Source organism: Scomber japonicus, chromosome 9 (assembly GCF_027409825.1).
Source record: "Scomber japonicus isolate fScoJap1 chromosome 9, fScoJap1.pri, whole genome shotgun sequence".
Classification (NCBI taxonomy): Eukaryota; Metazoa; Chordata; class Actinopteri; order Scombriformes; family Scombridae; genus Scomber; species Scomber japonicus.
The window spans coordinates 19797462-19935838 of NC_070586.1; the positions used below are offsets into that span (position 1 = coordinate 19797462).

The window sequence follows — 138377 nt, forward strand, 5'->3', positions numbered from 1 at the left end:
AACCCATACATCTTCAGTATCAGGCTAACCAATAAACAAATAAATTAATACATAAGCGGACATGATATTGTTGATATGATATACATGATATGTTTTTTTATTTGTGTGGGTTTTATCTGGTTGCTCAAGTTTCCTTCCACCACCTGGAACATGCAGGTAATATAGAAACTCTAAATTACTTGAAGGTGTAAAGTGAGAGTGTGAATGTGTCTGGCAGTCTGTACTAGTGCCCCCTGCTTCTCATCCAAGGTGTGTGGCAGGAATAGGTAGCTGTTTTTGTTTAGTTTTTTGTTGTTGTTTTTTGGGGGGTTATTGTCATCAAATCTCACATACAGAGCCAAGCAGACAATGGACTGATATTTACATCCAGTAGGCAAAGCATTGTATGCCTCTGTGCTGTAGACCTTTGTTGTCCAAAACCTATTAAAAAACAATGAGTTAAATCACTCCATTGAATGAGTGATATCCCCACGAAGATTACGGTTAAGATAGTTTGTTTAGAAATGTCTCCAAAAACTGATAGCAGTTATATTATTTTCACTCTCAGGAGAGTAGTTCTGTGTAAGACAGACTGCACTGTGCATGTGTGGGAACGTGGCTACAGAGCTTCACTAGCTTGTTGTGCTACATATCACAACCTATTACTACCTGCTACATAGCACAAAGAGGTTCTGATATGTAGCATAACAAGCTAACAAAGCACCACGTTCCTGCACATGCACAGTGTTGCCTGCTGTAAACAGAACTACTATGTAGTTGGTCTATGTCACAGAGCAATACGATAAATCAGATTTGGGATACACACATGCCACTTGTAAGTAGGATGAGTTTATTGTTGGTTTGCCTCTGTACATGGGAGTTGTTGACAATAAGAAAAATATAGAAAATCGGCTCCCAAATCCTGTAACAGGAGATGAGGAAACTCTTTTTTTGATGAATTTGAACAAGTCTTAAGCCTAAACCACCACAGTGCTTAGATTTTTTCTTCTTAAAATGTAATTATGTTTGGAATTTAAGCTGCTCCCTACCAACAGAATAATGACAAAGAGCTCCATGAAGATACAGCAAAAAGGACATAACAATCCTCATATAATATTTCTGACAGCTCTGTGTTTCTGTATAAATTATGTTGATTTGGCTGACATGATCACTACTTTTATGGCTAATTTTCTGATGAGAAACATGCCTGTTCACTATTCACTACAATTAATGTACCAGGGCATCTATTCGTCCACACACATTTGTCAGGGATTCTCCTGTTTAATTTCTCACTCTGCACGAAGACACGTCCATGTAATTATGTGTCAACGAGCAATTAAAGCACCAATTAAGGTTTGTTAAGCAGAGAGCATATCATGGAGAACAGTGATTAGGCACAATAGTCACATGATTGTTTGTGTAGCTTGATAAGGTTGTCAATAAGCTGATCTATCTATCTATCTATCTATCTATCTATCTATCTATCTATCTATCTATCTATCTATCTATCTATCTATCTATCTATCTATCTATCTGTTGTTTCTCCGAATGGTCTATTTGTAACTATATTTTCTTACTCATGCCTCTCTATAATCATCACCTCCACTGATTGTCACTCCCTCTCTCCATCTTCAGTCCTTTGCTGGCCAGACCTCCCCCCCCCCCCCCATTTCTGATCCTTTTTTCCATGCTCTTACCATCTCTGTCTTTTCTAATCATCCCTTTAAGTGCCTCTGTGAATCCTTCCAAACTCCAGTTTCAATCAATCTGTTTTCCATCTTTCCCCATATCCACCTCCATATGCTTCCTTCATCCCAGTGGCCTCCCTCCCACCGTTCCTCTTCCTTTGTGTGGTCTTTGGAGTGCCAGTGGATGACAACTTCATCTCCATCCTTCAGCTTCTCTTTCCTCCTCTTCATCCCCCTCTTCTTATATTGAAGTGGTGCTACATGACAATCCAATATCCACCAGTCTCAGTATCCCAATACACAACTACTTTTTTCTATTTTAGACTATCTCTGTCTGTTTTATTTTTCTTCCACCCACCTTCTTCTTTCATTTCATCCTATTGTTTCTCTTCTGTGCTGCTGCAGTAAAAGTTAAATTAAAATGTAAGATTTTGATTTGTTATTTTTAATTTTGTGGGAAACAAGAGAGAGAAAGTGGTAAGACATGCTAAAAATTGCAAAGTACACAAAATAATATATGAAAGATAAAAGTCACATTTACACACACACACACACACGCACACACACACACACACACACACACACACACACACATGATTGTGTAATGTGATTTCTGTAGAGTTAATTTACTTTACACTTTCAGATAATTATTCCAACATTTGATGATTGATGATTCATGCTTGAGACATTTTTCCTGAACTCCCAGAAACTTAATTAAACTCCTCTGTAAGTTTTCCTTTTGGCTGCTGTTATTGCTTAGCCAAAGATAATTTTAACATTTTGAATCAGACCTCACGTGTTTTTGTTGGTCAATCAGCTGATTTTCATCTTTACACTACTAAAAACTGAACATTTTGTCAACAGTGTATCTCTGAAGTCAGTCCAGCTTCATTTAGCAATTTGCATAATTGAACCTGCAGTCCCACACTAATGATTTTGCTCTCATTTAGTTGTTGTTTTGTCATGATATTATATTTGTCATTATATTATTTCCATACTTTAGCCAATGAAGACATTAAGAATTCAAAAGGTCACTTGCAGCAAAATCACAGTTTATGACCTTATAAAAAATGTACTTTGCCTCATTCCAAAGGCTTTGTTCTTGTCCTTTCACACAGAGAGTTTCTCAAATAATTCCTGACTTCTTAAAACTCCCAGAGTAATGATGTTTGCTTTCCCCTTCTGATCTAACCATTTCAGGCTTTAAGAACATTGTTTTTCATGACATTGCTGACAAACATGAAAATGAACTCACTGTGTTTTTCTTAGGCAAGGCAGTTTTATTTATTTAGCACATTTCATACACAATGGCAGCTCATTGTGCTTTACATAAAACAAACATTTAATAGTAATAATTGGAAACAAGAAACATGAAAACATGCAATTTGAGAAATAAAAATAAAACCAAATGATAGTAAAAACATGGAAACATTAAAACATACAATTAATAATAAAACACAAATAATGATAAAATAAAAACAAAGTACAGAAACATAGAAAGAGAGAGAAATAAAATACCACAATAGAGCATTGGCTATAAGATTGCAGCATAAAATAATGATTTGCTTTAAAATCATTAAGGACATAGAGTGCAAATGAAAGATTAAAATGTAAAGTGCTTTAAAAGAACTCAATCATAAGCACAGGAGAAGAGAAGTGTTTTTAACCTGGATTTAAAAGTGATTTCAGTTCTGCTGGTAGTTTGTTCCAGTTGTGTGCAGCATAACAGCTAAAAGCTGCTTCACCATGTTTAGTTTGAAATCTGGGCTCAACTATCTGACCTGAGTCAGTAGATGTAAGAGCTCTACTGGGTTTATATTCTACTAACATGTCATTCGTGTATTCTGGACCTAAACCATTCAGTGATTTGTAGACCAGTAGCAGAACTTTAAAATCTATTCTATAGCTGACTGGGAGCCAGTGTAAAGACTTTAGAAATGGAGTAATGTGCTCTGATCTCTTTGTTCTGGTTAAAACTGGAGCTGCAGCGTTCTGAATGAGCTGCAGCTGTTTAATGCTTTTTTGTGAGAGTCCAGTCAGAAGACTGTTACAGTAGCTGAATCTACTGGAGATGAAAGCATGAATCAACTTCTCCTGGTCTGTTTGAGACTTAAAACCCTTCACTCTGGATATGTTCTTAAGCTGATAGAAGGCTGTTTTGGTGATTGATTTGATATGACTGCTGAAGGTCAAATCTGAATCTTAATGGGGGACATGGTAACATAGCCTAAAAATGCCCTATGTGTCAGTGTCTGAACGCTGAGTCTAATGTTCCCTCTCTGTGAATGTGTGAAATTCACACATGTGAACACACCTCCTGCCCGCCGAGAAGGGAGCCATCTGACCTTTTGCTTGTGGTGGATTTAATGAAGAGACTGTCATTTTCTGTCTCTGTGACATCATGCACAGCTCACACATGCAGATGTTGGAAGTGCATAGCAGTGTCACCTTCCTCTTTGTTTAGTGGGTGGTAGGAGTCATGTCATTTCAGTTGGTACTAATGAGCCAATTGGACTGCCAGTTAAACCAGTACTGACTGGTCCATAGCGACTGCTGAGTCTGTCCCTCACTTCAGTACACTTTTCTGACTGAGATCCAGAAGACAACAGTGACATCCAGTGGCCATGTAATATACAGAGCCTCTTTAAATCACACTATATCAACTCAGGCAAGGCAGATATTTTAGAAATTAAAAAAAAAAAAAAGTTTCTTTTGGTAAGTTTTCTCTTTCTTTTTTGTCTTATATGGATGATTGGATGGTACTCTGCTTTTGTACCATGTGATGCTAAAACTGAGTAAATCCATTGGGAAGGCAGATTGGAAACAAAACCTAATCTAAAAAATGTGAAATATACTTACAAAAGACAAACTAAACAGTACAAATTAACAGTTTAAAAAAAGCATTTATCATAATTTGTACATCCTCTGGAAAAAACAAAACAAAACAGTATACAGTTTATACCGGCCTACATATCAAAATGATCCCGCCTCTCACTTACTAATACTTGAATTGACTGAAACATCACAAACATAATACATCTCTTGGAAAAACCTGTAATGAACTCAAATGGTGTTGAATTTATGTTTGATTGTTTGTGCATTTTTGCATATAATACATATTAAAATATGTTAAACCTTGATATCCATGCAGACAAATAATGCTGCAGTCAAACATTTAGAAAGTGTTGCTCCATCTCACATATTTGTAATATTAATTTATTACTCTAATCATTCGTACAAATATTGTATGATAATTGTCACACATTTTTATGTTAAATTCATCAAGCTTATTTTTAATGTAAATGTAAACATGATATTACTGATATTATTTGTACAAAATCAATGAAAGACAACTTGATTGAAAATGATTAACACTAGTTAATTTACAGTATACAATATGACTAAAAAACCACACACATGACTACCACAGAGCTGTGTGTGTGTGTGTGTGTGCGTGTGTGTGTGTATTCAGTGATTCAAAGCACCGAGCTACAGTTGAAGTTTGTAGCGGGTGTAACAGTGCAGCAGCCCTGCACACTGCTCTGACTGAATCCTTCACTCATCGTCACGTTCCATGGCTCATTCACCATCACACTGCAAATAAAATACACACACGCACACACACACACACACGCACACGCACGCACACACACACACACACACACACACACACACGTTATGACTCACACCATTCCAAAAAGTTTTATGTATTTATGTATTTATATCTGCATCAACATAGCTGAGTGAATGAGGCTGAGACACACACACACACACACACACACACACACACGCACACACACACGCACACACACACGCACACACACACGCACACACACACACACACACACACACACACACACACACACACACACACACACACACAAACACACACAAACACACCTGTTGTACAGTTGTGAGCAGCAGGTGACTAGATGTGTGGTGATGGTCACATTGGTCTTGTTGAACTCTGTGCTCAGGAATTGCGGGCAATGAAGATTGGGGATGTACAACACACCTAGAAACAGGGTATTTATGATGTAGACTGAATACAAAGACATCAATGTATGCATATTACTCACTATATTACTCAATAGTGAGTAATATGCAGGAAAAAACCTTATATTGTGTTAAATATATCCTGTGATAAGATTGCAGGCAAATAACTATAGTAGCACATTATACAAAAAATAATGTGAACTGGCAACAATGTCCATGTGATTTTGTTTCTATTATCAGGATGAGAGAACTGCTGTTTGAATGAGGCATTACAGTATACTCTACAAAATAAATAAAATGTCAGATAGAGACAAAGGAGAGTGAACAGTCACCTGCAATACAAGCGGTCATGAAACAGGAGACACTTCCTGCAATCAGAGCTCTGAAGCCACAACTGGAGAAGTCAGACCGTCGTTCCGGAGCCATCGAAGCTGGTGGAGGTATAGTTATATGTTATAATGTTATAATAATTGTACCAAGGAATGGAAACAAACCTTCAACAGCAACAGGTATGTAACAAGTGTAACTAGAATTTGATGGTAAAATGATAAAAGGTAGCAACAGGCGACTTATTGTTTTCTCTTTCCATTTGAAAATACTTGAGGTATTTTTGACTGCATCTTTTGCTAGATCTTATTTCAAAGTACATTCATCAAGAGCATTGTTCAGCTTGTAAAGTTTATCATCTTTTTTTTCTATTTGATACTGCTTTTCTTTTTTAAAATTATATTAGTTATTTTGCACCTTTGCCTCTCACCTGCAAATCTTAACCCAGCTCCATTTTATATTTTGTTAGTTTTAGGGTATCTTTACATGTTTAATTATTCAAGGGAGACTTTTGTTGTGCACATACAGTAGTTTTTGTCAGCGTGACCCTGCATTTGACATTTACACAGTTACACACCTTCACACTTGGCATCAGACATCAGTGTTGACCGTTGAAGAATGTATGCATATATGTTTACGACAGTTTTGGAAAGTTGCTGATGGTACACTATGTGTGTTTGAGAATGAGTAGGGGAATATCTAAGTTTCTCTTTTGGTTTTTCCACAGGCTAAATGAAACAGACTTAACTTCTCATTCAGCCCACACACTGTAACTTGCTTAAATGTAACAGATGGATTCTTCAACACTTACTCCCACTCATGCCAGCTGAAAAAAATCCAATATTTTTTTTCACCCTCTGCATTTCTGTGTGAGTGTGAGAGATTGCATTGCTTTGTTTTATTTCATTACATTTATGTTGAAGTGCTACATTTTAATGATGACATATTAACTCAATTAGAGATAGGTATTTGTGAAACACATGGAATCAACTATGTAGCTGTATGAGAATATTAATTTTCCTGTGTGGTTGACTTTGCTGCTCAGACTGGCTAACAGATTATAAAGTGGCACTCACACAGGGCTCCAACTGACATCCCCAGGGAAGCAAAGTTGGAAAATCCACACAGAGCGTAGGTTGCAATAGTTTCAGAGTGAACCTAGATGAGGAAACAGATTTCATCTAACATGAATTACATGAGAAAAACATCGAATTAGACTTGATTGCCTTTAAGAAATTACTCTCTGCACATGTTTCCTAGGTCATATGTAATTTGTATTTGTAATATTTTTCATTCAGTGATATACATTTACCTAATGTCAGGTCGATATTTTAGGCCTAAAAAGGTAATAATTTCAAATTTTAAACAATTATCAATCTGTATCATACCAGGGGATATATAATAGTATAAGTATTTATATGAAAGAGGGTTGCAAGAGATTAAATCTTCTGTTATGGTGCAGCATAGTCTTATCAACAAAGCGTGTTCTGTTTGCATGCAGTTTTATAAAATATTTTATTGGGTTGGTTTGGCCACCTCACAACAAAACATATTCTCTCATTTTCCCTGGTGGTATCTAGCCATGGAGATAGTTTCAGTTTTATCTGCTTCAGGTTTTAGAGTCTTTCTGATTGCTAATTTTCATTTCATTTTTCACCAATGTGAACATTACCAATCAAATTTAATTACCCCAATTTTACGGGGGTGGCAGATATTAAAAAACATCTCAAAGTAAATCCTAAAAATAACATCATGGATATATATACTTAGTGAGTGAGTTATATAATTGAAAAAAAAAAAACATGGCTAAAGTCATGTCACTAAAATGGCAGTTAGATGTAAATATTTAATGCTGCTCTCACAAGTCCTTAGCCTGACCTTAAATATATTACAACCATAACCTGTTGAGTTTTCTTGTAAACAAAAATGTTTCATAAGGCATTGCATTTATCCTTGAGGTCTAACAAATGTAAATAGACAAACTGAGAATGAGAAGCTGAAAAAAAACGTGTGAATATGAGTGACGACTTACAGACATATACTGCTTTACGTTGTTCACATACTCTGGCCCACCTGCATGCCGCCTCTTGATGAATTCTGACAATTTTTGATAGGCTACAAACTCATTGAGAAATGTCTTTGTTCCAATCAGCTCAGCAACAAGGAAGCTGTCCTCCCAGGAAACACCCATCATGAATGAGAGTGGCATGAACACGTAGGAGCAGATTAGCTGAAGGAGAGGAAAAGAGAAGCGAAGGGAGTGTGAGTGCATATATACGTGGGTCTATGCTTGAATGTATTTATGGCAAGTGTGTGTCAGAGAGCGTATGTGCATGTGTGTCTGGTCAGGGCCTTAACTGAGAAGCTGAGCTGTGGACAGTCCAACATCCCACCCAGCCATGAGAGGACACCATCGAAAAAAGCCAACAATGCCAGGAAGGCAATCAGGTTGACAACAATGTTGGCCACTAGAGCCACAGCGTTGGATGCACCTTGGGATGCCGCCTCCAACATGTTTGTACTCTCTCTGAGAAGACACAGTCCACACATATTACACAGTATCCTCTGAGCAGTATTTAACCAAAATGAAAGACATTTCTTAAGTTTACAGCATAAAACACATTCATTGTAATTGGGGTCATTTTTGAACCCACTCATGGAAGAGTGTAGGTATGGGTAGGTCATGTATCTAAGGGTTAACACTGTGTTTTTTTGCTGCTTTATTGCCATTGTTGTTGTACTGTTTTTTCCTCTATTTTTTTTACCTTTTAAAATCTCTGTATAAAAAAATTAAAATTCTGTCCTTGAAAAAAGTACACCTGCACACTGACTCCACATTATTATTTTAAACAGCTTGTTTTGACAAAGATCTGACTAGAATCGAAACATTGTCTATTATGTAGAATATGTTTTTGGCTGGGTGTCAGTGTGAAGCTACACGTTTTTTCATTGATGTTCAAATAGCCTACCCTTAAATTCTGTCCCCAAGTGCTTTTTGCATTGAATGGAAAATATAATATCTACAAACAGTCCTCTCTGCTAGTGACAATATGAATTTTAAAACCACAAGCTACTCAAAGACACTTTCACATAACTGAGTATGTGCACAAACACATATGATTCGGAACATACCTGTCTTCAGTTCTTTGTGTCTAAAGCCATAATCTATGATGTAACATTTTTTATTAAGGACAGGAATGTTAAAAAACTTTCATTAAATCTAAGCTAGAGTAGCAATCATCCAAAAGCATGGGTTGAATACATACAAGGTTTCAGATATAACAAAAATAATGGGAAAATGATGAGAGATGCTTGGATAAAAATTAGTATTTTGTGCACTGTATGTGTTGTGTTGGTTTATTCTGTCCTCTTGTATACCCTTTGTCCATTTTTAGGTCATGATTATCTGTTGTACTGGGGATCTCAGTCTCAGGCCAGAACGTCTTAGCAATTGCCAGGGAGGCTGGAGCTGACATGACTGATGCTGTCAACAGATGTGTTGCATTAACCTCAAGAGAGAAGCACAAAGATGGAAACATGAATTCAGCAATCATTCACTTCCTTATCAGTGCAATTAATGTCCTGTGTACACACTTTGGAAAGTGTCAAGGTCAGTGAAGTTGGTAATTTTTGGATTTTACACTAAATAACCCTTAACCTCTTATATCATCCTAATTCTCATGACTTTTCGCTATTAAAATGTGTTTTTTGTTATAAGGATCAATCACTTGCCAGCACAGCACTAAATCGTTAATAATACTGACTGTTGAGCCATCAGAGACAATGATTTGCGCACAACCTTATTTTCCTAATGTTAAACAACTGTGACATTAAGCCAAAAATATCCTTTCAACTGGGATAGGGAATTTGCTTAACATTCATTCTTTTAAAAATAGATACAGAGTATCTCTTCATATTCATTCCCTCCCCCCACACATCTTTTTCCTCACCCCAAAGGAGATAAAAGCTCCCAAAATGCTACCAGAGATGCTGGCAAAACCTCCTGTCATCACAGCGTGGATCTCAGAGCGAGTTAGCCTGCTGATGTATGGACGAATCAGAAGAGGTGACTCTGTCTGAAAAAAGAGAGATGAGGTTGCTGTTCAAATTAGTAGATTGATGAATTCACATTATTACATCAGTAATTTGCTTTTTGTTGCTTATTTATTGTTATTGTTGAAATGGTTGTGCACCTGCCCCAAGAATATATTTCCAGCTGCAGCCATTGACTCTGTTGGAGACGTTCCCATGGTAACCTGCATTATGAATCCAATCTGGGAATAAAACAGAAGAAATTCAAAGGAGGCTGAACGGTAGAAAACTATCAAATAAAATGAACAGATTAAAAACTAAAGATGATAGTGCTCAATGTGTTGTTATGCTCATTTCTAGTTCAGTATGTACCATGTAACCTCTCTTTCTTTCATGAACCCAGTACAATAAATGGTGTGAATTAAATGTATTTTACTTCCCCCATGCACTCTATCCTTCCACTTCCTCACCTTGCAAATCAGCCATTGCATGAAGCCAATGTAGTAGAGGATGGAGATGACGGAGCTTAGAAAAACCAATATAGGCATCACCTGGAGAGAGTCCACAGTCATTATTATTACTATTTTTATTGTTATTATTATTATTATTATTATTATTATTGCCACCGTTCATCATTCATGTGTGTGCCTGTGTGGATATTTGTAAAATGTGTCATACCTTGAAGACGAAGAAGTGGTCTGTGTATGTTTCGCCAAACACAAATTTAGACCCAACATCTGCGTATGACATAAAACTCTGTATAGAGGAGGAGATACAGATAATTTAAAAATAAGTTATTGTATATTTTTCATGCTTCATATTCTTAAAATCTTCAATTAGAAATCAGTTTCAGAGATGTCTTTAATACAGTTTAAAGTGTTACATAGGTTACACTTCTCAAAAGCTAAATTAGCAAGAATATATCCGAACGTAGATCCATTATGCGACAGATGTAAACAGACCTCAGCTACCTCCTATATGTTCTGGTCTTGTCCGACACTTGTTCCTTTCTGGTCATCCTTTTTTGAAGTAATCTCTAATGCTTATGCTTATAACATCTCACCTTCCCCCTTGGTTGCAGTTTTTGGTGGTTTTTCAGATCCAACGGGATCTGTTCCCCCTGTTCATTTAAAGAAGGTCATTGCCTTTTCCTCCTTATTAGCTAGAATCTTGATTTTATTTAAATGGAAGGCTGTTATTCCTTCATCACACCACCACTGGATTAGGGACGTTATGCAGAACGTTAAGCTGGAAAAGATCAGATGTACCCTCAACGGTTCCATCAACAAATTCTACAAAACCTGGGACCCTCTAATAACTTATGTGAACAATTTACCTGGTCTGGAACTGGAACTCTGAACGCTTACACCTGCCCTTGGACAGTCCTGTGATAAGAAACGTTAGGTGCACTTTGGGTTTTGGTCTGTCTTTGTTTTGTTTTTGTTTTTTGTTGGGATTGTTTTTTCTATGGTTATTTGTAAAACAGGAAATATGATTGTTTTATATGATAATTGGAAGATTACAAATAAAGTGTTAAAAAAAGAAAGAAATCTGTTTCAATTATAAGTCCCAAAATTGACCAGAAACAATGTATGTGTGTGTGTGTGTGTGTGTGTGTGTGTGTGTGTGTGTGTGTGTGTGTGTGTGTGTGTGAGAGAGAGAGAGAGAGAGTGTACCTCTGCTTGTTTTCCAAGCCATTCCAGTGCACCTAAACCAACTGTGGTCCTGAGGATCAGCAGACCAAAGACGAACTGTAGCCCGATGCCAGATAACAATGTTTGCCAACACCACTACAACACACACACATGTACAATGTGTAGGCACATGATCACAAATTAGTTTGCGGTGTGTATGTGTGTGTGTGCAAGTAGAAGCTTGCATGTGTATCCCATACCCTGAATGGATGCTTGGAGAAGAGCAGCATTAAGAAGATCAAGAGAAGTAAACCAGAGAAAGACACAAGCTGTCTGGTTCCCTGCTTGGCTGTGTCCAGTGCAAGCCAGCAAACCACGGCCACCATCAGTAACACATAGATGATCCTGGAGAGGGAGGGAGGGAGGGGAGGATGACAGACAAGGCAGAGACAGACTCAGACAGCCTGTACATCTGTAATATGTGTAATTATAATGCCAAGAGGACAGCAAATGTGTTGTAAAGGATGACATCCTCTCCAAAAGTAAACGTTGACACCTTTTATGTCATATTCTTACCTAACCCTGCATTAGCTTATTTTTTGGCCCCTTGGAGGCAGCAGATACCAGCTGTAAACTTAACAGTGACGTATCATCACCTTCCTATGGTGACCTTATTAGCAAGGGGTTGCATGTTTACACATCTGAAAGTCAAATATTTATCTAATCCTGATGAATATATCTGACTGTTAGCTAAATGCTCTGCTACCAGTTAGTTGCTAAGCTTAGTCCTGGGCAGTTTACATACAGTATACTACGGTGGCCGAGATCCGCCATAGCTGCAAATAAAAGTAACGCTGCAAACAAAAAGAAACGCTGCTGCAAATAAAAAGAAACGCTGCTGCATATAAAAGAAACGCTGCAAATAAAAAGACACGCAGCAAACAAAAAAACGCTGCAAATAAAAACAAACGCCGCTGCAAATAAAAGAAACACCGCAGCAAACAAAAAAAAACAAAAAACACCGCAGCAAAAAAAAAAACAACCTAAAAACGATGCAAATAAAAAAAGCCACAACGGAAGTGGATTACCGGGGACTGTTTTTGCCGAAACAACAACAACAGGACTACGAATTGGAAAACGAACTAGAACGTATGTGAAAATGGTAGTGTTTAATGTCGCTACCTGTACTTTTTTGTGTTATTTGGTCAGGCGATGTAGCCCCAGGTTTGAAGTTGAACTGGAGAATGCCGGTGTATTGTTAGCTTCGGCTAACACGGGGAGACCACTAACGAGAGTGGAAACAACTGACGGCTACATAGTTCCGGCAGCTTATTACTGTCGTTGTTGTTGTTGTTGCTTGTACGTGTAGGTCAGGAAAAGACGTAAAAGGGACCGTATATGGTTTGTTATTTGTGTTATTACGTTACGTGTTGGACTAAATACATGGACATATTGAGGAAAGTATTTCGATGTTATGGAAACGGATTTCATATTTCACAAGAATGGATACTTGGCGAGCTGTACAGAAAGTCCTGAGTCATAAGATGATCGTTGTGGATAAAGGGAAGACTTTGAAGGTATGTAGAGATTATAGCTGTTTTTACTTTAGCTGAGTGGCTAGCCGAGCCAATCGCTAATACTATTACGGCTGTGAGCAACCAATATAATTCGTGAGTGGTCTTGAATGAATCAGGTCAATCTAAGCTTTCTAACAATGTACGGCACGAATATATATGTTTAAGGGTTGGTGTTTAAAACATTCAGAAGGACTTGTGGCTAGCTCCCAACCTCCGACCCGTCCCGTAGGCGGAACAGCGTGTTTTAAGTGTCTGCAGTTCCGATGTCGCTACCTACATGTAGCGACATTAAACACTACCATTTTCACTTACTTTCTAGTTCGTTTTCCAATTCGTAGTCCTGTTGTTATTGTTTCTTCTTCGGTGTTTCGGCAAAAACAGTCCCCGGTAATCCACACTCTTTTTTTATTTGCATCGTTTTTTCTATTATATGCTGCGGTGTTTTTTTTTTGTTTGCTGCGGTGTTTCTTTTATTTGCAGCGTTTTTTTTGTTTGCTGCGGTGTGTCTTTTTATTTGCAGCGTTTCTTTTATATGCAGAAGCGTTTCTTTTTATTTGCAGCAGCGTTTGTTTTTGTTTGCAGTTACTTTTATTTGCAGCTATGGCGGGTCTCGGCCACCGTAGGTATACTCTTAGACTGGCAAAAGTGAACCAAAACAGTAAAGTTCCAGGCGGTAAAGACCTCTTCACAAAGCACCATAGAGTCAAGTGCTAACTCTCTGCAGCCTTATTACTACAACTGACACATGTCATAAAATAAAATTACTGATTAGTGTAAAGCTGTTATAAAGGGGACATAATATGCACATTTCCAAGTCTATATTTTTAATCTGGGTCTGTAGTGGAATACTTCATGATTTAGGGTTCAAAAACTCTTTATTCAGACCTTCAGTTCAGCCTCTGAAACAAGCTACTAGTATGTTTTCATCAGTGTAAAATCCCATTTAAATAAGAATTATTGTGTTTTCATTACCTTGTAATGAGTCCTCTTCCATGGAGCCATATTGCATCGCCATGTTTCTACAGTAACTTAATATGGAAAAATCAAGTACTGGCTCTAGAGAGGGCTTTTCAACTGTAAGTTCTCCTACATAGGCTATTTGGAAGAAAAGTTTGATGGGGTTGCAATCTGCAACCTCACCACGAGCTTCCACTAAATCCTACACACTGGTCCTTTAAATACCCACACCAGATAAAAAAATGAATGCTGGCAGTATTGCAACCTAAATCCCCCTCTTGCCCAAAAAAGCATTTTCCCCATAGACTACCACTTCAAGAGAGACGTTTGTAAAACTGTCGACAGGAAACATCAAACTCCAAACGAGGTTAATCATCACTCTTCCTAAATTAATATACTCTACTCTTTAATCATTTGCTCTATTCTTTTTGTATTGTTATGACATTTCTTATACACGTTTTTGTGTCTCTGCTTCACCTTTCCACTGAGGTAGCTGCCACCAAAGTGCCCTTGAGCAGTGTAATTACCTTACTTTATGTGCACTCTAGCACACTGCAGTTCATCTAACACATTGCCATCAACTGCTCTTATTTCCTTTTTTCTACCCTGTTTGAAATCAGTGCTCATGCTGACTTCACCAACAATGAATTTCCTCAGTCTGAGGAGATTGTCGTTGCCAGGAGACAGAGAGACACACAGCATGTCTGAACTGTCTTGCACATTATATAGATTAGTGCAACCTAGTAAGAGAGAGTTTTAGTATAATGACTTTTCAGTGTGTTGTTGGGTCATTTTTTGTTTGTTTTAATGTTTGATTAGGAAGCAAAATACAAGACAGAAAACAACAAAGTGAGAAAAATGAAACAAGAAAAGGCAGCTTTATGTTTTCACATGTGTGCTGTGGTTTTGAGAGTCCATGTGTCTCATTTCTCACCATCTGATCCAAAACCAGTTTCTGCTGAAAAGGTCCCTGATAGGATATAGCTCCTCCCACACCCGGTCGCCATAGCGCTTCATCATCCAATCCCAGACCAGGAAGAATACGGTTACCAAGGCGATGACCAGCAGCCCAACAGCCCGGTGGAAGTTCAAAACACATGCCGCAATCACTATGGCAACGAAGCCTGAAACAAATTTAGAATTAATGTGAGTTATACCCACATACTGTGGTTATACCCCACAGCGCAAACAACATTTTACATATATTTTATTAAAACTACACTAATCTTATTATTCATGTGATGCTCTTAGATAAAAGACATTCAAGTGTAGTTAAATAGCTAGTTTTACATGATGTTAATGTAATGTTAAACAAATGCAACAAAGATTATTTTTCAGTCCTGTGAACAGTAAAAATAGTCATTACATATTTCAAATTCCTTCACTTTACTCTCTTTTTGTAATTTGCATTTTTTCATTTCTGGGATTAATTAGTCGACATATTAACTATTGATATGAGGGTTAAAAGTGCTGGGTTAGTCATTAATTTGAAAAAAGTATGTTTCAAATTGTAAATTAACTATTGCAACGGTTACTTCTTTAACCAGACTGCTGGTTTGCACAATCAGCCCTGGTCATCATTCATGCTGAAAATGAAGAATTGTTTTGAATTTTCAGGTTCACAGGGGAAAATTGGGGCTTTGAACTTTACATAAAGGGTTAGGGTTAGGATTGAACAATCTTTCTCTACAATATTTATAAAAAGTACAATAAGTTCATTATGAAACAGACTGGAGAGAAACACAATGAGTTGTATTAGTCATAGCTTGTAATATCATCTGTTATTATCTTTGGGTCAATAAAATATCAACAACTTGCTATTCTGTTAAAACTCCTGCACCACAGGAGCTAGCTAAATGAACTGACGAGCAATTGCATGTACTTATGTCTGCATAGTCTGGACTACAACCACACACATGCACACATGCACACATGACACGTGTTCTGAGAAACCATGGCTCAATTTTTCTATTATGTGTCAAATTGTCCTAAAAAGAAAAGTAATATTCTTTCTTCATTGTTGTCTCTGTTCTACATGCAAAGACACACACATGCCATTGTCACTAAGCTCCAAGGCACATAGCATGTAGGTGCACTATAACCTGCATTACTAGTTAGCAAAGATAAATCAAACAGCTTTTTGCAAGCCTTTATGCAGACTGAAAGTCCTCAAGCAAAACTAGAAATTGATTTTTTGTTATCCTTGGATTTGGTCATTTAATCCTATGCAGCTGTAAAATCAAAAGTACCAAACAAAGACAATCAATTGTACAGAACAGTGGACACAGACCTGTCTCACATCATTAAAATGTGTCATTTTAGTGGAACAAGGAGACTCTTTCATCCTGCAAATTTAAGGAGGAACTTCACCCTCATACTCAGTCTTGTGTACAGACACCACCTTAGCATGTGGGAGCCACCAGACAGACAACTGCAACCCATTTATTGTCCTGAGTTACAGATTTACTTGCATCTATCTGAAGGCTAACAAAGATAATTTACCTGCTGTTAAAACCAGGTATATGATCAGCCGGATTGTGTCACTGTGCTCTGCCAAATGGCCTTGGAATGCCTCCATTTTCTTTTCCAGCAGACTAAAAGATAATGGGAGTAGATAAGGAGAAAAATGTTACATCAAAGGGACAGGAGAAGGTTTGAGGATTTAAAAAACACAGTTAATCTGACATGAGGAGGTATTTGGCAAAAAAATGCAGAAAAAAAACAACCTTTTGTTCCTTTCTTCTCCCTTTTGCACATCACCTGCAGCATCGGATGGACTGTCCAAATCAATGTATACCTGTTCCTGCTCCTGTCAGTCAAGCAGTCAAGCACACACACACACACACACACACACACACACACACACACACACACACACACACACACACACACACACACACACACACACACACACAGAGCACTGTATTTTAGGAATACTATGTTTACACAAGCAACCTTGTGTAAACATAGTACACAAACAGTAACCTCTGCTTGTGTAGACACATACTTAGCTAGAAACTAAATGCAAACAGGTAACTAGAAGTAGAGTTTCTTTTCTTGTGCACAATGTGCCTTTACCATTGCAGGTGTTTCCACATGAAAGGCCGGAAACAGTCTACCATATCTTACACACCATAGAGTAGAACTTCTTATATTGAACTTTACCATACTTATTTAGCAAAACCTCAGTTATAGCTTTTTTTTTTTTGCTTCATTTTGTAACGTGAAGCCCACGACTAAAATCTCTGTAGTCTGAAATATTCCTGATTAGCCAATTATGATTCTTGTGAGATATTGTTTCAACAAATAAGTACATGACACTCTTTTCATAAAATGTAGTATTACTGCTGACAACAGAAGTTGTCAAAAGTTTCCAGGGTTTTAAACAATGTTATTCAAGTCTAGTCAACACTCACATATTTAACCTACCTCTGACTCAAAGGCCTTGTTATCCTTTCCTCTTTTTTGATGCATCTTCTCTTTTTCACACAGCTCCATTGTTTTTGCTGTTCAAATACATTCAAGTCAGTCACTTGCTGGTAGACCTTTTAAAGCACACCTGTGCTTTTCCCCTCCCATCCTCCCTCCCTCTGTGACTATCTCTGCCTCCCCATGTATCTCCTATCCTCCCTTCTCCCTTCATAACTTTGAAAGAACAGTCTGTACATGTACAGTGACTCAGTGTTTGTAATAATACATCTAGCATTAGTCAGTAGAACACACCCTGTCTCCTTACTAAGTTATTTTCAAAGCTCCTCAGTTGGATGTACAGTAGTTTGTGCCAGTGACAGCGTAGTCTTAGGTCCCTGTAACAGCCACTAGAGAGCACCAGTGTATCATTTCTCAGAGCCATAATACACATGGCCAGTATGTCGAGGTTAGAACAGGTTCATCTGAGTCCACATGACAATATTTACTGTATAGTGAATGATACACTGGGAGCTCTCATTCAAAACCATGCTATGCTTTATATCCAAATAAATAGTAAATACTGAATTATCAAAACAACACAGTTACATATAGGAAAATGACTAACAATTATAATTAACATCTGTAATGAGAGGCCTGAATTAATTAGAGTTGTTTGCCTATAAAAGCTTAAAATCCTATGAGAGGAAGCAACCATTTGAAAGATTACCCCATTTCAAATGGAAAAAGGCCCCTAATCTGTCCTGCATTTGTTCTGCAGGATTTCAAAACTCCTTTCCTCTAGGGAGAGTGGGAAGAGTTCTGTTTGGTTCAAAAAGCTGTGTCATTTCAAAAAAGAAAATCCAACATTTCATCCTTTTATGAAGGACTCACGGAGCCCCCTTAAGACTGCTATCTACTACTATCACTTTCATGTGGTAAATCCACATGTTAAAACCATTAATCAAGCTGAAGCCAAGAAGTTCAAGGAAGGTTTGTTTTTCTATTGATCATGTGCCAGAAACCCCTTGCCATTAGTAAAGAAAGAAAAACACTAAACACTGAATGAATTGGTGTGATATAGTCTGAGCATATGGGCACCTACTTGTGTCTATGGTGTCCCAATAAAAATGCAAAATGTCTGAGCTTTTTCTTTGTTTATTATACTCTGTTGACACCAAACCTGGAGAGCAGTTACATGGGTCAAGTATTGCCAAGTCTTCAGTCATATCACAGGCAAATGTGAAAAACAGGTGTTAAATATAATAAATAATTGTGACAACAACAACAACAGATTGTGATGCTAAATACTGATTGTGCAAAAACAGGTAATTGTGATGCTACAGCAGGTGATTGTAATGCATAAGTAGGTAATTATGATGCAACAACAGCTGATTGTGATGCAACAGCATGTGATTGTGATACAAAAACAGGTGATTGTGATGCAAAAGAAGGTGATTGTGAGGCACAACAGGTTATTGTGGTGCAATAACTGTCAATTGTGATGCAAAACAGGTTGCTGTGATGCTAAAACAGGTAATTATGATGCAACAACAACAGCTGATTGTGATGTGAAAACAGCTGATAGTGGCAAAAACATGTAATTGTTGCAACAGCCAGTGGTTGTCATGCAAAAAGTGCAGTTGTGAAGTAATAACAGGTTATCTTGATGCAAAATCTGGTAATTGTGATGTAAAAACAGCTGGTTGTGATGCTAAAACAGGTAATTGTGATGCTAAAACAGGCCATTGTGATGCTAAAACAGGCCATTGTGATGCACAAATGGCTGATTGTGATGCAAAAACTGGCAATTGTGATGTAATAACAGGTTATCATTATGCAAAATCCAGTAATTGTGATGTAAAAACAGCTGGTTGTGATGCAAAAATTGGCTATTGTGATGCAAAAACAGGTTATTGTGATGCATAAATAATAAGTAATTGAGATAAATGTAATTTAAGTAATACAAAGAAAGAAAGAATGCTTTCATATCATTGCAGATTCTATATCTTTGGGCTGTCAAATATCCCCTTAGGAACTGTAAACTTCAGATAGGCATTTTACAAAAATCATAATCAGCAAAGTTATACCATTAATTAATTAATTTAAGATCAAATATCTGTAAAGTAAGGTCACATTGCTTGGGGAGCTGAGTGACGTCATGAGAACAAATACACGTAAGCCATCAGAGCAATGAAAGCAATCTATTCTTTAAAATAAAGAGGAAAATCCACCTGTAGTTAGACTATTGTATACCTCAGACTTTGTGCATCATCTAGGAAAAGAAAGCTGTTCCAGGTGCTATAGACAAGTGAGTCTTATAGTACATACAACAGTACATTTTCTGTGAGCCATAGCTCATTCAAATATACACATTTTAAATGTAGGCTAATATCCGAAATGAACCAAAATTCAGTGGAACAACTCCAGAAGAATGCCTAATGCTGTTTGTTTGCAGATGCCGACTTTGCAGTACAAACTTGTAAGGTTTCCATGGCAAGTGACACTCATTAAAACCTGGTCTGACACAAAATGTACATGGAAATGAAGAAGGGACTTTGGTTGCTGAGTCAGTTTAAAAAAACAAACAACAAACAACATTGTTCATTATGTCAGTAGGAACTCATAATATAGCTATATGCATGCACGGAACACTGTAAAGTAGTGATAGTGATGCAGCTGACATTAAAAATGCTGTATTATTGGTTCAAGAAGCTAATGAGTGCAATGTATGTTTGCAGTGTTGGATAAAACACATCCTGAGTAATGCTTTGTTTGTGGTTTGACAGGCAGTAAAAGGTGGTGATTACATCTTTAGAATGTGACCGACCTTTAACACTAGCCACAACCTCTGTCCAATTTCAAAGGGAACATAGATTAATTGGAATATTCTGTTTTTGAGACAATGTTTTAATTAGTACGCCCACACTGTTCTGTGCAGAATGCGTACCGGTTTTCTAAAGGCAGGCATCCGCCAGATTTGTTCAGACACAGACAGGGCTCCATAATTACACTCCTCTATTCAGCAGCACTGCCTGTGCGTCAGCACAAACGTCATATTAGAGCCGCACATGGGGACAGGGCATTGGAGAGAGAGAGAGGAGAGGAGAGGAGAGGACTCCTCCTCACAGCTTGGGCTGTACTGTAGCTACTCAGGCAGATGTGCTGTTGTTCTCTGTCTCTCATTTACAAGGTGAAAGATTGAGGGTAAATAGCTTGGTTCTGTTCAGGTCCACATTTTGTGAGAAATGCATCCAGCAGTAGAAGATCTATAGCAGCAGAGTGACAGGCATGCCGCCATGTAGCCTCCACTATAAGATGACAGCTTATTGATTCAGGTCTGGTTTGGCTAGGAGCCCCATATGATTGTGAAATATGGCCTAATGATTTAACAAGGTGACGTTTAGTCTAGTATACACCAGCTAAAGAGTTGATGATTGGTGGTTGCCTGATAAAAAGACCTATAGGATAGTTTGGTGTTGTTTAATGGCAGATTTTCCGCACTTGCATTATTTCCATCTATATTTTCTATTCTATTTCCAAGTATCTGTCTGGAGCCTGGCACTTGAGTGACTACCTAAAATCCAAATTAGGCCTCCATCAGACAGCTTTGTTTTTCATTGATCAACTGTATACAGGTCTGCTTATGAAACGCCCAGCATAATAACCAGATGATAATGATGATTATAATGGCGACAGCGGTGGTGATGGGAATGATTATGACAATTAGTCTGCAAATTGATAGCCCCTTATAACTCATTTATGCACACAATCTGACGCCAACAACCAAACAGATTAATGAATTAACCTCACAGGAGTCTCTCTCTCTCTCTCTCTCTCTCTCTCTCTCTCTCTCTCTCTCTCTCTCTTTCCGACAAGGACGCCCACACCTCTTTCTTAACTCAAGGCAGGTCCGGTAAAACCTGCCACAGATTGAGTGTGCCCTCAGAAAAGAGTTAACCCTTGACGGCCCAAAAAATAACCAGATGGGCGTTAATTAATGATATTCTGGGTTGATGTGCCCCTGAGCAAGAAATCCCTTCTGCTCTACACCTGACCCTTCCCCCAGACCCTCCTGCAAACAGAGCAAGGAGCATTTCCCTTAGGGGGATCAGTGAGGTGTCACGTTCTACATGATCTGCTTTGATGCTATGGTGCCCATGCTCCTCTCTCACGTCGCAGCCTTCACCCATCCGTTATCAGCGAGGCGCGTGGAAACAGAGGTGCTCCCGTCCTGACAGTCATTTATTCTGTATCCACCCACCCGTCCAACCAGCGGTATTTCTGGTGAGAATCATCCACACACTGAATATATTGTGTGTCAGGGAGAGAGAGAGGGAGAGAGAGAGAGAGAGAGAGAGAGAGAGAGAGAGAGATCCTCCTTGGCACACACCAGTCAGTGTGGCAGTGTGATTTTGACTGACTGGCTGACTGACTGACGGGGGATTTTGGAAGAAACAAGCAGTAAAGGGACGACACACTCTGCTGTTTTTCTTTTTTTCATACACATTGTCGCTCTCTTGGCTGTCAACGTTGACACAGCCGATGGTTTTCTAGACTCGCCGCCTGTATCCACCTCAGCATCGCTTGATTGGCTGAACCGGGGCTGATCCCAGCCAACCTGGGCCGGGCCGTGGGGCTTTTCAGCGAGCCCTAGCTGAAGTTGGCACCCGAGATGAGCGTCTTAAGACCCGGGAGCGGGGCTCTGTCTTCGTCGGGGAGAACGTCTTGGTCGTGGCGGTGCTGTTGGTGGTGGTGGGTTCTGGTAATCGGGATGGCAGTAGGCTCGGGGGACCCGTGGTTGTCCGCTGAGGCATGCCCCTCTACTTGTTCTTGTAGCAGTACCAGGATCTCCTGTGTGGACCCGGAGGGGGAAATCAATGCTTTCCCCGTCCTGAGCGAGGCGGAGATGGAGAACATCACCGACATGTGAGTGTCTCTCATCAGCATCAGATTTACTACAGACGAGGATGTCGGGTTCAGAAGTGCGCCTTAAATCTTCATATTTAGCATGCCTTATTTCCCAACTTCTCCGAAATAGCGGAATGTCATCTTTTACCCCTCCTCTGCCATTATGTCTGGAGCTGACAGTCTGTCATTTTTATAATCTATGTTAAAAAATTAAAAATACATTTAACATTTCAATTAGTGATTTAAGTCCTAATTATTTATTGGGCTTGAGTTCCACATCATATGTAACCTATTGCATAACAGACTCATTGCTATTATGTGACAAATATTTCCGCAACAGCACCTTTAAAATGAACGGCTGATCGACTTTATTCTGACAAATAGACAAAGCCCAGTCTGTGTGCAGGAGAGTGCGTGCGTGCGTGTGCTTGTGTCTATATACGTGCATGTGTACGTGGACACAGACTGCACTGTCCAAATATTAGCACAGACACTTCCCGAGATGGCTTATATGAGTGTATTTAAATGAACCACAGAAGCGGAGATAAATCAATTTTCAGCGTAAAAAAAGCGAGATTTTTCCAGTTAGTCAACATTTTGCATTAGAAGACAGGACCTTCCTTTTGGGAGGCTGCTGGATCATAGGCTGGCAAAAGATGACAAAATGTGTCTGTCATGGTGCACATATGAAATGTGTCATTTCATAAACCGTCATTTGGCTTAGAAATTGGCTAAATTGAGACATGTCTAAGCGTTTCTGTCTGCGAGCAATTAAACAGGAGATTGAAATATTTAATTGCTGCAATATCTTTCTTGGCAAGAAAAACGGCCTTGTTGATAATCACTTTTGTCAGAGATAAACAATCTTTATCGGCGGCCTTGGAGAATCCTTGGAAGCTGTTTGAATGAGCAAGCAATCGGGTGAAAAGCAGTCACGGAGTGCTTGGCTAATGTAAACAGACAAATTACTGATGACCATAAGACGTCTAATTCCAAACGACCTTGCCAAAAAAGCAGGGAGATGGGTTATCATGTCCCCAGTCTATGTTAATTGGTATACTGTTTCTATGGTATCTGCTCAGATACACTAAAACAGCACAAACTGGCAGAATATTTAGAGCCTCACCCTCAGTGTGGATTCCTAAAAGGGTTTAAAAGTCTTTCTGACCTATACCATGTGCCATTTCCTGCCTGTTTAGTATAAAAGATTAGTAAAACACATCATATTTAGCTCAGATCTGCTAGGAGAACTGATGTATTTGGGCAATGTTGACAAAATCAAATATATTTGGACCAATAACCTTGATAATGTTGAATGTTATTAAAGATGTGCAGTAATACCAGCTTTTATATAAGGACAAAATACATTTAACCTATAGTATAGCAATGTAGATTATTACCAACAAAAATCTACTTTTATATCACAGTATTAGTATGTTTTGCTCAGCTGTACTTCCACCCTTCCCTGTACACACACACACACACACACACACACACACACACACACACACACACACACACACACACACACACAGTAGTAAAAGGCTAATCAAACCTGATGGAAAACCAAAGATGGCTCCATGGTCTCAGTATTTGGCAATGGCATTATTGTACAGCAATTACTTTAACTGCAACATAGTAACAGACGTTTAAGCTGCTTTGTTTGTCTGCTGTGAAGATGCACAGTAATTGGTGATTTATTGTAGATCACAGAGAAGATTGTTAACCTAAAAAAAAATTAGTCAGAATTGACTTTTATGGTTCTGTGGTTATTATATTCCAGCATTTTCACAATCTAATTAAAGTTGTTTTATGGAATTACGTGTTGAAAATCGTGCTTCTCAAAGGAAGGGTTTCATTTTTTCTATGTCGCTGCAAGATACTGACATACTGTGTCAGTTTCTTTATTGAAAGACACACCGCATATGATATTTCTATGTGAAGTATTTTTGCCTTTGATAGTGACAGTGGAGAGCTGAAAGGAAATGAGGGGAGAAAGTAGATGTTCCTGCCGAGCTCGCACAGGAGATGTTGTGATTACACGGTCAGGATCTTAGACCACCACTATAAAATATTTTCTATTGGTTAGGTGTCTTCAGTATGAATGTAGAAAGTAGAAAATATTTGGGAGAGCCAGAGTACAACTGTTACATCTTATTTGAAATAATTAACAAAGCAGAGATCAAAGCATCGACCGTAGCAGTCACGTAATGATGTCAAAAATCAATGAATGTAATTAGAATCGTTTTTGTTTCAGTTTCTCAGTTGGACGCTGTATGTCTACCACATGAAAAAAATATTTAATGACCTTGTGCAACATCAAGACTCAGGGTTTCTGCAGGACAGTGATTATTACACCTTGTTCTCTCTATTGAAGACATTACTCTGAGTTCAGAGGTTTAATGTACTCAGATATCTAATCTTAGTGTGGTGAAATTTCTGAAGTACACAGGGCACTTGTTCACACAGTTATACTCATCCACAAAAGGGAGTTGCCCACTGTAACCACAATCATCTCCTGTTGGCTCTTAGACACCAGCGGGTCAAGTGCCTCATTGAGAGAAAGAGGGACAAGCTGTTCCTGTATCTTTACATTTTAAAAACTATGCTAGTGTGCCATATATCAGTGATGGTCCTTCAAGGGGTTCATTTTTTAAATTTTGGAGTGGTAATTATATGGGCTTATTATGTTGATTTATCTTGTTGAAATGTTTCTGTTTATGTGTCCCTCAGTTAACAAATGAGCCATCTAACACGCCACTTGTTTCTCCTGACAGTTACATCGCCAACCAGAGCAGCTTCTCCTCCATCAACGACAAAGACCTGCAATACTACAAGAATCTCAGGAACCTGTGAGTCTTTTATAGCTCATTTAACAGAGACAAACACTTCAGTTCAGGGCACACATAATGAATTATCAGACAATTTGCTAAAAAGAGATTACAAACACATTTTTTTCTATCAATTCTATATTTTGTGGCCATTCTGTCACTCATCTCTATTTATCTTGTTTAAAAATGTTCCTTTGCCATATATAATAGTACATTGTATAGGGTCACAATAAATAAGTAGCTTTTAAGATCAATCTCAGCACATTTTCATGATCAGCAATACTTATTTTCCATATTATAGTCCACTATATGAAACATATTGATTTACTTGGCTTTATCTAGTAATTCTCCTTCTTTGCTTAAGGCAATGTGTTGCCCAGGTCTGTTCATTTAAATTCCTGCTGTGTTTATCGCTGTATCTCTGGATGTTAGCAGTGATGGTGTTTTTACTGTGCATCTGTGTCTCATTTTATTTCTTAATCTAAAAAGAATTTTCTACCAAGCAGCAGTTTCTTGCAATGTAATAATCTGTTAAGTAGACACTACCTAATGTCCCAGCCAATAACCCATTTGGTAGACAGATTAGCACAAAGCTTTTACGCACAGCAAGTGTGTATGCTTTTAATTGTGGTCGGACCCAGTGGGAACAAAAGTCTTAACGCTGGCAGGATGAGTGTTGTGTTTGAGCCACTGTCAAGGACAACTGACCCGGGTGTCTGAGATATTCTTTACACACAATTACACCCTCTGAAGGTCTTCATATATAATATAAAGTTATATTTTTACAGTAATACCAATATATTTTAATTGGTTGATATCTCATTCTTTGCTCAGTCATCACATCATGTCAGACAAGATCAATCAGTCAGAGAAACACTAAACCAACTTCATATTACACACAAATATTGTCTTACATCCTCACCTCAGCTAATGAAACGTATGACAACGTTGTATGTTAAACAGAAATGATAAAGACTTGTAAATGACTTCTGGATTTTTGTACATAAAGATGCTTTCTATTAAAACATGTTGTATTTGTATTTAGTTTCAGATAAACTGACAATTGTTTTGCACATGAACAACATATCAGTTTACACATCATAGACTTGCACATGACATAGCACTGTGAATGTTTGCTGATGCTGGCATTCAAATATTACATTTACAGAAGATAAATAATATCTGTAGCATACCATATGCTTCCTAAATGCACAGTGTACATGTGTGTAGTGCCACATTTAGGTATTCTTTGTTATAAGGATTTCATAATTTTAATATTAATTTATTAATGTTTTACAAATCAGCACTAAGGCACAAATACGAGCAACATTTGGGTTGCCAGGTTATGGAAACCCCCCTTTTGTGTGAATATCCTCTTAATCAAATGTGTTTTATCAGCCTTCATTGACTGGTCAGTAACTTGCAGTCACGTAGTTGACAAAGTTGATGTTGCAATTGTTGTCCATAATTGTATTTTTAATAACGATGTTGATGATAATATTGAATTTGTTTTGTGTCAGAACGGTGACCAACAGTAGACTGATGTATGTATCAAAGCTGGCCTTTGAAAACAACATCAAATTACAGTACCTGTAAGTATAAACAACTCTCATCTTATTATCAAATGTACTCCCTGTTTTCTGTATTTAAATATTATGACTGATATTTGAAAATGAAATAATTTTTTGGGGTTATTTGTTTTAATCAGTTAGAGTTAATATATATGTTGCTGTATGTTAACTTAATTGATCTATTGCATTAGATATGACTTAAATTGATGGACACAGAATGTTTTTTAATACTTAAAGATTAATATAGTGTGTAATACTGTAACACTATATCTATGTGACACTATAGAGAGTAACCAGAAAGAACACCAGTCATGGCTCAGAAATGGGATGAATATGAAGTCCAGTTCAAGTTCAGACTAAACAGTATTTATAATGGATGGTCAAAACTTGGGACCTTGTCAATATAATTAAAATGTTATACTTATTATACTGATTAAATGCTACATGTAAAGGTTAACTGCCACAATTATTAGAGGGCAAAACTTTTAATGAGAATAATAATGTAGGCTTGTCGGTGCACATGGTAACCGACATGCTGTTGGTTTGCGGAAACATCAACATCAATATTTTGTGATGCAATTTCATACACTGATGTTCGATTTAATTTCCAGGAATCTGAAAGATAACAACCTGTCATCGCTGTCCTGGAGGATATTCAGACACCTCAACATCTCTCTGTGAGTTCAGTGCAGTTTTCCTTATCAGTCTGTCCATCTTTATCTGTCTGTCTGTCTATTTGTTCCTAACCTCCCAGGTAGTATCATAGATTTAGTAATCATATTATGGATGAACATAAGCCTATAGCATCTGTGATGTCACTATAGATTTCTGAAGGGCTGTTTTGAAGCTTGGAAATAGGTTTAATTGCTTTCTGACATCTTTGGATTTCCTGGAACCAGAAAAATATTTTGAATTTAGATAACAGTGTGGAGACTGAAGTCTCAAATGATGATTAAATGAAGTGAGTTGGACAAGGTGCAATAACCACCACATCTTAATATAATAGGCTGTGTTTCTCATTAATGTAATGAAGCAGGTTTTACAAGAGATAGAGACATGAGATATATTGAGAAACTAACTTTACATGGAAAAAAAATATGCTCATTCTGTATTTTTGTTGTGAGAATTTGGACATTTTGTCCAGCGGTTCAATACAGGATTCCTGTCATGTCAAGTGGACACTGAAAAAAACTGCATCTTAAAGGGATAGTTTGACATCTGACTTATTCGCTTTCTTGCTGACAGTTAGCTGAGAAAGTCAATACCACTCTCTTATCTGTCTGATGAATATGAAGCTCGAGCCAGCAGCTGGCTAGCTTAGTTTAGCACAAAGACTGAAAACAGGGGGAAATGCTTCCTCATTCTGAAGCTTAAAAAATACATGTACCAGAAGTAGCTTGTTAAATCTGAATAAAAATGGAAGCAACTGGAAACAAATTACTGTTTTACAATGGGTTTTTTAGCAACTCCCTGAAGTGTCCGTTGGTTGACCTAACAGTGATGCCATGACTGCAGGAAGCCACCCTGTAAAGCAGCAATTTGTTAGTTTTACATGGATTACACAAATTAGATTGTTAATGCAGTGAGATGTAAAGGTGCTGGTTGGATTTTTTTCAACATTTGGGAAGAGCCAGGCTAGCAGTTCCAGCAAAGTATTTCCTAAAATGGTGAACTATTTCTTTAAGGTACTTTTGCACTGTTTTCCAGAACAGTTACAATTACATTTTCAATTGCTCTACTCTACTACTTACCGTTCTTGACTTTGTGTGTGCATGTATGTGTGTGCGTGTGTGTGTGTGTGTGTGTGTGTGTGTGTGTATATGTGTGTGTGTCTAGGATCCTGACTGGGAACCCTCTGCACTGTTCCTGTGAAAACATGTGGATCAAGCTTTGGTTAGGAGAGGAAGCTGACAATCAGGAACTGCGCTGTATCGAGGATGGAGGAACACGCAAGTTTCTGTCCAGACTGATACTACCTAACTGTGGTGAGGAAACACACACACACACACACACACACACACACACACACACACACACACACACACACACACACACACACACACACACACACACACACACACACATAGACACACAGTAAGGAGCTGGAAAAGACATTCATATACTGTAACAGAAGTGTTGAAGCACCTGGAGGAAAACTGAAAACCTAATCTTTGTTTTGATTGTGTGTGTGTGTGTGTGTGTGTGTGTGTGTGTGTGTGTGTGTGTGTGTGTGTGTGTGTGTGTGTGTGTGTGTGTGTGTGTGTGTGTGTGTGTGTGTCCCTGTGAGATGTGTGTGTGTCTGACACATCTGTTTTCATATAAGTACACGTTGGTGTGTGTGTGTGTGTGTGTGTGTGTGTATGTATGTATGTGTTTAAGTGCAGGATTAAATGTATGCATTGCTTGCAGCTGCTGCTATTAAAATATGTGATATACCTGCTAGTATGTGAATTTCCACAGACTGTGGCAAGGATGTTGCACATAATTTATTTCCCTTGCACAGGGCTCTGCTTAGCCTGTATATTGTAATCTCCTCAGACACTGCACAGTGAAAAGAGCTACACATGAACAAGCAAACAAATGGCCAAGTGAATACATGCCTACACACTCTGAGCCCTGCTTTTATAGAGGGCTTAAAATATGGTTGGGTTTCTGATGAGTGTCACTAAAATGCCACAGAGGCTAAATAGCCTGACTTTATTGCTGTTCTGTCGGGATTTTTCTCATGTGATGCATGTGATGATGAGGTGCTAGACGGATGAAAGCGAAATGTGTGACAGAGAGAAAGGTGTGTGTGTGTGTGTGTGTGTGTGTATATGTGTGTGTGTGTTTGATTGAGAGGTTATGTCATCACATAGACTGGTAACAGTCATGGGAGATATCTGCTTGAAGGTATAGAAAGGTCACTGTATAGGACATTATAGAAGCAGAAAGATACTGAGTTGAACGTTTGTGTGATTCAACACACAGATGACATCAGTGCCTCAAATATGCTGAGTGTAGAAAATTCACAGCATGTATTGCATTAAAATGAAGTGTAATAAAGACCATCTGCATCATGTCCTATACCACCAGTGACCTGCTGTCACGCAGCAGATTTAACTTCCCTTTTTCTCTGAATCACCATTTATTGGATAGATAGCCTTTAGATAGCCTTTACCTTTATTGTCCCAAAGGGAAATTTGTATCCACATGACTAAGAATGATTCCTGAATTTATGGAAGGCTTATCTAAAATACTCAACTGCAACAGCAAAAATCACATTTTAGTTTGCAATGGACAACTTATTATTAATACATTTAATTAACATAAAATAATTAGAAAATGCAATGTTTTGGAAGAAATGTTTTATCTACACATCAGGACACGTGAATCAAAAATTTTGATAAGCACTGATGGAGAAACTACATGCTTGCAGGGCATGCAATTATGTAAAACACAAGTCAGTGTAATAACAAGCTTTCAGACTTACACAGACCACAATCTTTTTATGTATACTGCTTATGGACGTGTTTATCAAGCTTGAATTTATAAATGTCAGCAGTTAACTGATGCTTTATTTTTCCCTTCTTTATCTATCACATGAATTTTTTATGAATCTATTTTGGACTCTCTTCTATTCATAAACAGGGTCACATTACACCCTGACCTGTCTCTGAAAGTCTCAGCCTGACCTGGTCTGATTCTCAGAGGCAAAATCTGTTCACAGTCAGCTGGAATTCGCAGGGTTATACAAATGCAAATATGACTAAAAATGTCATTCAGTAATAATTTGTAACTGGAGCTTGACCCAAGTAAACAAACGAAACTTATATTGTTCCAGCCTTTTGGGGAATCAGTCCTGTCAGACACAGTTTGTTATTCTAAGTGAGAACATAAAGGAAACTTGAAGTCTAATTTAAAAAAAGAAATACCCCAAACACAATGTTAATCAGAAAAATTGCAGTACTTTAACAGAAGCTTTCCTAACCTCAGATTTTATTGTAATCCCGCTCTTGCTCTAATAAACCAGAACCAAAATCTGAAAATAGTGTTTTGCCTTCTCTGTTTGTGACAGAGCAAGTGATGTGGTCAAAAATAGCTCTGGGCAGTCGGGACGCACAGGACACAAACAATAAGTTAGCTTGCAGGAAGCTAACAATGTCATTGATAACTCCTATTGATCCGTCCCCTCTGCCTCCCGTCCATTAGCAGAGGTTATTTTTGGCATTAGCACAGTTACAGTAGGGCCCCTGGAGGGGTGGGCAGGGGACCCCCTGGCAGAGTGACATATGAGGAGGCGGACATGGTGAGGCAGGGGTGCCAAATAATGCCCCAGGGTAAACAGAGATACACTAAAAGAACTTGCAGTCTGGCCAAACTGTTGGCCTTTTGCTCTCTCTGTCGTTTTCTCTCTCGTCTCTCCCTTTTTTCCCTTTATTGCTCATTTTCCATCTGTCTGTCTGCTTGCATGTACAACTGTCTGTCCCTCTGTCTGTCTGCCCATTTCCGAGGGACACATGAGGAGGGCACAAAGCAGAGGAAGTGCCCAATGATGCCCTCGGGCTGACACTGATCTCTTAGGCCACCCGCATGTCTCTCTCTCTCTGTTTCTCTCTATGGACTGTTTACTGGATGAGCTCCACTCAAAAATACAGACTGTTCCTACTGCTGACCCACACAAAGCTTTACTAAAAAGTGCTGGTCTCGTTTTACTGCAGTCTCATGCCTGTGCAATATGAAAATAAGTGAACTATGGGAGTTCAAACAGCTGCAGGTGTATGAGCATTCCCACTCGGTTGTTTGATTTTAAAGCCTATAAACTCTCTACTCTTGTTTAATTCCCTTTTCAACTCTTCTTCAAGTTGTAAGATTACTCTAAGGTGGTGTTTGTTAGCGAGGCAATCAAGAAATGTGTGCTTCCTCTACAGTCTCACTCATTATACCTTAAGTGTCTGCAACTAAAAGTATCTGCTGAATTCTCAAAATGCATAAATGTTGATAATTGAAAGCAGCTGTCCGGAGCAAAGGTGCTTTTTTCCCCATGTGCTGTGGGAAATGACAGCAGATGGATTACCAGACCTCTGCTGGTCACATCACAGCACTGGTGAACTCTCTCTCCATTTGTCTGTCTGTCTGTGTCTCTGTCTGTCTGTCTGTCTGGCTGGATGGCTGGATGGCTGGATGTCTGTTTATCAGGTTTGGTTGTCCTATTTTTTTCACTCTATTTTGATTATTGTTCAATTAAACTTCTTCTTGGCTTTATGTAGGAGTTTACTGTATAGTGTATTTATATATTTGTTTGTGTGCCAATCATTCTGCATCTCTCTCTCTGTCTCTCTCTCTCTCTCTCTCTCTCTCTCTCTCTCTCTCCTTCGTCCTTTGTGTTCTTAACAGTGATATATATGTGAAACACAGATAAGGCACGTAGGCATAGACACAAGCATTAAATGGCAGCACAGACCAAACCAAAGAAGGCCAGATGGCTCCTGTGTCTGTGGGCTGGAGATGCTATTCATATGTGTGAATTTCCTGTAATCAGACAGCAAACTGCAAAACCAAATTTTATATGACAAAAGAAAGTCATAAAATAGTCATCACGATGTTGAGTGAAAGAAATAGATTAGTATGGTATTCAAGTCTTGGAAACCTGATGTTTTATGAGGTTAAGTCTTGGATGTAATGGATGTAATGCTTAGTGCTATCCCATCTACTTTGGTTCTTTTGAATTCCTTTTTAGGCCATGGTGCTGTCATTTGCTAAAAGAAGGATTCAAGCTGGTTTAAAATAGACAACCACTCGCCTTTAAAGAGAAAGAGGAAAAAGCAGTAGGCATTTTAAATGATGAAGAAAATTTGTGTAAAGATACCAAACAACCTGTATAGTTTCTCTTTTGACATTTGTTGCTCGTCCAGCATGTGATAAGAACAATACAAAACTCAATCAGCCCAGTATCACTTAGAATAATTAGTATTAGCATCTATTTCCTAGTTCATGTAGGATTTACTGTACGTCCAATGACAACATCCAGCGCTAATGCAAGAAGTAGTGTGTCCAAAGTTTACGTCACAGACCTGCAAGTTTCAAGTTTCACCTTTTTATTAACAGCAATGTTTCCATAACTGTAACCAAGGTTTTTTAAATGTATTTATCTAATCTTAACAACAGCTTAATTCATTTGCCACAATCACAATATATCCATTAACTTCAGCGTACTGCAGTTATCATGCCTCATATTGTAGACACATTGAATTTTAGAAACGTAGCAAAAACAAGGAACATTAGTGTACATAATCTGGGTTTTTGCAAAATCATCAACTTTCGACATCCTTTTTAAAGAAATATTTAGTTTTGGGCTTCTCAATCTTTATTTGACTGGGTAGCATAGAGGCCAACAGGAAATGGAGAGAGAGAGAGAGAGAGAGAGAGAGAGAGAGAGAGAGAGAGAGAGAGAGAGAGAGAGAGAGAGAAGAGAGAGAGAGAGAGAGAGAGAGAGAGAGAGAGAGAGAGAGAGAGAGAGAGAGAGAGAGAGAGAGAGAGAGAGAGAGAGAGAGAGAGAGAGAGAGAGAGAGAGAGAGAGAGAGAGAGAGCTGCAGCAAAGGTCCCTTGCCGGAATCAAACCAGGGATGCTGCTTACCAAGGCACTCCACTTTTGACATTCTTATCTGGTGATATGATTCAGCTGATCGGACATATATAAAAATATGACAGGCAGTATGCTAAAGTGCTAGGTTAGGTTTTTATGAATACTGAACACAATAAAGGAAAAGTAGCACTCTTTCTTAGATTGAAAAAAAGCGACATACAAGGCAGGTACTGTGAGATTTAAAGAAAATCACAGATACGTACCAGTGATCTGATGTCAGAGTTAGAGCAGGCCAGCTCCCAACCTGACTGACTGTAATTTTAGCAGGAAATCAATAATCTATAACCAACTCTATATACTTCTCTCTGTTTCACTGCTGAATAAGTTTGTGAATGCCTTTTTTTGAATGCATTTTCACTGTGCTTGAACATAAGAACAATGTGGAGGAGTCTGCATGACTCTCCAACACATTTCCGTCTCTCCTGGTTGTGTATTTTGTCAAAGAATCTCCTCTCTCTCTCTCTCTCTCTCTCTCTCTCTCTCTCTCGCTCTCGCTGTCGCTCTCTCTCTCTCTCTCTGCTTCTGCCCCACGTCAGAAATCATCACAGCTCTGTGGCTGGGGTGTTACATAACAAATTTGAGCGCCTCTCTAAACACCGATATGGAGGTGCCTATTGTGGCCTATAACAAGGGCTGACATCACTGACACCTGCAGCATTGATGCTGAAGTATGCTGTAGCGTACAGTATTGTGCCGAGGTTTCAATGCGTAGCTCAGCGGATGATTTCTTTTTAAATATGAGCTGTGAGCAGCTATTCAGCACCATATCACTGGGGCGCCAAGCAGCTCAAAAAAAGGCCTCTAGTAAAGCAAGAGAGAGAGTAATAGAGAAAAAGTATTCCCTCAAGGTGGTAAAAACAGTAAAGTTTTACTTTTATTAATTCTTCATGAATTCTTCATCAAGTCTAAAGTTTTGAACGAAATGACCAAAAACTGTATCAAAATAAAATAGAATACTACATTGATATGGTGCATTATATCCAGTTCTTACCTCTTACACGTAAAGCCAAATCAGATTGTTTTGTTAGTGTACAAACAGGTGATAAATTAAAAACTTAAAATGATGATTAACAAAACAAATGCTTCTAAACAGGCCATGAGGGATCTGAAAAGTCTTTGAACAGTTTGATGAAAATGATGAACAGCCTTCACTGTCATCAGATCGCAACCTACCTGAATTCCTTTGGGAGATTTTGGACTGACATGTTAGACACAATTTTTTGATGCCATTATTGAAACACCAAATGAGTGGTGTTCATCCCCACAGTAAAGTTATAGACTTTCTATGTCAGAGAGAATTCATAACATGAAGCATTGATGCTCTTTTGGAGGCTTTTGGTGGCTCAATGATATTTTCTTTTCTTTCATTTGTCATTAATTTGTATCTCTCCTGGTAATTGTTACAAAAACTGAGCAATTATAGAAAAAAGCAAACAGGAATAAACTTGACCTTGGAAATAGTAGTTTGAATGAATGATCTCAAGTCAATGTCCACTTATTGTGATTTTCTGGAGCTTTCAACTGCATCACACGATCATTGATACATGGGTGTGTTGATATGTAAGCTATTATGTCCTCCACAGCACTTTTAGGACTCCTCCGTGTTGGTTCAATTTTATACAACTGATTTCTGTAATCAAACAGAGAAATATATGATGTGTTTGTAGCAATGATCATTTGCTCGATTAATTAGAGCAACATACTGAATGAGATAGTGTTATTAAAAAGTAGCAATAAAAGGAAACATTTTTAAATGAATATGGAATAAATTTATGTTGAAGTTTAATTTAATTAATCAGTGGAGGTAATTGAATTATGTTTGTGTTGGCCTTCAGATTGAATGTATTACATAATAGGTTATTTGGGTTAATTAATTGTTGTTTGTATTATTGGTTTGTTTGTCTAACTTCATAAGTGTAAATGTGTGTAATTGTAATTTGTCATCTTGGTGAAAAGAAAAAGACAACAACATAAATTACTGTCTTAAAAAACTTAAAATTATATGTTACTCCTCCCTGACTGAAAAATTCTGTATAAATGATATTTTATATTAGTAATATTTTTAATTTCAAAAGGTTAAGTACTGGATACAAGGCCTCTCCTACTTCACTGAAAAGTTCAGTTGCCAGTGTTTGTGCACTGAAGGCTTCAAGTTTCCACACCACACTTGTGTAACTTGAATACTGGACCACGATTGCCTCCAAACTAGTTGTGATGTCATAATCTCTTTACTTGCATACAAGCTTTAAACTGATTTGCAGTGAGCACAGAAAAACTTTCCTCTTTCAGCAGATGAATATGAAAACAGTCTTTTAGTGTTAAACTCTTCACATACATCATTCAGCACAGTGAGGCTCAAACATTCAAGTGAAGGAACAAAAACAAAGACACATTTTTGACTGAAGGGGGACTTTAATGAAAACATACTCTACAAAACAAGATTTTTTTTAAACAGTGCCTGGCTTTCTCATATTGATAGTGAATGTTATGCACCAGGACACCACTGTGTTGTTGGCTCACCCTCTGCAGACACTTGACTGCCAGTATTTTCCATATGTTTACAGCTGGCTGCAGGTGGGCTGTAACTCAGCCAAATGCTGAAGCACATAATAGTGAAATCTTTCCACGTAATGACTCAAGTGTTGTCACAGACACAGGCCGGTCTGCCATGTTAATTATGGCATATTCCTTTTCGGTCGTACTTGTTGATTCTGAACACATCGGCAAGAAGCGAAAGGGTTACATAGAGTATCACGCATGGTTTGACGACCAACGCTGCACTCGTAAATAATTGAACATGAATATAATTTTCTACATACTGATTCATGTTTAGGAGCAGGTCATGACAACTGCACTCACATCAAAACAACATAGGCTCCCATTAGTTATATTCTGATTCCTTTACGTCTTTGAGTGTAGCTGTGTGTGTTTGTTTGTGTGTGTGTGTGTGTGTGTGTGTGTGTGTGTGCGCATGTTTGTGTGCATGTGTGTGTAGATGGTTGTAGTGGCGGCACAAAGCTGATTTACTGAGAGCCTGTTAAGATATGTGGTTGTGATATGGCAGCTGGCCTGCCACCACTGAAATGACTGTTTTTTAGTGCATCTCATGGTGATTGAATGGGTTACCGTAGTGATAAGTGGGTTGCCCTGGTGATAAGCATTCTGCCAACGGACAGAAGAGGTGGAAGAGGGGGAGATGGGGAGAGGAGAGGGTTTGATAAGAAATCTGTCCAGTTTTATCTGTTATAGCTGTCGACACCCATTTCTTCTCCTCTCTTCTCATCTTTCCCTTTCTCGTCCTCTCTCCTCTTCGTTTCTCTGTTTCTTATCTTCTTTCTCTATTCATCTCTTCTCCTCTTTTTCCTTTCTTCACCAAGGATGTTATTGGATAGGGGACAAGGGTGGCAAGACTCTGATTGAGTCTGATTGGTCATGCTCAGGTCACCTCCTGGTCAGCACTGTACACACACACACACACAGACACACACACACACACACACACACACACACACACACACACACACACTTGCGACACACACACAGTCACCAGTGTCTTTGCTTTGACAGAGCCTTCAGACTGTGTCCAATCAATTTAGTACTTGGGCTGCTGAAGACATGCACTAGTAATCAGTGTAACCATTACTGTGTTTGAACTCTGTCTCTTTGTCTGACTGTTTGATTGGAGAGAGTGTGCTTAAATGAAAGTGAGAGAGGGAGATAGAGAAAGGGAAGAGGGGGAGGATGGATTGAATTCAAGCTTTGTGTGTCTTTCTTTTACTCTGTGGTAGTGGGTATGTTTGCCTGATTTCCAGCTATTATTGTGGTGGTTGGTACGTGCCTTGTGTTTCAACTGAAAATACAAGAGTCAGCCATGAATCCTAAGTCCCCCCCCCCCTCTCCTTTCTCCATCTCTACACCTTCCTCTTCCTCCTCCATTTCTCCTCCTTTACACTCCCTGGTTGTATGTAGGGGTTCCCAACGCAACATTGAGCCCATCCAAAGAGAACTTAATGGAGGGGGAAAACATGAAGCTGTCTTGTACGACCTCTGGAGTGCCCTCACCTGAACTGATCTGGAACATGGCGTTGGCCACCAGCTATGAGGTCAGGTTACACACACACCTCACACAGACACACACACACACACACACACACACACACACACACACACACACACACACACAGTGACTGAAAAACAAACTCAAATATGTTAGGATTATGGGTAACAAAGTGCTCAAACATTCAGCTTTCATGCTAGAGCTGAAACAAATTAGTCAATTAGTTGACAGCTGATTTGTTGTTTCTGTCATTTCAAGAAAAAATATCAAATATTTATATCTTATTTTATTCTTTCTTTATTTTTAGAAAATGATAATAGTGTTTATGGCAAAAATTGTAGAACATAATCTGCAAAATATGGTAATGAAAATATACATTGGTCGCAGGTTTAAATTCTTTAATTCATGAATTACTCTCAAAATTCTACCAAAACTCAATGATCCACGTGAAGTGTTTACTAAATCTTGAAGTATGCTCATATTTGTCATTGTAGTTGTAAAATAAGCACCGGAAGCTCGAATCTGATAGGATAAACAATAACATTCACCGAATTGTACCTTTATATTGATATGTGGATCTGTTCACTCTTTCAGATCGCGACATCAGGTCAGATTTCGGTGTTGCGTTTGTCCAACCTGTCGTCACAGGACCACAACAGCAAGATCAGCTGCACAGCTGAGAATGTTGTAGGAGAAACGGAATCTTCACTGCTGCTGAATATACTTTGTATGTTTACCCTCTGGCAAACATCTCTAATTCAATGTAGATTAAAGTGTGTGTCAGTGTGGTGTAGTCTTTAAAACAGAGATGGAGAAGACAACCATGTTTTTAGGCTTCAATAGTCTGGGTTCTGGTTTGCTCATTGGCTTTTTCTTGTTTTCTCTCTGTTCTCTTTGTTCATTGACCACCTCTATTCTCTCTACTAAACTCAGTTCCCCCCAAAATCACTAAGCTGAGTGATGCAATACCAGACCACCACTGGTGCATCCCCTTCAGTATGGCAGGTAAGAGTGAACCAAATCTGCTACAAAGAGTTACATCCTTTTGTTTGTCAGTCATGTGCCTTGCATCCACATACTGTCCATTAGTGGCACTTTGCTGTGCATGTCACAGGATGTCTTAACTACAGTAATAGCTACATAAACAAAGAATAGTTACTGAAAACTGTGATCCAATGCAAAACAATCTTTTCTTCATAACCTTTTCAGGAAACCCTAAGCCAGACCTGAAATGGTTACAGAATGGTGAGGTAGTGACTGAGGGGGAGTACATCATGACTATGATCCATGATGTCACAGAGAGAGAATACCACGGTTGCCTGCAGCTGGACAGCCCCACACACCTCAACAATGGGCTGTATACGCTGGTAGCTACAAACATTTTTGGGTCAGATCGAAAGAGCGTGGAAGCCCACTTCATGCACAAACCCTGGGATGGTGAGGAGTGAAACTTTACTATCTATCTATCGATCTATCGATCTATCTATCTATCGATCTATCTATCTATCGATCTATCTATCTATCTATCTATCTATCTATCGATCTATCGATCTATCGATCTATCGATCTATCTATCTATCTATCGATCTAACATGAAGTACATGATGGGTAGAACAGTTTCTCCAGGTATGAAATGATGTAGGTGTGGTATGAATGAGTTACAAGCTCTTACAATTAACAAAGATATAATCACTTTTACATTGTGTTGAGACTTCCATGCTGTTCTCTAGAAAGAAACTGTTGCCTCTCTTTGTTTATGCATGGTCGTGACAGGGTGTCTGCCACACATTTCTGCTCTGTAAATGTGGTATATACTTATGACTATTGTCTAAAAAAAGTGTCCTTTTTTAATCTTTTAAGCCAGATCCTCTCATTGATGTTGTCCCATAGCCCTAATTATAAACACAGGCTGTTTATGTATCTTTTTTAGTCTGGGTAATGTTGCAGCTGTTGCCGTTATTGTTGACAGTAATTATTGGTAGTCACTCACCGCATTTGATGGAGGAGCTGGTGTCATTATTTTTAATTTAACTGAACGCATAGTCTTGCAGATTTGTGGATGTTAAATAATGTTTAAGTGTGGCTATGTGTTTTGTGTAAATAATCTGAGAAAGGAGAGAGTTTACAAATGTGAGATATAAATGTGCATGACATATTTTATGAGTATGCCGAAAGATGGTTGTGTGCAGGATACTGTAAGTGCATCAAAATTGAAAGTATTGTCCCACTGGATTAAAGCCCCTGCAGCTCTATTGGTATTCATTCCAGGATAACATGTCAAATATGTATGTGTGATCCCCTACAATTAGAGAGAAATAAGAGAAAAAGAGGGATTTCTAATATTTAAGAAAATGTTTTGGGCATTTTTCAGACGAGTAAAGTTTTGGGGGCCATAATCCTTTGTGTGTATGCTGTCTATGAAATGTTCTGTTAAAGTGAACATTTGATCAAATGTAATCTTTTGTTGTCCTGATGTGCAGGAAATGAGAGAGAGCCTTACTACTATGGTAAGTGAAATAGATATTTATACCTACATGTCTTTAAAAAAAAAAATAGAAGTGCTTTGTTAAATCTAACACACCAGATTTAAAGTCATATGAGTGTTTTTAGATAAATGTTTTTTCTGTTGAACATTTCATCATTTTTTGTCTCCATCAAATAGCACAAATTACATTTTAGAAATGTTTCTCTTTCTCTTTTGTCTTCACAAGTTGCTGAGGGTGCGTCACACACCTACAGCTACACCTTGATACACTTACACCAGCTAGGGATTAGAGTTGATGTTCATTTTTCTTTTTTCACACTGTGGCCCTGATGTTGTTTTTATAATTTTTTTTAGTTGATATATATATATTTGGATATTTTGCATGTTAAATATACATTATGTTGTCTGTTGTTTTGTGTTTGTGTATTGAATATCATTTTTGAAACAAGCTCAGAGAACAGGCATGATTGACAACATTATTTTCAAAGTGCATGTCAAAAGAATTGCAATTGAAACATGTTTATTATATATAATCTAATTTGCCTCTTTTGTTTCTTACTCCATCATTCCCTCTCTCCTACAGAGCTAACCACAGGTACCGTCATGCCTTTTTATTCTTTATTCTTTTATTCTTTTCATTCTCGTCACAGAACAAAAGACATATTAAACCGACAAAGCCAATAGCCATTAAATCACATATTATGCTTTTTAAAATGTATATTATTATTAGGATTGCATGTAATTCAGCTTTCTCTATTACTCACTCCACTCATAAAATTGTTCTTGAATGTGAATCTTTTTTCATTCCTCCTTCTCTCTCTTGTATCAACAGAAGGCCCCCCTGTAGACCCACCTGAGGACAGAGTCGCTGTAAGTCATGTCTCACCGTTTATCTCTGTCTCTAATGTTTTACTGATGGCCTGTCAGTTGTTGCCTGCTTTTTTCAGTTGGTTGTGTTACTTCTCAAGAAAAACCATAGCTGAATCTAATATTTTAATGTTAAAAGGAATTGAAGGAGCCTAACACAATAAACCTCTGAGATACAGTGCAGAGGTACTTTGGAGAATCTCCCTTTCTTGGACAGTGATATGAACACAGCCTGTGATGTTTGGCTTTGTGTAGCTGTCTGTGTGTGTTTGCCTGGACGTGTCTTTTCAGTGTAGGTGGTTTGTAACGCTGCATTCTGGTTGCGCAGGTGTACGTGGTGGTGGGCATCGCCGCTGTAGCATTCACTGGTTTCCTCCTGATGTTGGTTATTCTCAAGTTCGGAGGAAATTCCAAGTTTGGCATCAAAGGTAAGACTCCTTATCATGATCTGCATTGGTGGCCTCCATCCTGTGAGGGAAGAGGAATGTAAAGGTGCTATGGTAATTTGCTGTTTGTGGATGTTTACATAAAGGATTTGGGAGGTTAAAGTGCAACATGGATGGGTTCATGGATACATTAACAAAAGAGTTGCCACAAAAGACTAAAAATAATAGGAGTAAGAATGTAAACTTCTGTGAATACCAAATTAGCATGATCAAAATAGCAATTTAGTCATCAATTTTTACCTATTGAATAGTAGCCTAATCGTTGATGGGCCTACCATATAAATATAATGTCCTTTTTTTCCCAATGGGAAGTTTTTGCTCCTCCCTCCAAAAATAAATCTTGTTTTTATTACCTTTTGAGCAACACATCATAATTATTTTCAGTCTATAAGTCTAACCTTTTAAGGATACCTATGATAAATGGAATAAAAACTGCAGAGTGGACCTTTAAGTAAGTTAGCAATACATTACAGCTTACTTGGATTTAAAATGTTAAAAATGATTGTCAGTCACCTTCTTAGTCAAACTTGGTCAAACTTAAAATGGAGGAAAACACATACACACACACACACAATTCTGGCTTGCAGACAGACATAAAAAGATATTTCTAAAGAAAGCAGAATGTAGGGATACATTTTTTCTTGCTGTGGTTATTTCAGCTTATAAGGAAAAAGGAAAGTAGTACAGGACAGCTTAGCTGTTACGGTCGAGTTATGATAAGACAAACAGTTCAGTCAAGTAAAGGGGGCAGAGCTCTGAAATTCTCATGTTTGGCATGGTATCACTGGTCTCATGCTTGTACGTGATCAACAAACAAAACCATCATGTATCCATAAATCCATCCTGTTCAGGTGGAAACAGCTGCTGTTTGATGAAGGTTCACTGGGTCTTGGTGCTGCTGGTGAATAACATGCATGTTGACTAAACTGTAGTCTTTGTCATGTTGATGTAAAATTATGGTGGTAGCCATTGTCGAAGCCTAAGCTTACACACACACACACACACACACACACACACACACACACTGACTGACTGAGAAATGGTGAACATTCATCATTTTTTTTTTTTTTTTTGTTCGTTTTGGTTTTGGGGTTTTTGCCAGTTTTTCAAGCAGTTTTTAACAGTGTCTGACTTCTGCAATGGCTACAAGTGTAACTAATCTATTGTAGAATTATACTGACTTACAAGAACTGATTTGTCTCTGTTTTGCTTGTTTTGATGTATGGCTAATATTTTCTCATTCTTTGTGAACTAACAATAACCACTGAATGACATTTGCATCAGTCCTTTTTCTTATACACACCATAATGGTGGTTAAAATATGGATATATTCAGTGCTGCGTGTGCACTTTTTTTTTGCTGTAATATGGATTCAGGTTGAATTGATTTAGCTGAGTGAAATCCCCAAAATACAACACATAATCTGGGTGTTGGACCACTTTTCTGTGCTTCCTGTTCAGTTTACTTACATTTGGTTTGGTTGAACGAGAAGCATAATGCATTCATGATAAGCAACCCCAGAATTCAATGTTTTGAGAAAGTAATTTTGTCCTGTTTGTATATATAGAGTTGTTTCAGGAAATAACCATTTTCATTTGTTGCAGTGAAGGTCCACCTTTGACATGTAAATCACCAAACTACACCAAATAAAAATGCAAATGTAGAAACAGAACCGTGTGTGTGTGTGTGTGTGTGTGTGTGTGTGTGTGTGTGTGTGTGCTTTTATGTGTGTGTGTGTGCTTTTATGTGTGTGAGATCCTCAGTTGGGCAGTTGAAGTGCAGTATTTTGGCAGTGATTGATTTATGGCCCCCCAGAGAGAGGGGATGCAAGACAGATGGGGCAGCTAGTATATACATTGTGTGCGTGTGTGTGTGTGTGTGTGTGTGTGTGTGTGTGTGTGTGTGTTTATGGTCTTCTGTGTGGTTTCTTCTTTCTCCAGGAGAGGTGAATGAGGTTGCTGTAAATGAAATGATCTCTCTAATGCCTCTTTGCATGCCCTATATATCTGTATTTGTGTGTGTGTGTGTGTGTGTGTGTGTGTGTGTTTGTTTTCTTGTACGTCTAAGCATTTTTCCGTGTGTAGGATGTTAGGTCATGTTACGGTTTTGCCCTTCTGATTGTTCCCCTTGAGTCTTTATCCTTCTCTCGTTCCACTGTCTACTTCCTCTCCCCATGCGGTCCCCTCCTTGTGCTCCAGATACATCCAGATGTATGTGCCCTGTAGCATGTTGACATTGGAGTGAGTGTGTGTGTCTGTCAGAAAAAGAGAGTGATAGTTGTGTTAAGCATATACAGCAGAGTCAGACAGAGAGTGAGTAATCCACAGTAACAGGTGTTCCCACATAATCACTGTTTGTTTGAAACCTGCATATTTCCTATACTGGACAAATGACCAGAGTTAATTTCAACAAGAGAAACCTAACAGGCCATGGCAGCACACTACCAGCGCTAATTTAAAATAAACAGCACTACGCCATGGTTCCCTAAATCATAATCACATGCTCACAGACTCACACGCAGTCAGTCAGTGCTGACAATGATGAACTTGTGACAGGAATGTGTGAAGAGAGCGAGTCATGCTTTGCACTGTATTGAACAGGTGTGCATCAGAAAGTGCCACCTGCCTCACTGACTTTTGGTGAATTGCTCTCTATCTCTTTCCTGATAGCGGAGTGAAAAAGCAGTAGCTGGTCTCGAAGTTACATTATTTATAGTGGCTGGATATAGTCTGCCTCTCTCTCATCAATAACACATGCACAACATTTGATTCCCTTTCACAATCTCCTTGTTTGTTCTTTACACACATGGCTATTTTATACACTGTACGTATATACAGTGCTGCTTGAAAGTTTGCGAACCCTTTAGAATTTGCTCTATTTCTGCATAAAAATGGCCTAAAATGTGATCAGATTTCTTATCCAAGTCCTAAAACTAGATAAAGACACATCAGTCAAACAAATGAGTCCAAAATCTTACACCTGTTTATTTATTGAGGAAATCATCCAATGTTACATATTTGTGTGAGGGAAAAGAATGTGAACCTCTAGGATTATCAATTCATTTGAAGGAGAAATTAGAGTCAGGTGTTTCGATCAATGGGATGACAATCAAGTGTGAGTCTGGGAGGCCCTAATTTATTTAAAGAAGAAAAATCTGGGTCTTTACTGTGAAAGTCTGAGCTTCACAACACACGTTGGTTGGAGTGTGTCATGGCTCCAACAAAGGAGATTTCTGACAACCTTAGAAGAAGGGTTGCTGAAGGTTGGAGGTCAGAAAGGTTGAAAAGGGTTACAAAACCATTTCAAAAGAATTTGGACTCCATCAGTTGATTGTCAGGCAGATTGTGTAGAAATGGAAGACATCCAACAGAAGTGTTACCCTCTCCAGGTGTTGTTGGACAGCAGGCATCCAGGAGACTAAAGACCTTTATTGCAGTAGCTATAATGTTCATGAGTCCACCATCAGGACAACATTGAACATCTATAGTTTACTGTAAATTAACTGTTAATTTTCACTACTGAAAAACAGACCTAAAACCATGACAATGAAATGTACTTACTGTAGAGACTGAACATTCAAGTCCTTAAAGGGTCTTTTTGTCCAACCAAACACTGTACAAGATTTTTAGGTGACTAAAATGTTACAATTAACTTTGATGAACTGAAAACATACAATAAAATAGGGGCAACTATGCTGTTCAGCTATAACGCTTTGAATCTTGGGTTATGCCATGCTTGCATTACCTGTAACTAACGTTGTTGCCGTGAGAGTGATTTGTCAATCACAAGGTAACCACACCCTAAAGCATACTATGCTTTAGCTTCCATTTTACTCTAAATGGGACCATAATTTACAAAGTGAACTGGGGCGATTTTAGACTCTTTTTAGGGGGGCTCTAGTCTGGGTATACCCATTCTCTCATTCCAGCGACATTCTACTTCTCTCAGAAAGTTAGCATGGCCACCAAGACAACATTTTCGCCTGAGATAGGGAACCAATCACAGAACGGGGAGGCGGGCTCAAGGCGATGACGACCATAGAGCAACTCTGTTTACATCCAGCATGGAGGCCACGGAGGTGCAGCAACCGTTCGAAGCAGCAGTAGATTGTGTGCTAAATAAATTGGAAGGCAAGTTCACTTTGAAAATAGAACAAAAACTTGTGCAACATGATTTTTCCTTCATAAAAAGGATGTGTTCGCTGCTCCCTACAGGCTCTGGATATGTCATCGTCTATCGTTGATATGATTGGCTGTAAGTTTGTCCAGTAGCGTACAGAAGCATTTGATCAACATTCATTGATCCCGCCTCAAATACGAGGAAATGAACGGGTCCTTGCCCGACCCTACCTCAATCTCACATGAGATTGAGACGCAGTCTGGCTCTGCATTGGCTTCACTTTTTAGGCTGGGAGCTACTCACTTGTAAGAGACTGAATGTAGATTTAGCATGTCCGTCTTTCTACTGGTTTGTTGTTATTAGAACTGACAAAGTTGATATGGGAAACATGTAAAGTCAGAGCAACATTAGCATAATTTGTTTTTATCCACCTGCTGAATGCTCGTTCAATATTCACCTCTTCTTTTAGCTCTGTGTTTAGTCTCCACCAACTCCTGAGAAAAATATGAGGCTCTTTAGCTGCTAAATGTTTCAAATTGTAATCACTAACTGTGTGCCTGCCATTTGGTACAGAGCAGGTACCAAATTCGATACTGAGCGACCCCTCTCACATCACTCACATTTTATTCACATTTAATATAAGGTCAATTTCACCAAAGAATATTTTATATTATTTTTTGAGGTTAGTTAAGATCAGCAGTCATGATAATAGTTAAGCTTTACTTATTGATTCAGGAAGTCTGATTGAAATCAACATTTCTTTTGCTAGAAGATAAAAGTACAAATGGCAAATGCCCAGCAGTCCACTGAGAAAATAAAAACCCAGAAAAGTGGACCCAAAGAGATGGAGATTTTAAAAACAAACAAACAAACAAACAAAAACAAAAAAAAAACAGGATGCTGGCCTCAATAGGCCTGTTGAAAGAGGTGTAAACAATTTGCACATAACAACCCTCCCAAATTGACTGCAGACTGCTGAAAGAGAAAATACATCAGACAGCACAGGTAGAGAAGGAAGGGCATAAGCAGCATCTGTATGCGTTTATGCCCCCGAAGCACCTGTAGGGAGGGAAGCATCAACATAAACCTGAGTTCTGATGCAGACCGAAATGTCAAGACAGAGACAAAAAAAGACGTGATTGAAAGTGAAATGGTAAATGTGAAGTGGAGGAAGTGGGAAACAGGTGGAGAGGAAGAGAGAGCGGATGCTAAAATTGACATTTGACACGAAGTGAGAGGGAAAAAAGCAGGGAGAAGGAGAAAGCCAACAAGAAAGTGGCAGATTGAAAGAAAGCAAAGATGAGAAGAAACAGAGAAAAAAGGTAGAGAAAACAGATGTTAAAAAACAGAGTTTGAGCAAGTATAGGAGGAAAAGAAAAGCTAAGAAAAAGAGAGTGATGGAAGGAGAAAGTCCTTCCTTGTCCACTTATCAATGATTCATCATTAGTGCAGGTTTCAGTTTTCTCCTTGTTTGGTGAAGTTGAACGCCTCCTCTCCCTCTCGTTCTCGCTCTCTTTCTCTCCCTCTCTCATTCTCATGCACACACAGCTCCTCTGTACTAATCGATCGATATGATACCCTCAAGGTCAGCAGATCTCCATTGTAGGCCTGTGGCACTACTGAGCATGCTCAGTGTACCCATCACCTCCTCCTCCTCCTTCTTCTTCCTCCCCTGCAGAAAAGCAGATTTTGCCTCTAGCTCTTTACGTTTTTGACAAACAGTGCTCACCCACAAAACTTCTGGAAAGGAAGCAAAAACTGAATCAGTCATAAAGCCATAAAGTGAAGAGGTTACAAATATGGTCTCTTATTTAGTTTAGGGGTGGGTTAACCCTAACCCTAACCCTAACCCGTACGTAGCACATACAGTACGTCTAAAACTCACAAAAATATTTAAAGTTATCATTGAATGTGGAGAGAAGTTTAGTCTTGCTGGTCTTTTTTAATTAGATGCTTCTTCATTTCTTCATTTTAGAGAGCAGCCATCTTCAAATGGATTCCTTGTATTGAAACAAAATCCCTAAAACATTTAACCAGTAGTTAGTATAATTTTGTCATTGGCACCGGCATTTGACTATCGAATTGGCAACGGTGTAGAACATTTTTTATACTATCACAATAAACCTTTAATAATTAATAATAAATAATAATAAGATACATCATCAAGCTTATTCCACTTAGTTGGTGTGTGTCTGTGTGTGTGTGTCTGTGTGGAAGACAACATAAGACCTTGTGTCTTTTCAGCCAACCATAAATGAGAAAGACATATTTTAAGGTCATTTGGTGAAGAAGTCTGAGTGATGGCTGCCAGGGTAAACCTGTCTATTGTCTATCGTGTATGTTTCCATAGCAACTGTAACAAATTTTATGTAGGTCAGAAGTTTATTTGAGGTAAACAGTTTCAAGCTCTGAGTAGTAATTATTATGCATATGATGTGAGGTATGTGCAAAATATGAATCCAAATATGTGTAGATTGAACAAAAGAAAACACTACCATATTATATTTGTAGTATTAATGTTTTGTAACTTCTTATGAACGTAATGAACAACAAAGGCACACAATGATAATAACTTTAGCTTGTTTGTCAAAAAACCTTTCTGTTAAATATAACATTAGTTGACCATTCATTTCTCAGTATAAATGTATGCGCTTAAAGTGAAATGGCTAAGGCAGCATGAGGTAGAGCGGGTCGTTCACTACTCAGATGGTCAGTGGTTTGATTCCCAAGCAAGATACTGAACTTCAAACTACTCCTGAGTATGTGTGGGTGAGTGAGCATTGCAAACTCCTGGTGAGTACAGTGTTATCACAACTGATAGAACTGGTGGCTGTGATTACAAAAATAAAGCCCAAATTAAAGTCACCATACTTCATTCTTTATTTTAGATTTTAGACTTTTTATTTTTTAATTGACAAATTTATTGACAAAGTAGACCTTTTGAACTCCTGTGTATGCCTCTTCCTGTACATGCTACAATGGGCTCCAGACCCATGTGACCTAGGCTATAGAATATAAATGAATGGACGGATAGAAAAGAGTGAATTTTATTATTTGACTTTGTGCCTTGGATCATGTTTTTCAAGGTGAATTTTTTGTGTGTGCAGATTTCAGTTTTGAGAGGTGGGGGAAGAAAAGACTTAATGCCTGTGGCAGATCCTGAGGGCAGTTATTGTTTATTATTTTGAAAATGCAAACTGTTCTTTTCCAAAGTGAAATGTTGCCTGAAGACTGAAGTCTGTGTGCTTGCCTGACTGCAGCTTTACTTTGGGCACAAATGGCCATTTATAAGTGATTGTTTTTACTGCTTTTCCTCATTGAAAATAGTTTTTAGGGCCCATTTACAAATGCGATGCCTGCTCAAAATGTTTGGCTTCCAGGCTCATAGCAAAATTTATACAATTGATGTGAGGTATGAATGATAATATACACCAACAACATGAGAGAATGAACGATCATATTGGGCTCTTAGATTGTTCCTATTTCCTGTGACTTCAGTTCAGATTTGAGTAGATGAATTTGCTTTAAAGAATTGTGCTTTGTCTGTAGTGGTGCTTCACAATCGCCATGATCTTGGACAAGCCAGTCTCACACCAAAACATAGTACGGCTACGTTGGTCCACAGTGCAAAACGTAGCCATCTCACAATTTGGGCTCATAAATTGTGAGATGGCTACGTTTTTTCTGCTCTATTCTTTTCTATAGGACTGCGTTCAGGTCATGTGACATTCAAGTTTTTTCTGTGAAAACAAATAAAATGGCACGCACTGTAATATTAATTCAACAACCTTCTTGTCTTTATTATTTTTCTGTGAATATTCTGAGATGAGAAGAGATTTAGAAGAGCAGTAATATTGGTGACAGTCCGATGAGGTTACATTTAACAAGTGATTTGAGATCGTTAACAACAAATGATCTGTGTGTTTTTCCACTGGACGTGCTCATTTTAATGAATAGATTCATTTATAATCTTATAACTTCACTGATGAAAGTATGACTGAATGAATAGTTGCATTTATTTATTATTAGTTATTCTTATTTTATTTTTGTTTTGAGTGCACCTTCATTCCGTTGTATGTTTTGTACATTGACAATAAAGAATCTAAATCTAAATGCAGGTGACCTAAAAGCTCTGTTTTTGATGTCTACTTTTCTCTCTTTAGAGCACTTTTCTCTGATTCATGTCATGCCTCGTTCGCGGTCTCTCCCTGAAATGCAGAAGTCAGTTGACAGAGCCCTGAAGCTCCACCTTGACCCTGCACAGTATTCAAAGTTTATTAATATTAAACGTAGTCGACACTGCACTCTCTTTGGTTCCGCAGCCATGCATGTGTCAAGTGTGGAGTCGAACAGATGAATGTCTCTTGACATACGTAAAGGACATACATATAGACAGAGATTCCTTCCTTTACTGTGGAAATGTAAAATTTGAACTTTTTGTGTAGCTTTGAAATGTCAAGTCTCTGCTTATGTTTAAGACTGAATAGGAATTTGCTAGAAGCAGGCATCATTGTTAATATTCTGTACAATAAATTAGACAAACACACCACTTTGTGTGCTTTCACCACTGCTTCTGAATAAATTAATTACAGTAAACAGACCTTAATTATCATCTAAACTGCTTCTGGTGATTTCTTTTTCTTTCATTCTTTAAACGTTTTTGAGGATGTGAAGGCACAAACGAAATCAGACAGAGACAGCAATCAAAAGTCTTAACACTCTTAAAAAAGGGGAAGTGTTGGTGGTCAGAGTCAAAGAACTTAAAGATAGTCGTCAGCAATTGGTATCTTTCTCCCTTTCCTTCCACTTCACATTTGTCAGGAGGCCCATTGTGCAGCTGTACATCATTTCCTGTCTTACATTGGTCATCCTGACCTTTTCGAGCAATCAGAGCAGTGAAATATTAGACCTGGGAGTGCAGTGTGGGAACAGTACAAACAATGTATACACAAATTAAATTTATTATAGGCCATCTAAACATTTAGATTTTCTCAATTGTTTTCCATTTTTACAAACAGGAGCTCTTTAAAGTCAAGTATAGTCCACTTCATGAAGAAGCACTTTAAAAATGTCACATATGACGTCATTTGTTTTTCAGAGAATATAAATGGGATTTAAATGGTCATACAAGGAAGAAACAGCCGTGATGCTTACTCAGCGCAATCTGCATAATTGTACATAAAACGTGCCATATGTCTGGGATGTGAGGTTTTAAGGAGAATAATTTCTGTTGTAATTTTATTTTCAGACTGCTGTTGCCCCTGAGTATAGATCAAACAAGAAATAATGGTTTTGGTGGAATGATTTTCACAAAACTCAGCAATCCACCATAGCATGGAAAATGATTTCATCTGTGAGGATAGAAAAATAAAACATGAAAAGACCAACATAAAAGACCCCAAAGACTCATGTTCTCTTTATACATCCATGGTTTATAAGTTTTATTCCAGCAGAGCTTTGTGGCAACTTGTTGTGAAGAAACAAAACTTTTACAGAAAATCCCTTTACATGGTGAAACGTACAGTGTATGGCAATCTTTGTTAGAAGTGAGACTAAATAATGAATTTGCAAGTCACAAGTAAGCAGTGATGGGAATAACAGCGTTATAAATAAACAGTGTTACTAACCGCGTTACTTTTTTCAGTAACGAGTAATCAAATTATTTCGTTACAACGGCGTTATCATTAGTGTCTTCAGACCTCACTGAAGCGGTTTTCGCCCGAACAGGTGCTTCTCCCTCTCTCTCTCGTCTCCCTGCTAAAGACTTAGGGGCATAACCTAAGACAGAGTAGGGCGCAAGTGAGACACAGTCTCCCGGAATCTGGATCAAGCAAGCAAGACTGCGCTGTAGTGAGTGACTGCACGCGTGTGTGTTTATGTGACTATCAATGCAGCATTTCACATATAAACTCTATAAAAATGCCCCTTACACTAATTCTATCTGCCCCACTGCTGGATTTTGTTGCACTTGGCAGTGAGCAGCTATGGCCAACTATATGAACTTTATACTAGGGCACTGGCAGGGTAAAGTCCGTTTAATGTCCGACTGATTCGGACATTTCCATTCCTGCTCCTCTTGGTAATGTCTGGGAAATTTCAGGATAGCAGTGTACGAGTGAAAGGGGCTCAAGTCTTAAACTTTGTTTCATGCCCCTAATGTCATTGTGGGAATTACATTTATTTATTTTAAATGTTTAAAGTAACACTTGGTATAGAAAACGAACTAAAATAGTAGGTGCTTTTATAAATGTATCTTTACTTACCATATTTTTAATGATACTTGATCTAAATACTGGAGGTCCAGAATTCTTCAGAACTCTTAATCATATGGTGTGAGGGTTCCGACAACTAAGAATGGTGTGAAGTATCTGGATCATTTCACTAGAGAAGACTTGATGCTCTGTTGGCTTTGTTGAACTTCAAAATCACACTGTCCACAAATTAGAGGGATGGTCCAGACAAATCCGGCAGCTGATTAATGTGTTACTATTGTGGGACTGAACAAATTTACACTGACAGTGAAAGACAGAAGTTTGTATTATCACACTAGAGAGTTGCCCCTCAGATAGATGATAGCAGTTTGTGTGAGTGAAGACATTTTCACTATCAAAAGAGTCATCTGAAAGCAGTTACAACACCACATTTGGAAAAACACAACACCGATGTACTAATTCTGTCTGACCTCCACAGTCATGTGAGAGTGCGGTAGAGTAATTAAACTAATCATCACAAAACCATCAAACCTGGAGTCAATCATTTCTTGCATTGAAATAAGAGGAATCCTTGATAAAATGTCATTGAATGTTAATTAAATGTATGATACTGTATAAGTTAAAGGCCAACCTAGCAAGAGATCAGTAAAGTGGCAGCTCACACTGTACGCAGACCACTTGATTTTCTCTAGTTTTGTATGTTTGTTTTAAGCTTTTCCAAATATAACCTTTATTTAAATGGCATTTGCAGCTGGAGGTATATGATTTTAAGCTGGTAAAGATCAAGTGTAGTGTGCTTACTGAAGCTGAATATTTCAAAGTGATGTGCTAGCGTGCACAGTAAAACATAACTTTTTGTCTTGTTTGTGCAATGTGATTGGCTCCTGTCAGATAGATTGCTGGTAAATCTGTTGATTCGCTGCACACCTCTTTAAAACACAATTTTATGTCTTTGGCCTTGGGGAGGATACCAAATTATTTAAATTCAAGAGGCTGAAGTCCAAGTGAAGTCACAAGTCTAGTGTTACAGTGAAAGTCATGTTGTCCTTTTTAATTTTGTCAAGTTGAGTTTAAGGTTATTAGATTCATAAGCCTTACTCAAGTGAAGTCACAAGTGCAACCCCCAGGTCTTCTTGTGTGTACACATTTATTCTGTTTATACACGCACATTATGTCAATGTGACTTTTTCCTCAGACAGTACAGCGGTGTGTTGTTGTTCAAGGTCCTCCTGGTCGCTCACTAAATGTCACTGCTGCCAGACAGTGTGTACATGTTGCATCAATGTGGCTTTTTCTTGGCAGTACAGTGAATGTCTGTATGATAAAGGTCTACGTTAATGAGGCTTTAACAATCGATCAACACCTAGACCTGCTGTACTCAGGCAGATACTCAAGCGGCCAAGACACACACACACACACACACACACACACACACACACATACAAACAAAAGTCCCCATGCAGTTTTCCTGAATATGTATGAGAGTTGGCAAAGACATATGCCAATATCATTTACTGTGTCTGGGTGCTTTTGTGTTGTGTATTTGTGTGTCTGTGCAGCATTTTCTGCACAGCAAGGAAGGGTGAAAAAGAGAAGAGGGGAGACAGAGAGAGAGAGAGAGAGAGAGGGCAGCAGTACTGAGCGATTGGGAAAAGCACTATAACAGATAGAGGTTTATTGACAGATCAATTGATCGTTTGCCCATCCAGACTGAGCCAGGATGCCTCTGTCTTCTCGGCCCTGCCTTCCCATCACTGCCTAATGCTAAGGTCAGCAGCTCTGTTCTGCAGCGTGTGTGTGTGTGTGTGTGTGTGTGTGTGTGTGTGTGTGTGTGTGTGTGTGTGTGTGTGTGTGCGTGTGTGTGGACAGGAGGTGGGGGATAGTGGGCACATGTGTGATTGACAGGGCAAAGTAGGTGTGTGAAAGAAGATAGGGAGAGAGTAAGAAAAAATTAACAAGGATGAAGGATGGAGAGAAAGGTGGAAATAAAAGGAAGTATATATGAGTCATTTTTGGGTTTTTCCTCATATATAACGTGTTCATATCTGTGTGATTTCTTAGACTCACCCATATTCTCACATCTTTTCTTGTACTACAGTTCAGTTCAAGGCTTAAGAGACCCTTCAGGCTATTTGGATTTACTACTGTCTTTCTTAAAGTCCAGTTTATGGTCTAGTGTTAAGCTACAATTTTGCTGAGGAGTCCATTCTTGTTTTTTTGTTTTTTTATTGACATAATACAACCAAGCAAGAAGCAGTACAGACCTGACAATCATAGAAAAACAAACCTATTTCCTGAGAACATGCTGTTTAAAGAGATGAGGACAAATGTGTGTTACGTTTCTGTTTTTGTGCACAAATTGATTGCTTGGCTACAAATATGCCAAATTCAGTTAAAGGTTGAATATGTAGAATATTTATTAAAAGCTATATTTTTTAAAAAATAATACAGCCACGGGGCGTTTTGAGGGGTACAGAATGAAAGTATTGCTTTTCCATAAAAAAATTTTTTTTGTCTGAATTAATATTTTTAAAATTTTTTGACGGTTCGACAATGACGTTCTGACACGTTCTGTGTACATTGTACCAGCCAATTAGCGGCCGGAATTGCGGGTTGCCAGGGTTGTCTGTTGTTCCGGTGCAGCTACTGTAGGCTGGCACTGGGTGAAATGGAGTTGTAAACAAGCAGAGCCGTGTTGGACTCACTAAAACCAGCGTTTTTTGCTCTCAAGTACAACTTTTCATCACAAAACTTCGAAGGTAAGACAGAATATCTGTTAGTCACTGTAAATAAGTGGTTGTTTACCTTTGTATGCTGCTGGTTCACTGAGTTTTTAGCGCAATAATAGTGGTACTGTTGAACTCGCCAGGGTCTTAGCTTTCATATGAGATGCTATTTGTTTGTGTACCATGAAGTATCAAAACGGTAGCAATGGAAATGTGGAGAGTGGGTTGACTTTCTGACGCTATTCGGATTTTGATATTTGATCATTAACCTCTTAACGCACGCTGTTCCGTTCACGGGACGGGACGGATGTTAGGAGGTAGCCACACGTTCTTCTGAATGTTTTAAACACCAACCCTTAAACATATATACTCATGCCGTACATTGTTGGAAAGCTTAGATTGTTCTGATTCATTCAAGACCACTCACGACTTATATGGTTGCTCACAGCTGTAATAGTATTAGCGATTAACTCGGCTAGCCACTCAGCTAAGTGAGAAAAGCTATAATGCCTACATACCTTCAAAGTCTTCCCTTTATCCACAACGATCATCTTATGACACAGGACTTTCTGTACAGCTCGCCAAGTATCCATTCTTGTGAAATATGAAATCCGTTTTCATAAAACCGGAATACTTTCCTCAATATGGCCATGTATTTAGTCCAACACTTAATGTAATAACACAAATAACAAACCATATACGGTCCGTTTACGTCATTTCCTGACCTGCACGTCCATCTCAGAGTACACGTGACTAGATGTTTACGACCGTGAGCCTCTCCTGCTTCTGACGACACCACACACAAGCCAATCGGTGTTTAGGATTAGGCAGTACATGCAGAGACATTGCTGCTACTCCCACTGGCGTTACAATGTAATGTACCTCGGTGGTTTCAAGTCAGTTACAGCGAGGGTATGTTCGCTTCCTGTTTTCAAAATAAAAGCACCAACTCTATCGTTATGGTTTTCTTAATAATAAAAGGCAACGGGTGTTTTATTTTGTGAAAATGACCGGAAGTGCGTTATTCGCTACGGCTAACTTGAGTGGCTCCGAATTCGCAGGAACAAAACTTTAAGCAGATGTTATTTGGACAAATTAGCGTCACATTGTGGATCTAAAGGGCTACTTTCTCACCTAAAAAAGTTAGACATGTGGATAAAGTGGTATATTTACAGAGTTAGAGCTAAAATAAAACTGCTGACCTGCAGTTCTGCTGTACTGTCTATGGCTGTTTAGCTGACATAAGACAATTGACAAAAAACACTCACAACCAAGCGAGATGTAGTATGAAGCTGACATGCTGAAACACAAACGGATTTCCAGAGAAAAATTTGTAGGTTCAGCATGTGTGAGCTTGAAAAAGTGATATAGGACATTTCAGTAGGTTTTTTTTATAGCACATATGGATTTTATAGAGTCAACACTGAAATAAATATTTAAAAAAACATAAATTTTTTAATAAAGAAATTAGTCACACTATGAAAAGAAACTACTGTCAAATCTACAGTGTCTCCCTGAGCCAGTGAGTTATTTTTAATAAGCAGAGCTACATTGGTGAGATGCATCTTTTTTTTCTAACGTCGAAATCTGTCATACATGTGTGATGGTTGGATGAACAAATAAGTGGAGGCTGATTCTTCAACGATGTGTTACATGGCTGTCTGTGTGATGTGCTGAGTAGATTTTTGTTTTTTGTGAAGTGAGTATGGTTGAAATGGGAATGTTGCCCGGTGTTGTTGACACGAGCTTTAAACATAGTAGTATGTTGTTGCTTGAGGCACTTGGAGAGTATTGGTAATAAAACTGTGTGTATGAGAGAAAGCGAGAGACAAAAAAAGTCTGTGTGATAGCTGTAGACAGAAAATGTGTGTGTGTGTGTGTGCCTATATGTGTAGTTATCAGAAGGTCTGCAGCGTGACATGGTCGACTTCCGTTGCTCGTTGCACGTTGTTGCCATGGCAACCTACGTCATTGCCAACCTGCGCTGCTACAAAACTAAATCATTATCACTAGTGAGTCTAGGAGAGGAGTGAATCACTACATTCAGAAACACACACACACACACACACACACACACACACACAAACATGGAGACATGAAGCGACACCTGGGACAGACTTAACTCAGCAGTCGAGGAGGATATGGGAGCAGACAAAAGACGTCAAATCGTAAAGCCCGAGTTCATTAACTGCAGCATTGTGCCTCCAGATTTTTTGCCCCATTTGCTGGCTTTGTTTATGATGTGAGTCATAGGAAGAAAAGCATGTCTCACTCGTCTACAGGGACTCAATGATTGGCAGCCAAACGTGACATTGATATGTTTTTCTTTTTTTTACCTTTTAAACCTTTTTTGAACTTGAAAGAGTAACTTGTGTGTGCTGCTTTGAGATACTGAGCATCAAAAACCCAACTCATCAAATGCCAAAAATGCAATGTGTTTTGAAATATTGAACACAGAGTCAAACAACAGGTGGCTGCTCACCTGTTATAAACCTTTTAACAGGTGCCGGTCCAGGAAAAACATGTCTGCACACTGTGCCCCAAGCTACTGTATGTTTCATTAGATGTATATATCACTTAAGAAAACATACATTTGAACTGGAATACTTACTGCCTTACTGTAAAGTTACAAGGCAGTAAGTATTCCAGTGGGATAGTGACAGTTTGTGTGTTGGTTTTGTACCTCTGATTTCAAGGAAACGTGGCTTTGTCTGTTTTAATGTTTGGGTTTTATTTTTATTTCTCAAATTGCATGTTTTTATGTTTTTTGTTTCCAATTCTTACTGTTAAATGTTTGTTTTATATAAAGCATATTGAGTTGCCATTGTGTATGAAATGCGCTTTCTAAATAAAGCTGCCTTGCCTTGCCTTGCCTATGTGCTTTCAACAGCAGCACAGAGCCACTGCTTAATGATGAACTGCTGCTGATATTTTACATTGTACATAATCATCATGACAAGAACTCTGCTTCAAGCAGCTGACTAGAGCTAGTGTTGAGCAGTGTTGGGGATCACCACCCCTTCCACACACACAGCACATAGCTACAGAGAGTGTCATGTAACCACATTTTTCCTATGATGACAACAGAATGACCTGCCCTACCCTGCCTCTCACTGGGTAGTACTCATAGCCTTCATGATGGTTAGGCCTAGAGTAAGAATATCAGGGTCAGAGCCAATCAGAGGCAGTGTAGGGGCACGTCTTTGCAGAAAATTCATCTAATGCTGCTAGAAAGAGCAAACGTAGTGCTAATGGTTTCAGACTCCAGAGAAGTAGTATAGGGTGAAAAGGTAGTCATGCTACTAATTATGGCAAGCTTTTTATTTAGCACATTTTCTTAAGACACTAGAATTATGACATAAGAACCAGAAATTAGATCATCAAACTAGAAAAAAAAGAAAGAATTTGTTCAAACTGTGCACACAACATCACCCCTGCTGAAAAAGACACTGTTGTTAAGTCCTTGCTTGTTTTGGGGGGCTCCAGTCTAATCTTCAGCAAGTTAAACAGCTGCTCAGCTTGTTTGACTTCAGGTCATTGACTCATTGTTACTTTGTGGCACCTACAATAAATTTGAACATTTACATCATGTTCTAGTATAAAGCTGTAACTTCTCTGGACTGATAAAGGGCTTTTTATACAGTAGTTGAATAGTGGGACCTTGACCTACTTCTGGCTTTGCTAAATGTAAAAAACATCATATGGAAACCTTCTGCTATACCAATAAACCCCTCCCTCCGATGTTACATTCCACTGCTGTTTCCTGGGATTGTTAATCCACTAGGCTTCCATTGCACACCTACACAAGTATTCAGCTATATTGTAACATAAAGCAAAGGTACAAATAAGAGCATCACATGTAATCATCATCATCATCTAATGAACTGTAGGTCATGATGTGACAGGGAAGTATCATGAGAATCTTTACGCGAGAGGAAAATATTGGGGTGGGGTTACTGTCTTTGTGGACCCTGTAGTTGTAGCTAAGTAAATGTTAGTGATGAGTTTTTTTGTTTTTGTCTTTCTTTTCCAAACCTCTGGATTTCTCTCTCAATTTTCACAAAAGAGAAATGACAAACCCAGCTTGAGGGGGAAAGCAGGTTGTTGTTTTTGGCTTGCCGCACCCTGTCCTTTATCATAAAGTGTCAGCTGTCTGGAATGGTTTTCTCCTTTACATTCCCATCCTGACAGACGTCTCAGCCATTACTTGCCTGGCCTGACTTAATTTCCACAGCACAAGCTCCCTAATTACACACCCCTCTTACTCCATCCTGCAGCCAGAGTGGTGAAATTGTTGTAGGATGAGAAATAACGAGCATGTTTGCAGATTCATGCAAACAGAGATGCTAAAAGAGTGTGAGGATAAGTCTTCTAACCTCTGGCCTAATTGGTTTTTGGCCACTTGGACACAAATAAGTTGTTGCCATATCAGAGTTGTGTTGAGTTGCTGCAGATGCAAACCCAACATTTCCAGTGGTACTGCTTCAAATGAAAGGAAAGTAAATAATCACATTCTATTGGGAAGAATATACAGGACATTTAAACATTCTCCTCACAAAATTTGTGGAGCTTCAATAGCAGCCATAAATAATGGTCAAAACAACACATTTTGGATATTTGAGGCTATGTTTTCAGTGGATAAGTAAAACATTATGCAGGGAGGAATAGTACAAGCAGAAACAGGCACAGTGATGATGATGTTTGATGAGCTGCAGATGACCAGCATACCTGGACAAAATTAATTCCCTTAAAAGCCTAATATTCCTCAGAATTGTGGACAAATCAGTGCTTCACAATTTACTAGCAGTGCCAGTGCAGGGAGTACTGCACATTAACCATACTGTTGTTCACATATGCAGATATTGTAAAAACAAGAATTTTGAAAAACATTGTCATGACCATAATCCAAGGTTTACAGACTTATCCAATATTGACATTATTGTCTGATGATTGTGTTTTTAACACATATTTATAATGTTCTATATGCTGTATTTTTGTCACAATTTATCTTTTATGCCATACTCCTACAATTCATTTTCCAAAAGAGGTACAAAACAGAGGTAGTATTACCAGATTTTAGAAGAAAAATAACAAATTTGAAAAAAAGAAGATGAATAGAAAATCCGGCCAAGCAGCACACGTTTCAGTCATCCCTGAAGTATACCTTGAGGAACACATCTCTATTTTAACAGGCACTTACTGCTGCAGGATTTTTAAACAATTACAGAAAATGTAGTGCAGCTTTGGACTTCCTAAATTCTTTCTTGCTTGACAAAAGTGTCTCCTTCCTGTGGAAGGGGGGGGTCGCATCACCAACATAAGAAAATTGCTAACACTGTTAAACAAGACCTTAAATTCCAGTGCCCTCGTGAGTTTGCATAAATTTACTTTTAAACACTGTGGGGGATACAAGGCCAAACAATAAGAGTAGCCCAAATGATTCAAAGCATCGTGTTTATTGTGTGAGACATTTGTGGCGCTACAGCAGGAAATCACTACAAATGTAACCGAGGCCCTAAGGAAATAAGGTTTGCTACATGAAATTAAATTGAAACTACTGCTGGGACACACCTGGAATCTGACATCTCCATCTCTCTCCCGTCATCTGTTTGATGTTTTGCGAGGCGTGACTCTCTTCTCTCTCCAGCAGTTTTTCCACACACAAACAATGTCCATGGATATTGTGGGGACATTTCTCATTTTCGCTCAGATATTTGGAATTTATTTGAACCTTAATGCCACATCCAGCAGAGGTTTTTATTTCTTTTGGCTGGTTCTGTATCTGTCTTAAACTAGCAGCTTGGTAAGATACACATAACCCTCCAACACAGATAAGGCTGTTATGTTTGGCTGGCACAGACTCCACCAGTGACATGCCAGGTGTTGCTGTCAGCCTGTAATTTCACAAAGAATGTAACAAAGAATGAACCAGCAGCGGATTGTTTTTGTTTTTTATAAAAGTTGAAGAAACAGTTGGAAATGGGCCACTGTGCTATGTGGTATCAGATTGCCATACAAGCAGGCAGTGTTTTGAAATGTAAAAGGGCATCTGTTACTCGTTACCCTGTTAAAATGTAACAAGTAATATGTTTTAAACTGGACAATGAAGCTTAAAAGTCCTAAAAACATTCATTTAAACCAGGCAGTGTAAAACCTCACAACAACAAACCTCAACAGTGATTACTTTCAAACTCTCTCTTCACTATTACTGTATTTAAGATTGTAATTTCTTTATTTCTAAAGCACAGCCACCAACACACTGAAAGCACTAAAAGGTATCCATGTTCAGTGATATGTCAACCTGCCTTGATGTGGTCAGCTGTTTGCAGGTGTAGCAGAGTCAGATTGCTTGAAATGTGCTTTGATTTGATTGGCATATAAAAATATACAAGATAACCAATAAAAAACAATGTTTCAAATTTTGAGCACATGAATGGAGCCTGTCTAGATGTAGACTGCTTCCTTGTAAGCAATCCTACCCTTGATGGTCTTGCACTTAATTTTATCCTTTTGTCTTTGCTGATCTGTTTTGTCTGTAAACAAAAGAATGTATTAATGTTGTAACATACATGTACGATTTTTACCAAAAAGACTATATTGGGATCTAGATTCACAGGTCAGCCTCTAAACACTTCACTCATAGATGCTAAGGGCAGGTTTTTTTAAACTGGATGGAAACAATTAGAGAGTTTAGAGAGTCCCTGCATTACAGAACCAATCCAAAATCTTTAGAGTGGCTTTTCATATTGGGGTGGTGACATGCAGTTCACTATAGAGGAGAATGGGGGGAGAGCATAATTTCTGGTAAGGAGTTTCTTTGACAGAATGCAAGGGATGTAGGTTTGTTAGTGACTGTTCACACTGCCATTCAGTCAACTACTATGCATTTAGAAATCCCCAGGCTTCAGTGGGTGGACATCTCCAATTGTCTGGTATCATGAGATTAATTTGGATGTAACCACTTTGTATTCACCAACAACTGATTAGTAACTGTAATTTAATTAGGATTTACAACAAATTACAATTACATTTATCATGTAATTCACTTACAAAACACCGTTACATATAACTTCTTACTTCCCAACACTGTAAGCAGGTATGAATGTTTCAATTGATTGTGGTACGGCATGAAGGTTGAGAAGTGTAAAGTCAAGTTCAGTTGTGTGTTGGGTCAATAGATTTATTGTGCATGTTGTGGTAGAAGGTCACATTAAACAAATAAACACTTGACTGGAATGTTGCTATGCTGAGAGTTTGTATAAATTGTCAGATTGATTGTGACCTTTACTGCAAGACTGATAAATAAATACACTTCACATTATGATACACATGGGTGTTGTGGGTGTGTACCTTTATTCAAGGTGAACGATGGGACTTCATCTACACTCTGATCTCTGGAGAGGAGATCATCTATGATACTATCAGACGTTTGGTTTCTATTTCTCTCATTTGAATTTGAGTTTAAGTTTCGATTTCTCATATTTCTATCTCTCTTAACATGTCCATCCATCAATAAGGGGTAGTACAGGTTTGGGCTGTTGTTGAGAGCCTGTTTGTTCACTATCTTGTCCATCTGTCGGATGCCTAAATGTAGTTTTATGCATTTAGTATTTGATGTTATGTACCCTCTTGATGCAATGGTGGCTCCATCATGCCCAAATTACCAACAACACAGCCTTTAACACAGTTTTGTGTGTGAAAAAAAACTGCATCACTGATAGTGGTGCTTTGACAAAAAATGTACCCCATGGGCAGATGAAGCTAGGACTCCCAAGCCTTTATTTCATGACAATATGAGTATACTGTTGAACTGGGAAACAAGAACAAAAAACTATCTGGTGCTGCTCTGTTGTGAATAACACATGGCTAATTTACTAAACCTGTCTGTTCTAACACCACAGTAGGTTTTTAAAAATCCATAACTCACTGTACAGATGGAAGAACAATACAAGGTTATTTACATCAAGTTCCATTGGAAATACTGACATAAAACTCCCTAACCCTTTGTTCAGCATTCAGTTATTACTATTAATTTTTAAAATTAATTAAAAAAAGGAAATTTAAAGTCTTAGAAAATTTGTATTACTAGTAATTTCAAGCAACATTTTAAAGCAAAAGCAGAAAAAGCTCTATTAAAAGCCTTGTGTTCTTTCTCCATCCTACAGTACAACATTACAAAAAACAATTTACATAACAAATACTAAGTGACAATATTCTCTGTGGCACTGACACTACCAGCGACTGAGACCTCTTTATTATTTTTATTATTATTATTATTATTATTGTTTTCTTTCTCTTACAGTTGTTTTGTTTTTGTTGATGTTGTTTGTGTTTCCCTTCAGGCTGTGTGTTGTTTCAGAACATCCCAGTGGAGGTGGTCTCAAGCTAATGGATACGGACACACAAGAGACTAAAAGACAGAGAGAAAGATTGCTTGTTTGTTTGTTTGTTTGTGTGTGTGTGTGTGTGTGTGTGTGTGTGTGTGTGTGTGTGTGTGTGTGTGTGTGTGTGTGTGTCTGTGTCTGTGTGTGTCTGTGTGTGTGTGTCTGTGTGAGTTTGTGAGAAGGAGAATGAGTGGGAGAGAGTGATATAGAGAAAATTGAAAATGGGGGAAGATAAAGGAGAGGAGCATCCACATGTCCACCCAACAAAACAAAAACACAACAAACAAAACATTTGATGAGAAATGAAGACACACACACACACACACACACACACACACACACACACACACACACAGACCGTCGTTAGGTGGATGCTGTCCATTATAAGCCTCTAAAGGCAGAAGAACCAAGTGGAGCTCTAGGATGCAGCAGCCTGATCAACCAATCAGAGGAAGCCTTCAGAGACACATAAAAGCCTCCCATTGGATGAATAATTCATATCAGAGGGACAGAGACATCCATTAACCTACATCTTCCCTCAAAACACACACACCTCCCACAGACCCACCCACCCACTCACAAACATACACACACAGGTTTCTGCAGATTAAGGCACCTTGGCTTCTGATTTTGTATGCCACCACTCAACCTCCTAGTGCAATATTTCTTCACAACACAAACCCTTTAGAGACACAAACACACAAAATGAGCATTGGTTTGTAAACAATGCTGTGTTCATGGTCCTGTTTAAATCCAAACCATCTTCCCTGTTTAGACTTTGTACTACCCCTTATAAACATCAAATCCAAACATCCAGACGTTCAACCACTGCAGCGACTCTCGATGATCCTAATGAACTGAAAGAACAGAAGACAACAGCTTAAAGAAGTTTTGAGGCTCATTAAATCGAGTAACCAACACTACTTTGTGGGCTGCAGAAAAAAAAGTGATTTTGTTTGAATTTGGCAGCAGCTTCTTGTTAGTGCAGCCTGCACTGCAGCAAGTCACATTCATAACCAGCAATAAAACTGATGCGGGAATGCATTTGAGAGAAAATGGCTTCACTTCCAATTGACTCGCTCTTGTGAGCAACAAATCCTTAAAAAAAGGTTAACTAAGCGATGAGCTGAGCAGGTTTTCTGAAAGTCATTATTAGGGACTGTTAACACCAGGGGTGGCAGAGTATAGTACCTGACTGTTTGGGAGGCACCCTGCTCTCAAACTGCAGAGTAACCGTCAAATTAGTTTTGCAGGTATTTACCACACCTGTCAAAACATCCAGTACATCCGTTACAAAACAGATTTTTTTTCCCCCCTCTCCTTCCCTTGCCTATTGCTACCTTATAGTGAACATTTGCAACTCTATGAATCTAAGGAAGATTTTTGGGAAAACAATTTTACAGTGCAAGATGTTTAAGATGTTACACATACTTGTCTGTATTTCATTAGGGAGCACACACCTTGTCAGTATCCCATTCAGACACACAGTGACACGCACTAGATCATAAATAGAAATCTCTGTTAAATTAATCATCAGTTGGCTTCCACTCATGGCCTCTCTGAAAGATCGATGTAGTCATGCATGCACATTCGTCTATAACAGTACATGTGCAAAAACATTCATACTGTGCATAGAAAACGTGTATTGGACATTTATAAATATACACATATGAAGGACTTTTCTATGTCCACATTTCCTTACACAATGACATCTCCATTTATAGAAATAGATATAACGCTGTACAGCTCACTTACATCATAGAGACAGATATATGCTTATACTCACAAATGCACACATACATTAATTATTGGATGCACATGTGTGTGCACCTCATATGCATGACATATCCATATATACAGTAGGTAGCATTTAACTGCATGTGGTCCACCATATGTGCACATGTCAAGTCAGTATGTGGGATGACTCTCCTGCTGTTTCTGTCTGTCTGTCTGTCTGTCTGTCTGTCTGTCTGTCTCTCTCTCTCTCTCTCTCTCTCTCTCTCTCTCTCTCTCTCTCTCTCTCTCTCTCTCTCTCTCTTGCTCTCTCTCTCTCACACACACACACACACACACACACACACACACACACACGGCTGAGATTGAGGTCAGGGCAGATGTACAGGGAATATTTGATTAAGAGGGTTACGGGGGTTAAAATACAGACACTTGTGCCGGTGTAGGAGATTTTCTTGAAGTGAATTCCTGTTTAATAGAACACAACCTTGTTTATCCAAAACCCCAGACAGTCAAACCAGGCAACAAAATTAATCTGGAACCTTGAAAAACAAAATGAAATAAAAAAACCATCATGTTTGCAGATTGCTGATGTTTTCAAATCATATTATTTTAAGGGTGCACATTTAAGTAACTGCTGCATGCATAAATAAGAAAATACTGGCTGTGCACTTTCACTGATGTATGAAAATTCACATTTCAAGTGCTGGTCATTGACTTTCATTGACGTTCAAACTGCATTAAGTGTCAACCTCAGCTTAAGGGTTCATTACTTTGTATTGCATTGATTTGTAGATTTTGAACTACTTCAGAAATATATGGTTTGTTAAAATCTTAGGGAAACTCGAGTATAAACGTTCTGAAGCTTTTGCAGTGTGAAATTGATTGAAATCTGAAAATCTAAATGGGAATTAGACAGCATCCAGAAAAGGGGAAATATTTATTGGTTGGTCATTTGCAGTCAGTTTAGTTTGCAAGCTGAGTTCAATTTGAATTAATACAAAAGATTAAAATTCTCAAAATTACACAAAAACATCCCATTACTCTCTTTGGGGGCTTGGGGGAAAAAAAATCAGTCTGCCAAAGTGCTAATTAGGCATCAGAAACCAAATAACCATTAAAAAGCAAAAAGGTGAATAAAATCAATTAAAATAGCCCCCAAGCAATTCCTGATAAAAAGTGAAAGTGAAGAGCAATTGGGATATGTTGGTGTCTCAATTTTATGTATGTGCATGCATCAGCATGTATATAAGACATATAGAGAGAGAAAGTGTGTGTGTGTGTGTGTGTGTGTGTGTGTGTGTTGTATTACTGATGGGAAATTGATCAGTGATTGTGTCTGAAACTGTCAGAAACGTGTAGCTTCATCAGCAACTTGAATGTATTATTTCTCAAGATACAGTTTGTGTCTCTCACCACAAGTGCTTACAGTTCAACAGAAGCTATGTTTTTTTCATATAAGTACAATGCATGTATTAGAGCCTGCAATCTTATTGTTAGGGCTGTATTCATCACTGTTTAGTGCAAGTTTCTTGGATAAAAGCAGCTACCAAATGGGACATGACCAATGCCTTTTTCTCGACATAATGATTTGAGTGGTCAGATGTATGAAACACCAGGCCCAGACACACGGAAAGACAGACATGAATAAAAAAATCCATAATTTAAAAGAAAGAACAAAATCATTGTAAGGCTGTTTTATATTCATGGGTTATAGTCAGGTTTTTGCTCCACTGTGAGCTGCATGAAAATTATTTGGTATTTGGTTAGCTACCTTTGGACCACTTTTATTTTTAGGGTTTGGACAACCAACATTCCTCCATACAATTAAACAAAACACAATACAGTGCAGTTCAGAAGTTATGATTAAATGTCCTATACACTCTCAATTCCTACTATTGCCAGATTCATTTTAGGGTTAAATTGCTTTGACTTTTTTGCACATAATTGTACATACTTTGTGTTTGACCATTGTACTTTAAGTTGTGTACTCTGAGAGTTTTTGGGAAATTTTTGAAGATGTTTGAGCTAGAAGATAATGCTAACACTGGGAAATATGATAGTACAATATAATGGGGTTTAAAACTGAAAGTTTTATGTTTTATCTTTATTTGTCTTTTTTTTTTACATTCTTATACACATTATTGTTGTTTTGTGAACTGTTACCAAGTGCCCAATTTACCCAGCTGTGGCTGTGACAAACATACATTACCATACCTCATTTTATATGTCTCCATCAGTCCCTAAAGTCTCATCTTGTAATTCTAAAACTTTTTTTTTTACCTTCATACCTCTGTGCTGCCAAAATAGTTATGAGTCATGTAAAAACAAAGACAATATTTCATGGCCAAGCTGCACAGAAAACACTATATTTGGAGTGACTAGGACTTTTTGGCCATGAAGCTCTTCCGTAAACTGTGTATTGTGGCATTAAAGCTGCGTTCAAGAAGTTGTTCTGTATTATTGCTCAAAAGGTTCATTTGAAAAAGATATTTGACTCTTCAGAAGAAAGGTTTTTCTTTTCAATAAAGTAAATCATTTATTGGTGTTCTTCATGTGTAAATGTGTCTTTTTCATCTGAAAGTGCACAAGCTTTTAGGTGTGCAACTGTGTGTCACTCCATATTTTGCACGGAGTGTTCCTTTCTTTATCTGAACAAAAGGCTCAGTCAGACACAATAAATGAAACCAAATATTTCTGTGGCCGTCCTGCCTTTGAAATCAATGCCGCATCCAAATCCTCTTGTACTGTACTTCCTATTTTCTCTAATCATCTTTTCCAGCTTATGTCTCTTTGACTCTGTCTGTCTAAATGTACAGACAGCAATAATGTTTCAAGTCATCAAGTTATCATTCCCTTTTTTTTTAACTGCGCAACTGTAAGGATTTTCAATACTTTAAGAGTGTTGTTGTCAGTGATGAGCTCTCACTGTCACTCTTTGTAAAGGCCAGACTACTATAGACCTTTTTTCTTTGATACTCATTGGATTAATGAGTTTTAATATACAATAGTAGGATGAGTTAGGCTGAAAACTAAGCACTGATGGGTTTAGTGGTAAGACATGCTCAGATCCTTCAATTAAGTAAAAGTAACAATACCGCACTGTAAAAATACTCTTGTTTTCTTCAAAATTGGTATCCTCCGATGGCTACCAATAATTGAAAAGTCTGTCTATTTTTTCTTTAAATACTTGCTTTCCTTTTCTACAGACCTTTTTAAAACTCAATTTGTAAGAGCATATTGAGGCAGTAATCCTTGCTTTTAAGACAAACTTGACTCACACTGTTAATGAAGGAGATGTTACTCATCTTGCGTTCAGACCCCAGAGATATTTAACTCAATTTTAGACCTCTTATGAACAAACTGCTTTCACAGACATCCAAATAGACCACTTTGAGATTTTGGACAGGGTGAGTGAGAAGCATACTGTCAACACATCACAGATAGAGAAAATGACAACCCAATTTATTTTTTAACTGCATTGGGTTTTACAGCTGACACAATTATCTGTGGCTGACTTTTGATACTTGTCATTGATTCAAATCAATTCTCATAAAATTATGAAAAGTTAAAGTATGTTTGAGCTGTTCAAAGGGTGCAGTGTGTCCAGGCTCCCATGAGGGGCCATAAGGGTTAAATATCATATTACTGATTTTTTTATTACTGACGCATGAGAAGCATTTGCTACTGTTACTGAGTCATTTAAATTCATGTATACTGTTGGGTTGTTTAATCTATAAAAATAAATACTATTCATAAAATCTTAAGTTTGAAAAACATAAATCGGCAGAAATACTGAAGTAGCCGACTTCAAATTTGTACAGTACTTAGTATTTGAGAAAATGTACTTCATACGAATCCACACTGGTTAAGAAGTACAGTCTGTGTAAGGTAAAAAGATATTCAGATTTGAGATTTTGAGAGTGAATAATTATTCATGTTATTGCCTGATATCACAACATTTGAAACACAATAACACAATCTTTCTGTTGCTCACTTCTTCTTTTTCACATCTCTGACCATCTCTGAGGAATTGGTCTTCCAGTATGTCATTGGAGAAGGTGAATGTGGGTTGATTATTAAAAATAGAAGAGATCAAACTGAGGGGGCAACCTGGAAGAAAGACAGAGACAGAGGAGGATGTGGGAAAGAAAACAAGAGGATGATGAAAGAAAGCGGGGTGGTAGACACGTGTATGGTGATGAGAAAGGAGATATTAAAGTGAGACAGATGCAGAGAGAGAAATGTCTATTTTTACCAGTGAGGGTGTTAGTATAGAGAAAAGGCGAATGTGGTAGGCCTCTGCATTAGGCCAAAGAGCAGGAGGATTTGGCTTGTACTTGCATATTCATGTGAACATTTACCTAACTGCAGTGTAGAGGAAATTCTACCTATCGATGATATCCCCTGTCCTTTATTCTTCATTATCCTCTATTCATGCCTTGACCCATCTAGTCTTTATACTCCTTGTTTGCTTCTTTATCTACAACCTTTTCTCTTTCCTTCTTTCTTTCTGTCTCATGGTATGGATCCATTATGAACAGCCATTTATTTAAATTCTATTCATCGTTTGAAGCCATTTGTCCCTGAAATGAAGCAAAGACAGTCTATATAGTGATAGGTAAAACTTCTTGCAAATAGGTTATATAATGAAATGTGCTGCATGCTGTCCTCTTAATTCAATTCAGTTGTCCAAATTGTATAATGTTTGAATCCTATGGGAAAAAACATTCAAAGCTTACGTTACAAACATTTGAAGCCCCTGCAAACCTGCAATCTTTTATATTTTTCTATAACATTACAGTTAGGTATTCATGATTGAATAAGAGACAATCAAGTAAAGGTTTGGAAAAATACATCCTCAGTTTTTAGACTTTAACACAAAAAAATAGAGCTAATCTGCTCCATCAGGACTTGGTTAGCACCAAGCTACTATTAACTGATATTTGAATCCAAATGTTGCTTAATCCTGATTAGTGTATGGGAAATATGACATCATCTTTTTCCAGTTGAGACACGCCTCACATTAAACCAGAGAGAAAAACTCATAATGCAGAAATCAGTTGTTTGAAATAACCAAAATGTGTCTAATTTTCTCGGAAATTTGTGTGCAAGTGTAGGCTCCATGGCTTATTAAAATTTTTGAGTACTGATTTCTGGTACAACTTCACTTGCTTCCTGTGCACCTTTCATGAGGGTCAGTGATGAACCTGCTGAAGGTCACAAGCTATAACATTTTGGTCTCATAGTAAATTAGTTCTTTAAACTATGAGTATTGCTGGAGTCTTGACCCCTTCAGACTTCAAAAAACTAAAATTTAATTTGCATCTATTACTTTTCCCTCCACAATATTTCTCTCTGTTTATTCTTCCGTCCATCGGCCAGCTATGCAGTAAATCTGCCACTCTTCTATCCTCTCAGTTTAAACTTCCTTTCCTTTTTGCTGTCTCTCCTCTGTCTGTCTCTCTCCCGCTTCCTTTGGATCGATAGATTACTTCCTGTGTTCAGCAGGGTGACAGCACAGTTTAGAGACCGCAGGGTTCATGTTACCAGTCATCTGTTTTTGTGTGTGTGTCTGTGTGTGTCTGTGTGTGTCTGTGTGTGTGTCTGTGTGCATATTGTGAAGGGCTTAAGGGGTCACAGAGGCTTTTTGGGGTCAACAGTGGCAGCAATCTCCTCTCTGCCCTGAAGCCTGACTGACTGCTCCTCTGACTGCTCGCTGCTTTGATAAAACATCCAAAGAAGCCAGAATTAGAGGAGAGGGTCGAAATGAGGCAATTTCTTGCCTTTTTGAATTTACTAATCTTGGTTTGTCATCATCATGCAAATTATGTTATTAAAGCCAACATTTCTGTCTTTGTCCCCATAAAATTATCAAAAAATGTGCAAAAAAAATAATATTCTGAGCTAGTGCCAAGATGGTTGCAGTACAAAGACCAAACAGGAGCTTGCCTGTTCAATCTGATCTTTTTCTGATATTTTAACCATATTAAAGCTAGTATGACACCGTATCTAGGAGGTCCATCATCACTGTATCTGAACCCCATATTTCAGGCAATCTGGCATTCTGATCTCATTAACACCATCAAGACATCTTGAATTGTGAAATCCATCTGAGCGAGAACAACTGGTGTTGCTATTCCTCCTTCGGCAAAATTCCTGGGTTTAAATAGGATATTAAATGTGGCATTAGAAACAGTAAAATTCTTGACAAATGCTATGGAAATAGTGCTGGAGTGCTGTTCATTTCTGATCAAAACACTCAAGAGGAGCAAACTTCCTCGTACAACTCTTAAAGTCTGGTCCACTGAGAGCATTGAAACTATGACTGGTTGGACCGCAATTGATGGTTGTGTTAGGGTTAGGGTTAGGATAGACATTTTTAACAGAGGAGTCACAAAACTTTTTAAAAGAGAAACACCAATAAAGCAACAGGCCTTAATTGTGTCTCAGTGTTTTTTTGAAGACATGTACAGAGGAACTTACACCAGCCTGGTTCTCTGTCTTTCAAAGGTCTGCTGAATCAAATGTTGTTCCATCTCTCTGGAAAACAGCGATTTTTCATTAGTCCTCTTCCCCAGGAAAATAATGACTATAGACCAGAAGCCCTGACCTCTATTGTAATGAAGTGTCTGGAAAAGATAATGGTGGGGAAGCTGAAGTCAAACATACATGGACAGCTAGATTATCAGTTTGCCTATAATAAGGACAACTGGGGCACTGATGATGCAATCCTAACCATAATACACTTCATTTTGCAACACTTTGAAAACCCCAAGGCCTACACCAGCCACACATCCTTCTCAGTAAGCTCAGACAGATTTCATATATCGTCAGGTGGTATCGCTCATTTATTACCAACAGGACCCAGCAGGTCTGAGTAATACAAACATTATCTGATCTGAAATTATGGATGCAGACCCTGACATCACTGGCTTTAAGTTTGTAAAATGGTATGATGACCATCATCACATTGTACTGTAAACAATAAGAAAACAGAAGAAATTAAAGCTGCAAGCAGCAGTGATCGGGCAGACGTGTGTGTCACGTTTCGTGACCGTGGAGGCATACCTTGCCCCTGAAAACTGTAATCGTATTGCATGGCGTTGAACGTGTTGTCATGGCATCAGTATTTGATGATGGTCTTATGTCTTCACTGAGTCAATTTCAGGTGTAAATACTGAAGATTCTGGGAGTAATTAGTGAAAGAATGAAGTTACTTCCTGTCGCCAGTAGGTGGCGCTATTATTGACAGTAAAGATAAGACTATGCATGTGTTCAGACCAGGACGCTGAACAAGCATATGAAATTTGGCAAAGCTCAGACCATGTGGAGTCAAGTTATGAGGGTTTGAAATTTCATGGTGAGACATCGCTGCGTCGTCACGGCAACCAGGAATAACGGAGGAAAAAGCTTTTGATAACTTTTCATCCACAATGTCTCAAGATGTTTCAGAGCTTGAAGTTTAAGTTTTGTAATAAAATCCCTGGGACTAGTTCATTCAAATACGATGTGTGAAAAATGTAGAAAATCGCCAATTTCAATTCAAAATGGCCGATTTCCTGTTGGGTCCTTGAGACTTTTGTGGGTCTTGACATGATACATATGTGTACCTAATTTTGTGTTTTTCCTTAAATAAAGGGTGAGGGGCCCGATTTTTTTAAATTTTGGAGGGGGTGTATTGAGCCATTTTGCAACACTATGAAATATCAAATTTTTCACCAGGCCTGGCTTGTGTGCAAAATTTGGTGACTTTTCAGGCCCTAATTAGCTTTGATCCAGGATATCTGGAGGATTATCTTCAGCTACCGGTCCATAATGTTTGTGTTACCCAGATTTATTTTTAAAATATTTGCATGCAAATGTTGATCGTTATCTGAATGTCTGCATGAATTCTGTCTGCACTAAGCTCCAACATTAACTTTACTTTTTGCACAGACTAAGGGTGTTTGGATTTTGGCAGAGGGTAATGAAGTTATTTTATCATGCTGTGACAGAAAGTATATTACATTACAGAATCTCAGCTTGGTTTGATAACATATCAGTTAAGTTAAAATCACAAATAAACAGACTGGTCCTTTTAACAATGAAAGTGATGTGTGTGAGGAATTATCCCTCCCTCCATATGCTCTTTGAGGACACTTATTATTATCTCTGACCTCTCCCAGAGATAGGTGATACAGGGTTCCAATTAAATACAAGAAAAGTTGCCTGAATCTTCTAAGCTCAGGACATAAGCAGGCAACGTGGCAACCTTTATGTCCAAAATAAATTTCCCTAGGGGCAAATAAAGCAATCTTGAATCTTGAAGACAACTTAGGCATTTTAACAGACTGACTGACAGGCCCTGATGTTCTTAAATCCCATAATAGTCTCTCTACATCCATCGCCCTGGGCAACATGCGGCAGTAAATGGCTTCAGTTTGTCTGAGGTGTACCCAGAGAGCCTAAGACAGATCAATACAGTCACTCAAAGTCATCGTTTTAACTCAGTTCCAGTGTAGGCCCCTGCCATAAAACTCCTGCTCCACTCCAGATCTAAAGCCCTCAGGCTCCCACAACAACACTGGTGTCACCGCACCGACTTAACAGGCCTAAAGAATGAACTGTCCACACAGACATATTCATCGCTACAAAACATTGTGAACATTGTGTCTGACTCACAGTTATTGTTGTGTGGCATCTGCTGTTTTCCTTGCAATAGCTATCACATCAACAAATGTTTGCAGGAAACTTTGTTGCATTTTGAGTGAATTACAGTTAATTCCCAGCTTCCAAATTCTGTTACAGCTGCAGCTTCTCCTGTACAAGTTAGAAAAACTGTAACAACAGAGTGGGTGTCCCGAAATGTCAGCACCTGTTTTTCACAATACAACACTTATGTTTCTATTATCCCCTTGACATTCAAAGGGGAGGGTTTTTTTCCTACTTTCTTGACAAGGTTGTATAACTACTGTACATCGACAAAACACATCTGTGTCTAATTCCTAGCACTCAACATAAAGCCCTAATAAAGCAGGCTGTGTGGACTGAGGAGATAAATTTAATAATGTCATTATTCATGAGCTGTACTGTGATTGGATGGCAGTATTGTCCAACCTCCCTTGACAGAAACAGCTGTCCTGACAGATGGACACAAGGCCATTTGTTGCAGTACACAAACTTTATTCAGAGGTAGATTGGCGACATCACACTCAGAGGCAGTCCAGAACAGCTCATAAAATATTGCTGTTTCTTCACTTGAGGAAACTGGTGACCATTACTTTTATGCTCTCATGCTACTAAAAATGCTACTTAAAGGGAATTCCTGTCCCATAAAACATGGGTCTTATTTTTGGTCATCATTCCAATTTGTACCAAGTGGCAACTACCACAGCTTAGGGCTGAAGCCAAAGACGAAGTACCTTACAGTTCAATTCAAATGACAGCTGCTAGATGCTGGCTCCAATTGGCTCCTATTCAAAAAGCTAAATTCAGGCTTGTAATAAGTGCACTCGTTGAAATTATTTCTCTGTTAATATGTTTTGTGGACTTACGATACCTGATGGCGTTGATTGACAGTTTTCTCACCTGCTGCTCTCCCTGACTCGCACATAGTGTTACAATATTGTGGTAAGTTTAACATTTCTTGATTATGATACCTGCCCAGTTAGGATAATTTAGCTAAAGTAGCTAATGTTAGCCCATATTAGCACCGCTCAGTGATTCAGTTCAGGGTGACATGCAGCATAGGAGCTCCGATTGGGATTTGAACTGGGGTTGGCTGCATATATGGCATACGCTCTAGCCACTCAACCACCTGCCAAATTTTTTTTAACATTAATTAATTTGACACCATTGTCTGATGTGATGAAAAAGCCACAATCCAAGTCACCTTATTAACTGTGACAGGATAAGGCGAAGCATTTGAGAGCAAGTACCTAAACAATTATTTCCATGTTCTTCAAGTGCTGCATGGTTTTCAACTGGATAATGTGCAATATAAGAGTTAGAAGAGGACCTGGGGACATAGAGAAAGAGACACAGTCATAAGATGTTCATACAAGTTTTACCCAAACTTAAATCTATTTATATGAGAAAACAATGACTGATGTCAGACTGATGTCCTCATTCAAATTTAGTGTGCCATACTTGCCAGTTTTACCTCAAATTAAAATAATTTACACAATCTGAATAAAATGTGTGACCATGTGTTGCCCAATCGGACTCAATCATGGTAATCTTGTTGTGATTCCTGGATTGCAGCAATTATTGTGATGAGTTTAGTGTTTCACAACCAATAGAAATAATAGCCAAACCAAACCTATTCAAATAAGAGCCAAATTGAATTGGGTTTTATTTTAACATAAAACTGGAATTGTCCTTAAAATAACGTATTTAACAGCTTAATCCCATCCTTTGTGTTCACCGCTTTAATTTCACAGAAAACAAAACAATCACAGCTCAGTGAGTGTGGGAGGAAGTAAAAGGATAAATTAGTCTGAAAACAATGACATAATTGACAGTTTTAGGGCTTATCTTCCTGCCACCCACCTTTCAGTCATGACCTGAACTTTGGAAGCAAGGCAATGTATTTTTCGCAGCAGACGGCGAGGAGCTCCAGTCTGCACCAGTTTAAACATCGGTTTCATGTCTATTAACAGTGTTGGGTCGTGACCTGACCCCACTTATACCTTCACCTCTCCTGTCCATCTCTCTCTCTCTCCCTCCCTCTGCCTACAATCCCTACACTTCCATCCTCATTTCACCAAGTCACTCCCAGTGGACCCACCGATACGCCACCTTTCTCTGTCTCCGTCTCTCTCCCTCTCTCTCTCTCTCTCTCTCTCTCTCACACACACACACACACACACACACACACGCACAGCCTCCTATTGCCCCTCAGCTTAACAGTATTTATAACGATCTGACCCTGAGGCCTCTGTGTGTTAATGATCTTCAGCCCCTCCCAACACAAACACACACACATGTTGACAGACAATAACCTGTGCTCTGGTGTGCACTGTGTATTTATCCTTCCTTTGTTACAGCTAAACTCAGTGAGGTAAACATTGAATGAAGAATAATTTGGAAATCATGTCATCTTTGTCAGCTGTGACAATGTAAAATGGCTGCTTCCCATTTAATAATAACATTGGTACAGTTGAGATCTGAATTGAAGTAGTAATTGAATTATATAAGAGGATAAATAGAATGTACCCCTCTTATTTAGTATTAGAAGAACCTGTCTACTATTGGTCATGGGATGAAAATCAAATATTTCAACAACCTGCAGTGTCCTTGAATGTTGTAAGATGTATTTGCGCTAGTCCTTTGATCCTGAATATTTCAGTCAAGGCTTTTTGACAAATACAACCGATGGTTACAAAAACAGGAATGATACGAATCCTGTTCAAAGCTTTTTGGGTGGCTAAATTGAACAGATATGGTTGATTTCCGTATGATTGTATAATTTGTATCATTAAATGTGGCATTTTTGCTTGCATTTCTTACATTTTGGCACTGGCTGGTGGAAACATTTACCTGAAATGGTGATTTTTATGTTTTCAGACTAACTAAAGGATTCAATTTATGGGTTGACAATAATTCGTAATCCCATACTTAAATGAGCAACTGGATGATCTATAAAATATGTTGTCACAAAGCTTAACATTAATCATTCAAAGATTAAAGAATGAATCATTACAGGTTGACATTTTAGAGGTGGTTGTGCCAGTGTTTTTATGGGTTTTCATCAAAAGAAGGCACACTTGCTGTATATCAGATCCAAAGGAAGCAGTTCAAGAGTATAATTTCTTACTTACATCCCAAACTGGTATGTAGGGGTTGTACATTTTTTTAGCATACATTAGCATAATATTGTGGTGCTGAACACAGGACAAGGCTGCCAGAAGACATACACACATTTACTTCACACATAAGTTTGCACAGCTCCACACACACAAAACAAACTATTGTTCTCTCGCTCTCATTCTTTTTCTCTCTCAAGGCCTTTTCTATACTTACATGAGTCACCTACACACACATATACCAACTGATTTAGACTCCCCTCTCTCTCTCTCTCTCTCTCTCTCTCTCGCTCTCTCTCTCTCCCTCTCAATCAAGTCCTGTCAGCAGCACTGGAGTCTGATATGAGGCCAGGGATAGAGGAAATGAACGATGTCAACCAGTGTTATAATTCAGCCAAGCCGACCACATGAGAGGGTATACATCTACTGTATTTTGTGCTCATGGGAAATCAATCTCAAGACATAATACAATGTTTGCAGGCCTATGCTCGTGTCTTGAAAAGGTCTAGAGAAAGACTGGGTTTCAGGTACACTCAGGTGTGTGTGTGTGTGTGTGTGTTAGTGTGTGTGTGTGTATGGGTGTGTGTGTGTTTGTGTGTTTGTGTCAATGTCATTCTGAATAATACTTCGATGTTCATGAGGACACCCATGCCCTAACATGTTTTTGTGGTGTTATTTTTTCTGCAACTGACATACAGTGAAGAGCTGATGAGAGACTAGATGGAAGCATCTAATTATGCTCTTTAAGAGAGCCTAATACACACAAACACATACATGCAAACACACGTTTTCTTGTTCACACCCCTAAAACACAGGGGAATGCATAAATACAATGATATAAATGAGTTAGAAGCATGAAATCAACAATCACTCATCAGCTTTTATTACAGTACTTGTAGAGTACAATCCACAGACATGCTGTAATTTGTTACACCCTCCATGTACCCAGGTAATTAAAATCACTTACAGACATTGCATGTCATCATTAAGTTATTTTGTGTGTTTGCTTCAAAAGCCTTTCTTTAATTTAATCATTTACTGAGTGGACACAGTATAATATATATTGAAAACATCATAGCAGACAAAAAACAAAAACAAAAACCTGGCCTGTATGTGATGAATAATAGAGAAAAAGAAATAAATAATAAGAATAAAAGAGTGGTCGGAGCCATAACCTTACACCTATTTTCGTCTATTGAGACTATAATGATGTCATCACCTTGGCAAACTTTTCTAATTTCTGTAAACTTGTGAGCTTTATCAAGTTTTATTGTGAGTTTCAGTTCATTGTTTAGCTGTCTGACGCACAACTTCATTGTTTTGGTTCATTCTCAGTGCTCTTGTGTCATTTTCAATCGCAGTAGGCAGCTTTTTCCAGAGAAAAAACTTTAAAAACCAACTCACTGCCCAGCATCAAAAACAGCAGACAGACATAGTGACTACATGTTGAATGCGGTGGCACATTTAGCAGCTAAAGATCCAGATATTTCACTCAGGAGTTGATAGAGAGCAAAAACAGAGCTAGAGGAGAGTGAATATTGGACTTAAATTCATTAGGTGGCAAAAAAGACGACTCCAAACAAATGATAATTGCTCTGTTACAGTTAAACAACATGTCAGCTTAGTTGATGATGTTATGTCAGTGTTGTGCTTTAATTGCCCCTAAGTAGCCAATAAATCAGCTAATGCAAGTTTAAATAATAATATTTTTTAGTACAGAAACTAGACAACCACAGAAGAAACTAATGATGATTTTGGTTAACATAGTGGAAGAGAAATGGCTAATATTAGAAAGAGACCTTTTACATTGGACCTGTTGATTTTAAATCCAATATCTACCCACCTTTTAGCCTATAGTTATTCCACCACTCTGGGTGGCTCACTTCTTTTATGTATGATGGATCAGAGAGAGCTACCCAGATAGATCAACTACCCAAAATAATGAGCAGAAGGTGATTGAAAGCTGCAGTGATCCACAGTTTGAAGTGTTGATTTTAAGTGGGATTGGTGGAACCCGCAAGTCTTTAGATTTAATATTACACTACAATCAAGATACAGAGCTGTAAAATTATGCACAGTGAGAGTGAGAGTGAGAGTTAAGGTTGTAGGGTTGCAGTTAGGGGTTAAAGGTGACAAAAACACACAGTGTTTCAAAATGTCCGATAGCATGATTTCATTTCTGTGTTTGTTTGTGTGTGTGTGTGTGTGTGTGTGTGTGTGTGTGTGTGTGTGTGTGTGTGTGTGTGTGTGTGTGTGAGATAGAGAGAGGGTTAGAGAGAGAGAGAGAGAGCGAGAGAGAGAGAGAGAGTGTGTGCCTGCCTGCACTTGTAAATTTAGCTGCAAGTGTTAGTTAGTGTTACAGTCTGTAAGGAATACGCTGATATTGTTTGCATTGGCACTAAACCTAAAGACAGAAATTAGCACCAAGTAAAAGAAACAACAACAAACAAACTTGTGAATATGGAATAAGCTTCATGGACTGTTTTCACTGTCTTAATTAGAAACTAATGAAACACCTCCAATGTGTTGCCAAAAAAAAAGTTTTTCTGAAAAAGGGTTTGGCTCAGTGTGTGACTCACGCCAGCCCACCTCTCTGTTGTTTTCAGTTTCTTGCTTTATGTTGTTATCTCATTTTTGCTTTCAAAAATGTCTGTGTGTGTGACACATGAATTTTAATATCCTATCTTGGTTAGAATATGTTGACAGAATTCTCTGGTAGAGAGGAATATTCTGTATCGACATTTTTCACCAGATAACAGCAATGTAAAAAGGAGCACTGAATCTGGATTTCCTACTTTTTGGTTTTTACTCCACCAGGTTCCTAGATTACTGGAATTTGTCTTTTTTGAAGGCATGCATTAATTCTCTCAGTTACCCTCTAGCTTTGTAGAAATATACTTTCTTTTCTCTTTTCTCTTTTCCTTCACTTCTTCATTAAATGCTGCAGAGTCTGACCTAAAAAAATAACCCAGCAGTCAAACATGAAAACAACCACTGGTGACAAAGAACCTTGTGCTATTCTACAGGTTTGGCCCTCTAATTGGACTCTAGGCTTAGCTTGTTTCTACTTTTCCACATGTTGAAATGTGCACATTTGTTTTCATCCAATCACAATGATTCTTGTCAGCTCTTTGGAAGTTGTTTCCGACATCTTCATCAACATTACTACTGTTGGTTCTCATCTGTCTTCATGCTGTGCTGTTGCACATTAAGACCGGTTTGTGTTAGTCATTGTAATGGGGCTCCTGCTGTCATCACATTAATCTACCTCCTGCTTTACAAGAAGGATAGGTGAAGTAAGGCAGGTCAGTCCTGCGTCATAAGACGCCTTTAGATGTGCAGCAACAAATGATCGTATACATTCACTGAATGTCACATTGTGTGAGACTACAATGTCAATTTGAGGCATGTCAAATTGTGTGCTTGAATGTATGGTGTATCATGGTGCTATCATTGAATATAAAACATGTTTATGAAAGCATCACTGTGTGTCTTTAATCTGCACAGCTCTGGTGTTTTGAAAATGCAGCAAGGTTGCATAAATCTCTTCTTCGTTTCACTTCCATCATTTTGTTTTATATTAGTCATGGACATATTAAAGAGAACAAGTGTCTTTTCCCCCCTAAACGTCATTCATGAAATGCTGGCCAGTGAATTTGTTGTCATTTAATTTCATATTCTGACTAGTTCTTTTGTAGATATGGGTCAACTTTCGTCTTAAACAACCCACAGTTGCACAGTGTAATAGGGCTAGAGACAGTTGAGATAACAGTACTCAAGCTTAGTGTTTTCTCAAAGGCATTCATATTGTTGCAGTCATTTGTGCATACAAAAATTGACGGAGGTAGAAAGAATTTGAAAGACAGCTTGAAACCAATCCTGCTTTCTTAGCCCTACACACCTGAGCAGATGCTGCAAGAAGCAGGTGTTGACAGTTTTGGAAAGTTACAAATAGTCAGACACAGCTTTTTCCTTCCTGATGATAAAAAGGTTTCATATGAAGGAATTTTAATAGCAAACAACACGCTCTTCTCTAACCCATTTGAAGCCTTTTTTAAGCTCTAACAATACAATGATATTAACAAACTGTAACTGTACAGTAGTTCATATATGGAGCCTCATAATAAGTATCTTTGCTGTCTCACAAGTCACAAAATCTTAGAGGATGAGAAGTGGTGTGAAAAACACATGCATACACATCTGGCTGTGTTGAGATTTCTAATTAGTTAATCTGTGAAAGGGCTCTGACAGTGATCAAACAACTAACATGATGAGTAACATCTTTCTCTCCTTCTCATACAGTAGATGTCTTGTGATCAATAACAACTCTCTTGTCCTTATACTATTAACAAGGCCGTCATGTAATGCTTCTATTTTTCTGTCTCACGTGGAAGCCCTTTCTCGATTATTGCAAAGATAAGATCAACAAACCAAACTGAGCAATGCTTCTCCCCCTCCCTCTCTGTTCTCTTAGGACCATCCTCAGTGATCAGTAATGATGATGACTCGGCTTCTCCTCTTCACCACGTCTCCAATGGTAGCAACACCCCTTCCTCCTCTGAGATGGGACCCGATGCAGTCATTATCGGCATGACCAAGATCCCAGTGATAGAGAACCCTCAGTACTTCAGGAGCACAAACAGTCTACTCAAAACGGACACATGTGAGTAATAGCCTCAGTTATCTTTAATTCAAAGGAAGATTTTATAATGAGTTCTACTCCCAAATATTCAAATTTCCTGTATGTGCATGACATGGAGATTACCACGGCAACGTATCTCCTGCTGTGTGGCCTTGGAGCTGCTGCTGATGGTAAATTGTCAATTCTGAGGGAGAGGTGGGAAATAGAAAGTCCATATACACGCAAATGTGTTTCTGTGTGTGTATGATCCAACATATGTTAGACACAAATCCATTCATAAATTCGAGACTTCCATGCATGACTCATACACATACATTACCAGAGCCACTGAGAGAAAAACACACAGTACATGAGCCATTTCAGTAAGAGTTTGTTTGTTTTTTTTCCTATGGATGACCAGCCCCAATTTATCTAACCTCACAACATGTACACACCAGAAATTCAACAGCGCAAACGAAAGGAGGGCAACAAGAGGTCAAAGAAAGAAAGAAAAACAAAGATTAACATGAGGAAAACAGAAACAGACACTCACACACAAAGAACAACAGTAATAGGCAGCCGCAGAGCACACATCAACGTGACATTATGATTATTGACAAGTAATAAAAGCTTCTCCAGGCTATGGCCTTGTGTTGCAGTAAATTATGTGTGTGTGTGTGTGTGTGTGTGCGTGCGTGTTCTTAATATATTACAGCCATTACAACTATTACTCTGTGTGCGTCTTTGACTCACAGAGAGGAAGCATAAATACTGAAAGTCTGACTGATTATTTGGCACTCTGCCTTTTCGGACCCGCACAATAGCCTTTGATGGAGACAGTTTGGCAAAGTGCTGTTAGGTTGCGTGCCAGGAACTTTTTAAACATCAGCCTTAACCAGCTTACTGCCTGTAATACTGAATACAGGAATACACTTTTCTACTTTAAAGATGAGCAACAATTATTCTGCAGAGATGATGGATCCGCTTGTAATTACTGTTACTGAGAACTGTTAGCTGTGTTACAAAGCATTAGATGTGCAGCTTACCTCGGAAGTGAACACCTCATTAACAATAATAACATCATAGAGGTTTACATTGTTGTAAAGTGTGTCACATGCAGTATTAAAGAGCTACAGTAAGGCACATGCAGATTTGGATAGCTGGTAACATCACATATACATACACAAATTAGGCAAATAGAAATACTGAGGTTATTGAGTCCACGTCCCCAACAACCTCCCAAAAAAAAACCCTCTGCAATTTGATAATTTGGGTTAACTGTCCTGTTTTATTTCCTGTAAATTTAATTTAAATGGAGCTGTTATTTCAAGGAAAATATACTGAAATCAGCAAAAGATTATAAAGGCAACACAATGAAATTTAAAGTGTTATTTCCTCTGTACCATGGGCAATTTTAGACCCTTTTTAGAGGTGCTCAAGCACCCCTAAATTTGATCTCAGCACCCCTAACAGTAAAATAAATTATTATTGTTATTATTTTTTCTGTCATTAATATTGTGTTTCCCTCAGTGATCATTAACTATCTGAGTGTCCTCTAGAAATATGTGATTGTTTATTCCGAACAATTATTATTATACACTATAAATCGCTATGTATTAATATTTCTTGTTGTAATTTATGTTATCCATTGAAATGAGACATTTAGTAGGGGGTTTGAACACTTGCATGGCATTGTATGTTAACATCTCACTCGGTGCTGAGCCCCCCTAAAGGTCTGATCCTAGAATCGCCCCTGCTCTGTACTTACAACAAGATTACATAATTCTGTCAAGGAAACTTTCTGTAAATATTTTAGGAAGTTATGGATCCATAAAATAAAACATTTAATTTCACAACATAAAAGTCGAAAACCCTCTCCACCCTGCAAGAAATACAATTCTGATGGCAAAATATTTAATCCTTCAATATTTTGTTGGCCTAAATTTAGTCAAATAATAAAAAATACTGAAATAAGCTCAGAAAATATGTTTAAATGTGTCTTTAATTGTCTCCTCTCAAGTACTAAAAGTGCTAAAATTCCAAAATACCCTGACAAATAATTAAGGACACGACCCAAGACTCTTCAGTGCAGGAGAGACTCTTTTTCTGCCTTCATAGTTGTTACATATTGCTTTATGTATTTATTTTTCCAACATTTCCATCTCAACAGATCTTTTGAGGTATATTGTTGCATTGAGGTAGAGAGGATTAACATTGCTCTGGAAAATCTGATTCATACAGTAAGAGAACACATGCATACACAGACGCATAAGACACAGTAAGCTTATGAAAATATAGGTCACAATTAGCTACACCTTGTGATAGGAGGGCAGACAGCTGGGAGTGACTGAGAGGGGGTGTGGTGGAAAAGAAAGTCATGACATTAACTGGGCGAGGAATTTGATGGACAGCAGAGTTGAAGTCTCTGGTCGCTCTATTTTCAAAGCATCTGTCAAACACTATTGTCTCTTTGTCTTGTCGTACTACTTAATTTCCACATAATTTCCAAGGTGGTGGAGCTGTTTTATTTCAGAATCCAGGGTCATAGAAAGATTTTGGCCAGATGAGAGAAGGAGAATCGGAAGAAGAGGCAGATGGCAAACAGGGAATAATTATGTACTGAGACATTAATTTCTTTGGTTTTAAGATGCTGATTAAAGAGGATTGGTGTGAAGGGTGGCTCTTCAGGGAGATGTGGATAGATCGCAGAAGAGATAGAAAAGACAGATGGAAAAAGATTGAAATATTATTCCTCTTGATGGTAATCATAATAAACAAATGATCGAAAAAGACTGATAGAGTAGCAGAATGGGAGAAGAACATGTGTCTAGATGTTAATGTTTAGAGGATATTGATTAAAAATTGAGGGGAATGGCAATAAGGAGAAATAAATGATGGAGCAGAATGATGCTAAATAGGGAAACAGAGAAAGATAATGAGACTGAATAGGGGAATGCTAAACAGGGGAAAATGAGTGAGGATGGTGATCATGGAAAATGGGTACTATTAAAGAAAAACATTGGAGAATAACAGTGTAAAGTTTGGTAAATGGGGGAGTAATATTTTTGTCGAGGAGAACAGGGCTGATGCACAGCATTGCACGTAGATAAAGTTAATAATGATAAATGATAAAGTGGCAAACAGCTGGAAAGAAGAATTTAAAAGTGATATGAAGCAAGCAAAATGAAATAACTTACTTTTGGTAAGTTCTTGATTGCTATGTAGAGAAATTAGGAAGGGTCCTTGAATGCAATATTATTTGCAAAGACATGTTATAAATCTAAGCACAAGGACAAATTTCCCATCATGCAAAAAAAAGCAATGGTGTAAATATGGTCAGCACATCAATTCATTTGCTTTTTGAGGGTGTTAATTAAGGAGGAGTGGTGCGAGGCGTGGGTGAACACGTATTACACAGTAACCACAGTAGCAACTGGTGCGGTGAAGTAATTAGCTGGTTAAATGGTGGACAGTTGGCTTGTGGGGATGTGGGTTCATACTGTAGTATGCTGCTGTACAGGGAATTGTGAAGATGTGTGACCTGGTATTGTACCTACTGTTGTTTTTGTTGTTGGACAATAAATGTAAACATAGACTTTAAACCACACTGAGGATACGTCTAAATTTGCAGCTGTTTCAGAGACTGACTAAGCAGAACATACAGGCCACAACTCATCTTTACTTTACATTTTATACATAATTTATGAAAATAGTATGAGTGTGAAAGTATTCATTTAAAAACAGGACTGTGAAGCATGTCAATTTAAAAAAAAACATTAAATCTATTTTTCTGTTCTTAAAAAATCATCACAGAAGCCATATTACAATGCAACAAAAATGTAGAATATTCTTACAAAATAATTACAAAAGGAAGGCTCAACATGGATTTATTATAGTAATATCAGTTTATTGTTAGTAAAGTATTATAATATAGAAACCATAATTGATCAACTTAGTCTTCTATATTATATTATGTGAACCCAAACCTCTTATAAATCAACAATTATGTGATTTATGATAGCTGTAAAATGAATAGACCGCTTTCCACAATATACTTGTATCCATACTATGGAGGTGTGGCTGGCCTGTTACAATATGGCAGCTGCATTGACACATTAATATGAACATGATTAGCAGCACCTAATGCAGACCTGTGTACAATAGCGAAATGTGACAAAAATGTGATTATCTGATTATCAGTATACCAAAACTGTGATCTTTCCCTGACCTTAACCAAAGTGCTTAGTTAGTCAAAAAAAAAAGTTATGCCCTCTCACAATAACACAAAACAAATTAGTAATATTTCAAACATATTTTTAGGAGGCAGGTTTTTTATGTTGTGCACTGTACATGTGCAAAGCCTGCAGATAAACTCATACACACATGCAGAAACACCCACTGAATAGTGTGGGCATGTTGTCTTCCACCACAATCTTACACTAAGAAATAGATGCTCTTGAGTATCTGATTCAGACAAGTGGTGTCTCTTATCTCTCCCTCTTTCTTCACCTTTCTCTCTCTTACTCTGTGTGTCTCCTTCCCTTTCTCTCTCCCTCTCTCAGTGAGATATTGGGTTATGGTGGATCTCAGTATCTTACAGTGTAGATCGATGCAGCTTCTGAGAGTCTAGCTCGGCTTTAATGCAATATTCTGAGTGGACAGCTTTTCTTCAAATGCACCTCTTAATCACATCACAGATAAATCTCAGTCTGTGTGTGTGTGTGTGTGTGTGTGTGTGTGTGTGTGTGTGTGTGTGTGTATGTGTGTGTGTGTGTGTTCAAGGATCCAAGTGCATGGGTTATAGGATCATATGTGTTTCTTTGCATGCAGACAGTTGCACATCTGGCCCAGAGTCAAGAAGACGGGGCTTAGCTAAGTTATAGTAAGGACACCACACTGTTAATCATTTTGTACAATAAAAAAAATCATCACCGTGGTGAGATGCCAAATTTTCTAAAAAGTCAGCTGGCATGGAGTCAGAAGTTACTTAGCAACAGAGAACAGGTTTGTCGACTCTGATCCAAATGTAAGTGAGCAGAAGGTAGCAAGAGATTACGTACTGTAGGTGAAACAGACTTTATTTACAGATACATACAGTTTACACTGTAGTCAGACCTAAAGCAAATCAGTGTACAGTATACAGTGAGTTTGTTTATTTTCTACAGCATCCATATGATGTGTAGACAATTAGACATGGTATGCAACAGAAAACATCATAAATTAAATTGTGCACAATTTACTAATATTTCCATCTCTGTTAATTGTGTTTATCTTAACTTGTAATGTGTTAATATGGTCCCTATAAGAGGGCTGTATGGTCACTATCTCCAGTGCAGTCAGGGTGTTTTTCATGGGGTGGGAGTCATTGTTGGCATCCCAGGACATAAATGGGAGTATATTATGAGAGTGAATGTAAAACAACTTCTTCTTGTTATGTTTTTCGTGATTTTCTGTTATTGATATACTTTTATGATGTCAGATATCTATGTTAAACATGGTCAAAGTTCCCCTGAAGGGCTTCAGCCTATTCTCAGCGCTGTTTTTCTACTTTGTACATGCCCATAAACAGTCTTGGTTGCCAAGGTTGGTATTAAGGTTTTCCATGTGTTGTTTGCATTGTCCATTCTGACAATCTCATATTGCAGATCAGATTCCAGCTTAAACATGCACAAACATATTTGAGAAGTTGACATTTCATGTAAAGAATGAGAAAAAGAAGTGGAAAAAAGTAGCCTCCAGGGTCGGCTGTGACGGAAGTTAACCAAGCAGAACAGACTCATCGGAAAGGGGGTCTTAAAGAGACGGGGACTAAAACAGCCCACTTCAGATAGAGGCTGAACTGAAGGGCTGCAAGGGCTGCTATAAGATAAACAAGGAGTTTTTTAATTGTAAGCAAAGATATTCCTGTAGAGCCAAATATGATATGTACTCTTTAAATTGAATCATGCACTGATCATGTGTGAGGTATGCTGCAGTCATGAGATGATGCAATCTACTGTGCCACACACATCAAACCTCACTCAGTTAAATGCCTCGGGCAGTAGTTTCGAGGAGTAAAATGTTTGCTACACTACTTTAAAATATATTGAAATTCCTGACTGAACTTGGAGATAAATCTAAAAACCTGCGTGACTGTGCATCCATTTGAAATACATTATGTCCCAGAACAGAATAGAGTAGAATAGTGCTCTCTGTTGTACATGGTTACCTGACTATACTGGTTACTGACTTTATTCTCCTTCTCTCCTCGTGTGTGTGTGTGTGTGTGTGTGTGTGTGTGTGTGTGTGTGTGTGTGTGTGTGTGTGTGTTTTCTCTCTCTCTCTGTGTTCAACAGTCGTCCAACATATTAAGAGACATAACATCGTGCTGAAGAGAGAGTTGGGAGAGGGGGCGTTTGGGAAAGTCTTCCTGGCTGAATGTTACAACCTCTCACCTGACCAGGAGAAGATACTAGTGGCTGTCAAGGTAATTTCAAAAGCCCAATTGTCTTATTTTTACTTACTTAAGTGCAATAACACATTCCAAATGTAAGTAAAAGGGGGGTTTGTGTCACTTTATAGTGTTCAAATATCAAAGTGTTAGTAATAATGTACAATCATAGAAAGGTTTGTATTATATACAATTTTCAACAGTATAACAAGAGCAGCCCTAACCTCAACAATTTGCTTTTACAATTGATTTTTTTTTTTTTTTTTTAATTTAAATGTGAGCTTACAGAGCAAGTGACTTTGGGAATTGAAGGGAAAAATCTGTGACCTCTCATTATAATCACATTATTGAAAAAATAAAACTTTGCTTTTTGTAGCTATTATCAACCAAAGAACAGAAGGGCACTTTGTCTGTGAAATAAAATGCCACCCAGTCTGTATATGAGGAGTCTAGTTTCAAAATAAGATATCATCCATTTTTAAATCCCTGCCCCTGCAGAATGATTGGCTGGCACCAAAATAAACCCCATAATGTTATTACTGAATGAGAAGTTATTGCCTTCTCTACTATATTTTGCAATGATATCTGATAATTTGAAATATTGAACAGTTTACAGCAGATAATCTTATGTTCCTGAAATGGATACATGGCACTTTGAAATGAAATCCTTCACAAGGCATCTGTACAGTATTTAGACTCCTCCTCACCTCCATTTCTTCTGCTATTGTTAGCTGCTTGTTCCTTTCAAGAATTTCTCTGTAAGCAAAAGGTGGAATTACACTCAAACCACTGACTTCCGGGGGTCAAATTGAATGGTTTCCCAGACAGCGTCCCCCCAATCCCATCTCTCCATCCATCCATTTCTCCATCAAAGATGCTTTCTCTGCTAGTCTGTGGTGAAACAGGATCTGATTGGTGAAGAACTTCTCATTAACAATACATGACCTGTAAGAGACCCCCCTTCCTTCTCTGTCGCTCCTCTGTCCTCCCATAGCCCCCTACTTCCTCTCCCTTTCTCATCTGCAATACTTTTTCGCTCTCCTCTGCAGCTCTCATCTCTATCTTGACGTTTTCCTCAAATCTCAAATCTTTTATCTTCCTACACTTCCTGTTTCCCTCTAGCTCAGCTTTAAACCGCTTGCTGGCCCACTGATGTTTGCTGCCGGCTTAGCTTCAGCTCTTTCTGAGCAATCTGTAAAATATGCACCTGAAAATCCTGGGAAGCAGAATTCTTGGATGTAAAACACGGTGCAGCATTTTGCTGACCACATTTTAATATGTAATCTTCTCTCAATTTACATTAAACATAAATTGTATTTTAAACTGCTAAATGTGTGGTTGCCTATAGACGTAATGTAAATAAATCATTTAATCATTAGAGTCAGTTGATTGATTAAATTCTCCTAATTCATCAGATTTTTTTCAATTAGCTAATGTACCATCTGCTCTTTTCTTCTCCCTCTTGTGGTCAACTGCTGTGACTCACCATTTCTCTCGAGTAGTCTTTCTCTTCTCCTTGCTGCTGTAACAACAAAGAGAAAATGCTGATTGAAACAGACTTTTCAGACAAATAGATGATGGCCCTACCTTCACTTCCTCCTTAAAGTGTTGGTTCATCCAAATTACAAAACAAACTATAATAACTATTTCTTTGGTAGAAAGCAATTCAAATGAAACCAGATTCTGTAACTAACGCAATTTCTTGTGGAGTATTTATAATATAAAGTGTTCCTGCGTTTACCATCCAAAACTAGAACTGACTACATACTAAGAGATCTACATAACAAGACATGTTTATTAGTGGGACCAACCATGAACCAGCCCTTTAACCCTGAATGTGTCACTGACTGACTGAGTGACTGACTCAATGAGTGATGAAGTTACATCACTGGTCAATTGGCCCAGTGTTGGAGTTGCCCCATTGGCTGTAGCTCTTTCAAAATGAATGAGTCTTTGGGGGGTGTTTACAGATCATTTTGAAAAACACGCATACTGACTGATGAACGGAGACCCTGTCACTGACAACATACAAAGAGATGTGACAGATTCCATTTTACCAGCCTTCAGGTCAGTCAGCAGCTAGTTAGCTTGGCTGTGCTGTTCTGGGGCCAATAGACTGTACAAAAATAAGGTGTAGCCGCAGTGTGTCATTTTTAAAAACCCCAGGTGTGTGCTGTAAAAGACATCACAGCGTGGATATAAAGTCACACAGCTGTTATACTGTTAGCATAGCATGCTAATGCTACATAAACATATGGAGGAGACCACATGTTTACAGACATCTGCACATAGAAACAGATGACAGAGCAAGGGGAGTTAACAGATAATTAGAATAGTTATAATTAGAATTAAAATAAGCCCTCTTTCAAATAAAAAATCCCAAGATATAAGTGGAAAGTGTTGCTTCTGTGACTGCATTTAAACCCTTATTTTTGACTGAAACGTAGCTTAACCATGCCTTGAGATATGCTACGCCAATACACAACAATAAATATTACAGGGACAGAAATGAAAGAATTCACATTACAGACACCACCACCTACTATCCCTGTAACAAACTAACCACAGTTACGCACATTGACCATACATGGTCCAGTCGTATACTAGGTTTTGACTTAGTCTCGGTGTGCCGACCCTTCAACATTTGGCAGTGTGTAGATTTGTGTGTTCAAGGAGGGCACAAATTAATTAACAAATGTATTCTAAATGCATTCTATTATTCTATTTGATATGTAATCGTGTTACACACTGATTCGCATTTTCTTTTGCTCACTTCCTGGATGTTCACTTAAAATTTGTACATTTGCTTTAATTGCTTCAAGATTTGTCAGTGGATTATTTCAGCATTACAGTCTGTCACTTTTGTTCAGCATAAAGAGACATGTAGATCCAACTTCAAAGAAAGAACATGCACTGGAGTGCAGACCTCCCCTCATCAGTGCACACTTACAGAGTTCCTTATGCACAGCACATACTTCCGTTGCACTATGTCATGCACGCTACATTACAGATACATGCTCTCCCCTGTACACCACATTACAATAACCTACACATACTAATAGGGCTTAATGGTTCTGGTTTAAGAGTCAGCTATCAATCAGCCAGTCAGCCCTATTACAGAATAAGTTTTACAGATGCTGTATATTATACACTGAGGTGCCATTGATCACAGGCACACTTTAACACGTCCGGATACACATAGAAATATGCATACACAAACACCTATACACACACACTTACATTGCTGCATGTCATCAATCACAAACACCTAGCATTTTCAATAACGCTGCCTTCACACATGTAAATGTGAGTCACTACATTCCCGAGCTAGAGGATGTTGATTGCTTTTTATTTGTCCAGGGACCTGAGCGTGCGCAGACTGGATGACTAACAGTGTAATATTATGGCTTTTAGCCTGGGAATTAATGCAACATTGCATTCAAATACTCAGAGCGTGATAGTTCATGCATAGATGCTTGGCTCACAGGGAAGTCTCTGTTGTTGGTTTCCTGAGTTCAACATTGATATTGTTTGCTCAGTACTGTAATGAATATTTATTACAGTCTACATTTGATATATTGAGCAATTCAGTGATTGACCCCAGTGGAGCAATGCCTTTGCCAAAAAAAATATATATTGTTATTATCCAATTTTGTGTCCCAGATTTCCTTGCTGCATGGGCTTATCATGCATGAAAAATTAGTTTATGGCCTCAGTAGACCACTGTATGCAGATAAACCAACAAATATGGTCATAAAAAAAGTATGTAGCAGCCCAGAACCATTTTGGTTTCACGCCCTAATAAGAGGCCTTTTATTAAGAGTTACATGTTATAACTATTAACTTTTTTTACTAATCAAGTTTAGTTAATTTAAAAAATAATACAAATAAAACATGACACAAAAACATAATTAGTTGGATTAGTTTTAAGCTATTATAAGAACATATTTTGGGTTTAGGTTCTTTCTGGTGTTATCCATCAAGAAACTTGCTGTGTCTATCAGCTAGCTTATTATCTACTTCATCTATTAACATTCATAACTGCAGATGTGATGGCTTTTTATAAATTGAGAAACCCATTGATATTTATGAATGTATTACCAACAACCCAAAAGTTGGTTGATCATCCTATTGGCTATAAATCATTAGCCACCATTAAATAAACTGCTGTATGAACCCCTTTGTAAACAATGCGTAATTAGAAAGCGGTATCAGCATTTATTTGTATTATTTATTTTCATTGTCAGTATCACACCCTTCCTCTGGTGCAGGTTGATCTGTTTTTAAGGGACCAAATACCAACATGTTAATTCGCACAAAGTCAAACTAAGACAGGCAGTCACTCCCGGCATGTGAGAGTAGAGTCATCCCAGTCATCCAACCCAGATTTCCCATACATGTTCAATATCATATATCAAACTGAGATTGACGCACAGGATTTCATACAGTATCAATACTGTCATAATCATCCATATCATCAAATTGCAGCCTATAATGAACATGACCAAGCCTCTATTTCACGATACATGATTGGTTGAGTCTAGGTGGGTAGAGTTACAGTTGGTCTCGTTTTCTGGCATATCAGCATTTCAGTTACAAGGTTTCAAGGTCATTTCCTTCTTCCTGAGCTTTCTTGGTGACTTCTTCTTGTCCTTGAGACCTTTTTTTGTAACAGGGTTTCTATCCTCTATCGTTGTTAATGCACAGACAGACAAACAAACACACACACAAGGCGGAAAACGAACATATATCCATGTCATATACAGTAGGAAGATAATCAATTATTAATGTAGGACAGCAGGAATTTTCTATATTTTTCTTATTTAGATATGAAATGAATACAGACCATGTATCGCTTTCAGGTGCTGCAACTCTCTCTCTCTCTCTCTCTCTCTCTCTCTCTCTCTCTCTCTCTCTCTCTCTCTCTCTCTCTCTCTCTCTCTCTCTCTCTCTTTGTCTTTTACACACATTTGTCGCAAATGCTTGTATTACACAACCACCCTGACAGATTTCCTGATTCATGGAGGGGAGACAAAGATTAGTTTCAAAGGGAACCAGGGAATATAATTAATGTAAACAATGTTGTACTTCATAATGGCTTAGATTAATATAAACTGTCCCATTGTATTGCTCCTTGCTCGTTGCCAGTAATTTCACAGTGTGTGTGCTGAGTTGCTGTAACTCACTTTTACAAGGCGAGACACTTACTTTTTTTTTTTACGTAATGGACATCAGCCAAATAAATTGGAGCAGACTGGGTGCACTGTGAAAGTGACTAATTGGCAATAGTGTACGTGGCATAATGTGTGAGCTTTTCATTTGTCAGTTTATTAAAATGTCAGTGAGCATTTCTTTGTGTGTGTTCAGACACTTAAAGAGGCCAGTGAGAATGCCAGGAAGGATTTCCACCGTGAGGCTGAGCTGCTGACCAACCTTCAGCATGAACACATTGTCACTTTCTATGGAGTGTGCGTGGAGAGCGACCCTCTCATCATGGTGTTTGAGTACATGAAGCACGGAGACCTCAACAAGTTCCTCAGGTATGGCCTTTTTAAAACATCTTATCAAACAAGAAGCTGGAAAACTGAGCATGTATATAGTTCATCTTGTTGAAGGCTGATAGCCAGTAATCATATTCAGATCAACACAAAACAAATAAAAAGAAACAACATGACTCCAACAAACATCAACTGAGTGAACATTAAAACTCTGTCTACCTGTTCCCTTGTAGGGCTCATGGTCCAGATGCAGTTCTGATGGCAGAGGGCCAGACCACCAGACCTGTGGAGCTGACTCAGTCCCAGATGTTGCACATCGCCCAGCAGATAGCATCTGGCATGGTCTATCTGGCATCACAGCACTTTGTGCATCGTGACCTGGCCACCAGGTTTATCACTTACTTCATGATCATATTATGTACAGTGTGGACTTAATAAATGTTTATTGATACAGATAAATTTATTCAGACTGTTTCTGCACGTTTTTGAATACTTAATACCGCATGAGCTAAAATAAAAGAAACAGAAATACCACCTTAATACATGGTTGGAAAGTTTCACCGACAAATTCAATTGGACATGATCTATAAATGTACAGACTGGGCCACACATTAAATTGACATGCAGTTTGTAAGATCTAACTGTCCATTGAATGAAAGCTTCTTTCTCTGGAGCTTTAGTGTATTTTCAGGATTCAAGATACATGCTAGAATAATTGTAATCATTTTTGGACTTGCCAGTTATTACTATATCACATTGCTGTTATTTTTCTGTACATAGTTTTTTGTTGCTTACTGTATGTTTGCTGTCTAATCTAGGAATTGCCTGGTGGGTGAGAATCTGCTAGTAAAGATTGGAGACTTTGGCATGTCCAGAGATGTCTACAGCACTGACTACTACAGGGTAGGTGTATGTGTCGATCTCTTTTCTGGCCCTTCTTTTAGCTTCCCTCCTCCCTGCTGCATGGGTCCCTATCTGCTCCTCCCCTGCATGGGCATGACTGATGGACTCCAGCAGAGTGACAGTAAGACGCTTGCTGTGGGAGGTCAAAACTGACTACATATTACTACTTAAATACACATCGGCTTGTATGCAGCTCACTGTAATGCCGTACTGTAATAGACTGAACTACGGAGGATACGTAGCATGCTTTGTTATGTGAATTTGCTAAGTCACACCATGTGTGAAGAAAGGGCTGTTTCATTTGGGTAATTATTGTACTCATTGGGACATTATACAGTAGTTATTATCGAGTTTTTTTTATACAGTTTATTGACTATTATTGTATCAAGCAGGTGATCAATTTAAAATCAGGTATCAGAAAACTTGGCTAACCAGAGAGCTGCATGACAAGCACCAATACCTCCTAATGAAAATATAGTTTATGAAAATGTACAGAAACATAAAATTCTATCAGCTATTTATGTAATATCTGTTGCCTGAAATGCTTAATTTGTGACATTGCAAACGTATTGTATCTCCATTGAACATTTTTATTTAAAAAATGCATAAAACAATCTAAAGTATTATACCATGAATGAAGTATGGGAATTTTTCTGCAAATGTAATGTCTTCATCAGAATAGCCAATCTGTGTTTTGTTTCTATTATGGCAGCAGTAGAAAAACAGTTTTTTGTATTTTCTGTATTTTTATTCAAATAAGTGAACCTGATATAATCAGTTTGCACACTGAAGGGAATAGGCTACTGTATGGGCACCACTGTACAGAAACAGCTTCATGCAGATTGAAGGGTCATGTCACCCGTGTCTTGTACAGAAATATACAGTACAACAGATCTATTCACACTGCAGGACGTGCAAGTCAGTAGAGGGTGGTGTAGAAAGGACTACTCTGCAAAAAGGAAATGGAGTGGAAATGCAGTGGCATTTTAAAACGAGATGTGTGGGTGTAGATAGTGTGTGTATGTGTGTGTTTCAGAGTGTTTGTATGTATATTTGTGTTGCAGGGACATTTAGCTTCTCCACTCAGTGTCAAGGTAACTCAGATGTACAAGAGACAGCTCAGAGTGTGGTTTTTCCCCCTTCCGAACGGCAATCTGTCACCTTTCCAAAAGGGCACAATCTAATAAATCGTACTGATTGATTGATAGTGACTGTCAATTTTCCTGCCCTTTCTCCCGTCCACTGTGACAAACTGACATGAGTCACAGTGACGGAGAAGTCTGAGGAGGAGGCAAAGAGAGAGAAGACTGGCATGGCAACATAAGAAAACTGCAGGTATATTTTCCTGTTCATTAATGGCACTTTAACTACAGTAGGCGAAATTTGTTTTGGAGTACCGCAGTAGCCTGCTGGTTGAGAGGCATGCCACATAACCACCATATCCATGATTTGAATCCAGCAGCAGACTGTTGCTACCCCGCTTCCCCCTCTCCTGTCATCTCCATGGTCGCTATAATGAAGGAATAAAATGCTCCAAATATATATATCTGAAAATAGTTTCCCCAGAGCTAAACCACTCTGTTGAAAAGGTCATAAATGCATGACCAACATGGCCACAACCTGTATTCTAAGTGCACAGAAAATTAGCTTTTCATTGGTAAAACAGACTAAATGTAGAATGACTAGTTATATGGTATCAAATTAAAGATGTAAAAAGATTAAGGTCTCTCCTCTGTGGATTTTCTTTTGTATTATCTCTTTGTGACGACACGCAGCAACCCCCCCCCTTCCTTTCACCCCACCTCAATAAAGCTAAGCGCCGAGGCTGTAGTCATGGCAACGGGCGAAGGCAGTGGCGGTGAAGCCTCGGAGTTGTATCCAACGTTTCTCAGGAAGAAAAGTAATCAGAGAACTTCTGTTTAGTATGCCAAAGCAGTACAAGAGAAAGAGGGAGATGGAAGTGTGGGAGACCAAGGCAAGGAGGGTGGCAAAGGGATGAAAAGAGAGATGGAGGGAGCAGCAGGAAAGAGAGAGGGAGGATGAAGAGTGGGAGGCCAGGGAGGGAGAAAACAAGACACGAATGAATATACAAAAGGAGAAAAGGCAGTAATAGAGCGATAAAGGAACACACACATGCTGAGGAAGGAGAGGGCAGGTCTGTATTCAAGGCAGCCTGTAGAGGAGACAGTGAACAGCAGAGTCAGTGAGAAAGAAACATACTAGAGCTGCAGCTTTTGACAACCACAGAGCAAAATATCAGAGCAAGAAATTACAAAGGAAGACAGGGGTAGACAGACAAGGAGAAATAGCAAAGCAGAACAGAGGTACGTGCAGGATGGTGAGAGGGAAAACAGCCATGTTGTGTGTGTGTGTGTGTGTGTGTGTGTGTGTGTGTGTGTGTGTGTTGGGGGGCGGGGGGTGTAGAGTCTAGGGAACCAGTCATGCTCTTGCGTCAGACAGGAGCAGAGATGAGTCATAGAGGAATCTCAGCCCCCCCAGAGTTTATGTATGTGTGTGTGTGTGTGTGTGTGTGTGTGTGTGTGTGTGTGTGTGTGTGTGTGTGTGTGTGTGTGAATGGAAATAGAGGCAGAGGCGTAGGACTGATGGGGCTGTGATGACGTCACTGAATCCCCCGTTACGCAATTAACCTGACAGATGATTCAGAGGAGAGACAGGGTGCCTCAATTCAAACTTTGAGCCTTTCCTTGCAGCCATTTTTGGTGTGTGTCTGTGGGTGTGTGGGTGGGGCTGGACTTGCAGATGGAGTTGGATAGAGTGAATGCACATATACAGTACGCTACAGTACATTCATATCTTCTGTCCCTCAACAGTTTTTATGTGTAAACGTGTAGGATGAAAGAGGATTTTAGTGTTTGAGCCTGTTGACACAGACTGTGGCAGCAGGTGCTGGCAACAAAAGCAGGGCTAAACAATCTCTGCAGAGTCATTTGGCTGGTGTGTGCGTGTGTGTGTGTGTGTGTGTGCATGCCTGTGTGTGTGTGTGTGTGTGTGTGTGTGTGTGTGTGTGTGTGTGCGTGCGTGTGTGTGATTTTCTACAAATCATCTCTGGGTCCTGATCAGCATAGACAAACAGCATCTTAATGCAGCACGTGGAGAGGCTGTAGAGGTGCCGTAATCTGTCCAGGAGGAGTGTGTATGTGGGCGGATTACAGTACATGATGCTGCCAGTGTGACAAAATACACATCAACACAAGGTTGATACTGGTCAGCAAACATTAAAATCTACTTTGTGGACAAGGATCTTGCCTTATAATTTAACAAATTAACCTGGCAATGCTAGATAATTTGTATTATCATACATACAGTACCAGTCAAAAATTTGGACACAACTTCACATCCACTTAAATAAGAAAGTGTGTCCAAACTTTTGACTGGTACTGTGTGTATGATAATACAAATCTACATTATAATGCATATGTGACATATTCCAGATATTTTATACCATTAAATTCACATGAAGGCACAAATGACATTTTTACAAATATAAAAATAGCTAAAATTATGAATTGCCAATAAAATTCTCATATCAAGATTTGTTGTCTGACATTCTTCTGCCTTCATGATACATGTGGATGCATATATGCAGCAAGTAAACACACTTCCAATAAAGGTTAAGGCTGTGTCAGAAATAAGCAGATAGATGACTTAAAATGTGGAGTATTGCATTGTGGGATTGGTAGCAGAAAGTAGTGTATAATACAGGCTGTGGACACTACTTTTTTAATCCATTGTGGAATATTTTTAGGGCACTATGGATAATTTACACACTTTTTGGATACTTAAAAAAAATGAAGATGGCTTTTTATATACACTATATAGCCCTAGTAAATAGAGAGCATAATATAATCATTAACTTGGTTGCGTTAAATTGATTTTAATAAAACTGAATTATAACAAATCATAAATCACAGCAGTACTGATAAGATAATACTGTAGAATAGTTAGATAAAAGCCAGTGCTTAGTAGTTGCTTGGTCACAGATATGACAAAAAATGCCAAATGCAGCTCTCACATGTTGGCTGTGATTTAAAAACAGACAGACCCTGCAAATGTTTGTTCATAATGCTGATCTTTACTTGAAATGGTAGCTACAGTAAATATTTTTTATCCAGATTCTAGTTTTCATAAGTGGAATGAAAATGTTGTTATTCAACTTGATGATTGTTGTGAAAGTTGTAAAACAGATTTTTTATTTTATGTTTCTTATGGTGGACTTTTAGTTGCAGCGTCACTAAAATAAACAGCAGTGTGTTGTGTAAACCTACAGTATATGTCAACCATTTTGCTGTATCTAAGCAGTAAAAGGAGAACAAGCTCATTTTTCCAGGGAAAAATAAAACCAACTTACACACACACACACACATGCATTCTTGGAAAGAGTTTTTGTTTCCATAGCAACACAGAGGGCAATTAAGGTACTCGTCCTCTGTAACAAAGAGTGGGCGGAGTTAGTCACATAAGCCCCACCTACACCACATCCCATAATGCTTTCTTTTTAACTGGTCCAGTTGCCATGGATACCACAGCCTCCAGGAGGTCGCTACAGAGAGCCCACATCCCTCCTCTGCTTTATTGTACCTCTTTTTTTGTTGTTAGGCTTTCCTGGAACACTCAGGCAGCGGTCTAGCTGCAATGATGCATATTTATAAGCCAGAGAGGGAGAGAGACAGACAGGCGGGCTGAGGGACACAGAGAGGTGAGAACGAATAACTGAGAGAGAGAGAAACAGCAAAGGAGACAAAGACAAAGAGGACAGAGCTACTTGACAGCAGAGAGAAAACAGAAAGCTGATGACAGAGAGACACGCACCGTCTGCCTCACTGAAAATCTTTGAAAGTGTCGAGTCTTCAGACTTCTTCACTGTAAACCTGAATTTCTTAATATTTGATGCCCTAACAGCACGAGAACATTTAATCTGAAGCTTTATTTCCTGCTTCTCCATTCATTTCATTCCCTCTGTGTTTTTACTCTGTTAAATTCTGAATTCTTCCTCTCCTTCTCTTTCTCTTACACACTTATGCAAACAGCCTACACACACACACACACAGACACACACACACACACACACACAGAGAGACAGAGACAGAGACAGAGACAGTTAACAAACATTAAAAAATATGTAGCCCAGTGGTTCAAGAGCCCTGTATTAATATTTCAGACCATCAGGGGAAATGATCAGCCATGATGAATAAAACAAAAAGACTAATGGGTGTGAGCAGGTCCAGACACATCAGTGAATAAATGCCGTCAGGACACAAGAACAGAATACAATAGAACTGCAGGTATAAACACCAAGTTTGCATTTGATATCTTTAGAGATGAGATCATTAATATACTAATTAGGGATATTTGAATATAACGAAAATGCAGACTTCTGCTAAGTGAGCCACACTTACGATAAAGGTTGGCAAACAGTTGGCCTATACTGGTTAGTAGAAGGGCATTTAGAGCATAGATAAAAATGTGTTTGGTCACAGATCTTACAAACGGACAATGTCAGCTAACTGCTATTGAATTGTCAGTAGTGGTTGCTACTGGCAACACCTAACTGCAACCACCTGGTGGTAATGGGGTATGTATTGCGTAGCAAAGTGTATTTTGTTATACTGTATGTGTTTTGTGTCGTACACCAGAGGTTTATAAGGTGTGTGTGTGTGTGTGTGTGTGTGTGTGTGTGTGTGTCTGTGTCTGTGTCTGTGTCTGTGTCTCTGTGTGTGTCTGTGTGTGTGGTGGTGGGGGCTCACCAAGCACTCACCAGGGGCGCTCCAAAGTGTTTGAGAGGAAGCTCAGTGAATGGAAGTTACATTAGTTATTACATTAATTATCAGATGGAGACCAAATAAAATAGCCTAAATGTGTGTGTGATTTGGTTTAAGAGACAGTTCAGATACAGTAGTTTTGGGGAAATTAACAGTTTTTCCTACTTTCCCAGAGTAATAAACTAATAAATACCTTAGAAAAGATTATGGATTTGGATTTGATGTAGTCTGAAGTTATGTCAAACAGCAATATACGGTTCAACTGCTGTGTGTCTCTGGGATAAATTTCACAATAATAATCCCATACACATCCAAGAATTGAGCGAAACTAAGTAAGTAAACTGGGGGACAGAGGGAGGAGGGGGGTCTCAGTCTTTGAAAACCAATACATAGTGTAGAAATGTGTAAACTATTTGTCGTCTTTTTTATTGCATGAATGAATTATCACTTGTTCATTGTAGACTCTGTAGCATGCTGCTTAAGGAATACTCTACTTTACTATGGTCATGCCAATTAAAAGCAAAATTGGGTTTGAGACAGGCAGCAGAGAGAAAAGATGCAAATGGAATGCACACAACGGGAGGGAGACATGGCGTTATAGGGAGAAAAGCAAGGGTCTGGTTAAGAAGAGTACAAGCTGCAGAGATGGAGACAGATATGTTTCTCCAGACATACCAGTGAACCTGATGGCTATCTGACCATGCACATTTTATTACTCCATTAAATAACCCACTGACTAACATAGAAACAGGCCAAGTGTGGGTACCAGGCCATTAATAACAGGCATAAACCACAGAAAATGGATTGCGCTATCTGTGTGGAGCAATGGAGCGCCGGTCGCTGGATAGATTCATGTTAGCAGAGGAAGGAAAGAGAGAGGGGAGGCACAGTGAAGGGGACGACAGGGTTAGGTTTCATTCACTTGCATAGCAATATTGACCCCCCCCCATAGGATAGGTTCACAGTTTTTCAAGTTTGTCTTAAAGCAATATTCAGGTGCCAAAATGACCTTTTTCTTTCCTGTAATCATTCCTTCTGTTCATACTGGCCATTAAGAGGCCCATTCCTAATGCGATCTCAATAAAAGTGATGGGGGACAAATGCAAAATCCTCATTATGTCCAAAAATGTATTCAAAAGTTCATTTTTCAGACTTTTTTGTGCAAATTCAAAGTTTCAGCTCAACAGTGAAACACTAACAAGCGAAACAAAAGAGTTTTACTAAAAAAGAAAATAACATGATTAGACTTGACTAATATTTGCTTCAGATAAACGTACATTTTGGGACTGTGGATTTAGTCTCAAATCACTTATATGGTAAGTGTGTACAGTATGACACTGATCTTTTAATGGTCAGTATTAACAGGAGGAATGATTACAACGAGTGAAACCTCTTTCAATGTTCATTTGGTCATCTGACTGCTTTAAAACAGACTCAGGAATATTTTGTACATATCTGAACTGAACCTAATTTTTAACAGCTGAGATCCCAAAGTTTCCAAATGCCGAATATATGAAGCTGCATTTTGAAAGAAATGTGTATAAAATTATGCACAACACATCCAGATTGTTTCATTTTAATAAACATGAAATCCTCGGTATGAGAACTTCTTGGGCTCCAAAATGTTCATTCAACTGGAATAGTCTGTACGTGTATATTATTTTTTAACCCCACCCTTTTAGCCTGCATCAAAAACAAATCTGGCACCTGTCTGATTGATGCAATAACTTTGACTGTGGCCCTTTGACATGGGCCAGAGATTTTGGAAATTTTCTTCCTAAAAATATCTCAAAATAATTAATTGATTATCATAAAAGTTTAGTAGTTGTCAAATAATTGATTAGTCAACTAATCGTTGCAGCTCTAAGCTCTAATTAACCCCAAGTGAAACCACATTTTAGCTCTATTTACAGTTGATAGCTGATATCAAATATGTAGTATGATACTATGTGGAATACAGTAAGATGACTTTTCCAACCATAAAGCTTCTTATGGGGGAAAATCATCAGTAAAGGGATTACCAGAGGAACTGTTTGTCGTTATGGCTGAGTGACATTGCCAACAAATTAGCACGTGAACACATTATAGCTTTTATCCAAACATAATTACATGGCTGTGTGTGCTTGAGGACTGAGGATTTCATTCACCTTTTGTCACAGATGAAGCATGAAAAGTTTTTCACACTCTGACTTCTGCTGCTAGATTAACCTGCGTCTGGTTTCCAATCACAGCCTGTGGAAATCTCAGCAGAGACGAGCTGCTAGTGTTTATGAACAGTGAAAAAAACACAGAATATGAATACAACAATCAAACAGGCTCCAAAGGCTCGGCTCAGATTAGAGCTTAATGAAATGACCAAATGTTTCTCAGAGCGCCTGACTTCCTGTGTAGGATTAGCTGATGATTTCTGCTTGCTGACAGTTGCTGGGACTCATGGTGCTGTTTGATGCTACGATTTAAGTAATAATTAAATTATTTTTCAATTAATCACTTGGGACACAAGCAGTGTACATGTACATACAGCATCAGATATTTACACAAAAGACTGCTAATATTTTGCTGACTCACTCAAACTGGCTTTTTTTATGGCATACTCTTTTCCTGATACATTTATCAACTTTTTGCTCTATTGATTAGTGCATCCCTCCTGTGCTCAAAGGTATATTTCCTTTAAGATAAGATAAGATAAGATAAGATAAGATAAGATAAGATAAGATAAGATAAGATATTCCTTTATTAGTTCCACAATGGGGAAATTTGCATTGCTACTTCAGCAAGTGGACAGTAAAATAAAAGAGCAGCAATAAGGATTAGGTAATAGAAATAGAAAGCTTTATTGTCATGATATTTAACATATAATGAGATAAAAGGTGCCACTCCATTTGTGCTTTAAAGACAATAAAAACATGACAATATAATATGCTAGAGAAGATATTGTTACAGTATTGCATGGATTAAAGTGAGAGAAACTATATATGTATATTATATGTATATTGCACAGTTTAATTGAAATCAATAGTATACATGAAATACTAATATTGCACAGTATTGGACATTAAAAGTGCAGTGTTGCAAATTGTCCAAGTTTGGGGAGGGTGGGACTGGGCGCAGTGCTGATTGTACCGTCTCACAGCTGCAGGGAAGAAGGACCTGTGATATTGCTTTGCTCCTTTACACACTTGTAGGAGTCTGTTGCTGAAGGAGCTCTCCAGTTCAGTCAGGGTGTTTTTCATGGGGTGGGGGTCGTTGTTGGCATCCCAGGACATAAGTGGGAGTATATTATGAGAGTGAATGTAAAACAACTTCTTCTTGTTATGTTTTTCGTGATTTTCTGTTATTTATATACTTTTATGATGTCAGATATGTTAATAATTGGTCAAAGTTCCCCTAAAGGGCTTCAGCCTATTCTCAGCGCTCTGTTTTTCTACTTTGCACATGCCCATAAACAGTCTTGGTTGCCAAGGTTGGTATTAAGGTTTTCCATGTGTTGTTTGCATTGTCCATTCTGACAATCTCATATTGCAGATCAGATTCCAGCATAAACATGCACAAACATATTTGAGAAGTTGACATTTCATGTAAAGAATGCCTCCAGGGTCGGCTGTGACGGAAGTTAACCAAGCAGAACAGACTCATCGGAAAGGGGGTCTTAAAGAGACGGGGACTAAAACAGCCCACTTCAGATAGAGGCTGAACTGAAGGGCTGCATTAAGGGGCCAATATAAGATAAACAAGGAGTTTTTTTGAACTGTAAGCAAAGATATAAAAATTGAATCATGCACTGATCATGTGTGAGGTGTGCTGCAGTCATGAGATGATGCAATCTACTGTGCCACACACATCAAACCTCACTCAGTTAAATGCCTCGGGCAGTAGTTTCGAGGAGTAAAATGTTTGCTACACTACTTTAAAATGAAATTGAAATTCCTGACTGAACTTGGAGATAAATCTGAAAACCTGCGTGACTGTGCATCCATTTGAAATACATTATGTCCCAGAACAGAATAGAGTAGAATAGTGCTCTCTGTTGTATATGGTTACCTGTCTATACTGGTTACTGACTTTATTCTCCTTCCCTCCTTGTGTGTGTGTGTGTGTGTGTGTGTGTGTGTGTGTGTGTGTGTGTGTGTGTGTGTGCGCACAGGTCGGAGGACACACCATGCTGCCAATCCGCTGGATGCCCCCTGAGAGCATCATGTACAGAAAGTTCACCACAGAGAGTGATGTTTGGAGTCTAGGTGTTGTCCTCTGGGAGATCTTCACCTATGGAAAACAGCCTTGGTACCAGCTCTCCAATAATGAGGTACAGTAATATCATATACATTATAGCATCTGTGTCTTCCTCTGAACACAACAACAGATAGAAGAGTTATACTGTGAACAGGCATCAAGTTTGTGAAGGAAACTGATCCATCACATTGGAGGATAGTCCAAAGTACAAAGACTTTATGCTACTTTGTGTACAGTAAATGTTACATTGGAAGCACCTTCAGCTTTATAAGTTATACCAAATAAGATTGTGCAACCCCAGGATTTGATAAAACAGTTAAAAGTAAAACTAAATATTCGATCAGGTTTGTGTGTGCAACTCCCACAGGCATACATTTTGTGAATACATTGGCCTGACTCCTCTCATTATACAAAGCTAAGGCAAATCACTTACAAATACAATAAGCTGTTTATCATTTCATTGTGTCTTGAATTAATTGTGAGGTGAGGAGCTCTGAGCAAGCTGTTTTATTCACAAGTGAAAGAAGAGCACAACTGCCGTCAAAGCTTTTGCCAGACTGTTCTGGTTTTGCTCCACACACTGTTCACAGGGTGCAGGGGCACCATCCTGACACATTTTTCTGGAGGAGAGGAATTTGATTTGGAAACTCTCTGTTTTTTAAAAGGACTCACAGCATATCCCATATTATTGTCGTGGATCAGACTGAATGTAGTAGTGTTGGCACCAATACCACAAAATATCCTGCTTTTTAATTCAGTATGTAAAATCTTTTTCAGGGATACTGTCAATTCACTCTAAATAAGGATTTCTACTAAGGATAAATGCTGAAATGAATGATTGTTTCCATTATTGATAAATCTAAATATTTGTTTTTAAATGTGTTTATTAAAAAAATCCTAAAGGCTTCACATCATTTTGTTGTCCAACAATTCAAATGATATCATCTAAAACAGACAAAAGCAGAGAATCGTCACATTTGAGAAGGAAATGAAATCAGAAAATGTTCAGCATGACTTAAACAATGAACTGACTGTCTAATAGATAGAGGATGCTGTATGCTGTACAGATTGTAAAGCCCCTTGATGCAACTTTGTGATAAAAACAAAATTGTCTTGACTATCAAAATATACTGCAAATCTATTAATCAGCTATTTGTTTCTGCCCCATTAATTAAAATTAATTAAATTACTGGGGGCTGAATCCCTCTATATACTGTGTGTGTGGAGGAAGAATAGCTGTTCTGTATCAGCAAAACATACATAAATAAGTAAGTAAACAATTGGCTGTGTCTTCTGAATAATTAATAATTTACAAATCTTTACTGTACTAAGGGCTTGACACAGTTTCCGGAAAACAACTGCTGCGCCCAAGCCCTTCAACCCTTCACCTCAACCTTTAACTCAACCACATTATGACCTCAACTCTGGTTACAGGTTTCCTTTCTTCTCAGACTCACTCTGGTTACACGTAAAATCAACCTTTAGCCTCTTTTCTTTCCCATTTACATTTATTAAATCTCTCCTGATTTGAAGTTTGCTCACCTCTCGACCCAAATCCGATACTCAGATATCATTTTCACAGGATATGGAGATTGGCTCCAAAATGAAATATCCGTTATTTGGCCATTCTCACAAACTGATGACTATCACAGAGTGAGGAAATGTAAACAATTGCTTGATTGGAAAAATAATGACACTCTTACAGACTGGATCCTTAATACTATAGAGATTGAATGATAATCTTTATTTATTACATTTTCTTAAATGGCTATAAAGCTATTTAGATGATGCAGCTGTTTTGTGAAGCTTAATAGCAGTCATTAGTTCATCAGTTAGCATTCATTGCATGCACACAGCAGGGTGTATTTAATGGTTGAGGAATAGATATTTGGGAAAAGGTATAGATATTTTCTAAACTGCTGTCAGAGGATGATTTGCGCTCCTTGTCCTTGATCCTCATCCTAATGTAGATTTAAAGCTGAAATCTGTATTTTTTAAATGAACATGTGACTTTGATTGTGCTGAAACACTAAATTAATTGTATAGGCATGTAAATATATAGCTGGAGAATTCCCTCTTATACTGCTATTGAGAAATTGTGCCAGATTTGTCTGGTTGACAGTTTCTATGTTGCCCAACTTCATCACTGCAGTAAATAATTTATTCACAGTGATATTTTTACTGTATGGCGCTGCAGTGAGGTGAAACAACTTTACCGGGCAGATGCTACATCATCTTCGCTGGAGCTTGAAAATGCAGAGAGTTGTCAATTTCAGCTTGGATTGATAGGGATGTTCCTTTGTTCTAGAACTGCTGACAGTTCATTTGATTTTCAGTCTTTCTTTCTGCTTCTTCCACTCAAGGTGATAGAGTGTATAACCCAGGGCAGGGTGCTTCAGCGCCCTCGGACCTGTCCTAAAGAAGTGTATGACCTGATGCTGGGCTGCTGGCAGAGAGAACCACATATGAGACTCAACATCAAAGAAATCCACGGTCTGCTCCTCAATCTGGCCAAAGCCTCGCCTGTGTACCTGGATATACTGGGCTGAACACCAGAGGAGGATGGAGGAGATCAGATGTGTGTGTGATGTGTGAGTCTGGATTGTATTGTATGTAAGATGTGCATTCAAGTGTGCATGTTTGGTTGTGTGTGTGTGTGTGTGTGTGTGTGTGTGTGTGTACAAGGATGGACCGTGTGAATGAGGTGTGTGCGTGTGCTGTACAGGATGTGAAGCTATTATCAACTCTTAAAGGCAATCAAAAAAATTCCTCAACTCATCCCCAACCGCCTCTATCCTTTTCTCCTCCCAATTTTCTCTCCTTTGTGCATCTCTACTCCTTCTCCCCTTTCCTTCCCCGAAGAGACATTTACTGAGAGTAATTTAACTTTGGAGAAAAAAGGCTTCTCACTTCTTTTCAAATGCTTTAAACTGACTGGGGCTAAATTGATCAAACCTGATTAACAGGACTTTGAATTTAGTGACTCATCATGAGGACGGAGCAGCGGTTCCCTCCCTCGCTGACTGCCGGACAACAGGACTCTTTTGAACATCTGGAAATTTCACCAGAGTAAACAAGGAGGTGCAGCTTGGGGAGGATTTCCTGAAGCTTCAATCCTTTGCCTGTAAATATGAGACTGTGTGACAGTGAGACATTTCAGAGGAAATGGCTCTGTGTGATGTAGAGCCATAAAGACACTGTGTTTTCCCCTCTCACTCTGTCTGTCTGTTTATCTGTCCGTCCGTCTGTGTGTCTCCCAGAACTGTACATGAGTATTAATGTCAGCATTCATCCAACACAGCCTGTGGAAAAGACTGGACAGGTGATGATTAACACTAGACTCTAACAGAATAATGACCCCCAAAAAATAGAGGGAAAGTAAACACAATCTGGTTTTCTTGCCTGTCAGATTAGCAGGTAATGTGACAAAAGAGGATCTCTGGTTGGCCAATTTCAGAAACAAATACAGTGCCAACTGAGGCTGTACTGAACTGCTTAATAACTACCATGAGTGTTACGGAAGAAACCTGAGGTTTTCTACTATACTGTAATTCTGAATGCCAAAATGTCAAAAAAAAACTTCATCTATCTGGCGCTGATCTACAATATCTCAGATCATAATATGGATATATGCACTCATATTTGCATACTACACTTCACTGCTGTTACATATTTACATCATATAGAAGGGTAACATGATGACTACATTTTTTTTTCTCCACAAAGTGACAGATGCTTCACTCGTGATGTCAAGCGCTCGTGTCGGAGGTCAATTGATTAACTTGTCCACAGCTGTCCGACAATTGTGAGGTCTTGGTGTTGAGGTAGGGGGAGAGGGGGGTTGTAAAGGTTAGGTTCTGAGTGGTTAGATCACGGTCAGATGTGTGGGCGGCGGCGATGTAGAAGGTGTGGTTCATTTGGTAAACCCATATTTAATCATCTAGGCTCTCAGCACTCAGACATCCTTGAAAACCACATCTGTGCTGGAGGGGATGCACAAATGAACACACACACTTACACACTGTATACCTTATCCCGTCATGCCTCCATCTCCATACACACACACACACACACACACACACACACACACACTGAAAGACACTCAAAACGGTCCGAGAAGGAAATTGAATTGTGCATGTTTTATTATTTGAGCGGTGCAGTGCTTTAGCCAGGCCCTGTCCTCTGTAATGGTGTAATGTATATTTCATTACAGTCTAATGGGCTCCATTAGCGCAGTCTCCTCACAGACATTCAAGACTTATTGTTTTATGGCTGAGAAGGAAGGATGGAGGGATGGAGAGTAGAAGAAAACAAAGAGAAAGAGGGGGAATGAGTGGAGAGGTAATAATGCATTTTGGGAAGAAATGGAGAGGAAGGGAGAGAGTTCAGAACGGAAGCAATGGAGTAGAAAGGAGAAGACAATGACGAGCGAAAAGGTACGAATGGGTCATGAGGAGAAAGATGATGGAGGAAGAGAAGATTGTGGTGTGGGAGGGAGAAAGAGAGGAGGTGCGAATGTCCTCGGGGAGACAGTGAGAGTGAACATAAATCATTACTGTGGCCTGCAGATGTTCCATAAGCCACAACTTCAACTTCACACTCCCATCACATTCCTACGGCTGGCCTCAACCACACACACACACACACATAAACACACATTTTACTGGCAATCCACCACCAGATTACACCGAAAATAAACTCAATAATGCACCAGACATCCCCATTATTGAGAACCACTTCACTCACTTACAGCTCATGTACTGGATCTCGTCTTACAGAAACTCTGTATATATAAACAACAACTTACATGCATGCAAAGAGATACATTTAATATTTGTTTTGGCATATTTTACTATTAACAGACATATTAAAAGAACAGAAGTCATAATCACTGCAGTTTTCACTTACAGCCATTTTAATTTGATGTCCGTATGCGAATATGATCTGGAATTATGTCTTACTTGTTTATTACAACAGCACTTGATGGTATTGATGTTTGTGTACTTGAAAACTTCTGATTTTGTTGATTTGTAGTCATTTAATTTATAAATTAAGAAGCATTTTGTACATTTCTTTCTATATCTAAGGTTGCCTTTTGCAACTACAAACTGAAATCAAACACTGGTTTAATTATGCTTAAGCAAATGTGTAAGATAAGTACAGTATTTTTATGTCAGGTTCCCTCTTAACAGCTACTTAGCCTGTCCTCATGTACTGTACAGTGGACTTTACAACAGGGATGGGTGTTTTTTTACCAGGTCTGTCACATTTGTAGATTTAGTTTGACATATTGCATTATCATCACCTGTCAGAACATGAACGCCAGGCTAATGGCTACAGTATTGAAAGGGCAGGCTAACAGTCATCGAAATCCATCCCTGCTGTATAGTCAAGTAGAGTTTGCACTGAGTGAGCGCACTCAACACGATTTAAAAACTTGTCACACAATAACTCTGTGCAATAACAGAGGGCAGGGTGTGTGAGGGCCTGTGTGTGTACGCTGGAAAAAACTGTGAGACACAAACACCAGTGCATATGAACGCCTCAGATGTCAAGAGAGTAGATTACATGGAAGCAACATCTCAGCTGGCTGCACTGTGTGTACGTACCTGCTGTGTTTTTTTCTTTCTTTCTTTCTTTCTTTCTTTCTTTGTGTTTTTAATTACAAACTGTGTCAAGCTGAACAGCGGTGAAGTTTTGATAGTTATAGGAGGAGGCTGTGAGAGGGATGTTTGTGATGAAGACTTGTCAGCGCAACGCAGGAGCACTCTGTGACTCTGGCAAAAGATCGGCCCATCTTCACATTGATGCCTCAGATCAAAGAAATTGGTCAAACAAAGAAAAAAAGATGAAGACAAACAACTGCTGTATGAATGGACACCTCAGAAAAAAGAGAGACTGACAATCACAGACTTCTCTCTTTCTCTCTCTTATTCAAGTGACCTACTGTAACATAGACTATTCAACCAACTTTCCTCTTCTATGCTGCCTATACTGTACGTGATAGTCTTAAACTTTGGTCTCTAGAAGTGCTACTTTTTCTTTTCTTTTTTTCTTTTTGTAAAATGAAATAATATTGAGAGGAATGAACAAAAATACATGTACAAATGTGAATAAGCTCCTGAAAGAAAATATGTGTCGCTAACTGCTGTGTCCGAGACTGTGTCACTATCTAGATTGTACTATTTTCTTCTTTTGTCTTAGAAGTGGAAGGCAGAGAAATGGGTGGCTGTATGGGACTCACAAATACACAAAAATGACGTACAGTAGCCCCCTGGGATGCAGAGCAGTGTTTGCTCATTCTCCCAGCTGTGCATTTGTGTGTGTATGTGTGTGTGTGTGTGTGTGTGTGTGTGTGTGTGTATGTGTGTGTGTGTGAGAAGAAGGCTGATTGATGCCAGAGTGAGTCAGGAGGGATTGGTGGTCCAGGCTCAGACTCAAGCCAAATCCTAGTTCAAATGCAACGAGATTCAACAGAGAAATCGGGAATTGATTTGTTGTTGCAGTTCACCAATTCATGATAAATGACTTTACCCACACTGAGGTCAGTATTATGGCAGCTAAGATTTATGGAATCACTCAGTTGCTTTATTTATGACTCCAAAATCAGCCTTCTTCACTACACAACTTTGGAAAGCCTGGGTTTCACAGAAGTATATCAGCAATAGTAACAGATATTTTCCTTTGCCTGTGGCCTCACCACGAAATACACATTGGGCTGAGTTTGGGCTAAAACCATGTGACTCAGTGGACTGAAGCATATTCCACATACAGACAGATACACATCATGACTTTGAGTGTGTTATGATCCATATCACATTTAATCCCCTATCGCTTGCAACCCTTACATCACAGGCTAAGCTAAAAGAGTAGAAATATCATAAAGGTCATCTTTAAGATTACCTTTGTGCTTGGATGCTTCTGGAGTCCTTCATCCTGAAGAATGTAATACCACAAAAACTGCTTCTCTGCAAAAAAAAAAAAAAAAAGAAAGAAAGAAAAGAAAAGAAAAATGAAACTGTGATTTGCTATATGCAGTCTCTCTGTTTTTCAGTATCAGTTCTTTGGTTCTGTGCTATTTGTCTCAGTGTTTAGAGGGATCCACTGCTGCCACCCTGGTAGAAAAAAAGGAGTTTTTTTGGATGTTTTGTGGATGTCTGGAATGTAAGAGGCTTAAAATAGGACAGAGAACAAAAACGTTACACGGCCTCCCAACCCAATTATAAGGTTTCTGTTTGAAAGAGATGTTAAAATGTCATTTCTTGGCCTCACAACCTTTTTGAAATTGTAAGAAAAACACCTGTATTGCAAAGCAGAGGAGGTAATTAAAAGATTAATGTCTGTCTTTGCAAGCAGGTTGTTGTTCGGTGCCGCAAAAGTTTTGATGCCACCCATCTGTGCTCTGCTGGTAAATACACACACACACACACACACACACACACACACACAATACAGACCAGTGGGAACTTGTACAGTCATACAGTGCGTGGTGGAAATTATCATAGTGAGTCATGATGGTAATAATGATGATGATGATATGATTTCTCTCTGAATGTGGACCAGTCTGTCGTGATACAATGTAATAAATAAAAAGTGTTATGTCACATCAATGCTCCCGCAACTGAATGTGCGGAACATTTAAGTGTATGTGTATGAGTGTGTGTGTGTGTCTGTGTATGTGTTTTTGGTCTGTGTAAGAAACCGACAAAGTGCTCAGGCATGCTCAGGCAGTGTGATAAACAGACAAATATGCTAAATTGAATTGAGTGATAAAACTGGAGTATTTGAGTGATGCTACGTCTCTCTCATTCTATTAATACCAATATAAATCCAGTGTCTTTTAAGGCGGATGAAAAAAAAAAACACTTGCTTGGTTTGCAGATTAGGAGCAGGCTGAAGGGTTTTGCAGGGAATTGTACGAGCAAATTGGACAGGAGAGTATGCCTAAATCCCTGATGTAATTAAGCAACAGCTGAATTAATATGTTCTTTTTAAACAGAGCTCTGTCTACAATTTATCTTTTAATAAAAACGTCATTGGAAAGGAAATGAGAAATGCACAAAGCGGCACACAATTCACCTTGGTGTAACAGTGTTTGTGATAGTGTGTGTGTGTGTGTTTGTTTGTGTGGGTGTGTGGAGGAAAGGAAAGTAACTAGAGTCAGCATATACTGTATGTGTTTGTGTTTGAAAAGAAAGTGAGTGGTAGTAGTGCCTTCCTTGGTGTACAGTGGAGAATTCCTGCACTCAGCACTTCGACCTCATAAATAACACTGTTAATCAACTGACGCGCACACACACACACACACACACACACACACACACACACACACACACACACACACACACACACACACACACACACACACACACACACACACACACACACACACACACACACACACAAAAACACAGAGTTGTAAGGATAAGGGAGACTATAAAAGCTGATCTACAGTGCAGTGTCTCATGAGAGGAAACAAACACAGAAGAACCTCCTTCACTCCTGTAAAGACTAAGGGGCAGCTTGGTGTCATCTGGGGAAGTTTTTACAACATGCAACATGTCATCTCAACGTCCTGAGTTTTAGATCCAGCTTTGTGACATCACCTTCATTTAGCTCTGCCGGACGACAATATCACAGCGCCCTTGATCTTAATTAATACATGCTTAACCTCAATATTTGTGGTCTTCAACCATATTTCAGAAAAAAAACGTCTGAAAGCACTTACTGTGTAGCAGGCCCCGACAACCAGAGGACACCACAAAATACAGTATATAAGTAATGTCCTGGAGTCATTTTAATTAAGTGGAACTGATTTGCTTTTGAGTAATTGTAATTTGCTTTTTTGGCTGGTTGTTCTGGCAGCTTGTGAAGAGTGAGTTTAGGATTAAGCAAGCCTGGGCTTGACTTAAGTTACTGTAACCACTCAGCTGCTAGGGCACTCCAGTTTTGCATAACATTTTAAACAGATATATTGTCAAAGTTATTAGAGGCACAATGGTTCAGTATGAATGAGTTAATTTGCAGCTTCTGTCTCATTTTCACACCACCAAGATTTCATAAGAATTTAGACCACATTGGCACTTGATGATTAAAATGTTAACAACCTCAACTTATGTCCTTTATAGGAAAGGTTGATGCACTCCTACGAAAGAAGGAATAAATTGAATGAAACAAACAAAAAAACATAGAATAAACACAGTGACAATGCCTGGGTGAACTTCTTCAGCAATGATTCAGTCAATATTGTCATCAACAAACCATCACAGGGATGTGAAGTCAGCTGGTGCAGAGACATTCAAGAGAAGGACAAAAAGTCATAGATCACAAAGGATGCTGACGATGCTCAACCTGACATGATATCATAGCTGGAGGGAATATTAAAGAAGTGAAGATTCTTGAGTGAATGCGGCACAAAGAGAGAAAGGAAACTCACAAAGTTTTGTATGAGATGCACTGCTAACAATCAAAGTCCCTCTCCTCTCATACATTACATTTCCTCTTGTTACTTCAGTTGGATGTTTGAGTTTCTCTGTGCAGAATGACGCATGTTCAGAGTTTGACACTAGAAGGCTGAAAACTAGATTTTTAGGTGTTGGCCCATAAGCAGGATTTGTAACAATGTGACAACTAGTTTGGGGCCAGTTATGGTCCAATATTCATCTTACACAAGTGTGATGTGGAAACTTGAATCCTCCAGTGCACATACACTAAGAAGAGAAACAAATATATCTGACACAAATTATTATTCCAAACAGACTATTTTTATATATCTTTATAAACATGTCTGGAGGGGATCTTTAAACAATGTGGCTGATCAGTGCACTGATAAACAGCACTGAGTTTAATGAAAATGTGATTAGTGGCAGACAATATATCTTACATGACATAGGCTGAAAAAAGGAAAAACTGTGGACAAATGTCAGGAAAATTATTTGGTGTACATTCCTATTTTTGTTACTGAAATTGAAATTCTTTCTTTCAGCTGTGTATTCCGACAGCAAGCTTGAAAATTGTACCTTCAAGATGAAGTTCAAAGCCAGACAAAGCCATTCTGATGATTGGTGAAGCATCCAAAAGGCTACATAAAAAGTCCAGTTAATTCACCGCTGTAAGACATCACCTGACCATGATGACTGAAACTCAAAAACCTTTCAACATTTTCCAGCCAAGGAAATAACGGCCGCCAAGCCAAGGCTCTATTAAGTGTGCTGTACATCAAAGCCTCAGTAATGCTGTTACTAACTATAGCCTGCCTCTGCCTTAATACTATACTATTAGCAATGGCCTCATCCCCGAAGATCCGAAAGCAGCAGGGGACAGCAAATGTTGCTTGGAGGAAATGTGTGATTATTACAGAAACACAGGTTTACAGAGAAAACACACAACAGAACATTGGTTCAGTGGAGACAAAGACGAGGCGAGCCTAAGCTGCTTCATGATGATGTGGACCAATTAGAGATTTTTAAGGGAATGACAGGCAGTCATTAGTGGTTAATCCCTCTCTGCTGCACCTGGGTGGTGACATCATTGCCATCACAAGGAGGAGTGAAGTGGATGTGTTTCTCTGTTAACGTGTGCATGTGTGTGAATTATGGTAATTTTCAGCTAGAAATAGCATTACCAATCACAATTTATACATTTTAAATAAACCTTTATAGCATGTACCCACCATGCACTTAGACCACCTATGTATAACTGAAACACAATTCTTCCTTCATTTGAAAAAACATTGCAACTGAATATAATCATGGCAGTTATTACATTTTCTGCATCTTTGGCAAAACTAATTTGAAATATATTAACATAGTTTTAAAGAGATAGTGTTGTTTTCAGTTGATGCTACAATAGAGAAAAAATTGCTTTTTCACAGGTTTTGTGTTGAATAGTTTAATTACAGGTTGGTGCATGAGGTCTGAAAGTGACTAGACGTACAGTAATGGCTCTCTTAAAACAAATAGGATTAGAAACAGATACAAATATTACAAATATTAGGCTGAACAAATACAGATATGATTACAAACACCTCTGCAGATCCCTTGGATATATTTCAGTGTATATAATGAACAGAAAAGGTGCTCCTGATATACAAAATTGCTCTCTCCCAGAGGACACCATCAAAATGGAAAACACTGAAAAATAGGGCAACCTAGTGAACGAGAGCCATATTCCTCATCTTGTGTCTCCTGCTGCTCCTGCATGAGTTTCCTGTTCCACCCAAACGGAACAGCCAGTGGCTTTATCAAGATTTATGAGCTAAATCATCATTGGAAATATAAGAGACTTGTTGGGGCTTGAGGGGAGATGGGAGAGAGAGGAGGGGGAACAGGTGTAGCGAGAAAGAGATGGTGCTAGCTGGAGATGGCTAGGGGAAAAAATGGAAAGAGCTGAATGAGTAAAAAGAAGACAGATAGACAGAGACAAAGAGTTACGGACAAACACAAAGCGATAGGAGGATTTTGGTAAGAACAGATGTCTAGACTTGATCCAAAAAACATCTTCAGTACTATCTGTTATACTCCTGCTGTTTTCCTCTCTAAATGTGCTGACATCCCATTTGAAAGCTGTTATCGAGTGAAACACTATAAAAACAAACAGAAGTGCAGCAGAGATAAAGGACTGGAGACAAATGGAAAATGAGGTGAATCTCAAAGTCCATCAGCCACAGCTGTTATGTTAAACCACCCCTTCAGATGATGTTCTCATTTTTCTTACTTCAGATATTTTGTTTCCACAGAGAGAGAACAATAACAGACATGAAAGATAGAGAGCTCAGATAGTAAACAGCGCACAAATAATATAGGCTCTATTACATGTTGAGTCGGGTCAAAAGGCTCAGAGGCAGAAGTAAAAGTTAAGACAAAGCTCAGATGTATGTAGTGTGACCTGGTGTAAGGACTGGAAACAGCTATACTGGCTCTGTATACAGAGATGTAAAATCAACAATTTTCTATAGAGGTTGTTATGTGTTACAGATTACAAAAACAAAATTGTGTCTCTTTATGAGCATTAGAGTTGTTGGTATAGGTGTAGGTTTTTTGTTTTACAGTACTTTGCATAGCACCACGCAAGCTTTTACCTCTATCAGACTGTGCAGTGCAAAACTGATGTGTTTCCAGAGTTCAGTCTCAAATGTCCAGGGTGGGAGATGTTCATGTCCCTTTCTGCCTGAAGTAAGTCTTGATGCTAAGCTAAGGTAACTGCATCCTGACCCCAACTCTGAACTAAAACAACTTACAACTTCTTACCTTGTGTACTCCAGGTTGTGGTCAGTACTCTTTCCATTTTCTAATAATTCTCCCCTCCCATCCTCAGTCCTTCGTCCATCACCACATGTTCGAAGTTTATCATCATTGAGGATTTTCCAACCCCTTAAACGTATCTCACAGCACACAATGAGCGAAGCGAGAGTATCTTGTAGGAGAGGTTAGAGAGAGGGAAAAAACAGGTCTATGCAGGGTTTTTTTTAATTTTTGTTTCACCAGATAGCAACACTATAGATGAGGCAAACTACTCAAAAACCAGAAGAACAGCACCAGTCATATGTGTAATATAAAAATATCTATCTTTAGTGTTATTTACAACAAAGATGCAATTTATACATTGAGCACAGATGGCTAACCAAACTCATTCTCATTGTCATTTAATATGTCAGAATTAACTAATGTTACAGCAGTGTTGTCTATTTCCATCCCTCATTTAAACCTTAAATCTTAAGCCATCTGTTCTATAGGGATCTGCTGAACATTCTGTTGAAATGATGTAAAAAAAAAAAAAAAATCCAACGACTTTAATCAAAATTCATACTGTGAAGTGCTTGATAAATGTCAGCCCTCATTATTGTGCAGCATGTCCCACCTTTAATGAGCTTAGCATCTGTCCACTGAACAACACAACGCTCCATAAAATGACTGCTGAGCTGTGCGCTTCCGTAAATTAGATCAAGTATGTCTGCAACTCAGTTTAATTTCAGTTTATTCACAAATCAATTAAAATACAAATACAGTCATATAAGACATAGTAAAGATATGTGAAATGGAACGCCCTGATAAGCTATCTGGAATTTGAAATCAGAGGCTGAGACACTAAGCAGATAGTATTTAAAGCATATGTTTGCTAAAAAGTGCATGTATTAAAAGTAACATTTACAACAAGAGGCAAGTGGAAATAACACAATTTAAATGGATTTCAGTAGAGTGACTAGTTTAGAAGTCTTTGGCGGTTCTGGGTACTCAAGCTTTAACATATTTTAGTAGCAACTGCTGCCTTAACTCTTCTTGAAAACAGACACAGATAATAATGACATTTTTATAGTGTTATCAAGCTCATTTAACATCTGTCCCTCTGCAACCCAGACTAAAGCTCATACATTTAAGTTTATGTTTCTTACCCTTTAAAAGATGTTTTTTTCTATAGTCTTATCTGTATGCAAGTAATGGTAAAACTGCCTAATGTTCATATAATTTTACTAATGAATTGACGTAAGTGACACAAACTAAACTAAATCCGTTTCATTTGCCCTTTCTGATAATTTAATGATAGTTGCTTGTATGTTTCCTGATGCACATGGACACGTTGGATTTTAGAGAAAGAGGAATGTCGTTGACAAGGAGAAAGAGATTGTGGGTAGTAACTGAAAATATGTAAGTAAATCATTTGCTTATAGGTTACCATAAATATACTGATGACAGAGAGACACAAAAGGGGCAACAGAGAGAGAAAGGATGATCAATCGAATAAAGGATAAATAGCAAAAGAGCAATAATAAGCAGAATAAAACAATGAATTCAAACCAGGTGCAGACAGTGCAATCAAGCATCAGGAGACAACACGAGAAAACACTTGGGAGCATGATGCAGAGAAGAGTGATTTAGCCAGCAGCAGAAGAGAGCCAGTGAACAAGGGATGGGCTTTTGATGGAGTCTCATCTGGAGTGTTTATGACGAGGCAGCGCCAGCAACGTAATGAGTTGACTGATCAATCTATCCTCCTTGCCCCGCTGGATCAATAGCACTGTTTTGACATCCTACATTAAGCTCTAACTAATTGCCAGATTGCTAAATGCTTTTAAGAAGGAAGGAAAAAAAACATATCCAGGGCAATCAATAATGCAATCACACCAGTGACTCTCCTGTACTGCCAGAGAGGAGGGATGTTCTGGTGTGTGTGTGTGTGTGTGTGTGTGTGTGTGTGTGTGTGTGTGTGTGTGTCAAGGGCCAAACTGTTACCTGGACTATGAATTGTGAGATGTGTAGATGTATTTTATTTGTTTCTGTGTGGGTGTGAGTGGTGTGCAGCTGGGAGTTGTGGTCAGGGGAGAAGAGCAGAGTGGTGGTGTATATGGGGTTCGAACCTTGGTGGCCTCAGCGGGACAGTTAGTTGGCTTGACTCAAAGATTCGCGGCTGAACCACCAAGACTTTAAAACAGTGTTTACAGACAGGGAGACATGAGAGTTAATGGGTTTATCTAATAAAGCCTTTATGTGAATGTCTACTGAATAATCTTAAGTCTTCAAAGACTGTGTTAGAGCAAAGCGTCCTTATAGCTCTGTGTTGCCGCCAGGCAGGGAGTTCCGGTCCTCTGAAATGAGGCCAACGCGGAAGTAACTTAGAACTTCATTCTAGCAAAAGGTAAGGCAAGGCAAGGCAAGGCAGTTTTATTTATATAGCGCATTTCATACACAATGGCAACTCAATGTGCTTTACATAAAACAGAAAAACATGCAATTTGGGAAATGGCCACCAGGGGGCAACCATTTTGGTGTCGAAAGGACTTCCATCTCAATACAAGTCAATGGAGAATTCACCAACTTCTCACTTGATTTCTAACCTCAGTAAACGTTTTCAAAATGTGTTTATGATCTCAATCGCTAGTTTAAAGTCTCTGGCGGCTCTCAAGTCGTTGGCAGCTCTAAGGGGAAGCCAATTGAACGGCCTTCATCCCAGTCCTCGACCTCATCTGTTCGGCGGATGATCCTGAAGGAGGCTGTTCCCTCTCCCAGGTTCGATACCGCTGCCCTGGCACAACACCTCTCCACACTGACACCCACTATGGACCATGCATTTTCCTGCCAAGAGAGCCTGCCTCCATCATCTACTCGTCCACTCTTCTCTCCAACCACCTTAATACTGGGTGACTCCATAATCAGGTACACCCGCTTCTTCAACGGCACTACTCACGGTTTCCCCGGATCCACAGTACCAGTTATTGCGGATAAACTCCGCGGTCTGCTGCGCTCACTCCCATCCTCAATAACCAGGGTGTTAATCCATGTTGGGTCCAATGACACAGCTCACGAGCAGTCTGAGGTGACTAAAAAGGATTTTAATGACCTTTTTAACATTTTAAAAGGACAGTCAGATGAGCGTTTTTATTAGCGGTCCTCTTCCCACACTGTCCAGTGTGGGAAGGGCGTTTTAGCAGACTCCTCAGCCTTAACACCTGGCTCCAGTCCGCCTGCAGAGCCCACAATATAGGTTTTATAGACAATTTTAATCTGATTGGAACTGTTCAGGGCTGACGGAGTCCATCCTAACACGATGGGTAACCAAATGCTAGCTGCTAACATACAGCACGCTGTCCAATCCGCCCCACGTGAATGACTATTTACATCTCACACTCCCTTCCAGGTGCCTTCTTCTCCTCCCATAGTCACAGCTCATGGTGCTTTTCTCCCTAATAGCTCCCCCTTCAGGTCAGACCTTTCATTACCACCATCACCAGTCACTTTCCCCATACAGTCCATTATTTCTCATCATAGACTCATCGCAGCACGCCCAGTATCACGCTGTACTGCAGTGAATCATAACAATTTGATCCATGTTTCTCAGCAAACTCTTATAGTCCCTGCTCTTACTCTAAACCAGTACACCTTGGTCTTTTAAATACCAGATCTCTTAATAATAAGTCCTTTTTATGTCATGATCTTATTACTTTTAATCACCTGGATTTCTTTATTTCAACAGAAACTTGGCTATCTGAGGGAGACTGCACTTCACTTATTGAAGCAACCACCCCCCCCCACTATACACACTTACATCAACTCCGATTGTCGGGCAGTGGAGGGGGGGTTGCTGTCATTTTCAGAAGTGATTTTAAATGCACTCCCATTTTACGTAGTAATTTTACCTAATTTGAACACCTTGGTTTTATTGTTCATTCTAAGGATCCAGTGGTAATTTTAATAATTTACAGACCTCCCAAACAAAACTGCAGTTTTAACCAAGAATGTTTCTTTCCATTGCTATGCAGACGACACACAGATATACCTTCCCCTGAGATCCGATGACCCAAGAAGCCTAGCTGCTGCTGTAGACTGTCTCCATGATGTCAACTGTTGGATGGCACAAAATTTCCTTCAACTTAACAACTCCAAAACAGAAAAATATTGTTCAATCCCCCAAATACAAAAACTCCCATCAGTCTTGGTCCCCTGTCCATGAACATCAAGCCCACTGCCAGAAATCTTGGAGTCCTGTTTGACTTAAGGTTTCATTTCTCATATCACAAAAACTGTCCAGTCCTGTTATTTACAATTAAGAACAATCTCCAAACTCAAGCCGATGCTCACCCACTCTGACCTGGAAAAAATTATTCATGCTTTCATTTTTTCCCGATTATTGCAACTCTCTCCTTTCCGGGTTACCTCAAAAATGTCTCTCTCGCCTCCAACTAGTTGAGAACGCAGCAGCTAGGCTTCTTACTGGTTTTAACAGACAACATCACATCACTCTAATTCTCGCTTCTCTTCATTGGCTCCCTGTTCATTTTAGAATTGATTTTACAGATCGCTTTTAAAGCACCTCTGGGTCTAGCTCCAAACTACACAACTGACATGTTAACTCTGTATGAGCTGGCCCGCAGCCTTAGATCCTCGGGTGGGGCCTTTCTGGTTGTTCCAAAGTCAAGGCTGAAATCTACAGGGGACCGTGCTTTTGCCATCAGGGCCCCACAGGTTTGGAACAACCTGGGCGAGGAAATAAGGCTTGCACATTCAGTATCTTCTTTTAAATCACTACTCAAAACTCATTTCTATAGACTAGCTTTTATGTGATGTTATCTGCTTGTTTGTTTGTTTTGCTTAATGCTACTGTCTTTGATTGTATATATTTTTATATTCTCATTATCTCCAACTGTATTCCATTGTCCTCTACTCTCATCTTGTCAATGCCAGTCTTGTTACCTCTCTCTATGTTGTGTGTCTTGTTTTTTTTATTGTAATGCTTTTGCTTGCCTTGTCTGTCAAAGAACTTTGTGAACTTTGTTTTTGAAAGGTGCTATATAAATAAAGTTATTATTATTATATTGGTGGAGTATTGTTAATGCAGTTAACTGATATATTATAAATAAGATTAGATTTATTTTTAATTTTTAAAATAATCCTAGACTGGATCTTGGGTTTTTTGTTGTTTTTGATAATACAAAAGGCAATGTGTTTCTGAAGTTTATGGTTTTACAACAACTGCAGCAAGTCAAGGTCAAAGGAAACAGGTATTTAAACAATGATGGGTGCTTGGGTAAATGATGGTTTAATTTTATCATTCACCTTAGTTTTCTATTCTAAATCAATTTGCCCATCATGTAGGTTTGTATAAAACCCATGTGAGCTGTCTGATATCTTAGCAATTAATTTGGTGAGTTCAGTTTTACTGCTGGTAAAAGGAAAGATGAAAAAAAAATTCCCAAGAGAGAGACATCTCTTCACTCTGTGTTTTGTGGATGAGTATATAAGGATAGAAAGTAATGGGTTGAATCAGCACACAATTCCTTTAGGTTATGTGTATATGTGCCAGAACAACTTTAAAGGCTGTTTTTGTCCACAACTAACAGGGTCAGGGATACACCAGTTGATGACACTGGATGCCAATCTCCTCTTCTTATCCTCCACAAAACAACGGGGGATAAAAACCTTTTTCATGAATTTTTCAGAGAAGTGGAGCTTCTCAGACTGGAGAGCCTCTCCTGTACAGTTGGTTCATGCATTTTTAACAAGGAGAAACACACCGGACAAAATGCCACAGATTTAAATTGCAGGTACAAGGGTGGCTGACCTGGTGTCTTACTATTTTCACAATTCACATAATCCTTTTCACACAGTCTGACTGAGAAGATATGAAACATGAGAAGAATTCAAATGGAAGCCTGAAAGATGAGAACAAAGGACAAAACAGAGAGATATGGAGGATGCACACATACAGTAAGCTCTATTCAGTATATACAGGCATGAGGGTTTGAAAAATAAGGATCAAAATAGCTATTTGAGAATATATTGGTTGGGTAAAATTACACAGAAACAAGCAGTGCCTGTAATGATTTCCGTATATTCCCCAACTTGAACTTTAAGCCATGTTGACATTAATTTGAAGGGTGCTGCTTGTTGAATACTGAAGCAGATGCTAATTGCATGCAGATGATATAATGATGACAGTGTGATTAGGCACCATGGTTCCAATTACAAAACAACTTTGTGATTTTTTAAATATCACTAATGACGCAAATCCAAATTTCTATGCCAAAAAATGTATACTTATTCTGATATATATGTAGAGCAGAAATAATTAGTTTATAAATTGATTGCTTGACTGATGAAACCTTGAGCATTGATTAATAGTTTGAGACATTTTTCAAGCCAAAACACTGACCATGGTGTGCAGGTGGTTGAGTGGTTAGAGTGCATGCCACATATGCAGCCGACCCCGGTTTGAATCCCGGCCGGAGGTCCTTTGCTGCAAGTCACACACGCCCCCCCCCCCCTCTGTTTCCTGTCTGTCTACTATTAAATCTTTAAAAAAAATAAAATAAACACTGACTCTCACAAGTCACCTAAGACATTATTCACTCTTCCCTGGCATTTTATAGACCAAACAATTCAATCTATTATTTGAGAAAATAATTTGCAGACTCATCAATAATGAAATGAATCACACATTTCATTATTTACCAAAAAAAGTAATTCAGCTCATGTTTTTGCTGCTGCTCTCTGTACCAAATTATTTTCTTTTGATTGAGAATCAGTCACAGATTTTCTTACAGGGAGAGAAGGGATGAATTCATGTGTTATGTGAGTGAAGCAGCTCCACTGAAACAGCTAAGGGAGAAGTGACTTGCTCAAGGGAACATCAGCAACAGATGCTGCAGGAGAGATTATAATTTGTCTCTCATTGTTTCCACCCAGAGTTTAAGTCTGGGGATTTCTTTCAGCCTCCACAGACTCGTTTTTATTCTGCGCTCACTCCTCATCTATTCCCTGCTTCTTCTTCATCTCCTTCTCCATTACATCTCCATTTGTCCCTCTTCCTCTTTCTCCTCTGGCTCCACCCCTTTCCCTGACTATTCATCACCTCCCCTGCTTCCATATCTCTACTATTAAAACAACTAAATTATTAAACCTATAGTGATAATCAATCAATACCACTCTTTCTTAAAGGGATAAATCGTTTAATAATTGACTAATCCTGAGGAGACCTCTGCCCCCAGTGAGTATGTGTGTGCGCTTGAGAGTACATATGCGTACACCCCGTTGAACGCCCCCATTCATTTGCATTTGTGTGCACCTGCATGTGCTTACTGTTCCCTTTGATCGAAGCAAGTGTCATTGAGGTCATGATGAGGGTCATGGCGGACTAATTAAACCTTCATTTCTGTAGAAGCAGGAGAAGAAAACCATCAATGACTATAATTAGAATGACTAAGCCACAGGTGCAAAAGTGTAAACAAACACAGTGCATGCTACATCACATGACTCCAGTAGACTCTTTTATCCACGGTTTGGTGATTCATATAGCTTTAAATCTTCAAACCTTAATTTCACACATGTGGAGTAGGAAGAAATAAAGGAATTCCTGAAGGCATACACAGCTCTCTGGATATTCCTGCTCTATTTTTAAACTTCAAATTCACCTTGACCTCTACAAACAAAGTCTTTGTAATTTTAACTATGAGTTACTCAAAGCTAGACAGCGACACTTTTCTGAAATTATTAATAAGAACATCAACAACAGTCCTACTCTGTTTGCTACAGTTGATAAGCTTACAAACCTCCCTAAACAGATAGCTCCAGAACTCCTTTCCACAGAAAAATGCAATGAATTTGCTTTTTCAGTGAAAAAATCCAGTCCATAAGGTTAAATATCAACACAAATCAACAAAACAATAAAATGACGCAATCGCTAAGACCTCCCAGGAATAACTCAACTGCGATGTCAGAATTTAAAACAGTTGACCAAAAAACCATAGAGGAAACAGTGCAGCATCTAAAACCATCAACATGCTGTCTTGACACAATGCCATCAGATTTTTTAAAAACTATTGTGAGCTCTGTCCAAACAGATTTGCGACAAGTAATAAATAGCTCACTTCAATCAGGCACGTTTCCTAAACCCCTAAAAGTAGCTGCCATTAAAGTTGCAGTTGGTAAGTCTTAGAAAAGTAACTTTTTGTCATATTTTCTAAGACTGTCACTATGTAAAGACAGCATTACATGAAACTAGTAATCTGTAAAAAAAAAAAAAAAAAAAAAAACACGCTCATTTAACCCCACCTACTGCTCCTACTGCAAATTGTGCAAATTGCCAGAATCCACCCGACCGGAAAAAAGAACCAATCAGAGCCAGGATTGTGTCTTATGGAGTGTCTGACAGCGGTCAACCACTGCTCACGCACACAGCCCCCTTCCTCTTCAGCTCAGTCAAGCTCATATCTCCGAGTTTCTAGGTAAGGTATAGCCATGTGAAAGTCACTGTAAAGCGTTTTATATCTAGCTGTGTGGAGTGTAGTTCATGTATTACCGATCGCGTGCACGTGGTCGCGTGCACGTGGTTGTGTGCACGTCAGCCTCCTCTGGGGGAGGGACTTTGGAGGCAGGGCACGAGTGCAGCGGAGAGGGAGGGGGAGGGATCTGAAAGTTGTACTTCTTCAAATTTGAGGCTAAGTCCTCTCTCTCCTCAAAGTTACCAACTGCAGCTTTAAGCCACTCTTAAAAAAGAGAACGCTGGATGCTTCCATGTTAACCAACTACAGACCTATCTGAAATCTTCCTTTTATAGCCAAGATCATTTAGAAAGTGGTTTTTAATCAACTCAGCAATTTCTTGAACTCCAGTGGCCTTTTTGACAAATTTCATTCAGGCTTCCGACCTAACCACAGTACAGAAACAGCTCTTATTAGAATGTTAAATGACATACGGTTGAACACTGACTCAGGCAAGGTGTCAGTTCTGGTTCTGTTGGATCTCAGTGCTGCGTTTGACACTGTGGATCACAGTATACTGTTGAACAGGTTGGAAACTTGGGCAGGACTCAGCGGAACAGTCCTAGACTGGTTCAGGTCCTACTTGGAAGAGCGGAGTTATTTTGTGACCATTGGAAGTTATGAATCTGATCGAGTGGCTATGACATGTGGAGTTCCTCAGGGGTCAGTTCTTGGACCCCTTCTGTTCAGTCTATATATGCTGCCTTTGGGTCAAATTCTGCAGAACTCTAATGTAGACTATCACAGTAATGCAGATGACACACAGATATACCTAGCACTGTCCCCAGATGACTACAGTCCAATACAGTCATTGTGTCACTGTTTAGAGCAAGTAACTAATTGGATGAACGAAAATTTCCTTCAATTAAATCAGGACAAAACTGAGGTCATTGTTTTTGGCAATAAAGAGAAGAGGATTGCTGTCAGTAAACATCTCAAGTCACTTTCTCTAAAAACTAGGGACCAAGTCCAAAACTTAGGCGTGCTGATAGACTCAGATCTGACCTTCAGCAGTCATATCAAATCACCAAAACAGCCTTCTATCAGCTTAAGAACATATCCAGAGTGAAGGGTTTTATGTCTCAAACAGACCAGGAGAAGTTGATTCATGCTTTCATCTCCAGTAGATTCAGCTACTGTAACGGTCTTCTGGACTCCCACAAAAAAGCATTAAACAGCTGCAGCTCATTCAGAACGCTGCAGCTCGAGTTTTAACCAGAACAAAGAGATCAGGGCACATTACTCCAGTTCTAAAGTCTTTACACTGGCTCCCAGTCAGCTATAGAATAGATTTTAAAGTTCTGCTACTGGTCTACAAATCACTGAATGGTTTAGGTCCAGAATACATAAATGACATGTTAGTAGAATATAAACCCAGTAGAGCTCTGAGATCTACTGACTCAGGTCAGATAGTTGAGCCCAGAGTTCAAACTAAACATGGTGAAGCAGCTTTTACACAACTGGAACAAACTACCAGCAGAACTGAAATCAGCCCCAACTGTGAACATTTTTAAATCCAGGTTAAAAACACTTCTCTTCTCCTGTGATTATGATTGAGCTCTTTTAAAGCACTTTACATTTTAATCTTTCATTTGCACTCTATGTCCTTAATGATTTTAAAGCAAATCATTATTTTATGCCGCAATCTTATATTTAATTCTCTATTCTAGCATTTTATTTATCTCTTTCTATTTTTCTGTACTTTGTTTTTATTATTAGTGTGGGGGGTGGGGGGTTAATTTTATGTTTTAATGTTTCTCAAATTACATGTTTTTCTGTTTTGCCTTTTCCTCTGTTCCATCTAAACCTCTTTCTATTGTATCTCAACCTCTAACATTGTCCTTATATTAATCTTATTTAACCTAACCTAACCAATATCTGGCCTGCTTATTAAAAACTGCAAGCTACATGTGTTTAGTGAAAACATACTTTCTTGACCCATGATGGATGGAAGTCCTTTTTCCATTTCATTTAAGTACATTAAACAAGTACACTTTTCATTTAACTGTCACTTATTGTATCATTAATCACTGTATTATTTAATTTGCAGCAGGTGGTACCTAAAAGATATAAAGGGGAATATTTTTGTCAGTTTCTCTTCCAAAATAATAATGGGGGTATATTAGGGTTAAATTACTAATAGTTTCTGAGATTTATAGCTCATAAAACTAACTTATACCTAGCACTTTTGTTTATAAACAGCATGCATTGTCATGTTATTACTATATTTTATTGACCTTTCTTCATTTGGCAAATTAACAAAATCATTTGAGTTATTTGTTTTTTATTATTGGGGACCAAATATTTTATGGGCACTTGCTCGCAAATAAAGTAATTTTATTATCCAACTCTATGCAGAATATGAAATATTAAATTATCCTGTAAGGCTGTAAAAAGTAAAATAATCAATTTAAATTAGATTAAATACAAACCATAAAACAGTGAAATAAGACTGCTCTGGTCATTATCATGAATATCATCCTGCTTATTTGAACAATAACAGAGGTTGTTGCAGGCAATCTTTAATTCATTACATAAGTTTTTAGTTTAAAATGTTTTGATTTCACAAAGCCATTTTTCACAACAATCATTTTATGCCATTATGGTGCTTTTAAAAACAGTCTTTTTCTGCCAACCAAGACAAACAGCACCTAACAACTGATAAAATAAAAAGCTGGAGTGCAGGACTTTTGCATCCCCCAAAAACCTGCACGTGTGATAGTAATTACAAAAACATTGTCAACACATGCTTATGTCACAAGCTCCAGCGTAGCCAGCTCTGTCAACTGTTGCAACTGTAAAAGAGGGGATAAATTGTTTTGAGCATCACACAACCCCCACAAAATGACTCGTTTCACTATCAGAATTTCATCAGTTCCATTCAACAACATTTGGAAAGTCTAGAAGAGCTGCACATTTCAATTATTTTATCCTCATTCAAGTTAGCAGAGAGCTAATCAGCCAGAGTGGGATTGTCAAACCAGATACAGGATGAAAAGCTCCAGTATGGTGTGAAATGCAGAGAGATTTGTCTCGTGGTGGTGATAGACTTAATCAGCATTGTGTGAACATGTTTGGCAAGGGTTTTAATGTACTGATGTTCATTTATATGTATAAGTTGTAAAACAAGTTGTAAACAAACACGGCCGTGTTGGACTTACTAAAACCAGCGTTTTTTTGCTGTCAAGTACAACTTTTCATCACAAAACTTCGAAGGTAAGACAGAATATCTGTTAGTCACTGTAAATAAGTGGTTGTTTACCGTTGTATGCTGCTGGTTCACTGAGTTTTTAGCGCAATAATAGTGGTACTGTTGAACTCGGCAGGGTCTTAGCTTTCATATGAGATGCTATTTGTTTGTGTACCATGAAGTATCAAAACGGTAGCAATGGAAATGTGGAGAGTGGGTTGACTTTCTGACGCTATTCGGATTTTGATATTTGATCATTAACCTCTTAACGCACGCTGTTCCGTTCACGGGACGGGACGGATGTTAGGAGGTAGCCACACGTTCTTCTGAATGTTTTAAACACCAACCCTTAAACATATATACTCATGCCGTACATTGTTGGAAAGCTTAGATTGTTCTGATTCATTCAAGACCACTCACGACTTATATGGTTGCTCACAGCCGTAATAGTATTAGCGATTAGCTCGGCTAGCCACTCAGCTAAGTGAGAAAAGCTATAATGCCTACATACCTTCAAAGTCTTCCCTTTATCCACAACGATCATCTTATGACACAGGACTTTCTGTACAGCTCGCCAAGTATCCATTCGTGTGAAATATGAAATCCGTTTTCATAAAACCGGAATACTTTCCTCAATATGTCCATGTATTTAGTCCAACACGTAATGTAATAACACAAATAACAAACCATATACGGTCCGTTTACGTCATTTCCTGACCTGCACGTCCATCTCAGAGTACACGTGACTAGATGTTTACGACCGTGAGCCTCTCCTGCTTCTGACGACACCACACACAAGCCAATCGGTGTTTAGGATTAGGCAGTACATGCAGAGACATTGCTGCTACTCCCACTGGCGTTACAATGTAATGTACCTCGGTGGTTTCAAGTAATGTCTCTGGTTACAGCGAGGGTATGTTCGCTTCCTGTTTTCAAAATAAAAGCACCAACTCTATCGTTATGGTTTTCTTAATAATAAAAGGCAACGGGTGTTTTATTTTGTGAAAATGACCGGAAGTGCGTTACTCGCTACGGCTAACTTGAGTGGCTCCGAATTCGCAGGAACAAAACTTTAAGCAGATGTTATTTGGACAAATTAGCGTCACATTGTTGATCTAAAGGGCTACTTTCTCGCCTAAAAAGGTTAGACATGTGGATAAAGTGGTATATTTACAGAGTTAGAGCTAAAATAAAATCCGGCACTGGACCTGGCAACCCGACTGCTGGAATTACTTTTTGGCTGTTGCGACTACGATCTCGAGACATTAGATGGCGTTGTTCTGCTCATTCGACATATTCTACCTTTAAATAAAAATTAACAATGTTATTGTGAGTTTAATAAATGTGAGCTGAGTTTTAAAAATGTGAGATTATTTAACACCGAGTTTATGGTTACGTCACATATTTTGTCTGTATTCATATTCACATGATTATTTATTTCATGTCTTATTTATTTAGTATAGTACACTTTTGGCTTCCACACAGCTCTGTTTCTGCTGTTGTCAGGTTTGTGTATTGTATTTCATGTGCAGTGGAGCTTGCTGTACAATACACACTCTGATGTATTTTGGCTCCTGTGAGTCTTTGCTCTTAACATTCCAGAGAGCTTTGAAGCGGAGCTCTTTCAGTCAGGAATTCACCCCTCATCCCATCTCTGCCTTCTGCATCGATAACAACTCTCCCGTCAATTACGACAGCCAAATACCAGCTGCCTGCCCCAATCCTTAAATTACCTTCTAAATCTTGGAGGAGGGTCACACAACTGCTTTTTTTTTTGCTGATGGGATTGGAGGATACCTATTACCTTGAACCGTGACTTGACAGTCACTCAGTCAACTTTCAGGGTCACGCAGGAGGTCATATATTTTAGCTCTTGGTGGATTGTAGATCTTGTGATTGACAGCTTATCAGAGAAGACATAGTATTTGCAGAAATTATCCTTTAGCTCCATTGTTTGAAGGAAAAACACAGGAGAGAACCAAAATGTAACTACAGCACACCCACATTAAAAAAAGAAACAAAACATGTATGTGTTAAGACTTTGAATAGCTGTTTTTGATTGATCGGTCAGGTCAGGGATGCTCAGGTCTCAAACAAGCCTGTCTATCACCTGTCACACACCTGAATTCCCAGTAGTCTCCTTGCCGCTGCTGCTGCTGCTGAACTATCACTTGTTAAAGATTCCTTCACCATCCAGCTCTCTTTTGATAATTACCACTGTCAATTAAAGTAAGAGATGCATGCACATGCAAACAAAGGCTGTTGTAAACAAAGAGATGTTGTGAAAAGCCCTACACATTGAATTTTCTTAATCAATAGTCATCCGCGTTAACAATCAAAATCGACTAATCATTTATGAAATACACTGTTTGTCGCTTTGTTCAGTCGTAGTTTGCTTTGCTTTTACTGTGTGCTGCTTATGTCACTCTTTGTTTTATACTTATTGTAACTCGGTTGCCTTATAATGTTTTAAATCTGTTTCTTGATTTTAGGCTGCCAAGGACAACAGATGAAAACTAGCCTTTGGATTAATTCTGGCATATTTACAGATATGTGTATTAATATGCACCGTCCCTGACAAATAAACTAATAAAATAAATACAAAATAAAATTGAAAGCATTCAATTTTCTTAATCAATAGTCTTTCACATTAATAATCAAAATAAACTATTCATTTATAAAATACAGTGGCAGTTTTTCCATAATAAACAGTTCTTTAACCAGCGATGTCCCGCAAAAAAAACATAAATTAAAAAACATTTATTGTAACACCAGTAGCCTGCCAGCTAGCAGCAGGCTACTTCTTTCCTTCCTTCTAATAAAACAAAACTTGTCAACAGATGCATACATACAGTAAAGTGATCTCTGTGTTCACTCGGATGTACTTTAACTTGCATATTAATTACACTCCTGAGACAATGTGTGTGCCAGTCTGTGTGTTTCTCTTTCTAGATCTATCATCATCACTCACTCTCTGTTTCACCACATTCATTATGTGTACTATGCTGTCTCTCCCCTGACGTTCCATGAACTTTAACATGCACCTTTATGTTAAGGGTTCTCTGTGTTTTATGCATTTATCCAAATAGCTTGTGTGTATACGTGCATAGTGTGTCTATTAAGTCTATGTGTTAACCTGAAGGTTATAGGCTGTTGACCTTGCTGGCGTCCATCCATTGACATCCCCAAGTCGCCTTGGTCTGGAGTCTGACTGGACGCTGACATAGGACTATCAGAGCTCGCTGTCTCTTGGCCTTTCTTTCCTTTCATTCTCTCTTTGACAGAAAGCTGACACAAGCGTATAGAGCTGTCCCTTCTTCTCTTCTCTCATCCTCAATGTCTGTCGCTTGTTGTTGTTGTCCTCCATCAGACCTTTATGTCTTCTTTTACTCTTTATCTTCTCATTATTTCCTCTCCACATACTTTCTGATGTCTTTATGCTTGGATCTCTCCTTTATCCTCTTGTGTTTGTCTTGCTATATTTTCTTCTGTTCTGCCATTCAATTTCAACAAATTTCTAAGTAAAAAAAAATGTAATTTTGGTGGGTTATGTCTTGAATAATATTTATTACTGAACATATTTCCTTGACAACTAATTAAATTATTCAAAATATATATATATTTTATTTCCACACTGTACAGACCATTGCTTGTTTTTTTCATAGCTCAAATTAGAGATGTAATTGACACAAAAGTTTGAATTTTATTACATTCTGTGTCGTTTTACCTCTGAATCTCTATAATTGATATGTTGCTTTGGAGCTCTGACATACTTATCTTTGCAGGAGGACAACACTTGTGCTCCCAAACAGCAGGAGTATTTGATCATCTATCTCCAGAGTTTTGTCTATGGGGCAATACATACTTCCTGTTTCCTGCTTTGCTGGCCAGTGATAACCTGATACACCCTGGAGAGGACTGTGGGGGAGGCGAGGGGAGACATTAGGGAAAAGATGAGGTTGGAAAAAAGGAAAGGACATAAAGTCAGTGGATGGGTAAAGCAAATAAGAAAAGTAAAGAAATGCTGTTTTTGTGTTTCAAGTCAAGACAAGAGTTAACCTATACAGATGAAATAATTAAATCAGATAAAACACGCACATCAAGCAGGAGTTTCCACCTCAAGAAAAAAAACTAATTCCAATTTTTAGATCCTTTGCTTTATTGTCAGAAGTAAATTACACAGGCATTGTAACTGTTTAGATGTTGTGTCAGTGGGTCTCAGTCACTATCTCTGTGTCCAACTGTGGAGGACACAATGCTGTTCATTATTCAATTCTTTTTAATTGGTTTCAAGTCTGCCTCGTTTGCATATGCATGCTATGAGGGCATCTTATTGGTGGAGAGGTGGGAATGGAAATGGGTTGAAAAGCACCCAGCGAGAGAGGGACAGCATTGTATAAAGAACGGCTAAAAGGAGGAATGAATGAACAAACAACGTGAATAACAGACGGGATGTGAGTAAGTGCTTCTAGAAAAATCAGTCTCTCTGGTTACCATGGCAACGAGAAGTGCAAGTTGGCTCTGCTCCCTACGTAACCAATTATGTCTCTGTGTGTGTGTGTGTGTGTGTGTGTGTGTGTGTGTGTGTGTGTATCTACTATCTGGCTCTATTGATATGCAAAAGAGAAAGTGGGTCCATGTGAGCTTCTGTGAAATGTTTGCAGGGCATTTGATTTGAACATAGTGTGTTATTTGTGTCAAACATAGACTGTATATAAAGATGGATGACATGTCTCCACTTTCTACTGCTATACACACATGAAGCCAAAATATCTCGTTTCCAGGAGGTGCCATCTTGCTTGTGTGACTTCATTTAGGGCCAGAATCTGCACAGTGGAGTTGGATGGTAGAAGGATTTATCTGCTGTCTTGCAGACCTACACAGCACACACTGTAAGGGCATGCCACATCCCACATCCTCGGGACCCCTTTCCCCATCTTACTGCTCATGCTCAAATGCGACAGTGAGACCTGGAGGGGTGTGATTGGGAACGCCCCCCCCGATCTGAACCCGAGTGGTGTTCGGTTATTGGACTTCTGTGCTCGTCATAGGTTGTCCATAACGAACACCATGTTCAAGCATAAGGGTGTCCATATGTGCACTTGGCACCAGGACACCCTAGGCCGCAATTCGATGATTGACTTTGTAGTCGTGTCGTCGGACTTGTGGCCACATGTCTTGGACACTCGGGTGAAGAGAGGGACGGAGCTGTCAACTGATCACCACCTAGTGGTCAGACCTGGCAGACCCAAACGTATTGTGAGGGTCTGCTGGGAACGTCTGGCAGAGTCTCCTGTCAGAGAGAGTTTCAACTCCCACCTCCGAGAGAGCTTCGACCATGTACCGGGGGAGGCGGGGGACATTGAGTCCGAGTGGGCCATGTTCCGTGCCTCCATTGCTAAGGCGGCCGACTGGAGCTGTGGCCGCAAGGTGGTTGGTGCCTGTCGTGGCGGCAATACCCAAACCCGCTGGTGGACACCGGCAGTGAGGGATGCCGTCAAGCGGAAGAAGGAGTCCTATAGGGCCTTATTGGCCTGTGGGACTCCGGAGGCAGCAGGCAGGTACCGGCAGGCCAAGTGGAGTGCAGCTGCGGCGGTCACTGAGGCAAAAACCTGGACATGGGAGGAGTTCAGTGAGGCCATGGAAAACAACTTCCGGGAGATTCTGGACCACCATCCGGTGTTTCAGGAGGGAGAAGCAGTGCATCGTCAACACTGTGTATGGTGGGGATGGTGCGCTGCTGACCTTAACTTGGGACGTTGTGGATCGGTGGAAGGAATACTTCGAAGACCTCCTCAATCCCACCGACACGCCTTCCGGTAAGGAAGCAGGGCCTGGGGACTCGGGTGTGGGCTCTCCTATCTCTGGGGCTGAGGTTGCCGAGGTGGTCAAAAAGCTCCTTGGTGGCAGGGCCCCAGGGGTGGATGAGATCCGCCCCGAGTTCCTCAAGGCCCTGGATGTTGTGGGGCTGTCATGGTTGACACGACTCTGCAGCGACTCTGGATTGGCAGACTGGGATGGTGGATTACATCCTCAGCCTCCCTGGTAAGGTCTATTTGGGGGTGCTGGAGAGGAGGGTCCGTCGGATAGTCGAACCTCGGATTCAGGAGGAACAGTGTGGTTTTCGTTGGAGTCGTGGAACTGTGGACCAGCTCTACACCCTCTGCAGGATTGGTTGGTTTGCCCAACCAGTCCACATGTGTTTTGTGGACATGGAGAAGGCATTCGACCATGTCCCTCGGGGAGTCCTGTGGGGGGTTCTCTGGGAGTATGGGGTATCGGACCCCCCTGATACGGGCCGTCCATTCCCTGTATGACCGTTGTCAGAGCTTGGTCCGCATTGCCGGCAATAAGTCGGACTTGTTTCCAGTTAGGGTTGGACTCTGCCAAGGCTGCCCTTTGTCACCGATCCTTTATGGACAGGATTTCAAGGCGCAGTCAGGGCGTTGAGGGGGTCCGGTTTGGTGACCTCAGGATTGGGTCACTGCTTTTTGCATATGATGTGGTTCTGTTGGCTTCATCAGACCGTGACCTCCAACTCTCACTGGATCAGTTCACCACCGAGTGTGAAGCGGCCAGGATAAGGATCAGCAGCTCCAAATCCGAGTCCATGGTCCTCAACCGGAAAAGGGTGGAGTGCACTCTCCAGGTCGGGGATGAGATCCTGCCCCAAGCGGAGGAGTTCAAGTACCTCGGGGTCTTGTTCATGAGTGAGGGAAGGATGGAGTGTGAGATCTGCAGCGTCTGGAGTAATGCGTACTCTGCACAGATCCGTCGTGGTGAAGAGAGAGCTGAGCCAAAAGGCAAAGCTCTCGATTTACCAGTCGATCTTCGTTCTTACCCTCACCTATGGTCATGAGCTTTGGGTAGTGACCGAAAGAATAAGATCGCGGGTACAAGCGGCCGAAATGAACTTCCTCCGTAGGGTGGTTGAGCTCCCCCTTAGAGATAGGGTGAGAAGCTTGGTCATCCGGGAGGAGCTTGGAGTAGACCCACTGCTCCTCCATGTCAAGAGGAGCCAGATGAGGTGGCTTGGGCATCTAGTCAGGATGCCTCCCGAACACCTCCGTGGTGAGGTGTTCAGGGCATGTCCCACCAGTAGGAGACTCCGGGGAAGACCCAGGACACGCTGGAGAGACTATGTCTCTCGGCTGGGCTGAGAACGCCTTGGGATCCCCCAGGAAGAGCTAGACGAAGTAGCTGGGGAGAGGGAAGTCTGGGCTTCCCTGCTTAGGCTGCTGCCCCCGTGATCCGACCCCGGATAAAGCAGAAGAAGACGGTATGGTACGGTACTTGGCAGGTGATTGGATAAACTATCCCCTTGTGAAGCTTTGTGAGACTGTGAGAATCTACAGTACATAGGACTTATTGCTGTGAATCACTGGTGGGTGAAGACATGAGCACATAACTTGAAGCCTGACATGTGATCTCACGAATCTAGCTGCATCGCAAGGTAAGATACTCTTACCTTTGCCCTTAACCAATCTCACTTCTCATACCTAAACCTAATCTACCCAACCAATGAAGGCAACGAACCAGCCAATCCGAGGCAGAGCAGGGTGGGTCATGACTTTGCCATCCTAAAAAGAAAAAAAAAATTGGCATCCCACCGCTGTATGGAGGTTAGTGAGAGATACCCGTTGTACAGACTTTGATTTTCTTCATATTTTTATTCTAACCAGTGTCAATTTATGCATTAATCAAGGTGCAGCAGGGCATAAAGTATTGATTTAAAACACCAGGAATTAGTTGGATCCTTGAATATTTTGATCAGCCATGCTCACACTGCCACTGTCATTTCACCTTTTTAATGACAGTAAAATATATAGTCTATGTATAGTTAAATAAATATCAACATGTCATATAACTGCCATTTTAGCATCTTTGCATTTGTTTCCAGTTGATTTTAGAATTGATTTCAAGGTTTTGTTGAGGGATATCTTACTACTACAGTGAACCCTTAAATATGTATTAAAATGTCATTTCCATAAACATTGTGGTTTCTTTTAACTCTATTGTTAATTTGTGTCAAAGGAACCTCTTCTTTGCTTTATCCCAAATACTTCTATTATTTTATTGTTTTGGTTGTACTGACTGTGGTTTTGGGGATTTGGGTAAAAAAAACTTTTAAATAAGCTTCCTCCTGGAACAATGAACCAGTAGATAAACCAGAGATTTGAGTCATTCATAGTTTGCTTCTAAATTCATTGTTTTTACTTAATTTTGAATGTTTTAGAGACACATTAATGACTTTTTTTTCTGTTGTTGCATGTGAGTTATATTAGTCTTTGTATGTGGTTTATGCTTGTTTATGTTGCTTATGTTGTAGCTATCCTCTTGTTCAAGTCTCACTTGAAAGAGATTTTAATCTCATTGAGACCTTTCGAGGTTAATGAAGGGAAAAAAAGAAAAAGAAAAAGTTCTTTGTTTTGAAACACACAAATACAGGTTATTGTTTTTATAGTATAAGGAAAAACATATTTTCATAGAAGATGAAAAAAAATACTGTGGTTGTTGTCAGGTTGAAATACTATGTGTGGGTTTGAATTTGGTATCTTCAGCGTTAATGTCACCATTTCTAACCATTCACCCATCTTCAAAAGCATTTCTCCCTAAATCAAAATGTGGAAATGCTTAACCCTTTGTCGAGGACTTCTGATGCTGAATGACAATGAGATCTAGCACACACACACACACACATACATACACATAGGGTTGCTCCAGCCTTGTATGCTGCTGTGACATGCAGCCTATACACACACGTCTTTGTCAGGCCGTTCTTTGTGGACTTGTACCTTTTCAGAGCAGCCATTCTGTCCCTCAGTGGGACCACCAGTGAGTTAGAGAAGCAGCCAAGTCGGACTCTGGCACTAATTGGCTACGCTATTAGAGGCCCACAGAGCCACACTTAGACTACAGAAATAAGAGTCAGTGTGAGGATGGAAGCTGGGCACGATGCCTGCGTGAATGCGTGAGACACAGCGAGAGACGGAGATAGATTCTAATTAGGGGTCTCTGATGAACATGAGAAACCTACAGAAGCAGTTCAAAACCCTTCACCCTGCAACACACACACACACACACACACACACACACACACACACACACACACACACACACACACACACACTTCTGACAAGAGCAGTTAATTTGTTGGTTGGTGCTGGTGTTTGTGGTTTTTGTTGGAACTCTGTGTGTGTGTGTGTGTGTGTGTCTGTGTGTTGGGGGTGTGTTAGGGGTGGGGGGTTGTCTTTTGTCTGATGCACTTCAGCTGCTTTGATTGACAGCGGGGACAGGAAGTGAGGGCGTGGGGCTTAGAGAGGAAGAGAGCTTTTCTCTGCGCTGCCTTCCTCAGATTAACATTCTCCTCCACCTCTCCAAATTCTTCTCCTCCGCTTTTCTTCCGCTACGGGTTTTTACACCCTGCCATGTTTTACTCTCCTCCTCCTCTTCTGCATCCTTCTGTCCATTTATATCCATATACATTCAGCATCATACAATACTTCTTTTAAGGACATTTGCGCTGGCTTTTTGTTGCCTCCTTCTCGCCTTGTTCATTTCCTCAGTTGCAAAAGATTAGGTTACATGGGGCACTCAAGCAGCAGAGGTACATGCTTAACAAATGCTTATACAACTGTGCCACTGACATGAGATGATTGAGTGTCTACTTATGCTCTATTAGCCCAGAAATAAATCAAACCAAACCCAGTGTTGTTTTTTTAACACTTAACCAAGTAATGGTGGTGATAACGGAGATGTTGCACCGTGTTTCCAGGCTAAATTAACACAGCTATTGTCAGGTTCATGTCATAGCTTTGATAGAAGCTCAGAGAAGACAGATTTACTTTACTACTGATAGCTTCTGTGACAAAAATGCAATCTTTTTCTTTATTAGGCCACAAGATTTATTAGACTGAGAGCTGCTGCGTTTCAAGAGGCTGATTGAGGACAGGCATACTCAGATTGTAAACTAAACTGTTGTATATATCTGTTCTTTTTTTTTTTTTTTAAGATTTTTTAAATCTTCTTAAAATACAGTACAATTAGTTTTTCACATCTGTATAGGAGGAATCTCTGGTGTTAATGTCAAGTGTTTCCACATGTATGATAACATTTAGATAGATAGATGACAGCAAGATAACATCTCACAGGCTGACAAATCTAATCTGCGGTCCGTCAGTCATAAACAAGCCATGTCATGGTTATAGTCAGAGGAATGGGCTATAAAACTGACTGCAGCAGGAATATCATTCGTTGTTGCTCACCACAGATCTGAGAACTGACAGGGAGGCAAAAAAGTGCAGTGCTTCAAGGCTGCCAGGAGCGGATTATGTGAATAAATGTAGTTTAAAACTGACTACAGGCTTTGGTCACACCTTTAACACTAAGGTTTAAGCATCAGCTGAGCCAGGTTTTAGAGTTAATATCTAAGAAGTATGTTCAATATTGATCTAGGAATAAAACCCAAGAGATACAGTATGGTGCAAGATGTACAGCAGGAAAAAGTTTCTTACTCCCTACAGCTCATATACATAGTTAAAACAATATTTTCCTACAGCCTCAGAGTGTGTACAGTACTGCAAACATGAGTTATCAAGGTTTAACCTCAACCCCATTATCT

General features: G+C 38.9%; 2 protein-coding genes across 2 annotated transcripts; one reads left to right on the top strand and one right to left on the bottom strand.

The window, feature by feature from the left end:
* Window positions 1–5136: 5136 nt before the first annotated feature.
* Window positions 5137–17690, bottom strand: LOC128364590 (solute carrier family 28 member 3-like). The gene is made up of 17 exons (XM_053325154.1): window positions 17620–17690; window positions 16917–16999; window positions 16693–16784; window positions 15125–15314; window positions 11917–12061; window positions 11699–11812; window positions 10701–10778; window positions 10493–10573; window positions 10184–10264; window positions 9941–10066; window positions 9369–9499; window positions 8349–8517; window positions 8023–8220; window positions 7067–7148; window positions 5996–6094; window positions 5568–5682; window positions 5137–5261 (listed from the first exon to the last, which is right to left on the bottom strand). The coding sequence occupies exons 1-17, from the start codon at window positions 17686–17688 to the stop codon at window positions 5144–5146; spliced, it is 1971 nt and encodes a 656-aa protein (XP_053181129.1). The 5' UTR covers window positions 17689–17690; the 3' UTR covers window positions 5137–5143.
* A 4583-nt stretch (window positions 17691–22273) lies between these two features.
* Window positions 22274–106366, top strand: ntrk2a (neurotrophic tyrosine kinase, receptor, type 2a). Its single transcript, XM_053324990.1, has 20 exons — window positions 22274–22527; window positions 25287–25361; window positions 26861–26932; window positions 27523–27588; window positions 28748–28896; window positions 37506–37639; window positions 38188–38320; window positions 38527–38598; window positions 38803–39030; window positions 40074–40100; window positions 40662–40673; window positions 40911–40948; window positions 41274–41373; window positions 80830–81018; window positions 87312–87442; window positions 92774–92946; window positions 93138–93293; window positions 93723–93813; window positions 103732–103890; window positions 106181–106366. The coding sequence occupies exons 1-20, from the start codon at window positions 22274–22276 to the stop codon at window positions 106364–106366; spliced, it is 2445 nt and encodes an 814-aa protein (XP_053180965.1).
* Window positions 106367–138377: the final 32011 nt, after the last annotated feature.

Coding starts and splice junctions, on each gene's coding strand:
- LOC128364590 (XM_053325154.1), bottom strand. CDS start 17,688: ATGGAGCTGTGTGAAAAAGAGAAGATGCATCAAAAAAGAGGAAAGGAT. Junction 12,062..15,124: donor AACTGGTTTTGGATCAGATG/GTGAGAAATGAG, acceptor CTCCCTCTCCAG/GATCATCTATGTGTTACTGA. Junction 11,813..11,916: donor TCTCCAAGCATCCATTCAGG/GTATGGGATACA, acceptor TGTGTGTTGTAG/TGGTGTTGGCAAACATTGTT.
- ntrk2a (XM_053324990.1), top strand. CDS start 22,274: ATGAGCGTCTTAAGACCCGGGAGCGGGGCTCTGTCTTCGTCGGGGAGA. Junction 38,321..38,526: donor ACTGCTGCTGAATATACTTT/GTATGTTTACCC, acceptor TACTAAACTCAG/TTCCCCCCAAAATCACTAAG. Junction 38,599..38,802: donor CATCCCCTTCAGTATGGCAG/GTAAGAGTGAAC, acceptor TAACCTTTTCAG/GAAACCCTAAGCCAGACCTG.